Source organism: Saccopteryx leptura, chromosome 5, assembly GCF_036850995.1.
Source record: "Saccopteryx leptura isolate mSacLep1 chromosome 5, mSacLep1_pri_phased_curated, whole genome shotgun sequence".
NCBI classification, from domain to species: domain Eukaryota; kingdom Metazoa; phylum Chordata; class Mammalia; order Chiroptera; family Emballonuridae; genus Saccopteryx; species Saccopteryx leptura.
The window spans coordinates 9,536,949-9,672,116 of record NC_089507.1 but is presented as its reverse complement, the minus strand read 5'-3'; the positions used below and the strand labels follow the sequence as shown (position 1 = coordinate 9,672,116).

General features: G+C 47.9%; 2 protein-coding genes and 1 non-coding gene across 3 annotated transcripts; all 3 read left to right on the top strand.

The window, feature by feature from the left end:
- The first annotated feature begins 13,482 nt into the window (after nt 1-13,482).
- PROM1 (prominin 1) lies at nt 13,483-105,121 on the top strand. The gene is made up of 25 exons (XM_066384994.1): nt 13,483-13,655; nt 19,128-19,543; nt 49,372-49,427; nt 52,851-52,877; nt 54,960-55,165; nt 64,536-64,656; nt 67,516-67,579; nt 68,502-68,591; nt 72,332-72,549; nt 74,318-74,392; nt 77,803-77,866; nt 80,738-80,897; nt 83,516-83,668; nt 85,152-85,275; nt 88,634-88,737; nt 90,242-90,326; nt 91,756-91,902; nt 92,495-92,566; nt 94,229-94,321; nt 96,833-96,886; nt 98,643-98,723; nt 98,857-98,925; nt 99,141-99,233; nt 103,713-103,828; nt 104,725-105,121. Exons 2-25 carry the CDS (start codon nt 19,324-19,326, stop codon nt 104,777-104,779), a joined length of 2,547 nt encoding a protein of 848 aa, XP_066241091.1. The 5' UTR covers nt 13,483-13,655; nt 19,128-19,323; the 3' UTR covers nt 104,780-105,121.
- LOC136407325 (U6 spliceosomal RNA) lies at nt 81,341-81,444 on the top strand. The gene has a single exon (XR_010751874.1). It is a non-coding gene; the product is annotated as a U6 spliceosomal RNA (small nuclear RNA).
- An 8,505-nt stretch (nt 105,122-113,626) lies between the features above and the next one.
- Nucleotides 113,627-117,108, top strand: LOC136405359 (fibroblast growth factor-binding protein 1-like). The gene is made up of 2 exons (XM_066384698.1): nt 113,627-113,750; nt 115,583-117,108. Exon 2 carries the CDS (start codon nt 115,603-115,605, stop codon nt 116,341-116,343), a length of 741 nt encoding a protein of 246 aa, XP_066240795.1. The 5' UTR covers nt 113,627-113,750; nt 115,583-115,602; the 3' UTR covers nt 116,344-117,108.
- Nucleotides 117,109-135,168: the final 18,060 nt, after the last annotated feature.

Here is a 135,168-nt window from a genome sequence, read left to right as displayed (position 1 = left end):
ACCACTGTGGGTCTCACAGAAACTGTGGCACTCCCATGATGGAGCAAAAGGTGCCCAGAAACATCACATCAGCAAACAGTGCGTGGCACATAATGGGCCCTCAGTAGGTAAGGGTCAGCTGGTTGACCAACCCCACCCTGATCTGGGAACAGGGCACACTCTTCAGACTATTTCATTCTCTGCCTTGTTGGAGTAAATCTGTGGAGCGCTTAAGACAAGTTCCCACTAGTGAAATAGAAACGTGTTGGATGATTTTTAAAATAATGTGGAAACAAGGAAGGCAGCCCGGAGGCAGGCTGAGTCTCCTGCTGTCATTTCCTTCTCTCTCAGAACCGCAGTTTCCTCTTCTGGAAAATGGGGGTGATGCCTCCATCATCGCACTGCTGGTGAGGTTTAGATGAGAAGCTAGCTGCATGGTGCCCAGCACAGTCGGTCAGTCCCCCAAACCTCCTGTATCTGCCCTGTATCTTCACCTGGAACTGACCCTGCAGGAAACACACTTGCCATATTCTTAGAAAGGCTTTGAGAACCTGCCACCGCAGAGCAATGCCTCCTACAGTGCAGGTTATTCCGAAGGCCTTCGAGGCACCATGATCCAAGTCCTGTGTGGTATGGGTTGTCCCGAGGGACAGCCAGAAGAAGGCTAGCGTGGAATGGAAGCCTGATGAACAGGAAGGGGGCGGGCGCTTAACCTAAGCTCCTTAAACCTCTTAATGACAGACGGACATTAACACAGCGTGACACGTCGGTGTCCTGGCTTTCGTGCAAGACTCAGGATGGACTAACAAGCTGGCCAGTGGCATGACAGTGTGTCTGTTAACAAGTAACTTAACGGTTGTTTCCAGAAGTAAACTATTGAGCTCCCTGTGACTCACAGACTTGCTCAGACACAGAGCTGACCTTGGGGGAGGAAACATCACAGACTGTCAGACCGTCAGGAGAGTCTCAGAGATTCCACTCCCGGATAAGGAAACTGAGACCCGGGGGTCGTAGTCATTAGCTCCCTAAGTCCACGTATCAGGCGAGAGTCAGGTCTCAAACGTCTAGCTCTTGACCCCAGTGAGCACTCTTTTGCTGTTACCACATTTATTTGTCTTCTGCTAAACTTATAGCTTTATTTGACTCCTCCGTGTTTTCTTCTGAGATCTGGTGAGGCCCTCGGACGTGTCATGTACTTTTCTCATGAGGCCACAGGCGATGGAACTCTCAGTCCTTCTCTTCTGTTTTCTGAACACGTCTCTGCTCAGACACATGTAAAATGTTGAGTTTTGCCACGTGTCCGCCTATACTCAGAGCAAGCACCCAGCGTAAAGATGTGGATGTCCCACCGCAGGGAATCCCTGTGGGTGAGCTACCTTCCCGAAATAACTCATTCTGCAGGTCTTCCAGGGCAGGTCATGAGAAGTGATGTGGAACCAATGTGGGGACAGATTCCCAGGGCCAGGTCGGCAACAGAAGTAGGTCGGTTGGCCTACGTGCACGGATATGCTACAGATCGTGAACGCAATCCTTGGCCTTTGCCAAAACTGACACCAGCGACCTCCCCTCTGTGTATCTGATAAAACACTGCCCAAACTCAACAATTTCTCTTGCAACTTAAAAAAAAACAATCAAACTAGATTTTGAACATTACTGGCTGACACGAGTGGGGAAGCACTGCTGTGTCTATCTGGTGGACAGAAGGCAGGGATGCTGGTGAACACCCCACAGGGCACCCCACAAAGAATCATGCAGCCCAGAGCGTCAAGACTGCTGAGGCTAGAACACCTGATGTACAATAATCGTCTCGCTCCGGTTTGTCCTTTTCCTTCCTTCCTTGGAAAGGAAAACTGTGCTGGGCATCTCCTCCAGACTCACCCAGATTACTGGGAGAAAGAGATGAGTCGGTCTCTCGATTTCACCCTCCAAGCACAGTTCGTGCACAAATCCTCCGCCCAGCCAACCCTTCCTCCGTGTCCTTCGATCCTCCCTGGGCGAGGTCGCTCCCAGGAAACTCTCGGGGTAGAGGCAAGAGCTTCACTCTGTAAACATTGGAAACTGCATCCCAGACACTTTGCTTGATCTTTAAGACCCTCACGACTGTTAATTAAAAAGAATCAAATCACTGTGTGTTCTCAGCAGTCAATAGGCATTGGCTGTAACCTGACCCTTTGTCACTGGTGGTTTGGGGCGGGGGTCTCTAGTCACAGATTGTTCTAAATGGGGTTGTTATAGGTGGGGATAGGAAAAACAAGTTGACAGGAACCTTGGTGTGAGTGAGACTTGTAGAATCTCAGTCCCGGAGAAGTGGGTGTTATTACAATATTAAAGTCTATTCACAGGTTTAGAGCTGATTATGCATTTCTTATTTCCAGCACTTACTCGCATTTTAATTTAAAAAAATAATGTTTAAAATTTGCTGTTTGCCTCCCTAGAGATCATAAGCTCCATTAGGGCTTCTACATTATAATTTTCAAGGAATTAACAGCATGATTCCCATGCAAATATATAGTGAACGCATGTCAAAGATTTTACTCAATTCATTAGTTAATGAGGGAAGTAAGATGTTATGACTGGTTCAAAGGATCCTTTGAAGAACAGACATTTATATAGGCAATCAAGAATGCTGACATAAATTTTTGCTAATAGTTGCAAAACTTGTCACTATCCTATAGAGCAGGGGTCCCCAAACTACGGCCCGCGGGCCACATGCGGCCCCCTGAGGCCATTTATCCGGCCCCTGCCGCACTTCTGGAAGGGGCACCTCTTTCATTGGTGGTCAGTGAGAGGAGCATAGTTCCCATTGAAATACTGGTCAGTTTTGATTTAAATTTACTTGTTCTTTATTTTAAATATTGTACTTGTTCCCGTTTTTTTTTTGTTTTTTTTTTTTACTTTAAAATAAGATATGTGCAGTGTGCATAGGGATTTGTTCATAGTTTTTTTTATAGTCTGGCCCTCCAATGGTCTGAGGGACAGTGAACTGGCCCCCTGTGTAAAAAGTTTGGGGACCCCTGCATAGAGCAACAAATGTTATGTTTGAGATCATCTTTTCTACAGCGTAGACTTGAAGTGATCTCCACTGAAGAACATTCATTTGCATCAGCATCAGTTTTCTCTAATGTAACTTCTCCCTCAAGAGTTGTAATATAGCCTAGTCAATAGAAATACAGTCAAGAGTACACACCTCTGTAGAGTCCAACCATTTCTGAAAGGTCCGCTCAAGTACACCCCGCCCTCCACCAGAAGGATGGCCAGTCTTCTCCTTTGTCCATATCTACGTCTTTGGAGAATTTTTCTACAGGATGGACGTCAGAATACATCTAGCTCCTTTGGCCTTTCTGGCCTGAAGTCTTACAGATCCTTGGAATATGTTATGTAAACCCTTGTGGGATAAAATTTAACAAAAAAAAAAGGGGGGGGAGGGGGAAGGGTGAGAGAGGAGTTGACAGAGAAAAAGAACAGAAATACTAGCCGCCATTGACTTCATTGCCTATTGTGCGTGCCAGGTACGCAGTGCACATCATCCATGCAGTCTTTGCAAACCCTCTGTTCTGTAGGTGAGGGACCTACAGTTCAGACAGGTGAGGTATTGACCTGGTGGCTTTCATGTTTCCTGCTCCCCTCTGTAAGGGGGTAAGCTCTGGGTCTCCTTTCTCTACCCCATGCTGTCTCTGAGCCTGGCCCACAGAAGGTGCTCAATCAACATTGGGTGAATGCTTGTGTGAGTGAATAAACCTGTGAGCGGTGGGGGGGGGGGGGCAGGGATAGCAAAGCCAGCACTCATCCTCAGGTCTGTGCTTCCTCCACACCCCATGCTTTCCCCACTGTACCTCAAAAAGGCTGTTCCTTTGTCACTCTCTGCTGTAAGTGCCTGGATGGAACTATAGCTTTTTTATGTTGTATTATATAATTTTGTTTCCCAGTTTTATTGAGATGTAATTGACATGTAACATTGTATTAGTTTAAGGTATACATCATAATGATCTGTTAAATGTATACACATGTTGTGAAATGATCACCACAATAAGTTTAATTATAGTTAGAAAATGTTTTTCTTCCATGTGATGAGAACTTCGAAGATATATGCCCTTGGAAACTATCACATGCACAATGCAGTATTGTTAACTATTACTACATCCCCAGAACTAACTTACACCTGGAAGTTTGTACCTTTCGACCACCTTTCCCCAGCTCCCCGGCTCCCGCCCCCTGCGCATGGCAGCCACAAACCTAATCTCTGTTGCTATGAGTTTGCCTTAATTGCATCCTGCGTATTAGTGAGAGCATACGGTATTTGCCTTTCTCCAGCTGACTTTTTTCACTTAGCCTAATGCCTTCATGGTTGGGTGGACCTATTATTTAACCCCTTAATTAGTCTGGCTAAAAAAAAAAGTGTTTTAATTAATAGAAATCTTACTGGGCTTAAAATAAATATCTGATTATAACTTGGGTAGCAAATAAAGTATGAAGTGAAAAGACTTTTGCAGAGAATGCTTTTATAAAAAGTCTCCCAGAGAAAGAAATATGCAAAGAGTAGTTAATAAGGGAAAAGATAGTGTTTGTTAAAGTGTTTTGGGTTTTTTTTTTAATTTTTTACAGAGACAGGGAGTGAGTCAGAGAGAGGATAGACAGGGACAGACAGACAGGAACCAAGAGAGATGAGAAGCATCAATCATTAGTTTTTCATTGCGCGTTGTAACACCTTAGTTGTTCATTGATTGCTTTCTCATATGTGCCTTGACTGAGGGCCTTCAGCAGACCGAGTAACCCCTTGCTGGAGCCAGCGACCTTGGGTTCAAGCTGGTTGGCTTTTGCTCAAACCAGATGAGCCCGCGCTCACGCTGGCGACCTCGGGGTCTCGAACTTCGGTTCTCTGCATCCCAGTCTGACGCTCTATCCACTGCACCACCGCCTGGTCAGGTGTTTTTTGTTTGTTTGTTTGTTTGTTTGTTTATAGGAGTCTGTCCTGAGTCAGAGTGACTGGCCACTCTCTCTCCTAATCTATAGTAGGAGCTGAGTAAATGTGCCTGGCTGACTGACTGACAGACAGACTGACAGATGCTTTATAAAGACTTTCAGATGAGAACAGGAAGTGCAAATTAGCAGTTATTTGCAGGAAATGAATAATAATGATTATTCCCAGAGGTGTAAAACACTGCTTAGCAAAGATGTAAGTTTTGCTCTTATATAAAGTACAAGTTCTTGGGTGAACCTTTCATGGACTATGATATATATAAATATCTGATTATAACTTAGGTAGCAGATAAAGTATGAAATAAAAAGATTTTTGCAGAGAATGCTTTTTTAAAGTCTCCCAGAGAGGAAACCCCCAAAACAATAGAATCAGAAATCGTGGAATTTTCCTGCCTCCCTCCTTCTGCAATCTCTCAACAGCATTTAGGTGGAAGGAAGCTCAGTTTCCCTGAGAAAATGAGAGCAAGTGTCCTAACGCTTTATAATTATCTGCCCTTCTGCCACCCTCGTCTTTTACCGGGAGTTGCTGAATGCAAATTATAAGTCCTGGTTTGAGTCAGCGCGGGTGATAAATGAGGTCAGGCGAAAGGCACAGACCAAAGCAAGCCCCAGAGATGAAGCATGTATTTGAAATGGTTGCCAGAAGACAGATTCAGCACCTAAAATACATAACTTACCCACAGCGACCCCCATTAAAGTGGGGTGGAGTTTTCCCACTTCTCCCCAGATTTTCTGATTCAGCTTCCGAGTTCTGAGGCACTGGTGGTCTTGGGCCGGCGCCCCTCTCTCTTCCCGCCCTTTTGTCCAAATTGGACTGAAGTTCTCTTCCTCCGCGTTTGAATCAATATGCAGTGGGCTTGGTGGGTGACTTACAAATCTCACCTGAAATTTCTTGAAGTGCAAGAAGAATGTTGGTTATTAAACACCAGCAATGTTATTTTTGGTATCGAAGCCCAGAAGCAAAAGGGAAAAAAAGCAAAATGAACAGGAATCATGAGGTAAATAATTGATAGGAGAGCCTTAGTTTGTGTGAAGCTATTCCCTTCAAAACTTGTAGAATTTCTACTTAGAACTCTCTCTCTCTCTCTCTCTCTCTCTCTCGATGATTCCCCTTTTCTCCCTCTCTCCTTGGCTGTCTCTTACATATATTCAGAATTTCAATCTTGAGAAGGCAGACCAGTGGAAGTTCAGATAACACAATTATGTTTTTCTTATTTCTTTAAAAAAAAATTCCCCAAATTTTTATTATTCATTTTTTCAAACATAAAGCAGAGCTGAAAACATGTTAGTGAACCCTCTATGCCCAGCTTCTAGATTTAACCAGTAACATTTTAACTACAGGTGCATTGGCTTTGTCACAGTTATCCATCTGTCCACCCTTCTCTGCATCCATCAATTTTACTTTTCATATTTAAATAAATGACTGTATAATAGAGCTAAATTTACAGAAGAGGTACAAAGCAGCACCCCGCTCCCACATAACCTGCACCCCATTTCTCCTCTTATTGACATCTCACATTAGTACGATGTACTTGTCAGATTTCCTGAGTTCCTCCATAATATCCTTTTTCTGGGCCAGAACCCCATGCAGGCTGTCACACTGTAGTTCTCTGTGCTCTTCTGCCTGAGCTCCTCAGAGCTGTAACAGTTTCTCAGACTTCCATTGTTTTGGATGACCTTGACAGTTTTGAATAGTACTGGTCGGATAGTGTGTAGAACGTCTCTCAGTTTGGATTCATCTGACGTTTTCCTCCTGGTTATCCTGGTGCTATAAGTTTTTGCAAAAAAGATCACAGAAATCTAGTACCATTCGCAACCAGTTCTTGTTCAGTAATGAGTAGTAACATTTCTTATGAATGATAACATTAACTTCTGCAAACTGGCTCATGGCTTCATGAAAATAATCTTAGCTCCTTCATAGGCAAAGATCAAAGAAAGCTTTTTGTTTATTTTAATTTTGAAAAGTTTTTTTATATAAGGTAATAGAAGTGAAAAGCTCACAGAAAAATAAATATCTTATTGCTGTTCTATCTTTAACCAAGATCTTCGATCTCTAAAAGAAATGCAGGGTAGAATTATGCAATAGTATTTTTACTTCTCAGATGGTCAAAGATCAAAAAGTTTGATGACATAATATGTGGATGAGGATGTAGGAAAGCAGAAATTCCAATAAATTGCAGATAGAAGTAGACACTAGCATATCCCTTAAAATTATGGCAGTAGCAATCAAAATTACAAATGCACTCACTTTTTGGTTCTGCATTTGTTTTTAAAATCATATTTTATTTTTAAATTAAGGTTAACATATATATTATATTAGTTTCAGGTGATTAGACATTATATAACTTACTAAGTGATCATTCCAATATATCTTGTGCCCATCGGACACTATACGTAATTATTAGAATATTATTGACTATATTTCCTATGCTGTACTTTGCATCACTATGGTTATTCTGTAACTACAGACTTGTACCTCTTAATCCCTTTGCCTTTTTCACCCCTCCCACAAACTCTCTTCTATGTGGCAACTATCAAAATGTTCTCTGTATCTATGAGTCTGTTTCTGTTCAGTTTATTTGTTTTTTAGATTCCATTTTTGACAGATATATACTTATTGCTATTTTACTGTTCATATTTTTTTAATCTTTATCTTTTCTTCTTCTTCTTAACAGTTCATGTAATGCTGGTTTGGTGATGAACTTTAGCCTTTTCTTGTCTGGGAAGCTCTTTATGTATTCTTCAATTCTAAATGATAGCATTGCTGGGTAAAGCAATCTTAGTGTAGGTCCTTGTTTTTCACCACTTTCAACATTTCTTGCCAATCCCTTCTGGCCTGCAAAGTTTCTGTTGAGAAATCAGCTGACAGTCTTATGGGAGCTCCCTTGTAGGTAACTAACTGCTTTTCTCTTTCTGCTTTTAAGATTGTCTCTTTGTCTTTCACCTTCTGCATTTTAATTATGATGTGTCTTGGTGTGGGCCTCTTTGGATTCATCTTGTTTGGGACTCTGCACTTCCTAGATTTGTATGTCTGTTTCCTTCACCAGGTTAGGGAGGTTCTTTGTCATTATTTTTTCAAATAGGTTTTCAATTTCTCTTCTTCTTCCAGCACTCCCACGATGAAAATGTTGGTATGCTTGAAGTCCTAGAGGCTGCTGACACTATCTCCATTTGTTGGGATTCTTTTTCTGATTGGGTGTTTTTTGCTTCTTCATATTCTGAATCCCTGATTTGATTCTTGGCTTTATCTACTCTACTGTTGATTCCCTGTACATTATTCTTCATTTCAGTTAGTATACTCTTTATTTCCGACTGGTTCTTTCTTATAGTTTCCATATCCTTTTTTAGGCTGTTGAAGTATATTTAATAATTATAATTATTATTATAGTTATAATTACAATTTAGTTATAAGTTCACTGGTCATCCTTATAACCAGCGTTTTGAACTCTGCATCTAGTAGATTGCTTGTCTCTGTTTTGTTTAATTTTTTTTGTTTTGTTTTTTTCTGGAGTTTTGTTTTGTACTTTCATTTGGGACATTTCATGTTTCTTTGTCTACTCACTTTGGCAGTCTCCTTATGTTTGTTTCTATGTGTTAAGTAGAGCTGCTACATCTCCCAGGCTTAGTAGAGTGACCCTATGTAGTAGGTATTCTACAGGGTCCAATGACCCAAGCTAGGCACTTGAGATACCTTCCTCATGTGGCTGTGTACACCTGCCTCTTGTAGTTGAGCCTTGATTACTGTTGGCATGTTAGTGGGAGGATTTGCTCCCAGCAGGTCAGTCAGCTACAGGGAATAGCTATGAACACTGACCGCCGACCTCCAACCACAGTGAAGTATCAGCTGTGCAGGGGGCTACTCTACAGAACAGTACTTATTTCAGCAGGACCCTAGTGCCCATTGAGCCTGTCCCTTGGATGTGTCCCTTGTGGAGGTGTTGTATGGTGCTTCAAGGAGATCTGAAAAGAAATAAAAAAGAAAAAAAAAGGAGATCTGAAGTTATCCACCAGGTGCAATGGCTCTGGGCCTTCTGGGAGGTGCAGGACAAGGTCAGCTGCCAACTATGTTCTGCCTGGGGCCTTGTGGCATGAGCTACAGAGTGATTTGCATATGGCTGCTACCTGTGCTAGGCTTGGAAGTGCCCAGGAGAGACCATGCTGTGAACCAAGGCTGGCTGCTGCCAGTGCCAGGCCTGGGGCCAATAGCAAGAGGTACAGGGCACACCAAGTCCAGATGCTGCTTGTTTGAGACATTTTAGGAAAGTCTGAAGCCTGCGCCGGGACAGGCCATTTGTATGGGAAAGCCACTGGCAACAGCTTGGATGGGTCCGAGCTGGGGGAGGTAGGGTCCCACGGAATCACCAGGGCAGGGTGAACAGTGTGAACCAGGGTGATTGTGTCTCAGCTGTGACACCTGTCTGTTAGCTCTGTGCAGGGAGGGCTCAGAAAAGGAACACTAGCTTCTGTCTAGGAGATCTCCACCCCTCCGGCCCTTGCTCTGTTGCCAAACAATTTAATTACTTCTTGTACACCGCTGGTGACCTTCAAGCTGCTGCCCCAGCACTGGAGCTCAGAGACGTGAATCTGAGTAAGTCTGTGCACAGCCCTTTAAGAGGAATGCCTGGGGACCTGTCAATCCTCCGTGCCCTCAGCCTTAATTCCGCTGGTTTACAGCCAGCAGTTGTGGGGACTTCTCTTCCTGGGACTGGAGCTGTGCGCTGGGAGGCCTGTGTATGGGGCTGGGACTCCTTACTTCTCAGGGGAGATCTTTGCAGTCAAGACAGCCCTCGCAACTTTTAGCTGCCACATGTAGGTGTAGGACCAGCCTGTTCCGTGTCTTCTTTCCTCCTAAGAGTCTCGGTGTGGCTTCTTTAAATCCTTAATTGCAGGACTTTCATTCAGCTGGATTTCAGGCGGTTCTGATTGATGGTTGCTCTGTAATTTAGTTATAATTTTGATGTGGTGTGTGAGGAGGCAAGAACCGCATTGACCTACACCCCCTTGTGACCAGAAACCCCCAATCCCATTTTTCTAAATGATCACATGCTGCCAGGTGTTCATGGTAGAAAGTGTCAGGTTAACTCAAGTAATATACTTGCTAACTTATTTAGTTTTAGTTTTAGTGAGTCAGAGAAAAATATCCAAAGTCCTTCATAAGGATCATCTTGTCAAAGACTTCGAATTGTTGAATGACCAAGTGCTGGGTACTCTGGTGATACTTAATCTCAATCAACACTTCATTTCAAATGCCATAGAACCCTGATAATTTTGTTGAAACTCAATTCTTTTATCCCAGTCATAATTTTTTACATTTTTTGTTTTTTGTGGTTCACTATTTAACCCAGCACTGTCTAACAGCATTTTCTGTGATGACAGAAATGTCCTCAATCTATCTACATTGTCGAAATGGTAGCCTTTAGTACCCAGTGGTCACTGAGCGGGGTTCCTGAGCCAGTGAGAAATGTGAAGCCCTGGGGGTTTGTGACTTAGCAACGACTGTGTGACTTCCCAGGGGCCACACTGGGAGTTGGTGACAGAATATGAATGAATCTGAATCCTCTGTGTGCAGCCCTTTAAGAGCAAGGCCTGGGAATTTGTCAATTATTTTTGCCCAGTCTCCTGCTGGGATGCCACTGCGCCTCATGTTCAGATTTCATTTGGGCAGGAAAAACGAGGAGCAATTTCAGAAAGGAGGACCTCATTTATGCGTCTAATGACAGTGTGTGTACGGGAATAACATTACCCCCTTCTGGCCTTGCATATAATAGATGGCATAGAAATTCAGAAATTCTAAAAATATAGGACTGTGGGGCTGGGGCCCCAAGCCAAGTGGAATGGACCAAATCACTGTCTCACCCCTGTCTGCCTACGACTGCTCAGAACCGATTTTAATGGCGTGTTCCGTGTTTACCGCTTATTCACTCACTGATTGAACGCCTGCAGCGGTCTAGGTAGAGTCAGTGTTGTGGGTAATGAATACGAATAAAAGCAGTTGGAACAGTCAGAGCCACGCTACAGTGTCTCCTGGGGAGCACAAGCCCACGCGGGTTTTACCTTATCTTTGGGTGTACTGGTGTGTTAGGGCTCCAGAGGCCGGATCGGGGTTCAGATTCAGTGCCTCACTTCCTAGCCCTGTGGCCTTGGGTAAGTGACGGACGTGACTTTAGCCGTCTCTAAGATGGAGAGAGAATACGCTGCTGTTGTTGCTGGGATTACCTCAAGTAATATACTTGAAGCACTTGGCCTAGTGCCTCCTTCATGGCAGACACTCAGTAAGCATAGCGCCCACCCTTACTACTGCTGTTTCGGTATTATTATTATTAGAAATAAAAAAATGAGCCCTGTGAAGTACAATCCTGTTCATTTTGTGGATGAGGGAAATGAGGCTCAGAGAACTAAAGCCGCTGAAATCACAGTGATGAGAAGGGCAAGGACGGAACTTTGAGGCAGGTCAGGGCTAGTTGCTCTCAGGAGGGAGTACTCACCTCTGGGCCCCACCAGAGAGAGCTGCCTCTGAGCGGGTGTGCTGGGGCCTCTGAGGACAAGCAGAGGCCCCTGACCAGCTGAGACTGCAGGGAAGGAAACAGCAAGCCCCCTGAGAAACCTCCAGCACCGCCCACCCTGGGCACCGCCCAGCCTCCCCATGCCTCCTGTAGTGTAACTTTCAGAAGTTTCCCGAACTGGTATTTGTTGTTCTGGGAATATGCACACTCATGATGAGTTTAAACTTTAAAGCAAATAATGTTGTGGCCAACACCTGTTTTGACAGATTCCAGGGTAAGTGAAAGAGTCCGGAGAGAGTGTTCCTGTCCCTCATTCAGTGGTTCCTCTGCTCCTCCACCTATCCATCCCTCTTACACACACGAAACAACTCCTGCATGCTAGGCACCAACTTGAAGGCGCTTTTCTTTATACGTCTTATTTTTCCCCTCAGACAGTATTCTCAGTTCAGGGTAAGAAATGGTGAGTGAGATGTGAGGCTCGCGTTGGTGAGTGAGATGTGAGGCGCGCGTTGGTGAGGGCAGTGAGAAGAGTGATTTCTCCTGGCAGAAGGTTTGCTGTGCATACCGGGCAGCAGATGAGGACCGCGGGAATGGCGGGCAACTCTCAGCCGGTGGAGACCAGTATGAAATGGTTAATTAAGGCTCAGCCTGTTTCCTGTTACCCAGATGCCTGTATCATATACGGGAGAAGGACTGCTCTTTGCCGGCTTATAGCTGTAGCCACTAGCATTGTGACTTTGAAAAGTCTGTTGGGAGCTGGCAGTAAAAGCGCCCGCAGCGGCCAGGGGGAGCCCCCCGAGGCGGGTCTGAGTGGGACCCAGATGGAGGAGAAGGAGTCTGTAGAAGTGGCATCCCAAGCAGGAGGAGGCGTGGGTACTGTGGGAAGGGCATGCCCCGTGAGCAGGACTCCCGCCTCAGGAAATGGATGCAGTCCAAGCCCCGGGAGGTGTCCGGGAGCATCAGAGCCACACTGCCCTGCTGGGCCAATGGGAGCGCGGCCAGTACCCCTGGCTTAGATATCTTTCAAACACCCAGCCGGTCCCCACCAGGTACCTGGCCGCGCTCAGCCGTCCCGCCGCAGGTGAGTACCTTGAAGGAAACTTTGGCACACAGGCGGCTCCATCTGCAGGTCCGGGTCAGGGAGCAGGGCAGGCGGCAACAGGTCCCCGGGCCAGTGGCCTCTCTAAGGTCTCCAGGGCGGACGCCTTTCGGTGCCTGCCTCTCCCGGAGTCTCTCCGGAAGCCTTCCCGGTGGTCCCCTAAGCCGGCTCATAAATCATTCATGAGCCGGGAGCGGGGCTGCGAGGGGCAAGGGCAGCCGCGGGTGGCGCTGGCCCAAGCAGGCGCTGGATGGGCGCACGGTGAGGGAGCGGCTGCGTCCTCATCCCGAGCCTGGGAATCGCCTGCGGATCGGCGGGGGCCCGAACCTACCCCCTTCTAGAAAACTGGGGGCCAGTAATGGGGAACTGAGGGGGTCTTTCTGCGCCTCTTGCCTCCCAGTCCCCGCCCGAGACCCAGCCAGGACACTTCGGCAGGTGATGCGATCCCGAGAGCAGCCAGGGAGCCCGAGGGGCTGCGAGGTGGGCGAGATGGTCGGGGCGCCCCCATCTGGAGTTCCCGGCAGGGCGTGGACCGGGCAGACTTTGCTGGCTGCCTGGGGGTGGGGGGGGGTGTCTTATTTTCATCCACTGGAGGGGAGCTTGTGGTTGTGGTCCCCAGGTCCCGGCACGAGCAGGCGGTGGGAGCGCAAGCAGAAGCAGGATCTAGAACCCAAAGTCCACCCGCCGGGGTCTCTGAGGCAGAGCAGACCAAGGGGAGGCCGCTCGGGCTTGGGAGCTGCTCTGTGGAGAGAGTGCAGGGGGTGGCACGCGGTGGGGGGGCACTGAGCCCCCCGGGGATATGGAAAGGGTCACCTTTCTCTGGTTTGCTCCCTGGCGCATGCTGTGCAAGCGACCACAGCAGGGGGAGCTCTGGGGTGCAGTGGGAGCCTGCCCCCAGCGTCCGCGGGGAGCGCACTAACTCCCGACTCCAAGCATGCTCCTGTCCGCGTCGGGCGCACAGCGTGGGGACCTTCAGCAATTTCAGGACCGAGAACTAGGTGCTGGGGCGCCCCCGGCGGTACGGCGCCGGCCGGGACAACAAAGGGAAGCATGGACAGAGGAAGAGCTTGGCGGGGCAGGAGAGTCGGGGGCCCGAGGTCAGTTTCCGTGAAAGCCGTCGCCCAAAGGGGCAGGAGATCCGATTCTGGGGGCGGTACACCGCTCGGGGCCCCCTTCTCCTTGACGACCCCCGATCCCTGCCAACCCTGGCGGCGGAGGGGACCGGCGGGCGCGCTCAAGACAGCCAAGTTACTCCGGCAACCCCCTCCCCCAGGCGGCGGTGATTCCAGGAGTCGCCTCGCTTTCCCGACCCGCCCTGCAGCCCATTCTTTTGTGTCCCGCAGCCTGGAGAGGCTCCGAGGGAGGAGGGAGCGCGGTGAGGGGTGCAGAAGGGGCCGGCCTGGCGGCCGTTTGGAGGGGAAGCCTGGGTAAGCCGGGGCCTCATGCTTCCTGCAGCAACAGGTTGTGCCTGCAGTCCGCGGAGGCTGCTGACCAGTTTCTCCCGGCTCCCAGGAGGTTTTCTCGGGGTCCTGTGGGCGGGTCCCTTGTAAGGCGAAGGTGTGGAATTGCCGTCCTTATACCTACCCCCCCCCCCCCATACTGCACTGCAACATAGACCCTGGAGACTCAAAACAACTGTTGAACTATATGAAATTTCTATTCTCTCTCTCTCTCTCTCTCTCTCTCTCTCTCTCTCTCTCTGTGTGTGTGTGTAAGACTTGAATATCGGTAACTTCGTATGATTCAACTTGTATGAAGTTACTTCTTATTTTTCTTTTCTCACTCACTCGTGAGGTTTTTCCTTTGCTATCCTTGGAGCTGTCCTGACTTCGAGGGTGCGAGTATTGGTGCTTGCTGGCAGGAGGAGTACAGACCCCTTATTGACTGCCAGCTGTGTGCCTGGTGCTGAACTCACTGCGTCTCTAACCCTCCAACACTGTTAGAAATCCCCGTTTCACAGGTGAGTGAAGGAGAGCGTGGGGAAGAGTGGGTAACTCGGACCACAGACTCCAGCCCTGTTGTCCCTGCAGCAGTGCCCTTTTGTTTGGTTTTCTTCATGTGCCTCGTAATACTTTTTATGAGCTTCCTCATAACTGCATGCTGGATTGTTTCTGTGAGTCTAGGACAAGGATGTAAACAAATGCAGCAGCGGACAGGTCAAAGTAGTAGAACTTCAAACCGAATACTGTTTTGCTGGCTGTATATCCTATGAAGGAAAAAGGTTTTGCAGGGCGATTAAGTGCTTCCTCTGAGATGTGTTGCAAATCAAATGATCGAAGCCAACTCTGGGTCATTGCATTGAGTGACTTAGGGAAGTGACAGGAAGGCTGGCTAGCCAGGCTCAGGAGCCTAGGGGAGCAGGACATGCAGAAGAACCCTGGGGTGGTGTCCGTCCATGGCTGCCACCACGATGAGACTCCGAATGTGGCTGCTGGCACTGCAGAATGAATCAGAAACAGTCTCTGCCTCGTGTTCTGTTCCATGCCCGTGCCCATGAGTAAGCATCTGATTGGCTGAGCCTGAGTGCCCCGCCAGGGCACCCTCAGGAGCCTCAGCTGACCTCACAATGAGAGGCAGGCCTTGCCCACCACAGACTAACAAAGGTGGGCTCAGAAGTTGGTGGGCTCCCATCACGCCCACTCCCACCCCCAAACCCCAGATGACAAACATCCAGCACAAAGACCCCTCTTAAAAGAAATTCCATCAAAAGAAGAGAAGAAATAAAGGTGGATGGTCACCATGTTTGTTTTTGAGCCAGGGTTTGCGGAAGTGCCCAGCTCTGACCTCCAGACTCAGAACCGTGTGAGGTATTTGCTTAAGAATCACATTCTTGGGCCCCTTCCCCAGTTAGAACTCTGCGCATTTGGAGTGAAAACCAGGTATCAACAGCCCATAAAGCAGAAAAATGTTGAGACAGCTCTGTTGACTAATCTGGTACCTAGACTAGGAGATCGCCTTGAGAGAGCAGTGACCAAGGCCTGCGAAGCTGGGGGCCCATTAGTAAGTATGGCCCCCAGAAGGGTAGACCAGTCTGTCCTTGGTGATTCCAGTGAGGAGACAGTGGCTGCCTGTGTTGGAGGGCACAGCCCCCAGCAGCCCCGCGCCCTTCCTGAGGCCACAGGTCAAATGCTTGATACCATGTTGGAATAGGTAAAACGACCATTGTGTGAGTCCCCCTCAGCACTCCACCGTTTGATTTCAGCAGTCCTTCCTGAGCACCTGTGCCTGTCTCGGTGAGCCCCACAGCGCAGCTGGTCAGGTCAGCACACTGTAAGAACTGCACCGGGGAGCTGTTGCCTGACTTCTGTTGTCCTGTGGTTGTGTCTGGGCAGCCTGAGGTGCCTTGGAACATGGCATGAATGAGCCAGGCAGCGATCAGGAACAGTGCTGGGTCTCAAGCCTTAGATGTCTTACAAATCACTCACCACCAGGGAGCTCGTTAAGCATGAGGATTAGTGGCCCTCATCGCTAGAAATTAGTGCGATAATACACATTTTAAATAAACACCCCCTTTTGTGTGGACGCAGCTGTTGACCCACGAGGGTTTTCCCTGGATTCTGTGTTGGCAGTTCCGGGAGCTGCTCTCGGGCACGTGTGTGTGTGTGTGTGTGTGTGTGTGTGTGTGTGTGTTACTAGGCGAGCACCCGGACCTCTTTCTGCACAGTGGATTAAAACTGGGATGAAAAACTATTCCTTTTTGACTTGACTTTTATCAATGGACTAGTGTTTCAAACGTAAAGAGATTTAATGTCTTCTTAAAATTTAATCCAAACTTCAGGAGGGCCCTGCATTTCGGAACAAGGTGTAAAGACGTGGGGGCTCCAGGTGCTGCCCCCACCAACACAGCGGTGAGCAGTACCTCCTGGGGACGTCCCTTCCTCTTCTGTCTCAGGGACGGAGTCTGCTTTCCCACGGGCCCTCTGCCATTCCTGTCCTGCTCTGTTTCTCTCTGTCCCTGCTGAAGCTTGGTGGCATTACCAGGACGTCGGCCTTTCTTAGCAGCTGAGCCTTTAATCCTTCCAGCTGCTGTGCCCCTGCCTGTCCTTTAGCAGAAAATGAGACGTGAGTGTGCGTGAGCCTGTGTGTGGTGTGTGTGTACATGTGTGTACCTATGTGAGCTGTCTTAGCGTGTGCAGTCTGTGTCTGTGTAGTGTGTCAGTGTGTGCTGTACACACAGAAGGTGTGTGTAATGTGTATATGAGATGTGTGTGTTGTGTGTGTCCATGTATGTACAGGTGGGGGCAAGAGTAGGTTTACAATTGTTCATATGGAAAATAATACGATAATAAATGAATAATAATACAAGAATAAACTCTGTTTTACGTACTTGCAACTGTGAACCTACTCTTGCCCTTCCCTGAGTGTGTGTGGTGGTGCGTGTGATGTGTATTAATGTATGTGGTGTGTATGTGTAGTGTGTCAGTGTTCAGTGTATATGCATATGGTGTGTATGTGCGTGTTTGGTGTGTGTGATGTGTGTGCACACCTGCCTGCTTACAGTAGTCCTGCCCTACCTGAGGAACCACACACACCTGGTTTCATACCTTCCTCTTATCTTACCCTGTGTAGCCCTGGAGGTTTCCAGACCTGTGTTTTCTTTTTCTTTTTTTTCTTTTTTTTGGTATTTTTCTGAAGCTGGAAACGGGGAGAGACAGTCAGACAGACTCTCTCATGCGCCCGACCAGGATCCACCGGGCACACCCACCAGGGGGCAACGCTCCACCCTCCAGGGGGCGATGCTCTGCCCCTCTGGGGCGTCGCTCTGTTGAGACCAGAGCCACTCTAGCGCCTGGGGCAGAGGCCAAGGAGCCATCCCCAGAGCCCGGCCCATCTTTGCTCCAATGGAGCCTTGGCTGCGGGAGGGGAAGAGAGAGACAGAGAGGAAGGAGAGGGGGAGGGGTGGAGAAGCAAATGGGCGCTTCTCCTATGTGCCCTGGCCGGGAATCGAACCCGGGACCCCTTGCACGCCAGGCCGACGCTCTACCACCGAGCCAACCGGCCAGGGCCCAGGCCTGTGTTTTCTTATTTGCTCTCTCTGGCGATGATCTGACGACTGAGCAGAGCCCTGATTTGCCGTTAGAACTAGTGAAAGTCCTGGGTACCGCAGAGCGTGAGTGCAGGTGTTTGCAGCGGCCGTGCGGGGCAGGGCGATGGCCTTTTGAACACAGCTACCAGGGTCCTGATGTGTCTGGGGGTGAGATGGAGAGCAGACATGGAAGCCTGGGGTTCATGAGGTGGTTCTGGGGCCACGGGGGGCTCTGAGCAGCCTCGACTCGATACAGGAAAAGTTTGGGTCATTCTGTTGATGGCTCTTCACAGAAGTAATTGGGGTGGGATGGGTCTTAGAAGACAGGCAACATCTAAGGGAATTCATGCTTTCTTGATGGTCCCTCTCACAATGTGTGTTCCAAGAGCACCTTGTCTTTATCTGGAAAGTTAGTGTGTATCTACCACATAAATTAAAATTTGGGGTTCCTGACACCAGCACAGAGGGACCCGAGGAGCATCCTGGTTCCTCTGGTTGGTTCTGTTTGGGTTCACTAGCCCCATTCGAGGCACAAGCAAGGCAGCTATTCTGGCTTATCCGTGTTTACATTCAGTGGCTGTTTCTGAGCCCCTACTGTGCACCCTGCCTGTGTTCAGTTCTGGGAGCAGAGACACAGGAGAACCGGGGCCTCACGGCGCGGTCATTCTCAGTAGACACCTGTTGGTAGCTGCTTTCAGAATTTCTGTTTCTCTCTCCCTACCCGCAGGGGTGGGCCGAGTCTCCCTCCACCTGCCTCTCATGGCCTGGACCCCTAGCTGAGCCGGTGGTGGCTTGGGGGCAAAGGTTTCCATCAGGGCTACCTGGTGAGTGTGTGAGGCAGACAATTTCCAAAGTCACCCAGCCTGAAAGAGTCTGGTCCTTGCTCTTCTGGTTTGGGTTAGGGGTGAGTTAGAGGGGAGGATATGTTTGAAATGAGATCAGTGAGCAAATGAGGAGCATAGAAGGCAGAGGAAGAGTTTTCTCCAGAGACAGGGAAAACAATAGAAACTTGGAGAAAAAAAGAAGCGTGCAGTCTCTTGCGGGGGCCTCTGTGTCCCTGGCTGGAGCCGCAGGCGGAGGGCTCTGTAGGTAGAACCTTGGGTCTGGGGCTCCAGCTATGCACAACTGCTGGGTTTGAATTCTGGCTTCCCCCATTAAGCAGCCGCCACCGGAGTCCTCCCTGTTGGTTTCCTTATCTGTAAAACGAGGTAGCACCTTAATCAAGGTCCTACCTGCAAAGCACGCACAACGGTCTCTGGACCATAGTAAGTGCTCAATAAATGTTAGTTTCTAAGACTGCAGGGTCCTTCTACCCTACCTGGTGCTTCTCGAACCCACACAGAGTGTGAATGTGGCCCCTTGTGGAGCAGGGACCTGCTTCTCACTTGCAGGTCCCGGTGGCTCTGAGGCAGCCGTGGCTCCCCACCCCACCCCCTATCCGGATTAGGCTGACCGGCTTGCTCTAAGCCTCCGGCCTCCTCTGAGCAGCTCCGGTGCCGGCAGGCTGCTGTGATAGTGACTGTACCCCTTCCCTCTCCGCCAGGGATGCTGCCTTGAGCGACTGACCCCGCCTGAGATCGCGCATGCCAGCCCAGCCAGGACACGAGGACTCCGCAGACTCCGTCCTCCCCGCGCCTCTACCGCACAGAAACGCGCGCTCCGGCCTTGTCCGCGGCTTCCAGCGCCTCTGAGGCGGGAGGGCCCCACGTCCGCCTCATGTGCGGGGCATCTTACCAGCTATGATCCTGGCACTCAGCTTCCCGCTGCTGCTGGGGCTCTGCTGCCACACCATGGCAGACGGGCCTGCCTCGTCCCCAAGGAGACCCGATGGGCTGAAATTTGAATTGCCCCCAACGCACTATGAGACCCAAGAGTCTCACACGCCTGGACCCATGGGCGGCCTCTTCAGAATGGTGCGTGTCTTCCTCCGCGTGGTGCAGCCCCATGCTTTCCCAGAGGGTAAGTGACCGTGGCGGAACAGGTAGAACTGGTCTGCAAACAGATGCGTGCACACACACAACACTGTTTGTTAATGACGTGACAACTAATAGAGATTATAGTCAGCATTTTAAAGTATGAGGTTCAAGACGGTTGAATTGAGCAAGAGTAGAAAGTATTTAGACAGAAGGTAAGAAAACTGGTGCCAGGTTAAACAGGTTGTCAGGAATGTATAAGGAAATGAGATCAAACTGTGCGACCCTGCTGGCTTTCCAGCTCTTTATCTGCCTTCTCTCCCCCCTTTTCTTCTTCCTTTTCCTTTTCTTTTTTGGCTAGAGCAATGAACTCTTCTCCAGTAATTACCCAAGGTAAAAATTAGGGTAAAAAAATGCAAGTGCTCTGTCATCAGATGTGAAATCAGTAATCACTTCATGGTTTTAAAATCTGACTCTCTCCCACCCGCCACAACGTGCCATTTTGACACGCTGGACGGGCCTGACCAAACCTAGACCCTTGAGTGACCGTGGTTTTCAGATCTAAGGGTGTGTGAGGAAAGGAGGGACGGCGCTGGTCAGAGCTCTCACCGTGTGGGATGCTGTTATTCCGGGTACGTCCGGCTGCTGGCCTCCGTCCATGGTTCACCCTCCTCGGCTGTCCTCGGGGTCTCCGGGTCTGTCTCCACAAACGCCGTCATGGAAATTCAAATGGTCTTTGGGAAGACTCTGCTACTCAGGTTGGACAGTCTCAATTTTTACTGGCTTCATGTTAGATCGATCCTAAATTTGTTCATTAAACTACAAAGATCTGAACACTTACCATGGTGAGTAAAAATGATAAAATGTGTAGTAACCTTTATCATCTTCCTTAGCCGGTCAGCTGTTGTTTGTAAGAGGCGTGTGTGTGTGTGTGTGTGTGTGTGTGTGTGTGTGTGAGAGAGAGAGAGAGAGAGAGAGAGAATGTATTTAGTAAATTTCAGCACTTGTTTATATTGTGGGCAGTTTACTTTTTTGGTTAGGTTTAAATTACAACTTCATGAAATAAATGACTTTGAGTCCTACTGTCACTGAAGAGGGTCCTGAAGACGACTTATTATATTTATGACATTGCTTTAAAGACTAGACTTGAAAATCTGAAAGACAGAGACAGAAGATAAACTGAGTTGATTTATTTATCTTGAATGTAAATTTGCTGTTTTAAATATGCTTCTGTTTATTTGTAGGCTAGATGCAAATATTACTGAATGAACACATACCTACTAGTGCTTCTACCATCTTCTAGTTTGATGTAAAATAAATAGAATTCAGTTGCTTATTACGAATGTACAAGGACTTCTTTAGGAAGATCGGGAAGCACCAGGTGTCACTGTAAGACACATCATGTAATGAGCTAATCCTGTAATCCCTTTCCATATGTTCTTTTACTTCCCGTCCTCTGGATTTCAGAGGAAGGCTTTCTCATACTTATTTTTACAAGGGAAAACAGTATTTTTAAAAGTCTTCGTTCAAATGATCAGTTCAAAGATACCCTTTCTTCAATAGGTTCTAAGGTTTTGAACTCCAGCGTCGTTATCAGTCTAGAAAGGAGGCATCGGAAGAGCTCAAATCCTAATGTTATCTGAGGGAGCTAGCTTTGCTTGTCCCTTGACCTTATTCAATACTTATTACTTCAAAGAAAGTAATACATTCTCAAAAGTTTCAACGGCATACGGAGCAGACCAGCCCTCGCTTTTTCAAATAACAATTGTTAGGGCTGTTGAAAGAACATAATTTTGAACTTAGCAGGTGACATCTTAGACTGTGGTTTTTTTTCCCCATCACCCCATTATTTATAGTCTTTCCCCCAGATACTAGACCTCACAATACTCTCAAAGTAGCCGTTAGATGCTTTGCAACATAACGCACATGCACGAGACAAGTGTGGCTTTTCCATTTGGGGGCTGATGCATTTCCTGATTGCCAAATCAGAGGTAGGTGTCTGCGTAATTGAGGATGGAGAGGTAAAAAATGAAAAAGAGATGGATTCCTATTTATTAACATAATTAACTTGACGTACTAACCAAAACAGAAGTCTTTAGGATGAGTCCTGCGTGGAGTAACATCTTCACAGAAATTGTTACCCCCTGGGTGTATCTTTCATTTGGAAGAGAACAGGTGTTTTGGATGGAGAGTCCCAGAGCCGAAGAGGAAGAGAGGGTCCTCCTGGCTGGGCTCCCTCTTCTCATGTCATCAGCCGGGCAGTTTTCTGCTTTTACATCCTGTGTTCAACCTAAGGCCTATACCAGTTTTTCTTTTATCTTTTTGCATTTGGAACTCTAAACAAATTCGTGTTGTATCCTTAAAACACAAGCTAGGAAGGTCCGGTGTAGCTGGGACTCGAGATGAAGGCCTACTTAACTTCCTGGGAGAAGGAAAAATGAGCGTAGGTGAGACCAGGACTGCTGCTAGACCTGAGGCAGGAGGTGCTCAGAGGCTGGTGTGGGTGTTTGATAAAGGCCTGCCCTGGTCTGAAGCTGCAGGAGTGGCCCAGTGTCCTGGGCATGGGCTCACTCAGAGGAATGACAGGAGGACTCGTTTGTCCGCTCACTCAACTTGGAAAGGGTGTTGATGGCAGGACGACTGGCGGCGTTGAGGAAACGGGGCTCCAAGGAGAGAATAGCGCGTCTGGGGAGCGGAGGAGGCTGTGGTTCACGGTGGGCCCGTGAGGTGGAGTGAGATTGTGTAGGTCGGGAAGCCAGAGCCAGAGGACTCCGACAGGCACGTCAGGGAGTTTTGTAGCAGGAAGGAAACGAAGGCAACAGGCACAGTTTTCATTCAATCGACAAGCGTTTATTAATAGTCCCTGCCTGCTGTGTGCACCTTCCTCTGGGTCCTGTGAGCCAGGATGGAAGGGAATTGGGTTTGGGGGAAAGAATCTGACAGCAGCTGGTAGGCTAGATCACAGAGAGGCAGAAGTCTGGGGTGGGTCCCGAGGGAGGTAATAACAAACTAACTAACACGAGGTAAATGTAACGGGGGAAACAGAGGCCGGATCCACTTTATGTACGAATGACGTGGTTCAAATCCGAGCCCTTGCGTTACCTGCTGGGCGACCTTGGCCAAGTTGTTTAATGTTCAGGGACTGTTCTCATAGATGTAATAGGACTATAGTCATAACGCACTTTACAGTGTTTATCTGCGAGGCTTAAACGGCTGCTATTCCTATTATTATTGGAGAGGAAACATTGGCCAAATCTGATGCCAAGAGTAACATCAGGAGAGGACATGGGCAAAAGCAGGTGTCTTCAGGAGGGGTCCTTACAATGTCCTTGCTGCTCCCTCAGGGACATTCCGCATGGCATGGTAAGCAGCTGTGCCACCTGGCAGAGCCAGGTGAGGAAGCCAGGGCTCGGGGCAATGCTCGTTTCCTGAGCGGTCTTGACTCCTCCACAGAAATGTCTACCTTGCACGAGCTCTCGTTCTCTCTGCTTCTTCTCTCCCGCTGCCCCCCGTTCCTGCTGTAGGACGTACTGCGCTAAGCGCTAGCTCATCTGAATCTCCCTGCAACTTAAGAGAGGTAGGTGATGGCAGGTGGTGGTCACATTTCTATGATTATATTCCCCCTTTACAGATGGGAACACTAAGTCAGGACAAGATTGCGTGGTCAAGGCACACAACTGGCCGCGGGCAGATTGAGAAGCCCGCCTCGGGCTCTCCTACCTACCGGACAGCTTACCTTGCAGATGATTTATTTCCCTGTCATTGACCATACTGCTGGTGGACTGACCGTGGGTTACTACGAAAAATAGTCATTTTTACACATGAAAAGTACGTGTCGCAGAGGATTAGCCGGCATGGACAATGGTGACCAGGGCCCTTGTCAACTGGAAGCATCTGGGATGAATTTGGCAGAAATTGTGACGCAGATCAGAGCCATTGTAATGGAACAAGCAAAAAAAAAAAAAAAAAAAAAAGTCTTTTCCACTTTTATTTTTATAGAAAGTCTCTATAATTATTTTCTGGCTTGTTTGGTATGTTCTCTTAATTCAATTACAGGATGGTTGGCCTGTTTCTAACCGTTTTAGGCTAGTCGGATTTGCCCCTGGGATTTGGTGGGTGTGAGAGTGGAGTTGGGTAGGCGGCCCCGTGGGACGGGAAGAGCTAAGCCCGGTTTCTGCAGTATCTGAGACGCTATTGGGCTGTCAGGCTACGTCGGAGCGCTCTCAGTGGCAAGTGACAAAACCTGTGAGCTGAGGCCGTCAGAAAAAGGAGTTTATCCTCAGGACTCCGGGTCATCTCATGTACCCAGTGAAGGGCTCAGCCACCGGGGACTGGACCTCATGCTCTGGGAACTCCCTGCCTCCCACGTGGCTCCTCTCTGCATGTAGCCGCTGCACTGTCCTCCCCGCCCCAGCCTCTCTGGCTCCCCCTGCCCTGCAGTCTCCCTGCCTCCACGTGGCTCCTCTCTGCATGTAGCTGCAGAGCTGTCCTCCCCGCCCCAGCCTCTCTGGCTCCCCTGCCCTGCAGTCCCCCTGCCTCCACGTGGCTCCTCTCTGCATTTAGCTGCAGAGCTGTCCTCCCCGCCCCAGCCTCTCTGGCTCCCCCTGCCCTGCAGTCTCCCTGCCTCCACGTGGCTCCTCTCTGCATGTAGCTGCAGAGCTGTCCTCCCCGCCCCAGCCTCTCTGGTTCCCCTGCCCTGCAGTCTCCCTGCCTCCACGTGGCTCCTCTCTGCATGTAGCCGCTGCACTGTCCTCCCCGCCCCAGCCTCTCTGGCTCCCCCTGCCCTGCAGTCTCCCTGCCTCCCACGTGGCTCCTCTCTGCATGTAGCCGCAGCGCTGTCCTCCCCTCCCACGTGGCTCCTCTCTGCATGTAGCCGCAGCGCTGTCTCCCCTCCCACATGGCTCCTCTCTGCATGTAGCCGCAGCGCTGTCTCCCCTCCCACATGGCTCCTCTCTGCATGTAGCCGCAGCGCTGTCTCCCCTCCCACGTGGCTCCTCTCTGCATGTAGCCGCAGCACTGTCTCCCCTCCCACGTGGCTCCTCTCTGCATGTAGCCGCAGCACTGTCCTCCCCTCCCACGTGGCTCCTCTCTGCATGTAGCCGCAGCACTGTCTCCCCTCCCACGTGGCTCCTCTCTGCATGTAGCCGCAGCACTGTCTCCCCTCCCACGTGGCTCCTCTCTGCATGTAGCCGCAGCACTGTCTCCCCTCCCACGTGGCTCCTCTCTGCATGTAGCCGCAGCACTGTCCTCCCCTCCCACGTGGCTCCTCTCTGCATGTAGCCGCAGCACTGTCTCCCCTCCCACGTGGCTCCTCTCTGCATGTAGCCGCAGCACTGTCCTCCCCTCCCACGTGGCTCCTCTCTGCATGTAGCCGCAGCACTGTCCTCCCCTCCCACGTGGCTCCTCTCTGCATGTAGCCGCAGCACTGTCCTCCCCTCCCACATGGCTCCTCTCTGCATGTAGCCGCAGCACTGTCCTCCCCTCCCACATGGCTCCTCTCTGCATGTAGCCTCAGCGCTGTCCTCCCCTCCCACATGGCTCCTCTCTGCATGTAGCCGCAGCACTGTCCTCCCCTCCCACATGGCTCCTCTCTGCATGTAGCCTCAGCGCTGTCCTCCCCTCCCACATGGCTCCTCTCTGCATGTAGCCGCAGCACTGTCCTCCCCTCCCCAGCCTCTGGTTCCCCCTGCCCTGCAGTCTCTGGGTGGATAACCAGGCCGCCAGCGTTGTACGTTTCAGGCCAGCTTCCTGGCGAGTGGCTAGGCATTCCTTCTCTTTCAGTCCCAAGTCCCAGTTCCAGGGCTGCCTGAGGCAGTCAGCAGCCACGGGCCCACTGAGTAGCAGCGGTCAGGGTCACCAGTCCCGGGCCTGTCCCTGTGAACCATCACTGTCCTCAGGGCATCACAGGCAGGGAAGAGGCTCCCAAGAAAGAGGTGGCCAGATCGATAATGGTGCCCATGCCAATATCCACATAGAATCAGGATGTTAAATTATATCTCACACCTGCATGTTCTTAACTCAGACAAAGCCAGCACTGTCCTGTACATCGTGTGACTCATGCTGGCAGTGGGCCTGGTCATACAAGGTCGTGGAGGGAAAGAACTCGCATTGTTGCTCCCTCCCCCGTGTCACTCAGGCCACGCCGTCCACAGCTGTTATCTCTCTTTGTCCTACCAATTACAACAGCAAACAGCCATTGTGTGCTTACATCCAGGAATTTGAGCAACTCAGCCCTTTATGAGCTAGTTTATACCTAGCTTTCTAGGTGCACAAGCAGAGGCCTAAATGATGCAGGTTGAGGCAGGGGCTTGTAAGATATGACCTGGAGGGCAGTGAGGTTAGAGTCCTGCGTGTCCGGGAGGCGCAAGGCCACGAGTCTGGGGAGAAGCCGGCAGGCAGATGGCAGAGAGGCTCGGGAATGTCATGCCAGCGCCTCTGCACAGGATATTGCAAAGAGCGAGGAGTGGGCATTACCTGAAACCCTGACCAGGCCTGTAGGAAGAGGCCATGGGAGGTATGTGTTGTCCACAGAGCCGGTTCCTGGGAAGTCTCGTGTACACCTGGGCACTAGCAGTCTAGCTCAGTGCTATCCAGGTGTGGGTTTTGGACCAACAACATCAGCATGACCTGGGAGCTTGTCAGAAATGCAGATTCTTAGGTCTCATCCCATATCTACTAAAGTGGGGTCCTTTTTTAATTTAAAAGATATTTAACTTTTTATGTTGAAGTATGATGTGCATACAGAAAAGGGTACCTAAGCCTACAGCTTGATGACTTCTTACAAGCTGCACACATTTGTCTGACTAGCCTCCAGATCATGCGACAGAGCAGGTTTATAGAAGATTCTCTTATTTCCTTAGAGCCTTCTATGATTTTATGTTCACTGTCCCTCACTCTTCCCAAGGGTAACCCTCTCCTGACGGTCAATAGTTTAGATGATTTTATACCTAGAGAACACAGCATATACTTTGTTTGCTGGCTTCTTTTACTCCACATTTTATTTGTGAGATTCATTCATATTGTTGCAAATATTTGTTCTTATTATTGTATACTATTCTATCACGTGAACATAGTGTAATTTATTTATCCATCCTGCTGGATTGGCATTTGAGAGGTTTCCAGCTAGAGTCTGTTTTAGTCAGCTTGGGATGCTATAACAAAATCCCACAGACCATGTGGCTTAAACAACAGATTGCGTATTTCTTATAGTTCTGGAACCTAGAAGTCCACAATCAAGGTGCCACCTGGTTTGGTGTGAGTCCTCTGTCTAGTTTGCAGATGGCCGCCTTCCTACTTACTTGGCAGAGAGAGGCCTCTGATCTCTTCCTCTTAGAGGGGCACTAATCCCATATGATTAGTGGCTCCACCCTCATAACTTCATCTAAACCTCTTTATCATTCCCTCCCAAGGACTCACCTCCAAATGCCATCACTGGTGATAGTGATTCAACATGAATTTGGAGGAGACACAAACATTTGCTCCATGGAAGGGTCATTATGCATAGTGCTGCAATGAAGACTTTTGTATGTGTCTTTTGGTGACTGAATATACCAACCAAATCCTTTAAACATTTTTTTTTATTATTGAGAAGAGTCTTATGAGTCCTCATTCACCCACCAGCCAAGTGTCAGCAACTTTCAAGGCCAGTCTTGCTCTATTTCTTCCTCTCCCCACTCCTCCAACACATCCCCTTCATTTTAAGCAAATCCCAGTCTTCATTCATCTGTAAATATTTCAGTGTGTGTCTCTAAAAATAGACAAAATGCTATTATACTATAAAAAGTTAACAATAGCTCTTTAATCTAATCAAATATTCAGGAAGTGTTCAGGTTTCCAAGTTGTCTCATAAATGCAATTTTTAAGCAGTTTTTTTAAAAAAAATTGAGACCTATAGAATGCCCATGCATCGCAGTTTATTTGTTGAAGAACCTGGTTACTTTTCCTGTAGCATTTCCTACAGATTGTACTTTGCTGATCGTCTACTTATGATGTTCTTAACATTCTCCTCTGCCTTCTGCACTTCCCGTGAACTTGTACTTAGAAAGATCAGCTGCACGTTCATTTCAGGTCAATACAATTCATTAGCAGTATTGCACATTTGTGTCAGGAGCCATCTATCTGCTTGTCTCTCTTTTTGTAATGGCAACATCATTGACAATCATTGAACATTCATTTACTCATTCATCCATTCATAACAGGTCCAACTTTTCCAAAATTATTCACAAACACTCAAATACATTGACACTCTTTAAGAAAAAAAAAAATGAGATCCTTTGCATATTCCATAACTTGAATTTTTCGTTTAGCATTTGTTATCTGTGGACATCTCTCCATGTGTGTTCCGATAAGGATGCTGACTAAAACACACAGGTTTTTAGCAAGGAGCCTAAAACATTCTTTCACCAATCTTTTGGCGTGGGGCCAAGAACTTAAATTATTTTTATTATGAGTTAATTGTTTGAAGTTTTATGACTAGTGTTTTTGACATAAACAGCACACACCCAACACGCATCCTCTCTATTTTTGGTTTCTTTGTTTTAATTTCTTTGAAGCAGAGCAAAACACTTGGAGCTCAGAGTTCTAGATCCGTAGTGTGATGTTTTCTCCCCAGGTTTCATGGTTTACCCGCACGTAACTTCATCCAATTGACTGACTTTTAATGAGTCTTAGTAGAATGTTTGACTTAGTTTTCAATGCTCATTCTTTTTATCTTCTTATTTCCTCAGCTGGTGTAAATTTAATTACATACATAGAGAGGCAGAAATAAGCTTGGGAGCAAACGCAGTGTTACGGGCTGAACTGCCTGCTCCCCACCAAAATTCACGTGTTGTAGTCCTAACCCCCCATGCCTCTGAATGTGGTCATGTTAGGAGTTGCAATTGTGGCAAATGCAGTTAATTGAGATGAGGTCATACAGGCATAGAGGGGGCCCTTAATATGACATGACTAGTGTCACAAAAGGGGGAATTTGGAGACAATACATACAGACACAGGGAAGACTGGAGTTTCGCCACAGGCCAGGTCATGACCAGAATCTAAAACAGATCCTTCCTTAGGGCCTTCAGAGGGAGCATGGCTCTGTCCACACCTTGATCTTGGACTTTGTGCCCCCAGAATTGTGAGACAATAAATTTCTGTTGTTTAAGCCACTCCAGTTGTGAAACTTTGATACAAAAGATCCGGCAAACTAATCCATCCAGGAAGTGCACAAGTAAACAGAAGACGAGTGCAGAGTGGCACCCGGCAAAGGTGTGGTCATCTCGCCCCATGGAGGACTGTGTACAGCCATGTTTTCTGAAGGAAGGAGCTGTTGGCCCAGTCCCCTGGTCAGCTGGAAAGTGGGGTTCAGCTCCCAGAGTCTTTGCTGTCCATCTGTACATCAGAGTCACGCCCTCCAGTCATTGAACTGAGAGATTCAACTGCATGTGCTGAAGAGTCAAAGGAATGAGAAATAAATAGTATAAGTGACTTTCCCCCACTTTTTACAACTATGTCATGTGGTCATTCATCAACACTTAAAAGAAAAACTGCCACTGCTTAGGGCTTGAGACGAGATTGTTCAGGAAATTTCACGGATAATTCCTGGGTTTTGTTTGCCGCAGCCCCTGCCTGGCTTGCAGATCGAACTTCTTCTCAAGATCAGACACCTCGTTCTGTCACCTCTTGTCCTTCACTTGCCTCCTGGCAAACTGTTCTTTCTTAAAACTTTCCTCACATGATAGTCGTCTGGAAACATGGCCCCTCATCTCTTTGTTGTCTGTGCTGTTTCTGTTTTATTTATACAGCGTTACTTTTGCAGTGCCTTTTTAATAATTTGCAGTTTTAGCTTATAAACTTATTAATGTCAGCCATGCTTGACACATCTGAGAGCCTTCAGAGTTGCTAGCTTTTAAGTTAACATTTTTGAACTTTTAAAGATATTGACTCTCCTATTCCTCCAAATTTCTTTCTCTAGTCGCTCAACAAAGGTTGAGTATTTGCTATGTGTACTTTCCTGAAATACCGGTGGCACAAATACGCCACTGAGCTTCCAACAGTAACACGCTTGGGGCTGTGAGCCTTTCTAGAGTAGGCAGCTCTGCTTTTAAATTTTCTTTTAAAATGTCCCTTATTGGTAGGTTTTCAATTACTTTTCATTTCTCTATTGTCAGCTGTCAGTGCATCTCTGCTGTCTTCATATCCCAATGCTTCACGTTACACACTTCACCATACACAGTATTTAGGGAGTTGCTGTGGGAAGTTCCATTTTTTTCCTGTAAAATTCAAAGTGCATGGAGTTTGTGATAGCTATTTATATTTCAGGGACTTGACATTTTATTTCCAAGATTACTTCATTTTTTTTAACTTTTATGACAAAACTCAAACTTATACTATTTTAGCCAACAAGATTCCCAGACTTAACAGTAATTAAATACCTGTGAGAACTCAGGGGCAAGGAACAGCTGTGACGTGAGGGCTATCTTGAGGGTCTTCACATTAAAGGTAACAAGGGCTCTTGTGGATGACTGAACTGAGAGGAATAAGTTTTGAATTAAATTCATGTCATCATATGAGTCCAAGTACCGTACATACATTGCTTTCATCTCAATAGTTATTAAAGCAATTTAAAACTTTTTTATTTTTAATTTTTAAAATTGATTGATTTTTAGAGAGAGGAAAAGAGAGAGAGACTGATTTGTTGTTCCACTTATTTGCGCATGCGTTGGTTGATTCATATGTGCCTTGACCAAGGGTAGAACCTACAACCTTGGCATGTTGAGACAGTGCTCTGACCAACTGAGCTAGCTGGCCAGGGCTAAGTTATTTTATTTTTAAATATAAAAGCAATATATGTACATAAAAGGCAAATAACATTGAAAGGTAATGATTGTTAACAAAATTTTGATGTAGCCATTTATTCATTCCTTCATTCATCCACTGGATACTAGTGAGTGCTTTCCAAGAGCCAGGCTCTGTTCTCAGCTCTGGGGAACAAACATCCACAAAGTCTTTTATACACTCACATGCACACGTACACATGCGCGTGCACATTTTTTTTCCTAATGGAATTATTTAACGTGCTCTTCTGTCTCTTGCTTTTAAAACTCAGCCAAGCTGATAGATTATTCTAGACACCCATTTCACTTGTCTTTAATTTCATATAGTGCCAAGAAGTACAGAGAAAAACAATCCATAAAACATCCATAGTGTATTTATTCTCCCAGAGTGAAGATGTAGTGAGATTGTTTTAAATAAAAGAAAGAAAACGTCAGTGACAAAAATTGGAATCCACATTTCAATTTTCCTGATCCTGTTTTCTCCCCTGCCTTCCCTCCTTCCCTTTAGCCACAGAAGATCGTATTCTCTCCTGCAGGTGTTTAAGTTCTCACTCTGTATGAAGAGAGCATTGTTTTCTGTCTGTTATTTTATTTATTTATTTTTTTTTTGTATTTTTCTGAAGTTGGAAACGGGGAGGCAGTCAGACAGACTCCCGCATGTGCCCAACCGGGATCCACCCAGCATGCCCACCAGGGGGCAATGCTCTGCCCATCTGGGGTGTCGCTCTGCCGCAATCAGAGCCATTCTAGCGCCTGAGGCAGAGGCTACAGAGCCATCCTCAGTGCCCGGGCAAACTTTGCTTCAATGGAGTCTTGGCTGCGGGAGGGAAAGAGTGAGACAGAGAAGAAGGGGGAGGGGTGGAGAAGCAGATGGGCGCTCCTCCTGTGTGCCCTGGCCGGGAATCGAACCCGGGACTCCCGCACGCCAGCCCGACACTCTACCACTGAGCCAACCGGCCAGGGCCCTGTCTGTTATTTTTTTTAACTCACTGTTAATTTTTGGTTTCTATCCATGTTGAAACCCATGGGTGCTAACCCATTCATTTGAGCTGTGCTCTCTTGTCTCATCTTATGAGTAAGCCACATTGTGTTTATCCCATTTCCTAGCAATAGTATTTTAGTTCTTTTCCCTTATCTCTGTTACTGCTACATACTGTTCCAGTGATTAGTCAAAGCATTTATTTGGTATATTGGTGGATATTTGGGTTTCCAGGTTTTTTCAAACACTGTTACAAAGACCACTCTTCAATGTGTATCTTTGTGTAGTTGGGCAAGTACAACCAGTAGGAGGAATCCTAGAAAAGGAATTACAGTAGCCAGTCGTATGTGCATTCGGAATTGTGATTGATTTACCTAATTGCTTTCTCATGTCTGCACCAATTTGTACTCCCAGTATTGAGACGAAAATGCTTGTTTTCCGTATGTTTTTTCAATGCTGGTTATTTAACACTTTTTATCATTGCCAATTTGACACGTTATGGGGACAAAGCCGTGTTAATATTTGTGTATCTTTAATCACAAGTGAGTCATACCCTTCCTCCATTTCTATTTCTTTTTTCAAAGAAACTTCCTGTCCTTGTCTTTGCTCATTTTTTTCAGTTGAGTTATTGGTATTTTTCACTTTGATTTTTAAAGTAAATCAACAAATTGAAAATACTTAATCCTTTGAACAGGTAACATGCTTGCATCACTCAGAAGATAAAAATACAGAACAACATGCATGGGACTCAGTTACCTTCTTGGTCCTCAGCCACCCAACCGCTGTTCTCAGGTTCTGTGTTTGTGTGACTCTTCAGATACATTTTCCACGGCAAAATGTGTATATGGTCTTCTCTCCACAAATGACCATCTGTTATATCTATTATTTGATACGTGACTTTCTTTTAAAACATACAACTTGGTCCTTGTTTTATATTAGTACAGAAAGAGCTTCCTTAATCTTTTTTTATTGCTGCATCATAGTTCGTTACTTATTAACTAGTTTCCACTGTTTTGCTGTTACAAGCACTGTTATAAGTAACCTTAGTTATTTCACAAACGTGCACATGTGGATGTAGGATACAGTCCTAGAAATAGAGTCACTGGGTCAATTTATAATTTTGTGAATTTATACTTTTAATAGGTATTGTCTAGTGGCACTCTATAATGATTGACCCAATTTAATCCTACAATAGCAATGCAGCAGTATCTCACTGAATTGTGTCCAGTGTCCTGTGAGGTGGACATCATCTCTATATTATATACATGGAAATACAGGCTCATAGAGAGGAACTCACTAAGCCAGGGTCACACAGCTTCTTAGTGGCAGAGCAGGAATTTGAATTCAGAGCTGTCTGATTTCAGTATTATTCTCATTTCACTTATGCTCTTTAAACGGAGCTATTGCATGATACCTCATAGTGGGATTGAACAGTGCACCTCATGAAAAATGCTTTGTAAGTTCTTCTACTTCCCAGAAGTCTAGAAAGAAAAACACGTAGAATGATTATAAACGTTTGGTGTAAAGGTTCAGTCCAGGTATTACTCAGTGGATCTTAGACCACTTACAAGGTGCCTTTGCAGACACTGTACTGCTCGTTTTATACATAAGTCTCTCCACTGGGACAGACTGGGCTCCTGCATTAAGGGGTGGCCTTCACCGGGTCCGATTATGCCTTCAAATAAAATGTTATGTTCATTTTGTTCAGTCTGTCTTTAGTAATTCTTCCCTTCTACACCTGGAAGTCTATTTAATTTTGTTTCTAAACTTTTTGAGTTAAACATTTGGTTATCTCATACATCCATGTATTTACTGTTAAGAATTTGACTTTTAATTTATTTGATGGACTTCTTTTCCTAAGGCACTTGTGAATTTAAGTCCCAGAATATATATAGTAAGACAAAAATTTTGGTTATAGTCTGCATTCATCTCAGATTTTACCTTTTTTTATTTTTTTATTTTTCTGAAGTGAGAAGCAGGGAGGCAGAGAGACAGACTCCCACATGCGCCCCACCGGGATCCACCCAGCATGCCCACCAGGGGGCGATGCTCTGCCCATCTGGGGCATTGCTCCGTTGCAAGTGGAGCCCTTTTAGCGCCTGAGGCAGAGGTCATGGAGCTGCCCTCAGCACTCGCGCCAACTTTGCTCCAATGGAGCCTTGGCTGCAGGAGAGTAAGAGAGAGATAGAGAGAAAGAAGAGGGAGAAGGGTGAAGAAGTAGATGGGCACTGCAGTGAGTGGGCACCCGGGGATTCCCCGCAGTGAGTGGGCACCCGGGATACCCCGTGATAGGTGGGCACCCGGGGATACCCCACGGTGGGTGGGCACCCAGGGATACCCCGTGGTGGGTGGGCACCCGGGATACCCCATGGTGGGTGGGCACCCGGGATACCCGCGGTGGGTGGGCACCGGGGATACCCCGTGGTGGGTGGGCACCCAGGATACCCCGTGGTGAGTGGGCACCCGGGATACCCGCGGTGGGTGGGCACCGGAGATACCCTGCGGTGAGTGGGCACCCGGGGATACCCCACGGTGGGTGGGCACCCGGGATACCCCGTGGTGGGTGGGCACCCGGGATACCCCATGGTGGGTGGGCACCCGGGATACCCTGCGTGGCGGGGATTTGCATTTCTTTAAAGAGCCATTCCAAATATGACTTGTGCAATAGAAATAAAGCTGAGTAGAAATGAATATCTATCCTGAAATGTAAGTTAATAGCGACTTCAGAAGTGAGTGCCTCCTAAAAACTGTATTGTGATAACAGGGAGCAGACCTGTCTTCTTAAAGACCAGTTTGCTCTCAGATAAATCCAGATGTTCTATGGTGCGGTGTCTGTCCAATCTACCCACTTCTCTTAGTTGGGATGGCCCTCCTAGCTGAGGCTGCCCAACACCTGGACCATTGCAGTGCTCTCCTAACTTACACAGACGTTGGGGAAGGGGATACATAGTAGACTCCTAACAATTATAATGGTGGCCCCAGCTGGGCTCCCTGCTCTTCCTGGAACATGCCACACGATCTCCTGCCTCAGACCCTTAGCATCTGACTGTTTCCTTTACTTGGAACCTGCATGGCTTATTGTCATTTGAGTCTTTCCTCAAATGTCATCTCAGAAAGAGTGGCTCTGGTGACACTATTGGATTCAGTACCCCTCTCCCCACTCCCTTACCTTGTTTCTTTTTCTTCGTAGCACATATCGTGGCATTATTGTAAATATATGCTTGTCTTGCTTGTTAGACACTATACATCTTGAGAGTTGGGACTGTATTTTATTGTCCTCAGCAGTGTGCCCCTGGAGCCTGGAACCGGGCAGTGCCCAATCAGTATTGTTGTGTGCATTTGTGGGTACACTCAAACACCCCATGTGCTCACTGTGCTGCAGTCACACTGGCCTTTTAGCTCTCAGGAACTCTCCAAGCTCCTTCCTGACACCAGTGCCTTTGCACGTGCTGTGCCTTCCGTCTCTCTATGTTCTGTGTCCTCTCAGTTGGTGGCTAGCCCCTTTGTATCCCCACATCCCTGCCTAGGTTTCCTCCTCAGATGGTGGGCTTCCCTTATAAAATGTAGCAAGCTCCCTCCTCACTTCTTCTCGAACTCAGTGCCCTCCATCTTACTCTCAGAGCCCCTCATCTTCACAATGTCGGCACCCACAGCCCTGCATTTGAAACATCTCCTGTCTCCCTTTCCCACTGTGATTCTCTTTTGATGAAATCCCAATCTCCTGGCACCATTTGCTGGTTACTGCATTGTCTCATTGCCAAGTCAGAGCACTTGAACGCCCCTTAGAAAAGACTGCTGTCGTGCCTACGGGACTCCCTTTAAATGTATGTCCATAGTGCTCCGGGACACTCTCACTCGGACCTGTTTCTCAACAAGTCCCCTTTCCCACTTACTTGCACTCTTTCTCTTCTCAGATTTCTACCTTCAGCCCTCCCCTGCCAGCCAGTGACCTCATACTTCAGGGAGGAATGGATGGAGTCACTTGGAAACAGGCTCATCTCTCCCTGTGTTTATTTCCAGTTTCTCTCCAGGGCTAGTCATCTGTTTAGAATTCTTTTCCTCGGTTAAAGTTATTAACCAAAAGCTATAATCCTTTTTTAAAGTTTTTAAAAGAATTATCAACTTACCAGAAGGTCTTGGAATGGTTTATGTCACCACCGATAATGTGTTGGGCATTTTAAAAACAATCAGTTGCAAGGGACATAATCACATCTCCTTATTTTAGTGTACATCTTGGTTACTAGTGAGATTGGTTGTTTTCCATCTGCTGTTTTCCTTTCTGAGGAGTTTGTCTATATAAAGAAAAAGCATTCTGCTTGGTCATGTCGCAGTTTGTGTATGTTTGGTATTGATTCTGTGACGTTCTTGGTTCTTTACACAGAAACCGTTTGCTAATCTGTTTAACGTGGATTGGCATTAGGCCATGTGGTTTTGAAGAGTGTGTCCTCTAGAGAAGATCATCTAGTCAGAAATAGTCATCCAAAGTTATACTTCCATTTTACAGATGAGGACACTGAGGCCCAGAGATGGGAAGCTTGTTCATTTAAGGCCTTACAGCCAAATATCAGCTGCTGAGAGAAGACACAGGAAAGAAGAGGAGGGGAGGTGTAGTCTGGGAAGTGTTTTCAGTGCACAGTGTGGTCTCTGTTGATGGGAATTGGATTTCTGCTGCGTGGAGCATAGTAGGAGCTTTCGTTGAATAAACACGCTCTTGTTGACCAAGAAAGCAAACTATTCAATCATTTTTTGTAGTGTCATTTATTGCAAACATAACAGACATACTTTTATTTATTTTCATTTTACAGGTAGTGTGTGTTAATACAAAACACACAGAAACAAGTAAAAAGGATCCATTCTCCACCCAAAGATAACCTGTGTTTACATTTTGTTCTATTGCTTTTCAGAATTTTCCCCCTAGGCCAAAGATTATTTTTGGTATTGATTTTATGTAGCTAAAAGCACACTGTGTCCCCATATAAAATGTAAGCAGAGAAGCATGACCTGGAAGAAAAACAGAAGATATTTACCAACTGGTCTGGGTATACAGATTATCTAAGACTGACTGTGCTTAAGAGTTTAATAATTTTTTTATTATGATTAATGAGACTAGAAAAAACATATAAAAGGTTACCCATGTAAAAGCCAGATGAAATTAAAAACTTAGTGCCGTAAGACAGTTGGATTTTCTCTGATGTTTATGATACCCCACTGGAATGGCTGGGGTTTTCGAGTTCAACAACATGGTGATTTCGGATGCTGGTTTAGTTTGTAAGAGGCCTGATTTCTCAGCCCTGCCCCCTTTGGGGCTTGCTAAGGAAGCTGAGGGGAGGGACGTGCCAGAACTTCTTCAAACAAAAAAAAGAGACGAAGTTTCTTAAGAATAGTACCATGTTTGTGTTTCTAGATTTATTTATTTTTTTACTTCAAGGAAAATATTCTGGCCTAGAAGAATGTTACTTTTTGAGAGCTCATCTAGCCGTCTTGTTTAGGACATGCATGTTTTCCTAAACATTTGTTGCCAATGCATAGCATTGGGGTAGAGATTATGGAATTTTTACGGAAGAGAAGACATTTTCTACCTTAAGGAATAGACAGTCTCTGGATGAGAAGACAAAATGTAATGACGGAGAATAACGAGTCCAGGGAACATGTAAGCCAGGATCATTCAGCGTCACATGCGAGTGATGAGCTGTGAGGGTTTAGCAAAGTGGGAAGTCAGGTGAGAACCACAGGTTTTAGCTTAGAAGGATAGTGAGAGTTTGGGTAGATGCAAGAATAGCATTAGCAAGTCTCAGAGTGGTCATGAGCAAGTCAGGTCCTGTTTGGGGGACCCAGAAAGAGATCTTGTTGGAATGGAGGGGAATATCATAGTAACCGCCTATGTATTGCTTAATGTGTGCTGGGCATCTTGTTCAAAGCTTTTCATGTATTATTTCTTCGTGACGGGTATTATTACCTTCATTTTACAGATGAGAAAAATTGAGACCCAGGGATGTTAAACAGATTACCCAGGTTCAGATCTGGAATCTGAACTCAGGATCACCTGACTTAAGGTGGCTATTTAATTTCAAGAGTAAAAGGGAGCACTGGTCATGATTAGGCCAGAACAGCAGGTTCTGTCTGGACAGCCAAGGCTATCTGGGCGACCCTAGGTAGAGGATTGATCACTCTAACCCCAAAGCCAGGGCTTGCTTTGATTTCAATAGGAAGGAGAGGGTCACATCATAGATATTTTTAAAGATAACCAATGAAGGTGGTATAAAAGAGGTTGTAGGATCATTAACTTGACCACACTGAATAAAACAGAAGGCAGTAGAAGAGACATGAGAACCCAAGAGAATAATTAGCAGGGGGCTTTATTAAAAGTAGGTTAGATGTTATGAAGATAAATCTATCTAGGTGGTAGACTCCTAGGGAAGTAAGATTTCCCATAAATTGTTTACAATGAAAAATTTCAAACCTACCCCAAACTGGAAAAAATAATACAATGAATTCCTATATGAGAGTCGCTTGGATGGAAAAAATTACCTGATTTTGTCTTGTTTCATCTATCTTCTTTCTTTTTTCTTGAGATTTTTCTTTGCTGGAACATTTAAAGCAAACTCAGACATAATATAATTTCACCTTCCAACTCATTGTGAATTTCTCAAGAATATGGACATTTCTTACAATCTACAGCGTCATTACAAACTACCAAAATGGGTAGGGATTCTAAGTTTTTGCTATTGATTCCTATTATTAAGATTAATATCCACATTTTCCCAGTTATATTTTTTTACTGATTCTTTTTTCCCCCCTTGAATCAGAATCCCAATAAAGAAAAAAGAAACAAAAACACTGTGACTACCTAAAACTGAGTCCAAAAGTTTTGAACATAATAAGCAGGACAAAAGGTTGACTGGCTAACCGGGTATTGGAAGGAGAGTTTGGAAAAAACAGTGTAGAAAAGTTTACAGAGAAAGTTGGGAAGAAATCCAGGAACATTTCCCTTCCACATTTTTATTTTCAACCATTTGAAATCTTTTACGATTTTATAAGAACAGTATAAATGAATGCCTTCATTTCGTTTACCTAGACTCATCCGTTGTTGATATTTCAGACCACAGAACACTTCAGCATGCATCTCATAAAGACAAGCCATTTCCCTACATGAGCCTGAACAAGGATGCCACTCAAGACATTTAACATCAGGGCAACATTTTTATTTAACATATAAAATTGATGTTTATATGTCTCTAAATTTCTTATTAATCTTCATACTTTTTATTCCCTAGATCTAATATTTAGTCAAGAATCCTGCTTTGACTGTATCAATGTAGTCTCTTCTAATATAGAACAGTTCCCCAGCCTTGTCTTTCTATCTTTATAACATGCAAAAAAAGTTTTTGAAGAACCTAAGCCACTCTTTTTCCAAAAATAAATGCTTCCCAATTATGAATTTATCATGATTTCTCATGATTAGACTCAAATAAAAAAATTTGGTCAGGGGTATTACATAAATGCCATTCTGCTCAGTGGATCATATCAGGAGGTTATTGTTGTTAATTTGTTCCTTTATTGGTGGAATTAAGTTAGATGGTTTGGTTACGGTGGTGTGCTCCAGATATTTCCATATCCTGTCCTCTTCCTCAACAGTCATTTGCATAGTGCTTTCGGCATCTGTAGATTATTCTTGCCTTAATAAATCATTGCAATGGCGGTTATAAAATGTAGTGTTCTACCACTTCTTTCCCACTCATTAGTGGGCTTTCTGCTGGACCAGGAGCATTCTGGCACCAACTTGTTGTAGGACTGGGGAAACCCTCACAGGCTACTGTCTCCCAAGGCTCAGTGGCGATTTGTGAGTGGCCTGAATGAAGCTCAAGGATTTGGATTCCGTGAGAGTTCAGTGAATGTGTTTCTCACCTCCCAGCCTTATCTTCTTACCTGCCATTAACAGATGTTTCACCAGTATTTATCTTAGACAAGAAAGACCAGAGATCTGTCTTTTCATAAATTACAGCTACAGCTTCCACCACCTCCAGCAGCACCAGCACCTCCTCCTCCTCGCCTCCACCACCACTTGGGGGCATTTAATTTGTGTTAAGTACTGTTCCAAGTAGTTTACACATATTTTTTACATTGCTTAGAATATCTTGCAAAGGCGATATCATTTCTCCATTTTAAAGGTGAATGGAAGGATGGAGTATTAAGCCAGTGGCGCAAGGCACTGTGCATGCTTACGGGTGGCAAGTCTGGACCTGGAATCCGAATCCTCACAGGCTTGCAAAGTGGAGAGAGCGTGGGCCTCAGCATGAAAACCGTCCTGAGTTTGCACTTTGCCTCACCATCCATTAACTGCACGATCCCCTGCAGCTCACCAACCTTTCTGAGCCCCAGCTTCCTCCTTTGGGGATGGGAAGGTCACTGCTTTCCCTTCAGGAATTCTGGGAGGAGTCTGTGAGATAGCCACTTCATGTCATTTATATTCTTTTTGATAAGCTCACAAGTAGCAATTTGCTCCATTTGACAGATGAAGACAGTGAGGTCCAGAGAGTTTCTATAATGTGGCCCATACACAAACTAGTCACATAGCCTCTAAGTCCTTGAGGCAGCCTCTTTCACTTTTTAGAATCTGACTGATCCTGAACCCCATGGCCTTCCTTCTCTACCACACTGCCTAAAGCACTGAGGTCCTTGGGTGGTTCTTGGTGCCCATTTAGTTCTCTTCTGTTTTCTTTCCTTTTCTTCTAAAGTACTCTGAAAATGCAAGGGAGTGAATAAAATCTGTATATTAGAGACTTGAATTAGAGCAGAACAAGTTATCAAAATTCTTAGAGAATTGTCATTGAACTAATAAATGGTTTAAAAAAATAAGATTACTTTAAAGGAGAGTGGAGCCCTCCTATTCAACATGGTTATGACTGACTGGTGGTTAGTTAAGGGTGGTAAATTTGGAGAATTCTAAAAATTATACATACTTTTCTTAAGCATTTTATTTTACTCTGAAGTATAAATGTAAATCTCCTCAACAATCGTTTTAAAAGTTTTTGTTGAAAGTTCTCACATCTGAATTATCTCTGAGCCTGGTTCTATTGTATTCTTCTTTGACCATTGTCATTTTCTTCTTGTGTGTGTGTCTTGTAATTTTTTATTGAATGCTGGACACCATCTGTAAAACTGTAGAAACTGGGTGAACAGTCTTTACACGTGGATGATAGGGACATGCCTCCTCTCCTCTCAGGCTGTTAGTGTGGGAGGTTGAGTCCCTCTGGTTAGCATTTGAGCTGGATGGAGTCAGTTTGTTGCCATCATCACCTTCACTGTACCAGGGATTTAAACTCAGTCACTGCATTCACCCTGTTTGTAGTGCAGAGCCCCGCATGCTGTTCCCAGTGTTCCTCCTTCACCCTAAGCTTTCAGCAGTCCCTGCCCACCTGTGCTGCAGAGCCACATGCCTCTCCCGTGCTCCTGCTCCTTCCCTCATGGTGGAGGTACTTGTCATTTGGTACCAGGCTCAGGGTGGGAGGCAGCAGGGGTCCAGCCTCAGGCTTAGGCAGGACCTGTGCTGTTGAGCCTGGGGGAGGAGGTGGAGTTTCTCAGTGTCCCCATACTCCCTCCCAGAGGCAGCCAGCCCCTTGCCTGGAATCGGTGTTGGACATGGGGAGGGCAGAGTTTTCTGCCCTGAGCACAATGGTGGCATGCCTCTGTTTTCCTGCCCAGAAGCGGAAGGGTTTTGCTTTCACCCTGTTCCCTACTAGCGCTCTTTGGAATCAATTGCTTTGCAGCCTCAGCTCTTGGGTGGGCCCCTGGAAAAGCCGTAATGTCGCTTGTTATCTGGATAGTTCTCCTTGCTGGTGGGAGGAACATTGCTTTGTTGGTGCGTGTGAGTCTCCCGATAGGAATTTTCCCAGCAACACAACTTTCGTGATGTCCAGTTTGGATTTTATTCACATAGCAGGAATTTGTGGTGTAAACTTAGGCTGATTTTTCCTTCTATTCAATAGTTTTTCCTCGTTTTCTCTCTGAGCTTTTTGACTTGCCTCCTCTACATTGAATCCAACAACCCAGAGAGTTTTAAAAACTCTTCACTGAGTTTTTAAAAACATTCAACGTAGAATTTATATAAATAACAACTTTTGCTTTTTTTGCTCATGTTTTATCTCTTTGCATAGTATTTAAGTAAATTGTGTAATTGCATCAAGTACAGCCAACAGAAAGCAGCTTGAGCACAAACACAGAGACGGGGAGCGCGCCCTGCTCGGCTGGCCCGGGGGCTGGGCACTGGTTGGTGCAGCATTCACATTACACTAGAGCCACTAGAGCATCTGGCCTGAGCCAGACACTTCTTGGGACAAAACTAGGCTTTTCTAGATCTTAAATACATCATTATTTCTTTTCTAATGATTATTAACTAGACAGCATCTAAATTTTTGCAGATTTCAGTCTTATTATTTTTTCAGGCTTTTTTTTCCCCTTCTTTTTAAATGATGAATACTGAAAGCTGAATTACTGTAAATATGGCTCCAGGTCACATATCTGACACAACATGCTGTAAAATCTGATTCACACTTATAGGAAGTGGGATTTTTAATCTGATATGTGCTAAGGACTATGTCTTTGTTGCTTTTTTGTGTGTGTGGTGGGGGGACTGGGAGGGAGTAGAAAAGTATGCCAATAAGTTCCTTGTTTAGAAAACTCTATTCTTTTAAAAATTAAAAATGAGCTCAAAGTATACACAGAAAATAAATGTCCCCCTTCACTCTGCTCCTCGTCCCACTCTCTCTTCCCCGTTGTGGAGGAGGTGACTGTCCGAGCTGAGCCTTCTGTCACACAAAGAACAGAGTCAGGTTTGGCTGATTCAGTCTCACGGGCGTGTGTGTGAGATCACAGGACCTGCGACAGACCAAAAAAAAAAATGTGGTGCCAACCCCGCATTCCTTTCAAAGTCCCCAGCGGGGGACAAAGGCTCTGACTGGGATTACACTGTTCAGGAATGTTTTGGGGGGGGGGGAAGCAAACAGCACGGGAACCCACAGAGAATCCACAGATCTTCTGGCCGTGTTCCCTGCCCCCTCTCCCTGATTCATCAATGGTGGCAATCCAGCTGTCCCCACTGTCCTGGGGCCCCTGACCCAGGGCCTGGGGGCCCTTCCCCAGCCCCTGCCGCCACTAGGGAGGTTGTGGGGCCCTGAGCCCTGATGGGACCTGCCAGGTCAGTGATTCCAAGCTCCACAGGACCCCAGAGGTCTCCCTTCCCAGCACCTTGGGTGCCTGCTTCCCCTGAAAGAGGCGGGAATGGCTAAGGGCCAACCAGGCCAGTAACAGACTCAGCTGCTTCCCGTACAGGTGAACTAACAACCCAGTGCACAGACTGGTGCAGACACGTGGCGGGGAAAAAACCACGAGGACCAGACTGGTCCCCGATTTTTCACGAGAATAGCTTTCTGTGTGTGTTTCCCCTGAGCACTCGCTCTGCGAGAATCCGCTTGGTCGTTAGTACTGGTACAAGGCCGTATGTGTCAGGGCGACAGTCCTTCTGGAAGAAGCGGCTCTGGTCACGTAAAGGAGGCCCACACATTCACATGTGACCGCCGTCATGAGGGCATAACGCACATCGAGGGTGTCTGGATTGCATAGATAAAGGAAAGGGGCTCTCCCTCCAGAATGCTTGGTTATGTACTTGGAGGCAGGGGGAATAAATTTGATAAACTTTTGATAAATTCTAATAAACTCAACTTGTCTTATCAAAGTCTGAAGTATCTTTTTTTATTATTATTATTAAAAACCAAACCAAAGAGTTATGTTCATGGAGGCTTTGAACTGTAGGATGAAAGGTTCCATGGCCCTGGCCAATTGACTCAGTGGTAGAACGCCAGCCCGGTGTGTAGATGTTCCAGATTGGATTCCTGAATCCTGGTCAGGGTGCAGAAGCAACCATCTGCTTATCCCCCCCCCCTTTCTCCCTTCTCTCTCTCTATCTCTCTCTTCCCCTCCCGGAGCCATGGCTCAGTTGGAGCAAGTTGGCCCCAGCTGCAGAGGGTGGTTCCATGGCCTCGCCTCAGGCACTAAAATAGCTCGGTTGCCAAGCAATGGCCTTATACGGGCAGAGCATCGCCCGGTAGGGGTCTTGCTAGATGGATCCTGGTTGGGCCACATGTGGGAGTCTGTCTCTCTGTCCACTTCTCACTTAAGAAAAATTTAAAAATTTACCTCCCCCCTCAGAAAATGAAGGGCTTCTTGAAACTGAAGAGTGCAGGAAGGTGGCTGCGTGAAGTGCTTGCGAAAAATGCACATGCTGAGGCACTAACTTCCGACAGGCTCACCGCAGACACTCCAGCAGGAAGTACGCGCCTGGGTGTTCTGTGAACTCCAGGACCTCAGTCGCATCGTTTGCGTCTCCAAAATCACTTCGTGCTCAGCCTCCCCCACATCAGTTACAGGAAAACGCGAGCCGAGGAGAGGCCAGATGGGGTTCGTCTCAGTGGCACAGGACAGCGAACGCTCCTAATCAAACGAGGCTGCTGGGAGATGGGCCAGCTCAGCGCACACATCGGAGAGGAGACACTCCGCCTCAGGAGCGACACACTAACTTAGCTCTGTCGTTGCATTTGCCTGCTTTTTAACTTGGCACACACCACACGTGGGTCAGTTTGGGGGTGTGGTTAAGGGCCACCATTTAAGATTAGTTGTCCTTGGAGACTTTCAGTGTGGTCTCTGTCTCTGCACACTCATTGGGTCCCAAATGTGGCCCTTCGCTTGGCAGGGGGCTCAGGTTGTCCAGAGTGGACGCTGATGACGGCGAGTCTTCCTGATCACGTGGGACAGGGCTGCTCAGATGGGCTCTGCTCTCACACGTTCACTGGGCATCACCGTTCTGTGGGTAACAGCGGCTTTGGCAGAGTCGTGGCTTAGCTCTCTGTGTCCACTCGGCCAGGCTGTAGTTCCCCGTGATCTGATGAAACGCTAAGCTGGGTGTTGCTGAGGAAGTATTTTGTAGATGTGGTTAACGCCTCTAATTAGTTAACTTTAAAAGTTAACTAATTAGAGGCGTGAAGAGAATTGCTTTTAATAGTGTGCATGGGCTTCAGCCAATCAGTGAAAAGGTCTTAAGAACAAAAACTGAGATTTCCGGAGGAAGAAGAGGTTCTGCCTCGAGATTGGAGCATCAACTCCTGCCCGAATGTCCAGCCAGCCTGCCCTAAAGATTTCATCCTTGCAATTCCTTAAAATGAATCTTTCTCTATGTACCTCTCTCTGTCCTATCTCTGGCTATAGCTTCGGTCTCCATCTCTGTCTCTTATTGGTTCTGTCCTTTGGAGAACCCTGACGAGCAGTGATTCTAGGGTCTGAGTTTTAGGGTGGGGATGAGTGTTTTGTTGGAGAAAAGCCTAGTCCTCTCCCCATTCCAATCACGGAAGCATCAGATAGACCCGATCCACTGGTAGCTTCAGGCAGAATCTGTGATCACCTAGAGCAGAGGTCCCCAAACTTTTTACACAAGGGGCCAGTTCACTGTCCCTCAGACCGTTGGAGGGCCAGACTATAAAAAAAAACTATGAACAAAGCCCTGTGCACACTGCACATATCTTACTTTAAAGTAAAAAAAACGGGAACAAATATAATATTTAAAATAAAAAACAAGTAAATTTAAATCAACAAACTGACCAGTGGGAACTATGCTCCTCTCACTGACCACCAATGAAAGAGGTGCCTCTTCTGGAAGTGCGGTGGGGGCCGGATAAATGGCCTCAGGGGGCTGCATGCAGCCCGCGGGCCGTAGTTTGGGGACCCCTGACCTAGAGCTTGCTCGGAAATACTCATGCTGTGTGTAGATGGTGTGACTCTATCAGCCAAGGATGCCATTATCATTGACCCTAAGCTTGTGGCTTGCAGCCTGACCTGTGGTGGCGCAGTGGATAAAGCATCAACCTGGAAATGCTGAGGTCACCGGTTCGAAACCCTGGGCTTGCCTGGTCAAGGCACATATGGGAGTTGATGCTTCCTGCTCCTCCCCCCCTTCTCTCTCTCTGTCTCTCTCTCTCTCTCCTTTCTAAAAATGAATAAAATTTAAAAATTAAAAAAAAAAAAAAAAGTTTGTGGCTTGCAGACAGGGCATTTGGCCCAAGTCAACCTTTAAATAAGTGAGGATCCTCCTTTTACCATAGATCAGGGGTTGGGAACCTATGGCTCACGAGCCAGATGTGGCTCTTTTGATGGCTGCATCTGCTCACAGACAAATCTTTAATAAAAAATAATAATAACGTTAAAAATATAAAACATTCTCATGTATTACAATCCATTTGTTTCCTACCGCTTGTGTTCATGGTTGTGGGTGGCTGGAGCCAATCACAGCTGTCCTCCGGGACAACACCAAATTTTTATTGGATAATGTGTAAGGTACCCGAGTCGTTGTATGGCTCTCACGGAATTACATTTTAAAATATGTGGCGTTCATGGCTCTCTCAGCCAAAAAGGTTCCCGAGCCCTGGTATAGATGCTTTCTTAGCTCACCTCCATTCTAGCCAGAGGACTCAAAGTCAGCAGAGGACTTTGGCTTCTCATCAAAGGATGGACTAACAGGTGTGTACTGATACGCCTTAAGTTAAAATAAAATGTCCAAAACATGATTTCCTGCCTTTTTTTTTCCCACCTAACCTCTCAGCTATCAGAACTGATCACCCCTACTACGCTGATGCAGTTCGGTTTAAACATTTTCATGCAGGAATTGGCTCCCTAAACATTTTTCTTGGCACGTGGGAAAAACTAAGTCAAATTATCCACACAACCAGAAATCCCCCAGATTTGTTTGCATTAATGAGATGCATTTCTGTCAAGGAGCAATTTTTCGTGCGGAAATCTGAATCAGGAATTTCTAAAGCATGAAGACAAAACCCAGTACATCTCAACCGATGAAGGAAGACCAGGAATTACCCCTGTTTGTCACGTCAGATCCCTTCCCTCTGGGGTCTCTGGGGAAAGGGCTGGCGGCCACGCACCAACCACGCAAATGTTCATGTTTCCACCAGGAAACTTGGCATCTTGGTTTGAGTCTTTCCTCTCCTCCAGAGAGAGCAGCTGGCCCTGGCGGCGGGCCTCCCGGCCCGTCTGTGCCGTTCTGTGCACACACGTCTTGGAGAAGGTACCAGGATCTCCAGTCAGTTTAGTCCTAATCCTGTTTTATGCACGTTTCCCAAAATAGCACTGTGATCTGAATATTTCTTTAAATATTTTGGCAGTGGGGACAGGCTTAAATCCGTGGTTTGAAATGGTTAAGGAATGTCTTCAGTAGATTAGGGAAATTCAGTTGGTGGCGAAGCTCCTGAGCGGCGGATGGACAGTTAGGACGAGCCTGTGCACGGCCTCTGAAGCTTTGTGGAGCCGCGGATGAGAGCAGGTGGGAAGAGTGTTTGTCCGAGCTCCACTGCATTGCATTTTCCAGTGATCTTTTTCTGGGTTCAAATGCCTTTTCATGCATTCTCTTGTATGAGTACAGGATTTCAATCTTTTAAGAAGTTATCTCTTAAAATCTCACGTTACCTTACTACCAGCCTGCTGGCTTCACCAAATCTCCATCTGCTGTGGAATGTGTGTGTGTGTGTGTGTGCACCCTCTCCTGGGAGAAACGAGTTATCCTTTGTCTGGTCACAGCTGGCGGGATGGACCACAGGTGGAGGGCACATGCAGCAGAAATACGTTGGTGGTCTCCATTGCTAGAGCATTTTTAGTACAAGTAAGTGACACTGTTTGTTATGACAAAGAAGCCCAAATTTTAGTAAAAAAAGATTGCTAATATCTCACTGCGCACCCAATGTCTACGCGGTGACATAAAGGGGTTTAGGCCCTGACCACCCCCTTGGGCTTCAGAATTTTCCACCGGATCCTCTATATTTGGGTGGGAAATGGGTAAAGAGGGTGGGGGTCTGGTGGGAGGTTCCAGAAGCCAGGCCTGGAGGCGGTGTGTGCACGCACCTCTGCCCACGGGCCCCTGGCCGGGACTCGGGTCCCAGCACCCCACCTTACTGCCAGGGGGCTGCGGAGTCGAGCAGCGGGCCCAGGAAAATGAGGCGACACCCGGGTTGTGCTGAGCGCTCACACTCTGGGCCACACGCTGAAGGACTGGGAGGGGCAGAGCACTGAGGGCTGAGTAGTACCAGAGTGGAGGTGAAGGATGACGCGGTTTCATGCTAGTGTGTTAGCTACCAGGCACCGCCCCCGACGCTTCTCGCAAGGGCTCCTCCGCACCTGTGTCCGGCCAGCCCACCCGGAACCCGCTGCTTTCTGCCTGCGCGGTCCGCACTTCCTCGGGAGCTGCCAGGCAGCCCCGCTGCCGGCCGTCGGCTGTGGCCACCCGCCCCTGTCCCCGCAGGAGCGTGGTCTAAACGGGGGAGTTATCAGGTTTAATTTTAAGAGCCCATGGAAAGTCTTTTGTGCCTGGAAAGAAATAATAAGAATTGTGTACTTATTAATATAATATTTAATTTATTATACAGTTATACATTTAGAAGCCTAGTTTGTAGAAGTTTCTAAATTGAACTTGAACTTCACTTTCTTTTATTCTAAAACTAACAGTTCTGGTAAAAATGTGCATAGTCTCTTTTTTCTTTTTTGATGAGTGGAGATTTAATGCACAAATGAACAGATGAAGGTGTTTTAGTACAGAGAGCCTCCCCACCATGTGAGTTTAAGATGTTGTCACTGAAGGTCAGAGACGCACTGTGGGTGTCCCCTCAGAGAGACACCGAACACTGTTTATGCTTTTAGTTAATCACATTTCCAAGTAAATGCTTTTAAGTGGCCTGGAGAGCCGACTCTGTGTGTGTGTGTGTGTGTGTGTGTGTGTGTGTGTATGCGCGTTTAATTTTTACTAATAAGAGTTCTGAGCACACAGAACAAATCTAACCTGACAGGGGGAAATGATTCATTCTCTAAGGTTTGTTCCTACAGAAAAACCTGTCCTGTATATTATAATATTTCATTTTAGTGTTTAACAACATAATGCTTCTAAGGCTGGAACTTAATTTTAGGCTTAATTTGAATAAAGAGACAAGAAAACATCAGGTAGAGAAAAGCAAGAGACGAAATAAAATAACCTGAATATAAAACTTGACTGAGACTTTTTTAAAAAAAAAAAAAAGGCTTTAAAATAACAACAACAAAATAAAACCCCTAAAGTCAGAATACTGTTGGCAGAAAAAATGAGCAGTGACAAAGTTAACACTGACATAACAAATTCAGACAAGGCCATCTCCCCGTCAGGACACCAGGGATCATGTTATTACTAGGTTGCTGAACCCCAAATGAGAGGTGGCTCTGAACCTCAGTGAGAGATTGAAAACACCCCAAGGGAACTGGCACGTTCACGGGAAAAGTCCATTCTGTGTCCCCGGAATGTCAGGGATTTTATGCAAGTGTTTGGAGATGAGACGGGAGGGATGTTTGGGGCCATTCGAAACTCTTGGGTTAGGTTCACAGTAAGATCCCTTTCATTTGTAAAATATTACATAAAGATGACATCGTTCAAGAATAAATTGCATTTGTGTTTCCAAGTAATGAAGAACGAGCAATTTCAGTGCCACACTGTATTAGTGATTTTAATGAAGTGCATGTGGTTTGCTGAAATATTAAGGTGGATTGTGAGAAACCGAAGCTCTAAAAAAAATGGCAACCTTCTAATTCTGCCACCGGCCGGACGGTAAGTCAAAAGTATTGGCCTTGCAGCCTGTGCTAGTGGCTAAGCGTCCCATTAGCTCAATGATTTACCATGGGACACCGCTAACGGCATTCTAAGGGAAAAAATTTGCAGCAATACAGGCCTCCCTTAACCCTTCGAGTAGTGAGTTTTTTCTTAACCCTTTGAATGAGGACGTACATGAACGTTCGTACTACTCAAAGGGTTAAGAAACAAGAAAATGAAAACGCTAGTAAAAATTTAAATATATATAGATATACAAAAAAATAAGAATAAAATTCTAAAAATACAGTCATGGATACAGTATAATAATTTGTGAACATATATAGACTTTTATTTTCTAAATATACATTTTATACATTTACTGAAAAAGTAATTTTGCTATTGTTTTGTGACTTTTTCCTCAGATATTTTAAGAAATGTAATCCAAAAGAAGCTTGACCTCTCAGCTGAATATGAGAAGGTAATTTTTTGATGCATTTGTTATTAAAATAAGTATGAGCAAATTTTGACTGACTTGAAAGTTAATCTTTAAACAACTGGTTATTTAATGGCTGGCTTTAGTAACGTTTTTGACTAAGAATTTTTATGGAATGTGGAAACACTATATACATCTCATTTGAACTATGGCAAAATGACAGGAAGAGGGTTTAAAGAGAAACATTCACCTTTCAAGTTGTACATTACTTAAAAACTAAAATTTCTTTAATGGAAGTATTGTGCTACTTTTTTTAGCTGAAGAAGGAGAATTCCCAAAGTTGACCCCTGAACAGTGTAAGGGTTGGGGTGCCATCTCCCACGCACTCAAAAATTCAGGTGTAACTTTTGACTCCCTAAAACCTTAATGACTAATAGATGTTAAACAAACTTAAAAAAAAAAAAAAGAGTCTGGAGGCATTGCTAGAAATAAATAACAAATAGTTATTTTTGGGTCTTGGAGTTTTCTGACTGGAACATGGCTAAGCAAAACCCAGTTTTGCCAAAAAAGAAAAAAGTTCCGAATAGTTATAGTAGTGTAACCCATAAGTGGCTCTTGGTCACTAGGAACCTTCTCAGGGGACATTCTCCCAGCAGTCCCCAGGACCCACCATCTTTTCCATCCTGAGCGTCACTGCTAGTAGGAATGGCAAGTTTTCTCGTGATAACCTCCTGACTTAGTTTCCATGTGGTCTTGGTTCATCTCCACTCCATCCTCTCCGTTTAGATTTTCCCCATTCATTTCAATCCTCGGTCACTACCTTTCCCTTTCTTGAAGTTTCCCATGGGGGCAGGTGCAGGGTTTGGGACCTGTTCCTGCTGCTTCTCACAGCCTCACTAATGTTAACGATCAGGGGATATCGATTTGACACTCGCTAAGCATCAGGGCATCATCCCAGGTGGGTCTGTGATGTTTGCAAGCCTCCCTCCCTGTTTGTGAAAGGTAAGTGAATTAGTTCCACAGCCCCCCTCACCCCCCAGAGCTCGAGGACCTCCTGCCTGGAGGACCGCGCTCTCCTTTCCAAGAGAGGAAAGTGTCTTTCTTCTAGGGCTCTCGGGAGGCATCTGGACGGGAAGCGTGCAAGGTAGCCCTTGACCAGGACTGTCATCTGGGGCTCACCGGAGTGCCGAGATGAGAATCATGCTGACGTGCATTGATTATCACTTTATTGTTATTGATTGAGCATCACTCTGGCAGAGTCTGGTCTAGGCGCTTCACGGGTGTTAACCCTCTAAACATACATTAACAGTACATGCAAAGCACTTAGAACTGAACAAAGCACAAAACATGCTGCTTCTCTCTGTTTCTCAGGTTCTCTTTGCAATAACCATGTAAAGTAGGGTCTCTGCCCATCCCCCTTCTATCGCTAAGGTAGCCAAGGCTCCAAGAGGCATTGTACTAATAATGCCTTGACCTGACCCCGGAGAGTCTGATGTCACTGGTCAGGATTGACTGGTTATTGATATTTCTCAAAAGGCCGCCGGGTGACGGTAATGGCAGTTAATTGGAAGAGGGAAGCGCAGTCAGTCAGTGGTGGAACCAGGATGCACGGATAATACCCTTGCTCCCGTATACAAGCAGCGTGGGCAGGGAGAAGGTGGAGACGCCCCCAGCTCCACCGAGGGGCTCGCTGGTACCCAATCTAACGTGCCAGACCGGGCTGACATGCGGTGGGGAGATGGAACACAGCCAGCTGACTGGGGCAGCTCACAGGCTGTTCTGCCATGGTCGTCGCCCGGCATGACCCGCCCGGGAGCCCAGGGCAGCTTTCCCAGACTTACCTGCCCAGAGCCACGAAGCAGGGCCATTGTGAAATCAGATTCCTGCTCTCGCCTGAATCTCCCGACACCCACTTCAGGGGTGGGGCCTCAAGTCAGTGGTTTTAACACGCACTGTGAGATGCTCACGGTAGTGAGTTTGGGGGGCATCAAGCCTGTGGAGCCCTCACCCAGGAAGTGGTTCTGGGGTCACTCATCATACCCCATGTGCCCTGGGGGCAAAGGTCTCTGAAACCACCCATGCCAACATTTAGGATACCTCATTTAAAAGTTATTAATATCGCCCTGGTTGGATAGCTCAGTTGGTTAGAGCGTCATCCTGATGCACAGAAATTGCCAGTTTGGTCCCTGGTCAGGGCACGCACAGGAACAGACCAATGTTTCTGTCTCTCCTCTCCTTTCTCCTGCTCTTAAATCAATCAATAAATTTAAAAATGAAGATTATTAATATCACAAACATTTTTCTGTCCCATCTGTGAAAATCTGCCATCTAAAACAATAGTTTCTAAAATTGGATTTCTTAGACCAGATAATTAAAAAAAGAAGTGGTCTGGGGAACGACGTAGAGCCACCTAATGTTGTTCAGCCACATAGGACATTTGTGAAGCCAACCATGATGACTCTGTTCCCCTTCGTGCACATTTCAACTCCCTCCCTCTAAAGAGGATACTCTCACCAACTGAGCAGATTTCAGTTTATGGGAAACTTACTGCATATTTATTTTCCTCCTTCACCGAGACTTGGTCCATCCTCCTCACTGACCAGTCCCTGTCTCTGGACCACTGTTTAGGAATTGTTGGTCTAAGGCAGTGGGTCCCACCCCCTCACCTCATCAGTTTATCTGGTTCTGAACGGGTGAGTAGTGTACGCCAGGTCCCGGGCTGGGCGCTTGGGAGAGAACGGTGAGGGGGACTGTCATTGTTCTTGGTCTCCCACAGCGTACATACAGTACAGCCAGTCAGCATAAGTGGGGTAAGTTCTGTGACAGGGCAAGTATAGGACTCAAGGGTGGCATGAAGAAGGTATATAAAGCAGACCCAGTCTATCAAGACAGACTTCCTGGAGGAAGGAACATCCAGCGAAGGATGTTGAGTATCATCAGGGGAAGCGTACCGGGAACAGTGTTCTGGACAAGGAGGCAACATGAGGGACCCCATTAATAGAAGTCTGAATTAAACATGGTGGAGATCCATGGAATGCCATTAAGCGAGGCAAGGACACCGTCCGATTTCCATTTTAGGAAGGACGCTTCTTTGGAGGGGTTGCCTCTGACTCTGGGGTTCGAGGTAGCGGCTGCTTGTCCATCCCGTGAGGACCACGTGGCCAGTGGGTTAAGCGTTTGCCCCTTTCCTGCTCATTCCCCTGTCCATAACTGATTAGCATACTGATTGAAAACCTTTCGAGAAATCCAAATGGGAAGTCAGATGCTTGTTTTAGAACGCCATTCTGCCTAGAGCGCGCTCCCTTTAATAAACCCTCAGGTGCTGTGTTTCTGCCGCGTGTCGTCCTTTCTCTCACTTGATTTCCTCTGTGGCTGACCGGTCGCTCACGTAACTTCTTCTGTTTTCTCCGTGCATGCTGCCTCTGCCTCTGCCTCACACAAACTGCTCCACCGCTTTGACTTCCACAGCCAGAGAGTGTGGTCTTGACTCTGAAGGTAAAGCCCTGCTCTCCTCTTCTGCGTTGCCCTCTCCAAAGCCAGTGAGCCATGCCAACGTCACGTGTCCGCCAGGACACTCCATCCTGCACTGTCGTGTCCACTGTGACGGTCTTGAAACGATCTGTTTCACCTTTGCTTCTGCCACCGTCCCTCGCCTTCTTCCCGTGGTAGCAGTTCACGGAAGGACAGCGACCCATCTCGGGAAGCGTCGGTCTCGACCTTCCCGTCCGGGCAGTCCACAAAAGTGCCACAGAGATTGGGGCGTTTCAGAAGGTCATCCTGGCCCCTGTCGGCTGCTGGCCGAGTCCAGCCTCGAAGCCAGCTCTTGCAGCGACATGTCTTGTCCTCATGCTCTCGGACATGCTATTTAGTCACTCACATTGGAAACCTTGTCTATCAAATGTAAAATTTCTATTTGGAGCTAAAGAGAGTATATTTAAAAATAAGTATTTCGATACATATTTTACTCCTGGGTCTAGGTTCAGTGTTTCTTAAGATTCAGAAAAGGATTTTAAATGCCTTGAAAATTATAAATAATTTACAATATGTGTTAGGACATAACAGCAAAATATATAACTAAGAGCTTGGCATGTCTAGGACTGGTTTCTCCATTGGCCAATGATGTGAATGCTCAAGGGAGCATTAAAAATGCCAACGGATAATGACTTGAACGGTGGGCAGGACTTAGTGTGCCAGGCGCATTGACTTGGTGGATGTGGCAGAATTCAACCACTGTTCTCCCCTTAGCATCTTAACCTGAGTGTCTACATTCATGATAGTCAAGTGCCACGGGCCCGGATTTAACACATTAAATCAACACATTGGCAAGTTGTTTTCACATTAAATGGTTTCATTGTCTCTTACAATATGCGTATGATGTCGGTGCTACTGGGACATCTTCCAGTGGAGGGAACTAGAAAACCCCCTACCGGGATTTAAAGCTGGTCTTCTGGCTCCAAGTTCAGACTTCTCCGCCCAAACATCACATTCGCTCCTGGGACCAGCATTCGTGTTTGGTTTAACTTTGCTCAGCTTGGCTTCAGAGTCCCGTTGCTAACTTGCTGGTCCATTGGCTGCAAACTGCCAGCCTATAATTTTCTGCCATTCGGTAAAAGTGTTTGCTTTCTGGGAACGTGAGTAACTGCATATGAATTGGAATTCAATCAAGTTTCGTCATCCAGTGACATTGTTATTTACCCCAGAATAAAGTCGGGAGTGATTATGAAAACATATTTTGGTCACAAGATTGTGTCTGGAAGTTGGGCCAGTTGCTAGGGATGCAGGAATCTAGGAACTGTCTGCGTTCACGGCGTGTCGAGCCCAGCCTCGTGGGCACCGTGGGAGAGCTGCCAGGCACTAAGTGTCTGCCCCGTGCCTGGCACCGTACTTGGCACATTATCACCAAGCATGCATTAACTGCAATGTTCACAATGACCTTACACGGTATGTCTCATTCTTCCCTGTCTGTGGGTGGAAACACTGAGTGGCCACGTCTGACTCAGAAAGTCTGAGCCTTTTTTTTTTCTCTAAATTTCAATATATTCCAGATTCTTCTGTAACTGACTATGAACTTGTCATTAACTGATCCAATCTAAACTGCTCTGAATCCTTGGTAACTTCTACTAGCCCTGTTTTTTCCTGGTGAAAGCACCCTATATCTAGAGTCTTCATTGGGCAGGGACTTCTGCTGGTATCAGTCACACCATTTAAAAATAAACAGAACACGCCTGGGGTTGAAACGAAACCATTTGCAACGTGACCCTGCATTTGGGCGTTTTCTGGGGAGTGGGAAGGAGGTAGTAACTGCTTGGTTCCCTGTTCTGATCACGCAGATCTCTGCTTCCTCTGGTTCAAGAAGGGACTCCAAAGTGGGAATAGACACACTGTGTGCACACACACACTCACACCTGTGCATGGGCACACCCACACCCACACCTGTGCATGTGCACACACACGCTCACACCTGTGCATGTGCACACACAGTGGCAGATAGGTGAGAGAACAGGCATCGTGTACACTGTGGACTGTTCCGCTTGTTTTCCGTTACCGTACATGCCGCTTCTTCTGTCTGACCCGCAGATCGTCCACTATGAGATCGGGATTATCATCTGCGCCGCCCTGGGACTGCTCTTTGTCATCCTGATGCCTCTCGTGGGGTTTTGCTTCGGTCTGTGCCGTTGCTGCAACAAGTGCGGCGGAGAGATGCACCAGCGACAGAAGAGGAATGGGGCCTTCCTGAGGAAGTACTACGCCGTCTCCCTCCTGGTGATTTGTATGCTTATAAGGCAAGTAGAGGCTTGGACAGCAGCTGGTTGGGTTTTTGGTGGATGGAGGAGCGTCTCATGTTTTGCCTGCGAAGCCCATGAGTTTAAAACAAAATAACAAAAACAAACCGCCACCACCCACTCCACCCCATCTCTGCAAATAAAACCCCAGAAAGTAGAGAACAAAAATGCTTGTCCAGGATAGCTTAAAAAGATGTTACCAGAAGTTAGCATGGTAATCGAGCTGCCCTAACTTACAGGCTAAGCGAGCTGCCCTAACTTACAGGCTAAGTCAACCCTCTGGTATTTTCTCATCCTGAAGACATTCTGATAATGAAGCTTAGGCTGCAAGAAGCGTTTACCTCCCCGGACAGCAGCTCCCTTCTCTTGCGTCGCTCTTGGAGACAGGCAAGCCTGCAGGAAGGCAGAGCGAGCATCTGCTGGTGGATTTGTACGTCCACAGGGACCTTACAGGACGGCCAGGCCAAACTCTGAGTTTGGGGATTGGGGAATAGTGTAGAATGGAATTAACTTTCTACATTCTTTTGTTTTTAATATATTTTATTTATTTCAGAGACAGAGCGAGAGTCAGAGAGAGGGATAGATAGGGACAGACAGGAACGGAAAGAGATGAGAACCATCAATCATCAGTTTTTCGTTGCAACACCTTAGTTGTTCATTGATGGCTTTCTCATATGTGCCTTGACCGCGGGCCTTCAGCAGACCAAGTAACCCCTTGCTCGAGTCAGCGACCTTGGGTCCAAGCTAGTGAGTTTTTTGCTCACACCAGATGAGCCCACGCTCAAGCTGGCGACCTCGGGGTCTCGAACCTGGGTCCTTCCGCATCCCAGTCTGACGCTCTATCCACTGTGCCACCGCCTGGTCAGGCTGAATTAACTTTCTAATAATATGTCTAGTTTCTTAAATTTGCAACTGAGCTGCTACCTTCTCTTGAAGTCTGGAACACGCGTCGCTATGTGGGGTGTTTGTTCCGTAGCTCCTGCAAGCCAAAAGCTTTGCCAGATCTGAAGTACACTGCGTTTGTTTTAGGATGATGACGTGTGTTGTTGGGAGTCCAATCAGATTTCTCATCTGAGGACTCTGCTCTGTGACACTGGCCCCGCGGTTGTGATGTTGGGCCATCATCCTACCTTGTGTCATTCATTCAGCCAGCGTGCCACTTAGCCACAGAAATAAGGGCCCTACAACGGGAATAATGCTAACCCACGAGGAGACTCTGCGATGAGGAGGCTCGGCAGGCAGGCAGCGCCCTCCTGCCGTCTCTCTAAGTTCCGCATTTGCTCAGTGGCCGCGACTAAGATGTTTTTCAAGTTTTGCCACGTAACTGATATTTGGGGATGTTAACAGAACACGGAATTAAACAGAAGTTAAAGAAAGTTAAACAGAGCAATTTAAGCTGGCCTACCGGCTGCATAATCAAAAGGATACGTTCTTTACGTGTGGCCACCAGTAGGGTAAGCTGTGTGCTTTGGGGGGTCCATTTATTGAAAGGCATTGGACCCTCAGGAACAGGCAGGGGAGCTCGGGATGGGCTGATAGGAAACGGTCCCCAAGTGAGATGAAGGGAGAAACGCAGGTTGCAGGCCATGCAGAGGACACGGCAGCCAGGATAGAAACAGGAGAGGTGGCAGGCAGACACCTGGTTATGTTCGCACGGAGCGTGTGGGTTATGTTCGCACAGAGTACGTCCTCAGGAACGCCGGGGCCCTGGCAGCGGCCGTGGCCCGCGGGGAGCAGACTGGCAGCTGTGGAGGGGGGAGGGAAACTCACGTTTCAGTGCAGGTAAGCTCTTCGTCTCCTTTGAATGGTCTAGCATGCTCCGTCATTACCTATTAGTCGGACTAAACATTACATCTGAACAAACCAAAATAGCCCCACGGAAAGCAAAAGCCAGTGCCTGACCTCTTACTACTTACTCCAGGGCAGTGATTTTCTGTATTTAACAAAGACACACTTTTGCTGAAAATAGTGAAATCATAACAATATACTGGTACTTGAAAACAAGATCCAAGTAAATGTGTTAACTGATTTCACACACACTTGTTTGACCCCCAGGGCTATTGTGTGTTCTCTCTGCAAGATGAGGGTTGTGCACCCACCCACCCCGCCTCCCCGATTGTCTCTGTCACTATCTCTCTCTCTCTCTCTCTCTCTCTCTCTGTCTCTCTGTAAATAATTTAAATCTGTTTATTCCTGTTTAATTCCGAAAGGCAAGTTAGGATCGAGACTATCTTAATTCCAGATGTCGCTGTCTCTCTGCTTTGTGTTTGAAGTATCTTCAGGAATGCACAGACCCTACAGCTGTTACCAGAAAAATGACAGTATAGCCACAGACCTTTGTGCCAGACCCTGTGTGGTCCTACAGGCTGAAACGTGCATCCTTTATTCCTGCCAAGACCTGGGCAGCCTGGCTTCTCCCTCTCAGGACACCCTGGAGAGCTAAGAGGAGGCTCGGATGAGAAGGTGTCATTTGAAAATCCTTGCCCTTAGGGCTTCTTATTAGTGTGATCACTGATGAACAACTTAATAGTTTTTACTCTATGTAAACACACACACGACACAATTTCAGGAATATTTTTTATAGTAGGTAGTTACTCATTTATCCAAAATGTTTTTTGTTTTATTTTTTGTTAGGGCTAGGGTTGAAGTTGATATTAGGGTCAGATTAAGAGTAGGTTGAAGGTTGAGTTTAGGTATAGTGTTAGGCTTTAGTGTTAGAGTTGAATTTGGGATTAGGTTTATGGTTAGGGTTAAGTTGAATTTTTCTGAGTAAATGTTTACCTATATAATAGTGAACTTTCAATTGTTTTTTGTTTTTGTTCTTTTTTGTAATTTTCCAAAGTGAAAAGTGGGGAAGCAGACAGACAGACTCCTCCCGCATGCACCCGACTAGAATCCAGCCGGTATGCCCACTGGAGGGCGATGCTCTGCCCATCTGGGGCGTTGTTCTGTTGTAACCAGAGCTACTCCAGTGCCTGAGGCAGAGGCCATGGACATCCTCAGAGCCTGGGTCAACTTTTGCTCCAATAGAGCCTTGACTTCAGGAAGGGAAGAAAGAGACAGAGAGGAAGGAGAGGGGGAGGGGTGGAGAAGCAGATGGGCGCTTCTCCTGTGTGCCCTGGCCGGGAATCGAACCCGGGACTTCCACATGCCAGGCTGATGCTCTACCACTGAGCCAACCGGCCAGGGCTGCTTTCATTTGTTGTTGAATGAAGAACATATTCTGACTGGGGCTGGGTTGCTAAGTGTATAGAGAGCCTCAGCCTCGTGCGCCGAGGCCCCGGGTTCCATCCCTGGTCAGGGTGTACATGTGAGATGTGACCAGTGAGTGCTCAACTAAGTGGAACAAGGACTTGATGCTTCTCTCTCTCTCTTCCTTCTCCTCTCTGTCTCTCCCTTCCCCTCCCTCTCTTTCTCTCAGATCAGTGGAAACTTTTTTTTTTTTTTCCTGAAGCTGGAAACGGGGAGAGACAGTCAGACAGACTTCCGCATGCGCCCGACCGGGATCCACCCGCACGCCCACCAGGAGCGATGCTCTGCCCCTCCGGGGGGTCGCTCTGTCATGACCAGAGCCACTCTAGCGCCTGGGGCAGAGGCCAAGGAGCCATCCCCAGCGCCCAGGCCATTTTTGCTCCAATGGAGCCTCAGCTGCGGGAGGGGAAGAGAGAGACAGAGAGGAAGGAGAGGGGGAGGGGTGGAGAAGCAGAAGGGCGCTTCTCCTGTGTGCCCTGGCCGGGAATCGAACCCGGGACTTCTGCACGCCAGGCCGACGCTCTACCACTGAGCCAACCGGCCAGGGCCAAAACTTTTTTTTTAAAAAGAATTTATCCTGTATTGGATTTCTATTTTTAAATTGGGCTTTTATTTGCATTACATATAATTACCGTATGTGTTATAAATTATAGTTCACCGTGAATTGATTGAATTATTAACATTATGTTTAAACACCAAAATATATAAACGATAAAGCCACAAAGTCAGAAATAAATTTGGTTTTCCTATACATATAAAATTAATGCTATAGTTTGTTTTTATTCTAGAGAACTCAGACCCATACTGCGTATATTTTAGTTAAGAAAACTCTTTTAAAAACATAGATTCTGTGAATCTAGACCCTCCTGTTATATTCATTAAAGGTATTCCCCCCCGCCAAGTAAAACTCATTAACTCAAAAAATTTAAATATCAATATAATCATACCAAAGTTGATCAATTATTTGAGGCTAAGTGACGAATTTGGGGCTAAGTGACATTTAAAGATAATTTATTTCACATAATATATTGAATTTACCATATATGAGTTATAACTAGGTCTTAAGAAAAGTAGTATTTGAGATTGTTTTGTTTAATTTAAATTCAAACTAGAAGTTTAAACTAACTCCTTTGCCTTGAATTTTTAAATTGACAATAGCTCTTCTGACGTCTGCCGTTTAAATCCCCTGTGCGTTTGCAAGTCTCTTCTGCATCATGAGTTGAATAGTAGCTGTGGACTATTTACGAGTAATGACAGTTATCCCAGATGAGAACAAAAACTGGGGTAGACACAGTTCAGTTTTCTGTGTGGTGATTACATGGAAAAGAGAAGGAAGTATCCTGCTCACAAAAATAGGGGGTATTTCAAAATGCATGCGAAGCAATGAAATACCCCCTGATTTTCGTGAGCAGTGTATGTATGTCCGCAGCATGAGAAGGTTAGAGAGGATGGACGTACACAGCACGAGGACGCAGGAACCTAGCCCCTGGCCTGCAGCGGGCTCAGCGGAGCTCAGATCCTGTTGATAATCTTCACATACGATGTCTTTCACATTCAGAAGCCCCGGACATGGCCGTCCACTTGCCTTGCCTCAGGCTCCGTTCTATCTTGTGTCTCTGTAGGAAGTGTTAACAAATTCAAGATGAGGTTGGTTTCTAAATTAGTCTCGGGTACTCTAATTTTTCATCCACCCTTTTTATTAAAAAAAGTTTTTTAAAATTTTATTTTTCCAGTTGGGGAAGGCATCGGTGTTGAGAAAGACCCCCTAGTACACGCGGAACCTATGAGCTCACGTTCTCTCTCGGAGCTTGTCCGAGGGCCGCTGTGCGCGTTAGAATTCCACAGGTGTCGACGTGTGTTTACGTAGCTCTGTCTGACCGTCAGTGGGAATGGAATTCCCACCTCTCACTGTAGACTGTTTAAGCAGATGTGTCTTACTCCGGAAAAGAGCCAAGTTTCCTCTTCTTTCTCTCCTTCACACTTGTCATCACTGCATTTTTCAGAATTACAAAAAAAAAAAGGTTATAACCAACAAAAAAGAACAACCACGCCTTTATTTCTCCAGTAGATTCCTAGGTTTCTGAGTAGAGTATGTCAGCATTTGCCAATCAACGTGCTGAAAATCGAATCTCGGTCATTTTCAAGAAGATGGCTGTTTTTCAAAGTTCATTTTTCATCAAGATTGTCAGTTCCTGGCTTGGAGGCCACAAGAAAAGAAATTGCATTAGCATGCCTGAAAATCACAAGACTTTTATTAAGATGGATGAAAAGGCTAGTTTTAAAATTTTTTTTTAAATGAAAATTTTTCTTTAAAACATAAGAAATCGGTTACAGACTGGAAGTATATACTTATTCGGCTTGCATTGTAGGAATATGGTAAAAAATTGCTACAAATTTTAAAGGTTTAGCCTTATTCTTTAAAAGCTTTAAGTATTTACTTCTAAGTGTATATGTGAGGAAATTGGTCTCCCCATAATAAAATACAGAAGATGTAATGCTAATATACCTTGAAAATTAAAATTCCTGGTGCCTGCTAAAAATTTCAAGAGATTTTGTTGTACTGCATAAAAAAGTACATAGGCCTGACCTGGTGGTGGCGCAGTGGATAGAGCGTCCGACTGGGATGCAGAGGACCTAGGTTCGAGACCCCGAGGTCGCCAGCTTGAGCATGGGCTCATCTGGTTTGAGCAAAGCTCAGCAGCTTGGACCCAAGGTTGCTGGCTTGAGCAAGGGGTTACTCAGTCTGCTGAAGGCCCCTGGTCAAGGCACATATGAGAAAGTAATCTATGAACAACTAAGGTGTTGCAACGCGCAATGAAAACCTAATGATTAATGCTTCTCATCTCTCTCCATTCCTGTCTGTCTGTCCCTATCTATCCCTCTCTCTGACTCTCTCTCTGTCTCTGTAAAAAAAGTACATAGCTTTTGTGTTTAAATAGAAGTTTCAAATTAGAGATTGCAAATGGGGACCAGTTGGTTTTCTTGGTACTTAAAAGGTTTTTTTTCTTTGATTAATTGCTAGTATTTAAAAATGAGAGATTTTACATAAGAATGCAGATGTTCAGGTTTGGTGAAGATTTGCCAATGCTGGTCTGCTATCTTGGGAGCAGGCCCTCGAACTGCAGAGAGCTACCCACCCCCACTGTTGACCTCCAGCTCCCATAGGTCGATGCCATGCTCTTTGACCTTCATGCTTCCTGCCAGCCCATGTAGACATTTGAATTTTCCATGCTTAATTTAAACATAAAATTTAAAATGTGGTATGGGTCTGAAAATCAGCTTTGACAGCTGCTGAACTCTATTCCAGAATTCTGTTCTGTCCAGTTTTTAAATATGATCAATGTTTTTTGTTTTAATTGGATCCATAATTGATCAGCAGACATGTGGATCTTTTTTGATGTTTCCCTGAAATTGAGTGTCATATTGCAGTTCATGCTATTGATTGTGAGTAAAGGCATGTGTTCAGTAAGAAACGGACAGTTTCTGACTTAGACACTCCAAACATTTAGCTAATCTTCTAAACAGACCTAGTGAAGCAAAGCTCGGTCTTTAAAACCACCTTCCCTGAGCACCACCATGGTTAAGAGACCCCGTGGTATTCCAAATTGACGAGGAAGCAGTTTCCATCTTTGTAGAGAAACTAAACACAGGTAGAAATAAAGACAAAATGGAGTATGAAGTGAGAACTAGCCCATCAGAATCTAAGGAGTGCGTTCTGTGAGTTCAAGATGATGAGCTTCCATGCGGGTGGGAGGAGGGGCTGTCAGGGAAGGTCAAGAGCACTTGGACTAAGCTGTTGGTTTCCCAAGTTCACTTTGACTGCTCATATAACACAGTGGGTCTGGAACATGATGAATGACAAATAGTGGATATGCTGGGGGGAGACAGCAAGGGCCCCCACTATGAAACCTTGTCGTGGGCAGGTGTATTCAGGTGCTGATCTTGACTTGTCATGATAATTAAAGCTCCAAGTACATTGTTACGACTCACTTTTTTTCCTTCTGTACACATTGCTTCAAAGTCATTATTTTGGGTCATTTGGCTTTAGTTGGCATGAGTGCCTCACTAACTGTTATTGTTATGGTATAAAGTCTGCCTCATGAATACCAATGCAGACTTAAGACTGACAAAAATAGATTATAAAGTGGTCATTCCAAATGGCACAGTATATGTTTAATATTTATTTTTTAAAAGATTGTTATTAGCATGAATTCAAACTTAAAAAAGAAAATCTTAAGAAACTTGAGGACATCCAGGACCCTTCTGCTCTGTAGCTGGAGAAACACTTATCTAGTTGTCAATTGTGTGATACCAGCTGAAGCTCCCAGCAGGAGAGAGACTCTCTAAGCTCACATAGGGTATGTTCCGGGCAATCATGGCAAAACCTTGTGTTTATACTCTAGTTCACGTTCCACTAAAACTCATTAAATATAAGAAACACTCGTCAATATTGTGTGTTACAGACATCTTTGGATTGGTTTGGGAAGTCGAATGCTCCTATGTAGTATTGCTAATGAGAAATGTTTTAAGTGAGACCAGCAATGCACTAAGGCTCCTTGGAATGACTGATGACTATAAGTGGGGTGAATGATTATCTCCATTTATCCAAGTCTGGGAAGGTTCCTAGGAACACTGGACTTTTGTTGCAAAAATGGACATGTGGCCACCCTACCTGTAAATGTATGAAGGCGTAAAACTGAAGACATTGCTTTTGGTTCAGAAGCAAGGTATAAATATTCAGCATCAGAATCCCCCCCTCATATTTGGCTATTATTTGCAAAAATTTGTTCTATGAGAACTTTGTTCTAATTCTGTTTTATTCATACCTTCTATTTCGAATGGTTGTAATTTTGTTAATGACTTTTGTAGGTATCAATAAAATAGTCTGTGGTTTGAGTTTATGTAATTCCTTACTGCCACCTAGTGGCTAAATCCAACAAAGCCTTGGTCGTTAGCATTTTTAAATGTAACATTTTGATGTTCTAAGGCAGTGGTTTTAAACCTTTTTCATCTCACGGGACACAAACTAATGAATAAAATTCTGCGGCACACCAAAAAATAGGTATACTTTTGATTCAGTCACACTGGGTGGCTATTGTTGCATTGAGTGTTGTCATTTTTTTATTTGACTAAGGAAGAGAGTCAGGTATTGCATGTTTTAAAAATCCTTGAGGCACACCAGTTGACAATTGCTCTTGTAAGGCTTTGACATAAAAACAAACCGATTGGTCAAGTAAATCAGGAGATTGTTAGTAACTCGTCAACATTGAAAGCCCTCAAAATGATTAAATGTAGACATTTTTTGGCTTGAAAAAATTTTTTTTTTAAATTTCCATGTAGAACTCCTTGTAGTGTATTTGAAAGTCTTTATTAAAGTATTTTTTCCATGATGAAAAGTGTCCTCGTCATAAATAGATATTCACGAGTGTCTATGAAGTGATTACACCAATTAATCATTATCTGCCCCTCCCCAAATCTAACCACTGACTTTTGGCAGCCTTGTTTTGCACGATTTTGTGCAGATGGATGGTATGGCCTGTACATCATTGTTTGCAGGTTTTCATACAGGATTTTAATGGTAAAGTGACTCATGTTTCTTTTCAACCTGGACGATACGGAAACCAACAAAGGCAGGTAGAGAAACCACAACTTAGGAAGCCCAGTCCAGTCTTCGCATTTTGGTAGTTTTCTTAATAGCCTCCTTTGGGGGTGCAGAGGTGTGTGTGGGGGGGGAGCGTGTTGTGTGTACTGCCCGGGAGGGTGTGTACCTGAGCAGGAGTGCCTTGTAACCTTTGTCAACTACTCTCTCCTTCGCAGCGTATCTAGAACATTGCTCCATCGATAAGATTCGGTATTTAACAGAACAGTGTATCTAACGCGGCTGTGTGTCTTCTCTGCGCAGATGGGGCCCTGTTCTGCGCCCACACGCGGGTGGAGGGGTGGCTTATGGGATCTTGGTCCATACGCTGTAGCAGTGGAGGGGGCCGGGTGGGGAGCAAGGCCCTGCCCTCCTCCGGGGGCTCTGTCCAGAAGCCCCGCTTCTTCCGGTGGGCAGACCCGCCCACACCCGGCCGGTCCCCCGCGGCCACATGGTAACCGCTCCGCTTCCTCTGTGCAGTGTGGGCATCATCTACGGGTTCGTGGCGAACCACTACGTCAGGATCCAGCTGGAAAAGACCCGGAAGCTGGCAGACAGCAATTTCAAAGACCTGAGGACGCTCCTGAACAAAACCCCATCGGTAAAAACTCCAGTCTGTGTATCCCGCGATGCTTTGCGCTTGGGACTCTTGGGGTTCTTGTCTGTATTTGGACCTTCTAGAAGCCCAGTGAATCAGTGTGGACAGGTGTTACCTTTTAATTTTGTAGATAAAGAAATAAAGGCCCAGCAAGTGATTTCTAAAAGAGGACAAAAGCATGATTTCAAAACTGGTGCTATTTTATTTTATTAAGGTATAATGTAATATTATAGTATATATTATCTATAAAAGCATTTAACCTTTTTTAAGCGTCTCATGACATCTTTAAAAAAGAAAGATACCGCCTGACCAGGTGGTGGCGCAGTGGACAGAGCATCGGACTGGGATGCAGAGGACCCAGGTTCGAGACCCTGAGGTTGCCAGCTTGAGCGCGGGCTCATCTGGTATGAGCAAAGCTCAGCAGCTTAGACCCAAGGTCACTGGCTTGAGCAAGGGCTTACTCGGTCTGCTGTAGCTCCATGGTCAAGGCACATATGAGAAAGCAATCAATGAGCAACTAAGGTATCACAACAAAAAACTGATGATTGATGCTTCTCATCTCTCTCTGTTCCTGTCTGTCTGTCCCTATCTATCCCTCTCTCTGACTCTCTGTCTCTGTTAAAAAAAAAAAAAAAGAAAGATACTTTTGGATGCCATTATTATTTATTTACTTATTTTGCAATATTGTTAACTCTTCATTGTTTGCACGCAGTTCCCTTTGTAATGAAACCCTTCTACTTCATAAGCATCCGTTTGCTAACATCTCCATCGATTGGGGAGTGGACGGACATACACATTGTCTCAGGGCCGGGAACATGGTGGTCTGAAGGCACCTTTTTTCTGTGTTGATGTCTTGCTTCTTCAGAACGTTGTTTCTGTCTGAGCAGAAAGCAGCCCCAGCGTTTGTGCTGAACTCTTGGGGACCGGCCTGTGGAGAAGAATGTCTCCCTATTGGATCTAGTAACAGGAGCCCGTCAGAATCCATGGGTCTCCGCACACAGGACAGGATGTGCTCTTCCCAGCTCATGACAGTCTAAAAGATACTAACATTAACAATATTGGATTAATTTTTAAAAAATGTGGTTGGAGGCTCTGGCTGGGTCGCTCAGTTGGTTAGACTGTTGTCCCGATCACCAAGGTTGCGAGTTTGATCCCTGGTCGGGACACACACAGGAAGGAACCACTCAGTGCACAACTAAGTGGGACAACAGTCCGATGTTCCTCTTTTTCTCTTTCTCAAATCAGTAAATAAATAACAATTTTTTTTACATGTGGTTGGAACGAAAACAACGAAGAATGCAGGGATTCTTTTTAACATTAAGATTAGAGAAGCTAATTTTGTCCATTGTTTTACAGCAACACAGAAGCGAAGTGTTTCATTTTCCCAGTCTGTGAATAAAACGTTATAATACAGTATTTTACTGGCCACGCTAAAGCAGGGGTCCCCAAACTACAGCCCGCGGGCCACATGCAGCCCCCTGAGGCCATTTATCCGGCCCCCGCCGCACTTCCGGAAGGCGTACCTCTTTCATTGGTGGTCAGTGAGAGATGCAAAGCATGGCATCGCTCACATATAGTACTACTTCCAGTGACGTGGGATGCATGCCTCACGGCTCCGGAAGCACGTCACATCACTTGTTACATCTAGCAGTGACAAATATGGAACCGGACATTGACCATCTCATTAGCCAAAAGCAGGCCCGTAGTTCCCATTGAAATACCGGTCAGTTTATTGATTTAAATTTACTTGTTTTTTACTTTAAATATTGTATTTGTTACTGTTTTGTTTTTTTACTTTAAAATAAGATATGTGCAGTGTGCATAGGGATTTGTTCATAGTTTTTTTATAGTCTGGCCCTCCAATGGTCTGAGGGACAGTGAACTGGCCCCCCTGTGTAAAACGTTTGGGGACCCCTGCACTAAAGACTCTAAAATGAAACCTTTTCCCTAAAATGTTGGCAAAATTAAATCCATAGCCATCATGGCTGGGGAACTTTGGGATCACTTTTCGTAAAATTGGAAGGATAATAAATTGTTATGACTTTTTTTTTGGTGGGGGGACTTACCTACTCTAAAATATATGAAGAGCTTTTAAGAAATCTATAAAAAAAAAATAAGGCAGAGAATGTTAATTGTCATTTTACAAAGGAAAAATAACTGGCCCCCAACATAATAAGACATTTATCCTTACTCCAGTCATTAGAGACATGAAAATTTAAATAATAATGCACATTTTCACTGAGAAGATTGGCAACAGTTATTTCACTGAGACAGGAGGACTGAAGAGAACACAGCTCCTGCAGACACCAGTCCAGGGACAGCCACTACACTGAAGGGTCCCACAGGCACGGGTGACAGCCGGCCTCAACTTCTTTCTAGCTCCTCCCTTCCAGAGATGGGCCTGCCTACAACCCCTCGAGTCCGGGCTGTCTCTGTGACTTGCTTTGGCCATAAGACCTCAGCAGACATGACCTTGAGCTGGTGTTGAGCTTAAGCTTTCCGAGGCCCTGTGGCCTCCAGTCCTGCCTCCTCTGGCCAGGACCTCAGTGTGAGTGCACCCGGGCTGGGCGCTTGGAAGAGGAGAGGCCAGGTAGAGAGGGGGCTCCATGTGTCTCCGCCCACCCGCCCGACCAGACCACCCACAGAGCCAATGCGCTGAGTCCTGAGAAATAACAGATCACGTTTCTTAAAGTCAGGACACCTTGGAGCATTGTTAGGAAGTCTGGGTGTCCGAGAAAGCAAACACCTCTAAGAACCTGCTTTCTTGTTCTGGTTCGGGATAATTTTTGTGTGGTAGATCTCTTTTTAGTGTGGCTTTGGACCTCAGAAGAAAAGGTTTTAAGTGATTTTCTTTCGTTTTAGCAAATTGAGTACATCCTGGGCCAGTACAACACCACGAAGGAAAGGGCCTTCTTGGATCTGGACGGTGAGTAAGACTTCAGGTTGCCTCGAATTTCTTTTCTTTCTTTTTTTTTTTTTTTTGTCTGTTTGTTTTGGCTGGAAGACGTGATGGCCACCTACCATAAAACGTGGAGTGACAGGTGAATCATGCCGTATCTACAGTGTCTGGGTGACAGGCGGGACAAAACAGAAATGTGCTTCCCCAGAGTAACTGCGTTACCCCAGGACGGGGACGTGGCATTTACTAGAAGAATGCTTTTGCTGTCTTGTTGTCACAGCACTTGTTCTGCACATCCCATGGGAGGGAGCAGAGGGCTCTCTGTGAGGTTCATTGTCAAGGATGGACATAGGCCCTGGAGGAGCCAGTGGGCTTCAGAAGTCAAGGGCAGGCTGTGCTTGTCCCTGCGTGCCTGCAGGTCGCTCACGCAGTCTAGCTCCAGGTTCTCAACCAGGGGCTGTTCTGCCCTCTGGGTGCCATTTGGCAAGATCCAGGGACATTATTGGTTGTCCCAGCTAGGTGAGGGCAGGACTCCCGGCACCAAAATTTCCACACTGCACAGAACAGCCTGTACAGCAGATCATTATCCAGCCCCTAATGTGGACAGTGCCACAGCTGAGAGACCCTGGTCTAGCTGGGGCGGTCAGAGCCAGAAACTGTCATGGCTCGAGGTCATGAGCACCGTGCCCCCGGTACAATCAAACACTGCATCTCTGATGGCTGGTTTCTCACTGGGCACAGCTGCTATGGGGACTTTGAAGAGTATAAAGACGCCTCCACACAAGAGTCAATACCCAAACAGGGTCGAAGACAAGAGCAGGGTTTCACAGCGGGAGAGACTAAAGGTGATCTTCCCGCAGACATTCTACATTGCAGAGTGCGTGCGTGGGGTGGAGGGAAGGAACTACATGCCACCACCCTCACACTCCCTGTGCCTCTTTGAATCTAGACATTAAGTCATTGCTAGGAGACGGAATTCACGAGCAGCTGAGACCTAAAGTGATCCCCGTTCTTGATGAGATCAAGGCCATGGCAGAAGGTAAGTGCTGTGACAGACAGAAACGGCCGAGAGAATGTTCTATCTGGAAGTCTCAGGCTTCCCAGGTTCGGTTCCCCTTTCCGGATTCCCCTTAGCGTTGGCCGGGGCGACAGCCACAGTCTGCACCCTGGCGAACAGGCTGAGCAAAGGCACATTGTGTCGCAATAGTATTTTTTTTTAAGCTTGTGTCAAAGTTCTCATACTGACGGTCTACAAGTCATTTGGAATAATAGTGGCGGAATTGGATAGGGGTCCGGCCCCCCATTTTGATTGATAAAAGTTATGGGGACATAGGCGTGCCCATCTGTGTAGGCATCAGCTACGGCTGATCTCAAACCACGATGGCGGAATTGGTTGCTGCAGGGACCCTGTGGCCTGTAAAGGGAAGTATTTGCTGCCTGGCCCTTCACAGAGAAGGCTTGTTGACTTCTGCCCTAGAAGATGAGTAGCCTACAGAATTTTAGGCTTTGGAGTCTATTAATTACTCTTTCCTTTTTCTCCAAAAGGACAAGTTCTGTAAAATAAAAGTACATATAATTTATTCAAAGTCATCACACTTGATGGTACAAGTTAGCAGATATACTGATCTTAATAAACTGCATATTCAATTGCAATTGAAAAATAAAATACACCTCCCAGGCCTTTTCGGATGTTGAGAAAATGTCTGTGCTATGTACCAGGTGCTTCCCTGGCGTTATATTAGTCAGTGCTCATGACTATGTGGGGCGTGGTGGTCACCTGTATTTTATCCACTCAAGACAGTAAGGCCCAGAGACACTGTCGTTGGATCCACCATCACTGCAGAGAGCGGGAGTGGGAAGAGGGGAGGAACTACATAGGACTCAGACCCCGGTCTGACTCTAAAGCCCGTGCTGCCTGGACCATCCTAGACGGCATCTGGGTTCATTCAGGAAGGTGAGCGTGAGGATGCAGGTACTTCTGTGCATCCACAGCGAGATAGCCCAGTGTGTTCTGGAGGGAGAGTTAGGAGTGTGGAGTCAGGACTGGTGTGGCCACGGGAGGCTGCTGGCATTCCTGTGCCCCGCGTCCTTCGTGAGTCACTGTGTTTGGAGTATCGGTCTGTCAGGGTCTCTTCCAGCTCCAAAACTATGGGAAGGTCAAGGCTGGGCAATAGTAGCTGAATGATGCCATGTGGCTGGCACCACGGTTTGCCCAAGTTTTAACGTTTGAATTATAATTCTCTTTGGATGAAAGGCAATTAAAACACATTAATTTGTCTCTTCAGTGCCTCATGTATCAGTATTAAAGTTATACTTTTTTAAAAAATTAGGCTAAATAAGTAAAAGTTTAGCCTCGAGTGGTAGCTCAGTTGGTCAGGTGGAGGGTTTGATCCCAGTCAGGGCACATACAGGAATCAACCAATAAATGCATAGCTAAGTGGAACCACAAATCGATCTCTCTCTCAAATCAAGAAATAAGTTTAAAAAATTTTAAATGTGCTTAATAAAATACTTTGGCAATGTTTTTGCTAAAAATTTTTTGCAGGCATAAGTGTTTAATAGGCTTTGGAAAGAGCAGAAACATGCAAATTTATTTGTGCAAATCCTATTTGAACTGCACGTCAGGATCTGTAAAGGAAATGTCATACGAACTGGTAAAATGTTAACTAGCTGAAATGGAGACTATGAAGTCTCTCTTCACTGACGTCAGATCCAGGCTGCGTGTGCTCTTGGCAGGTCTGGAATGACTCCCAGAGCTATAACCCACTGGGTATTTTATAGACATAAAAGGCTTTGAAGCCCTTGGGAAATACATGTATATTCATACTCTCAGTCCTTGGGACCTGACAGAATAGTACCCATAACCCAGAATGTCTGTAGACAGTGCCCAACTGGACACCATGTTCTCTGGGCCACCGACTTAGGTTATCATCCACCATTTGTTGTTGCTGTTGTTTGTTTCTTGCCTTAAAATAACTTCTCTTGAAGTCAAAGTGGAAAAGTGAACACGTGAGGTCAACCAGACAACATGAAAACCTGTGGCGCGTGGTGTGTGCTGGGACACGTGTGTTGCTGTGCTCTCTTGCTCTCTGTTGTGTGTGTCTGGTTGCAACTGTGTTCTTTGTTTCTTGTTTTGCTATGGCAGATATTTATGTGCTGAGCCTCTAATAAGAACAGGCACCAGCTCCATCCTTTGCTGATCATTCTGGGAGGTTAACTGGCAGAGACGGGAAAAGGAGGCCCAGAGTGACCCTTCTAGTCTCAAGTATTGTTACCAGGCAACTGGAGTAAGACCCAAGAGAGAAGATTGTTTGAAGCAGACTCTTAAGATTTTCTGTTCAGACGAGGCAATAGAGTCTGGGACCGGTGGTCGTATAGCCCAGCCCTGAAAGCCTCCCCAGGTCTCGTCACAGCTAGGTGCTGTGGTACCACCCAGATTGAATGGGCAGCGCCATCTCCTGAGAGCAAACCCGCTAGGACACAGTCTAGAACCACAGGCTCTCTAGAATTCAGTGAAGAGAGACTTCAGATTCTCCATTTCACTTAATGTTTTACCAGCTCATAGGACATTTCCTTTACAGATCCTGATGTGCAGCTCAAACAGGATTTGCACAAATAAGTTTGCATGTTTCTGCTCTTTCCAACCGGGAGATGACCCAACCAGCTTTCTAACGTACAGATGAGAAAACCGAGGTCCCGAGTGGTGAAGGAGTTTGCTGGGGTGGTGTCACACGGTCGTAGCAGAACCGGGAGATGAGACCTCACACTACGTTTGATGTTACAGCATTAAAGTGTGTGTGTGTGTGTGTGTGTGTGTGTTGTTGTTGTTGTTGCACCCAGGTTTATGTAGCTGCCCAGGAAAGTGGGGGAAATGAGTTTTTAAGGGCTTTCACGCTTTTCCTAGCAACACCCAAACTGGCTCTGCCATTCATTTTGTAAGCCTGTTGGACTCCCCGGCTCAGGAGAAAGCAATGCCCTGGGACTTAAATCCCCGTCATTTCCTGCTGTGGCCGGAAGTCGCCGTAGGGAAGAGCTGTAACTTGCTGCCTACCTGGTCACGATCGTGGAGCTCCGTGCCCTGGAGACATCGGGGCAGCACACGGCTGTTAGGGATTTCCCCGTATAAGAATGTGTTTCAGGCTGCGGGGCTCCCGGGATGAAGGGGATGGGCTCACTGCCATCGGGAGGTCCCGTCCAATTGTTCCAGTCCCTCCGTTTCACAGCGAGCATGGTGGCGGGGTCACCGCTTGCAGATGTGGCAATGGCCCAAGAACATTCAGGAATCGGCTTTCGGTCACACAGGAGGCAGGGCAGCTCAGATCCGCGCCTAGACCCTCCTGAATCCAAAACCGTGCTCCCTTTGCATGTCCATAGCTAAACTAGGTCCGGTGTGGTCAGTTTTTAGTGGGATTCACACTGCCCGGTAGTGGAGATGCTCGCTTGTCTGGGCTGGCGATGCTTGCGGGGCGGGGGGCGCTATGGCCGTGACACCTCTCCCTGGGGCTGTGCGTCAGAGTGGCCCAGGGAACCCACACCCCGTCATCCCCGTCCCGTTCCCCGAGTGGGAAAGCTGAGCGACAGCGGCCGGCGCAGGAGGCCAGCAGCGTCCCCGTGTTCCCGCTCACACTGCCCCGCGCAGCAGGCTCTGCTGGTGGCCTTCCCGTGGCGTGTACAGGTTCATGTCAAGTTCCTTTAGGGGACTTCTGGAGACGAGAAGGGATTTGGCCAGTGCCAGCCTGGTGGGTGCCCCTGTGCTGAGGCGGACTGTGTTCCCCCCAGTAATCAAAGAGACCAGAGAAGCCCTGGTGAACGTGAACACAGACCTGCAGAAGCTGAAAGCATGGAGCGCGCAGCTCAGCACCGGCCTGCAGGACGTTCAAGAGAGCCTGGAGCAGTCGCTCAGTGACCCCACGTGCTCTGCGCCACCAGGGCACCCCACCTGCAACAGCATCAGAAACAATCTGAACCAGCTGGATGACAACACCAACCTGAGTCAGGTGAGGAGGGCGGCCTTGCGAGCAGGCGGTGTCTTTGGGCAGCTGGGCGGGGCTGAGCGTGGGCGCCCCTCTCAGGTGCATGTTGGTCCGGGTTCTCTGTCAGCCTTCCCGGTCAGCTGGTCGCCACGTTTGAATGGCCGCAGCAGGGGGAGGAATAATAGGAAGACCCCCCCTTGAGAGCCATCTGTGATTGATTTGGTGAAACATCACAATAAATTCAACTTTATAATAAAAAGGAAGCAGAATGCATTTGTGTAGACCTTTCAAAGTTAAAATATATTTTGAAATGATGCACCGGGGCTATTGTCCACATATGCCTAAATATAAAGTGATGTCTTATGTTCTCAAAGGGTAGATTAGAAAAAAAAAAAAAGAAGCAGCATTTGGAGCAACTGAAATATATAAAGTTCTGAGATACAGATAAAATAATCATGTCTACTTAAGTTTTTTACTTATCGAAATAGTGACATATATACGCACTGCATTTATATAAAACAGTATTCTACCTTAGCTATATTTTTCTTGCTTTCACATTTCACCATTAGTTTTACGCAAACACCTCACATCTGACACCTGTGTCTGCCTGTCTGCCTACAATCACTTTGTCATCAACAAACAGTCTTTTAGAGTCCAGGATGTACACTTACATTTAAATTGAGGTCGAATCTTCCTGGGGTAACATTTTATTCTAGTGTGCTTTTAAAACATGCAGGAAATCTGCGAGAATGGTCCAAGGAACCCCTGTCTACACCGTTTACCCAGACCCACCAATTGTCAACATTTTCTCCATTTCCTCGGTCACCTCATTGTATCTGTTCCTCCATCTCTGTATCTCCCATCTATTCGCAGTGTCATAGACATGCATAGAATAATATGCAGTTTGTTCTTTTCTCGGTTGTTTGGAGATAATGTGGCAGACAACATTCCCTGTTACCCCTAAAATTTCCCCACTTTACATAGCCATTATACCAATGATCAAAGTTAGGACATATAATGTTGACCCAGTACTACCATCCAAACCACAATTTATATTCAGTTGTTGCCATTTTTTCCAAAAATGCCCTTTCCACTTTTTTTCTCTCGTCCCAGTCTGAGGTCCCGTCCAGGACCGCACCCGGGCTTTGCTTCCATGTCTCCTTCGTGTCTTCGATCCGGAACGGTTCCTAAGTCTGTCTCTTTCTTCCCACATTGCATTTATTTTGAAGACTGCAGGCCACTCATTATGTAGAATGACCTTTGATGTGTGTTTGCCTGATGTTCCCTTGTGATTAGATTTAAAGTGTGCACAGAGGTGATGTTGGGCCCTCCTCGGTCCCTCCTGTCAGGAGGCCAGTGATAATTGTTCCCAGTATCAGTAAGAGACAGAACAGTTTAAGTCCACGTGTAATATAAAATGGAAAATTTATTCCAGTCCATGTACCAATATAATCATGGACTGTATAACTTTTAAATGTATTTATAAAATGGCTGTTTACAACTAGAGTCAATAATATTCAATACCTGAAACTGTGAGGGAGGTCTCACCTATTCGATGTGTTTAGTTTCCCTCATCTTTCCCTGACGGCGGCAGGAGACCTCCAAACCTCCAAAATCAGTGCTTAATACAGACCATTCTGAGCTAAATGTGTTTTCCCCAAACAATACTCGACTGTTCAAAAGAAATTTAGGCCATATCCTATAATATAGAGGTCTTGGGGGTTCGGATATAAGAAGACAGATGTTTTTGCGGATAACCACCTTGCCTTCTGTTTTGTTTCACACATTTCAGCTCCCTTCTTTGGATAAAGAAATTGAAAATGTTAATAATGTTCTTCAAGTAGATTTGTCCAGCCTGGTCCAAGAGGTATGTTTTTGGGAAATATAACGTAGTTTTTTTAAAGAGCAGACTAATACATAAGGAGATAGATAACAGCAAAGACAAAAACAAAAAACCGGTGGAATTCTGGAGTGGGGTTGCCAAGAAGGTGATCACTCTTCTAGGTAATTTTGTTCAAAGTGGTTTTTAATGAGCGTCTCTGATGGGCAAAGCACCGTGCTGGGACTACAGGGATAAACAGAAACACGTGATCTCGCCTTCCCGGGGCTCACAGTTAGGTGGGTGACCTGCTGGACCCCACGCAGACTCTGATACCAGCTCTCCCGTCCATCCACGGGTCAGCCACGTGGGTGCCGCGTCTCCCCGCGTCGCTTGCGCGGGTTGTCGCTCCGCCGCGCACCGGCTTCTCCTCCGCTCCTTGGCTAAGCCGGCCAGGCTGCCGAGCGCCAGCTGCTTTTAGTTTTATGTTTCGCTTCTGAAGGGGGCCTTTTTGGGCGTCTTGACCAAGTCGAAACCCTCTTGAATACACCCCTATCACATTGCAAGTTCTCTCCGTGAAGTCCCTCCCGACCGTGAGTGGTGCGTCAGTGTCTGGGTTGCCCCGCTGGGCTGGCGGCCCTAAAAAAGACAGGGGGCCCCCTGGCCCCGGTTCCCCTGGCAGCCTGCCAGCTGCTCTGTTTATTGGCCCAGCGCTGAGTGCGCAGCAGCGGTGGGACTCCAATACTTGAACCATCGGCTCTCTGCCTCAGTGACCATTGTCAGTATAAAAAACTAATATACTGGAAGGTAGTTTATTATTTCATGCATTTAATACTTAAATAAGAACAATAAAAGAGGTACACAAAACTAGAGTATGTTATAAGAAAGAGTTTTGAAATATTAATGAAAAACTATTAAATAATACCTGACAAAAACACAAATGTTTTTTATGTCCAGTGACAGCCTGTCACCCTCTGGTGGTTTGGCACTTTTTCTCTTTATGTTATATGTTTGTTTACTGAGGTAACAAACGTGAAGGAATTAAAATATAGTTCCTTTTCAAAGCTATAATGAGTTTTATGAAATGAATAAATAAACATTACAAGCATAGGCCCATCAAACTTTTTTCACCTGTGGACAGAATGAACATGACCACGGGCACTTGGAAAACGCTGTTGTGCAGATGAACGTTAAAAAAGAGTAAAAAGCCCTGGCCGGTTGGCTCAGTGGTAGAGCATCGGCCTAGCGTGCAGAAGTCCCGGGTTCAATTCCTGGCCAGGGCACACAGGAGAACGCCCATCTGCTTCTCCACCCCTCCCCCTCTCCTTCCTCTCTGTCTCTCTCTTCCCCTCCCGCAGCCGAGACTCCATTGGAGCAAAGATAGCCCGGGCGCTGGGGATGGCTCCTTGGCCTATGCCCCAGGCGCTAGAGTGGCTCTGGTCGCAACAGAGCGACGCCCCGGAGGGGCACAGCATCGCCCCCTGGTGGGCATAGCGTCGCCCTTGGTGGGCGTGCTGGGTGGATCCCGGTCGGGCGCATACAGGAGTCTGTCTGGCTGTCTCTCCCTGTTTCCAGCTTCAAAAAAAAAAAAAAAAAAAAAGAATAAGATGTACATTTGTGATTTCCACATTGGACGGCTGCCAAGCTGCCCACATTAGAGGGAACCCTAATTACAAGTGCTATTTTAACAAGTGGTTCACCGAACTCAACAAAAAATTATGTATCGGTTCTGCCGGACTGGTGCGAACCGGCTGAATCCCACCACTGGAACACAGGAAATGCTTGCGTGTGGGTTATGACCCAGCAGGAGTGCCCTGGCCTGTGGGAAAAGAGAGAGGACAGTTCCAATCTCGACTCTACATCTTTTAGCATGGGTACAAAAATACCATCAAATACCTATTAAACTCATCTACATGTAAACAAAGTACACATGCCCTTAAGCAAGTCATTACAACTCTTGGTCTTTTGACTCTGGTGTCACTTGGTTTGTTAAATAAAGGAATTGAATTACGAGATCTGTAAGGCTCCTTCCGGCCATAAAACCTCTTGTGACGGGGAACCTCCACCAGCCCAGACCCAGATAAATGTGGAGGGGCCAGGCGGACAGAGAACCAGCACGCACTCCGGTGGGCTGGGCAGCCCAGTCATCCGGGGAAACGGAAGTCAGGATGTTCTTTTCACGTCCTGGATGTTGCTAGGCTAACATGGCACCGGCTGGCACCTTAAGTCTTAGAGTTTGTGACTTGGATGGGACTGCTATAAAGGAATATCAAAGGATGGGTGGCTTATAAACAAAAGAAATTCATTTCTCAAAGTCCTGGGGCAAGAAGTCTGAGGTCAGGGCGCCCGCAGGCTCGGGCTCCAGGGGACCCTCCCAGGTTGCAGGCGGCGTTTCTTCATGGTGCCCTGTTCGCATGCTCTTCCTCAGATGGCTGGAGAGAGCCCTCTGGGGTCTCCTTTATAAGGGCACTAATCCCATTCATGAGCGCCCCACCCTTGTGACCTAATCACCTCAAAACGGCCCCACCTCCTATGGTAATCCCATTGCCTTGGGGGTTAGGGTTTCACATTTGCATTTCGGAGGGACACAGACATACAGACATTCAGGTCAGAACAGGTCACAGTCACCGCAGTGTTCCCAAGCCGATGGCTAAATGCAGCAGCTGGCATACAAAAGCATCAGTGAGACCCCTTCCAGAGGAAAGGTTGGATGTTTAGTGGAGTGACTTGAAAATAGTGGCGTTTTCCTGTCCTGGGTTTAGCCCCAAAGCGAGCTAGCTTGGCTTGGCCATCTCTGGGTTTGCTTTAGCCTCGCTGTGGTTTGTATTCTCCGTAAGTGGCATTTTAGGACATTACTGTTTTCTGTGAGACTGGATCTCCAGTTTTATTTTGTGATTGCTTAGGAAAAAGAAGATTGTGTTTTCAGAAAATCTTATATAGGAGTTCGGCCTGAATTTATAACTGCTCACGGTGCATTGCGTGGATCAGGGCTCCTTGGCCTCAGCGCTGCTGACAAGGTGGACGGGACCCCTCCTCACGGTGGCTGTCCTGCGCAATGCGGGCTCTTCAGTCACCTATGGACTCTGGCCCTGACCATGCTGGTGGCATCCCCACAGCTTTGATCACCAGACTATCTCTAGTCATTGCCAAAGGTCTCTTTAGGGGACAGAAGTGCTCCATTTGAGAAATCCTGGTATGAGCTAGGTGTACGTAAACTTTTCACAAGTATTCGAAGTTAAAAATTAAAAACTTCCAATATGATCTTCAATAGATACAATTTACAGGAAATCTCTTCTAAAGGGATATTTTTTAAAGACTTTTAATGACCATGTAATGATCATTTCTGCCTTAAGGTAAATGTTAAATTTTGCTTCTCTACCCTATACTAAATTAGGACTGGTTAACTGCTATTCTATCTAACATGCACATCAGTTTACTTTTCGCCGTTTTGTTTTTAGGGCTATAAAACCATCAATGATATTCCTGACAGGGTGCAAAACCAAACCATGGACCTTGTACCAGGTGAGAGTCACAGTTGGAAATGATTTTATATCTCTCCTTATTTTGGATGGTCAGTGCAAAGAAATGGATGAGGAATTTTATTCTTCTTCTATCCTCTTAAAAAACATTCTCACTAAAACATAGAAAACTGAACAAATATCAGAGCTTTTCAATGGTGCCATCTTCACAAGTGATGTAGATTTAAAAGATAATAATCCTCCTGCTGACCACGGATTGACGTCACCCAGCTGGCAGGAAGCTGCCTGGTTGAGGGCCACCCTGTGCGGACAAACCCTCACTGTGAGCTGTAATAGCTGACCACAGCCAAAGTTTGGAAGGTCGCGTTCTGACTGTTTTCACTGGGGAGAAACCTGTAGATTATAACATTTCCCAAAAGAACTGAAAATTGACTTTTTAAAAAATTTTTTTTGGAAATACTATGTGTAAGGATTGACTTTGTCTTTTAGGATGACGTTCTTTTGTCCTCCGATAATGACATAATGATATTGTAGGCTCTTAAGGTTGCTCACAACTTTGGAAAGACAGGCTGACGTTGAGCAAGTTCTCCCGGTCTTAAATGATTGACCCGTGTTGTGCTTAGGTTACAGTGTTTAGGATGAATGTGCAGAGAAAACAATGTGGTTTAGACAGTTCTGGGTGCAGAAATGGGGTTAAACCTGGGTTATTTGCTAAGAGAGCTCTGAGGCTGTGTAAGACTCTTCTCTTTTCTGAAAACTCATTTTCTAAGTGCTTCTTCTTAGCTATTGACTGAGTAGTTTGAAATACTGTGTTAAGGGGTACTTGATTATTTTTTTTCTTCAAAAGGTATTTTTTCAGACCATAAAGACTTTTAGTAAAAAAAGGGGGGCGGTTTCCACTACATAGTGCTTTGGATGTCCTGGGGGGTCCCTTTTGTTCCATTTAAGATTCCACTTCAGCACATTGAGATGGTGAAGACGAAGTTCACACTGTCCTATGCCAGTGTCTGAAAGCGAACCCCTGCTGTCCGTCCGTCCGTCAGCTACCTGCTTACTAACCTCTGTTTACTTTCTCTGTCTCCTCCCCTGGACCTCTTCTGCCAATCCACGCAGCCCTCCCCTGTAAATGTAGCAGAGCTAAGTGTGTGGAAGCACCAGTGAGACCCGGGGCACGCACCGTCCTGGCCCAAACACAAGCCAGAGTTTTCCCAGGTCTGGGCGATGGTCGCTCCAGCAGCCGGAATATATAGTTATTGCTTATTTTCATGTTCTCCCAGAACAAATAGAAACCCTTAGCGTCCATGGTTTTGATCACCTGGTTCTGTCTTGCATGCATTTTAAGCACCTCCTGTGTGCCCAGTTCTGCAGGGCTCTGGGATAGGAGATGAGTAAGACATGGTCCTGCTCCCCTTTGGCTGGTCATGTGTACAGGTGCCACTTATCACACTCCAGTAAGTGGCGAGGCACATGCAAAGGATCCAAGGTGGGGCAAGGGAGTTGGAAGGCTTCCTGGAGGAAGCAACTTCTGAGGCGTGAAGAAAGTTTTGCTAAGAGAGGGCACCAGCCGGTACAGTCACCGAAACTCACCAGGCGGGGCAGGTGCGCTGTGTGAGGGCAGGTCGGCTGGAGAAGCAGAAGGGCCCCATTCTGAGTGCAGGGAACTGTGCGGAGGAGAGAGGGAGTCTACTGACCACCTCTCTCCACTCCCAGAAATCCCAGAGGGTAAAAAGAGGCCCCTGGAGTCCCCTCATCAAGGATCCCGGGTGGGGCGCTCTTGGCACACAAGCCATTGGGAGGAGTCATTGAGCCATGTGCGGTGACACTCCTCTCCTACAGTCCATCAAGATTTCTTATCTTTGTGAACAGCACACTTTGAAAAGGTTCCCACCATTTTTATGTAGCTCCATTTGGGACCATGCTCCCATCTACCCAGAATTCACCAGGAGACCCAGGATTGCATTGTGAGAACTGTTCATTAATCTTCTTTTGGCTGCTGCAGAGAAATTTCAGGATCAGGACTTTTAACTGACGCGTATGGGCTCAGTCTGTCCGTGTCAGGAAGCCAACTTCGGACCACGTGCGAGTGTCCCACCGGGTGATACCCACACCCCAGGTAGCTTTGATGCCAGGACCTGTCGAGATGGACAGACACTTTCCAGAGAGCTAGAACTTACCTCCTCTCCGAAACATTGGGATGAACATTAATGAGAACTGTTTGAACTCTGGAAATACTGTTGCTTTTTCTTTTCCTGTGAGAAACACATTGTGTTTTAACAAGTCTCCATTTGTACGAGCCACGCAAACATTTACCAAGAATACCACCTGGCGTTACTTGTTTAAAAAAAAACAAAACAGTCCTGGAGAATTAGTGTGCTCCTGAAGGCCACTTCTCAGCTGGGGGAATTATTATATTATTAAATTATTTTTTTTTTGAAATCACTTAACAGAAGCTTCAGAGATAGATAAATCCATTTCCAATGCTTTCTGAAAAAGAATGTATGGACAAATATTTACCCTCTGTGAGCCTCAAGGTCAGTGCTATTAGAAGGGAGTAAGACACCTCAGTGGACTACATGAGTTAACCCTGATAAAAAGTGGCCCAGGGTAGGTACACAGTGCATTTTAAATACCTGACCTGCCCACCCTTTTTCTAAGCAAGTGGCAGAAAACCCTGGCTTGCTTTCAACACCGTATCATCAAAGTCTGCGCTCCTAGCTTGCTGTTTTGTTAAGTAATTGCTTTTTGATGGTCTTGGCCACCTTCACGCTCAATACAGAACCTTTGCCTGTTCCAAGTGCGTACATAACACGGGAAAAAGAAAAAGGGGTTCACATTTTTCAATTTGGTCCCCAGAAGAAAGTTTCTGTTTTCCTTTAAATTTGAAAATGCGTAACAGAGGTATTTTCGTTTTCAGCTGTCAAAAGTACCATGAATTCCATTGGTTCAGGTATTGAAAATATAAACAAACAGATTCCTCTTCAGGATAAACTGTCACCTTTCTTGAATCACATTGATGAGTACGAAACGTACACCCACCAGATGTTACCCATGTTGGAAGAGTATGACTCATACAGGTGAGCGCCTCCTTTGAGCTGGTGAACTAGGACGGTGAACCTCGCTAAAGAACGCGGTAGAAACTTGACATTATAACCAGAGTAATCTTCTAAGAGCAAGTTGTACAAAGAGGCCATTACCTGATGTATTCACCCTAGTTTTCATTTGTTAGAAAAGTTGAAGTGTTCACTTTGGCAGAAGATGTACTAAAATTCAAGTACCCACCAGCCCCATACACATTATTACAATATTACTGACTACCTTCCCTATGCTGTGATTCATATCTCTGCAACTGTTCTGTAACTATCAATTTATACTTAATCTTTTCATGGGGGGGGGGGACCACTCTGTAAAGAACGTGATTGTCTTACCATGATGTTGTACATCTGATATTAATACAGAATAATATTGAATGTAGATTGTAGTTGAAAAAAAATCACAGATCATAAAACCTTTCAAGTAATTATATTTCAGAAATAAAAATATTAAAACTGAAATTATACAAAGAACATGAGCATAGTCGCTACTAGAGATGGCATGCAAATTCATGAGGCGTTCCATATTTTAATTTGAAGACTGGAAGTTCTTGGGTTAAATTTTTAATAGTTTACCATTTCGATGTCATTAGTGGCTTCTAGAATCTTAGTTATAATTATCTAAGCATGTACCAGGATTTTAAAATTTAAAAGTAATTAAGAAGGACAAGGGCATTTGGGAAATACTCTATCCATTATCGGCACATAAAATACATATGGAGAGGTCGGTGCTTACAGAAAGAGTTTCCCCGAACCCAGTCAACTGTTCAGAGAGCTCGGGGGAGCAGCTGTGTGCCCCATTAGAAAACGTTGGTGGTGGGGCTTGGCCCCGGGAGGTGCCAGCGGACACTCCAGACTGAGGGCTAGGGAGGGAAGGACTTGGAGACTGGAGGTGTTGAGAGAACCAGCTGAGATGTTAAGATGACCCTCCTCTCAGAAAGGCTCAGCCCCACGACCTGCCACTGGAGCTGTCCCTACTCCAAACCCAAGGGCGTTCCGGACACATACCTGCCTGTTCGGGTTGTTTATTACGCAAGAGCACAAGATAAATCGTAATAACCAGTAGCCTTTAGGGAACAGTTAGAGTATGCCCGCCAAAGGCTGTACGTGTGACATCTCATATAATACACATGGACCCCTGAGTGGTGTTGCAGTCACAGCCTTGTTTCATCGGAAACCGAGGCTCAGGGAGGGAAGTGGCTGACTTAGGCAGCACCAGCATGGCAGAGGTGCATGTTCAACCCCCGCCTGACTTGGCTCTTAATTACTGCCCTGTAATCAACAGACCGTTTTCTTACCAGGGCGCTAGGCCACCCCCATTGGGTATCAGGACAAACGTAAGACAGCCTTTCACAGTGAACTTACAATCTCCTTAGAGTTTCACAGATGGAAAGAAGGGCACAGTTATCTGTCAACACATCAGCTACCCCTGCCCACAGACCATCAGCTCATTTTTAAAAGAAATTTAAGCAGATGAGGGATGCAGTCACGGTAAAAGATTCCTGAAGCCAGCTTTCATAACTTATTGAATTATGTGTCCCTGGGACCTGGAACAAAGTGCCACAGACTGGATGCAAGGTGGCTATTATTATAATTATTGAGATTGCTCTCAACCGAATGAAAAGTTTTAGTGGCAGGCTTTCATCTCAGAAGTAAATTCTTTTTATTTGTTAGTATTTTAAAGGTTGAGAAGTATTTTTACCGTCAGCTGCCGGGAAGTGCTCGTTGTACGATCCAGGAATGCCAGTAAGACCTAATTGAAGATCCATTATCCTGAAATGTCACACAGGAAGGACCATTACAAAATTGAGATTTGCATTCTGCAGGCATTTGGTTTAGGATGCTTGTAAAATTCCAAAATATTCGATGCACTCCCCACATAAATTTGTTTCTGATTCCATAATGAACACAACGCCACCCAAATATCCCCGCAGTAACAAAATACTTTAGAAAATAACCCAGTATTTCTTTACCTGTTGACTAATCATGATCTGTTTACATCTCATCATCATTCTTTTTTTTTTCTCAAGATTTTATTTATTGATTTTAGAGAGAGGAGAGAGAGAGAAAGAAAAGTGGGGAGGTGGGAGCGGGAAGTATCAACTCACAGTAGTTGCTTCTCGTATGCGCCTGGACCGGGCAAGCCTGGGGATTTGAACCAGTGACCTCAGCACTCCAGGTCAATGCTGTATCCACTGCGCCACCACAGGTCAGGCCTGGTCTTCGTCCTGATAAACACATACAGCATTGGGAACCTTGAAAGAACATAAGAGTCCTAAGGCTCATTGTTACCAATAGCCCTGGAGAGGTCGCATGCACCCTGCTCCCCAGGAGTGAAGCGAAGGGAAGAAACGATAATCCCGTGACCGTGAGTGAGAATGCTTCCAAACCAAGAAAAAGATGCAGGTTTCTTGCCGGTCAGGTTGGAGCACTAGCAGTGGGAAGGCATCCATCCTTTCACATCTCCCTCCAGGACACTCCCGGAGGCATCTGCTAATTGATTGCCAAGTAGTGCTCAGCTGCTCCTGCCCTGGCGTGACCGCCTTTGTGTCCTGACGGTGTCACCCTCTTCATGTATAAGAACACGGTGCTTGTTTTACCAGGTGGCTGGTTAGCTTGGTGGTCTGCTTTTTGCTGACTCTCATCGTGACTTTTTATTACCTGGGCTTGCTGTGTGGCGTGTGCGGCTATGACCGGCGTGCCACCCCCACCCGACGGGGCTGCGTCTCCAACACCGGAGGCATCTTCCTCATGGCGTGAGTGTTTGCTCGTCCTGGCCCCGTGGGGGGTGGGGGTGGTGCGGGAACTCGGGGAGGAGAGCAGGTGACCGCTGGTGCACAGAGCCGGTGGCCTCTGGGCTGGGCACTTGGTTCCGGTGGCGTGTTGGTGTGATTATACTTTTGTCAGTTTGAGAAATTTCATCAAGAGTAAAAAAAGTAAAAGAAAATTCTAAATTAGTTGTACTTCGATAGATAAGCTTAAATACACTGTTTACCTGTGATGGGCTCCCATTTGAAGCAGCCATCAGGGAAGTTGTTTCCAAGTTTGCTTGCTTTATTCCCATTGTTTCCCCCTATATTTATCTCCATCCAGCCAGCCAGCCAGCCAACCAGCCATTCCTGCACCCATCCCTTCCTACCTCCCTCCATCCATTCGTCCATCCATCCATCTCTCCATCCATCTCTCCATTTCTCTATCTATCCATCCATCCAACCATCCTCTCATTCACCAGATACTTGTTAAAGACTGGCCTGGTGTCAGACCCTATTCTATATGATTACCTAGATCAGTGGTCCCCAACCTTTTTTGGGCCTCGGACCGGTTTAATGTCAGAAAATATTTTCACAGACCGGCCTTTAAGGTGGGACGGATAAACGCACAAAATAAAATTATGCGACCGGCGTAAAAACTGTGGTATTTTTAAATATAATTGTCGAACTTACGAGACAAGCGTCAAGAGTGAGTCTTAGACGGATATAACAGAGGGAATCTGGTCAATTTTTTAAAATAAAACATCGTTCAGAATTAAATATAAATAAAACGGAAATAATGTAAGTTATTTGTTCTGTCTCTGCGGACCAGTACCAAATGGCCCACGGACCAGTACCAGTCCACGGCCTGGGGGTTGGGGACCACTGATACCTAGATGGTTCCATTGGAGAGGTTTCCTCTCCACCCTATCCTTCGTGCTCTGCCGAGAGCATTCTCCAGAGAGAAACTGGGTTGTGTTTCTCCTGTGCTGAAAGCCCCTCAGTAGCCTCCCTTCCTTGGGCCCAGCAGCCGCTCTCCAGTGCACGCATACCTGCCTCTGGAGCTGCCATTCACCCCGCGTGTGCGTGTGCCCTCTCTCTGGATACAGAGCCACCTTGGCCCCTTCAGACTCCCCAGAGCACATCTCCTGCCTCAGACTCTCCCCACTCGCAGGGTCCCCTGCAGAAAGCCTTGGTTCCCTCACCTGGCTCGGAGCCCACACCTGAACCACGGTGCTGGCTACAAGTGCACCAGAGACCACGCCCTAAGGGTTCCCCAAGTACACAGGTGCCTAGGACTGAGAGGCCACCGTGCTTAGCACTTTCTGTCTTCACTCCTGGGTAGGCTGACCCGTGAGACCTGCAAACAGCTGAGGCGACGGCTTTCTCTTCTAGATTGGGTAGATAGAGTCAGTCACTGCCGGCAGGTAATATTGGGTATTAAATAATTCCTTGTGGAAGTCTTAACTTTATTTCTGTTTTTTTCCAGTGGGGTTGGAGTCAGCTTCCTCTTCGGTTGGATATTGATGATGATTGTGGTTCTGACTTTTGTCATCGGTGGAAATATGGACGGTTTGGTCTGCGAGCCTTACCGAAGCAGGAAGCTGTTTCAGGTGAATGTGGGGGTTTGGGGTGCCGCTTATGGGAGGACAGGAACCAGAACCTGGATTTCCCCAGCTCCTGTGGGTTTCCTCAAGAGCTGCGCGAACAGATGGGCAGTCTGATTGTTATTCAGTCAGTGGAGATGCCTTCTATGTACCAGAGAAAAAAACATGGTAGGGTTTTTTTCTTTTTTCATTTTGTAACTGAAATCAGCAGGAAGTAAGGCCTGTGCATCAATGGGGAGGGTAATACTGTGGGAGGAGAATCGTTTTCTCAGCGGCAGTTCTCAGATGTGGGGGGAAATACCGGAATGCACGTCCCTGGGTTCTGCCCAGACCCCAGGAAGTCTCTGACACTTTGAAGAGTTTCCCAGACGCTAGTTGTCCACACAGACGGGTTGAGGTCGTAACGTTTAGGTGGCAGGGATGATAAGTGGTGTGCCTCCTGGCTGAGTTTGCCCCTAGCGGAAGTCTGATGGGCGGTTGGGTAGTGAGCTCACGCCGCACTCTCCTGCTCCAAAACCAACCACTTCACTGGGGGGGGGGGGGGCTTCCACGTGCAGCTTCCTTCATTCAGAGGGAGTTTTGGTTTTTCTGCATGTCTGCTAACTTTGTCTTTCTAATGTTTTTCTCCAGATTCTGATTTTTTAAAAATATCTTTCTGTTTTCCTGTTTTATTGTTGACATCTTCCACCTCAGACCTGTTATAAAATTAGCTGAACAATTATGAAAGTAACAGGTTTTGTCATGGTATTTTCGTTATTTATTTGATTAAGGAAAATTACATTAAGAGCATCAATTGATCAAATTATCTTCACTGAGACTATTGATAAAAATATAAGGTCTACCGGAAAGTTCTGTCCTTCTTTGGAATAAAACAAAATACAAATTTTTCTTACCGTCAATAAACTTTATTAAATAATATAATTGCCATTATTATTGATTTCTTGCCAGCGTGAGGGCAATTTGTATATCCCATTTTTGAAAAGTTTTATCTTTTGATGCGAAAAATTGAACCAGTGCTTGTTTGATATCTTCTTCATTTTTGAATTTTTTGCCCTTCAAAAAATTTTGTAAGGACAAAAACAAGTGATAGTCAGAGGGTGCCAAGTCTGGGAAATATGGTGGATGCCACAGACATGCTTCTGTAGCATTTCTTCCTTGTTGAAATTCGTAAAAATTACAGTGGCGTAAATGAACTTTATCAGTAGCCATGGGTACATTATCGCTTTGCACATAAGACTAACATGAATCAACTTTGTTTTAATTTGCTACATCAGTATGTATACATTAAGTGATAAAAATAGAGAGGCACACATGCGCCAAATAAACATGTGCTTATATGTCGAAACTTGTGATAGAAACGGACAGAACTTTCCGGTAGACCTTATAATTAATAATAATAATAAATCAAACCAGATGTTATCTTCTATACTGTGTTAAATCGTTAAAAAAAAGAATTCTTGCCCTGGCCGGTTGGCTCAGCGATAGAGCGTCGGCCTAGCGTGCGGAGGACCCGGGTTCAATTCCCGGCCAGGGCACACAGGAGAAGCGCCCATTTGCTTCTCCACCCCTCCGCCGCGCCTTCCTCTCTGTCACTCTCTTCCCCTCCCGCAGCTAAGGCTCCATTGGAGCAAAGATGGCCCGGGCGCTGGGGATGGCTCCTTGGCCTCTGCCTCAGGCGCTAGAGTGGCTCTGGTCGCAACATGGCGACGCCCAGGATAGGCAGAGCATCGCCCCCTGGTGGGCAGAGCGTCGCCCCATGGTGGGCGTGCCGGGTGGATCCCTGTCGGGCGCATGCGGGAGTCTGTCTGACTGTCTCTCCCTGTTTCCAGCTTCAGAAAAATGCAAAAAAAAAAAAAAAAAAGAATTCTTAAAAAGTAGGGGATCTTTAGAAACCATTTACACTCCTCAAGTACACATACGGCCGTGCACTAATGAGCCCATCTTAAATATATATGATGTGTTAACTTGTTTTGTCTAGAGAAAAGTAGTGAGGAGCGGGGGGTTTCTATTAGCTGCTCTGAGTCAAATTGTCTATTTTCTCCTTATTTCTAATGTGTTTGTCTTCCTAAAAAGTAGTGTTTTTCAAAAAAGGTGACTTCACCAATTCCTGTTGACACTACCCAGTGGTTGTCTGATTTATTCTATACACACTATTATTTTCTAGTTTTAACTTGAAAATCAATGAAGAAAATCTGCCGGGGTCCATCCCCGGGGGAAAGGATCCAGGGGTCCCACAGGAAGAGACGGCGTCGGCACGAATCGAGTGAGAGAGCCGAATTCTTTTCTTACTCTTTATTCTCCAATTGGCATTTACTGCCAGGCATCTCTCTCAATTGCTGGTCTAGCTTTCCTTTTATGCACACACACTAAGTTATAATCACATGGTATTCAGAATACATTGATTAATCATTGTTTTTGTTTCACTATGGTTACATTTCCTAGGTAACAGTTAATTCATTTCTATAAACTATAAATCATTCAAAGTACAATTATACAATAACTTGAACAGCAATAACAATATTGATACAAACTTCCAAAAGGTCAGTACTCTACCTTGTCTAGGATACTATTGTCTAGTCAAATTTTATTTATTACTATATTCATACACTAATTAAGTTCTAACTTTACTTTTCTCAGAGTGTTCCACCACCTGCAGGTCAGGTATGCAAGAAGAATGGAAAGTTTCTTTACTCTACCACATGAGAAGGCTAGGGAGGAAAAGTGATGAATTAAGTGAAGGCTGAAAGGTGCTCTGTGTATAGTTACTGTTTCCTACCTATTCATAAGTCACAACCTATTCTTTCTAACATGATTAATAAGAAGAAATTCTCCTACCAACTTAACCCTTTATGAGGGATATCATAGCCAGCCTCTTATGTCTATGAGCCCAGTTCAAGGGGCTTACAGGCTTTTCTGTGGAACTCACACCCTCTGTCTCATTTCCAAAGAAATTACTACGAATCTACAGGGAAAGTACGGTACTATTATTCCTGTGCCATAAATGATAGCACACACCCAGAAAAGGGGGGATATAAGGCCAGATTAATTCAAAAAGGTCAAAAGGGGGAAGTATCGTTGTGCCTTTTCTTTGCGGTGACTTTGTCAACCCGCAGCTGTTAGTCTTCACTGCGGTGACTTTATTAACCAGCAGCCATTGGTCTTCTTCTGCTGTGACTTTGTCAACCAGCAGTTGTGGATCTTCTTCTGCTGTGACCTTGTTAGCCAGCACTAGTGGATCGGCTCCCGACAGAAATCATGACATAAAAATCCCCAAAATCTATTTAACAGAATATTCATTTTATTATATGGGTATGTGTTAGTGTAAGACTTTTATTTTTTTTCAAAGATTTGAACTTTGTTCTAGGTTTTGGACACGCCCTACTTACTGAACGAGGAATGGAAATACTATCTCTCTGGCATGATCTTTAACAATCCAGACATTAATCTCACTTTCCACCAAGTTTACAGGTAAAAATAACGGCAGTATGTGTTTTTTGCTACTTCAAATGCTGTTTTTCCAGAATGAGAGTTTTACTTTCAAAGTGTCTTTAGTCTAAATGCTGAGACGTTCCAGTTTCAGAATCACACTGCACTCTAGTCTCTGCAAAGAAATGGTAGATATAAGACCAAAAAGATGATCCTTCCCTTGGAAACCTTCTAGAACTTGGAAAGGTGATGTCTGAAGGTTCCTGTGCCCAGTGATCAGGAGGACATACTGTTGCGGATGACCTGATATACATGATAGGACCCTATGAGGACTCTTGTTCAGTGGATGGGTGCAGATCACAGACATGGAGCCAAGAGCTGGGCTGTGCAGTGGGCTGCCTGGACCCCGGCCCGGGCTCCGGCACTGGGGGCTCTGTGATGGTGGACGGTTCTGCTTCCTCTTCCTCCCTGTGCAGGAGGAGCTAATCCAATGGCTCTCATCCCCTCTAGCAGAGACAGGAATGGATGGCTCCTGTATCCACCCTCCAGGCACTTCGCCCTCAAGGCAGACATTGCTAATCAATTGTGGTCTTCTTCTAAGCCCAGAAGACTTCTCAGGATCCTTTCCAATAGCATGTTCCAGTTAGACATTACCAATCCATGGGCGTTTCTGTGCACAATGAAACCATGCCTAGGCTGAGAGGACAAGACCCAGCTCCTGCAATTCTTGCAGAATTCTCTGGTCTTCTTTCTGACTCTTAGTGCATCAAGCTCTCTGTTCCAGCAAGCCCAGCTTGCTTGAGGTTCCCTGGGAGAAGTATCACACGTCCTCGGGGAGTGCGAATATTTGTTCTCCCAGGCTCTGGCTGCAGGCCACGGAGCCCATGCCCCCAGGAAGTGCCTGTTTGGGTGGCAGAGATAGGCATCACATGAGGCTGGCTCTCCTTAGCTCAGAGGAGGTGTTTCCCATTTTAAAGATGCACAGAGCTGTGAGGCCAAGTCAGGCTTCTAGCCAAAGTGTCCTGCCGGTCTGGGTGTCGGCAGTCCCTCAGTGTCTCCGTCCTGCCATCGGAATATGCATCCAGCCTGTGTTTCCTCAGAGAGCCCAGCCTGGGGAGATGGAGGGAGACGGGCTGGCGGAGGTTTGCTAGCACCTTTCCATGAAGCCCGTGAACACACCTCTTTCCAGCCAGTGTTATTTTGGGGATTTTAAATGAGACTTTATTTCATCCGAAAATGTGAATACGTCATTCCTCACAGCACTGAAAAGAGCACAAAGGGGACAAATAAAAGAGCGAGTTTTGCAATCCTATAGAATCTGTTCCCTAATTGGGACATTTTATAAAGTGGGGAACAAAGTCAGGAACGGTGAGCACCAGGGGGGTCGTGTGGCTTCTGGTGACTGCCTACTGTGAGGACGCCCAGAAGCCACTGCGTTCACAGATTAAACATAGACAGACAGTCGGCCTTTCTCTCGGCTATTAGCAGTGGGCAGCGGCAGCCATGCTGCCTTTCCGGTTCAAGGTCACTCTGTTTATTCCCGCAGCGACTGCAAAGACAACAAAGGCATTTATGCCACCCTGAGGCTGGACAACAGCTACAACATCAGTGAACACCTCAACCTGGAACATGTAAGTGATTAGAACCGACCGTGGAACTCACCTAGCTCTTTACGAAATCCAGTTGTCCTTGTTTTCTCAGATGGGCGTGCATTTTAAAGTGACATTTTGTATATTCACAAGGTTGTGCAACACTCATTTTATCTGACTCTAAAAACTTGCGCCTCTCCACCCCAACAGCAGTTAGTTGCCTCTCTTGAAGCATGAGGGTCTGCAGAAAATTGCACAAGATCCTCTAAAGGGGCCTCTGGGGACACTTCGCAGGAAAGATTGTTCTTCCCTGAAGCACCAGTGTTCTTAGAGAAGCAAAGGCCACTTGTTCCCCAGGGTTATTGGCTCTCCCAGACTGACCGTCGTCTTCTGCCAGGTCCCTGGGGAGGGAGTAAGGCTCTGAGGACTGCGGCCCACCCCACCATCATTCGATCTAAGTTGTGGCTGCAGCCCCAGGACCCTGAGCTCCGCTGGCCCTCGGCCGAGACAGCATGGCAATAGGGGTGGAGGTGAACGGAATGGGATGCCCCCTGCTGACCATAGAAGGAGTGAGAGTTTCAGCTGCCCAGGCCTCGGGGGCCGTTAGCCCAGGCCGCCTTTGCTCCCCCACACCTGGAGGCCCTCTGACGTCCCCAGCTATGCAGGGAAGAGTCTAAGGACACTTCTTTCTTCTGGATTTCCACAATGGAAGCAGCCACCGAGTGCTACCAGGGAACAGGCTGTTCCCCAGACCCCGTTGTCCCAGTAGAGCCTAAGTTCTGCGTCAATCAGGGGTCCCCGATGTGACTTCCCCGCACAGTAGGACACTCCTGCTTATCAGCAGGGCTGGCAGCCTCTTCGAGACTACTCTTGAGGTGGCTGTGAGGATTCTACTTATCAGTGCTGACACTAACTTCCACCAGAGAAGAGGCACAGCTGACACACAAGTTAGTTGCAAGAATCACACAGGCAGTTGATTACTTACAGATCTTGTGGCGTGCCTGGGTACAGCTTAAAGGGGCCCCGTGGGCGTGCTCCTCTCGGCTGTCTTTGGTCAGAGCTCAGTTGGGCGTGGAGACAGTCTACATCAATGTTGGAGTCTGGGCGACTACTGCAGCAGGGGGCCCCTCAGCTTTAGTACCTTTTCTGGCCAATGCCTTCTAACAGGTGTCAATCTACAGAATTATCACCTCAAACCACCTTTTTAGGAGTTCCTCACAGGGATCCCTTTTTATGTTAATCTATAGAAATGTCACATCATAAAGATGCCATGTGATTCTGCTTTGCACCCCACCTCCTCAAAGGGGGCAGCGAAAGATGTGGGGTGGGAGTCAGAAAGCAATGCTGGTCAGGTGCAGGTGTTTTTATTTATTTGTTTGTTTGGTTGTTGGTCCTATGTAACTTTGTGGCTCTTTGATGGCATTATTAGAGAAAAACGGCCTTCCTTAGGCCTTTCCTTTTTCTCACGCAGTATGCCGGAAACATAAACCGTGACTTGGAAAACATGAACGTGCAGATTAACGACACTGTCCTGCTGGATGCAGCAGGCAAGAAGAACCTTGTGGATTTCAGTTCTTCAGGAGTGGACAAAATAAATTACAATGCTTACTTGGCTGAGGTAGGGCCCCAGCGTTCACGCTTGATCTTTCGGGGGAAATGAGAGCACCAGTGTGGTTTTTTTGGTTTTGTTTTAATTTTTTATTTTTTTTATTGAGATGAAATTCACACAACATGAAGTTGACTCTTTTTAGTGAGCAACTTACTAGCATTTAGCGTTATCACCGTGGTATACAACGACCACCTCTGCCTAGCTCTGAAGCCTCTCTCCATCACCCCAAAACAAAGCCCTGTTCCCGGGGAGCAGCTGCTCCCCGTTCCTGCTCCCCGCCCTCGGCAACCACCAGTCAGTGTTCTGTTTCTCTGAATTCATCTGCGTTGGGTATTTCATGTGAATGGAACTGCGCAGATATGACCTTTGTGTTTAACGGCCTGAACTGGTCCTTTTTTTTGCAGCTCAAAGAGCTTCACTTCTGTGGATTGTTGAATAGTGTGGTTTTATGTGTCCAAATAAGAACACAGATGTTGTCAGCTGTGTAAGAGTGTCCTGTCGTATTTTATGGACCCATGTTCACTCTGTTGCCTGAGACGTGGTTAAAGTTTGCAAGTGCCATATCCATGACAGTTTTGGTTATCTTTTTTTTTTTTTTTAGACAGCTAAATCGCCCACAAAAGGGAATATTTTAACATTTGCAAACGATATAGAAGAAAAATCCAGGATGCTGGTGAGTTCAGAGCGTCCGGTTAAATTCTGCAATCATGGTAAGGTGTCCCAGGTCAACACCACCCTTAGGGGACCTCCCGAAGAGATTCCTCACAGCACAAGTAACCCCTTGTTTACAGCCGCTTCTCCAAGTCCCCACCAGCAAGCCATGACCATGTGGCCCACGAGCCTGTGAGCTGGGGAGGTTTCCGGGGCGGCCTCAGGGAGCACGCAGCTCTTCCTGAACCCTGGGCTTTATTTATCACCGGCTCTGCCCCTACCCACCAACCCCTCCTCTGCCAAACACCGGTGCGCCCGTTCCCCAGGCAGTGTGGGTGGTTGTAAAGCCAGCAGCCGTGGCTACCATCACAGCAGCCCGGCCCATGCAGGTTCGCATTGGATTCGGACAGTTGGTAAAGAAACAATGGAGCCAAAAACTGATAGGCCATTTTCTTTAATTCTAGCTTGCACCCGGCAGGCAAGTAAAAACACACACTGGGCTCCAAAACCCACTCACATTCAGTGCTCACAAAGCCACTGACTTATCCGAGTTTCCTAGAATCAAAGGTTTCTAGCTCACCAGCCTTATTCTCCTCAGTTCCCCATCTCCTTCCTTATCCCAGATACAAACTCTGCACAAACTGGCATCTCATTCAGCACTCCGCCATCTTGGCTGCTTCTCCTGGCCACATGGCCTCTTTCTTCTCTTTGCTCTGCTCCCTCTGCTCTCTCATGCTAATCATCCCAGGAACCAAGGGCGCAAGCTCCTGTTCTGCCCTTATTTTATAGTGTAGAAATCCAAACCTTTAATCCAATATACAAAATAGGGAAGTCTCTAATATAAAGTCACTTTCTGAGGCATGATGGGATTGTTCCACCCCACATCAAAAATGGGTGGGAAAGGCTTAATCCCAAAACCAAGCCCCAGGCTACAAGGATTCTGCCTGCCTTTAGCCCACCCCCAACACACATTAATATCACCTGGGCGACGGCCTCCTCGTGGGCAGCACCATTTTTAACAAAGTGAGCATAATATATTTTATCTGCCCAACAGTGGTCACTGAGGACGAGGGAGGGAGAGGCCGTGTGGTCCTTTGCATCACCAGTAGGAAGTAGAAAAGGGAAGCTTCCCCTTCATTAGTCTCTGGTGGCTGATGACCGAATGAATGGCTGGCACTGGTCCCCGTAGAGAAGCAGCAGAGTGTGGTCATGGGGGCACTTGGGCTCTGGGGGAAGACCCGGATTCCAACCCTGACTCAGCCACTTCCCAACTGGGGGACCTCTGAGCCTAGTGTCTTCGCCTGTGAGGTGGGGACAACAGGATTGGGAAATATGCACATAATAAGCACGACTGAAGTGTGGGTTAAAGAGAACTTGCTCAGGTGCGCCTCGGTTTCTCATCCTTGCACGGGACGTAGGTACTGTCAAGTGACCTTCTAGCATCTCTGTCCTGGGAGATGGGAAGGAGAGGAAACAGCCCGTGGAGCTCAGAAGTATGGCTCAGGAGTATGAATGGTTGCTGACAGCTCCTGGTTCTGGGACTGGTGTCTGGGCACGGCCCCGCCCGACAGTCCCCAGGGCCACAGCCCTTGTCATAGTCCCAGAATCGCTGGAGATTAGAGGGAGTGCTCCACCCTCTGAAGAAAAGTGCTGTTAATCTTTGTTTATTTTATTCTCTTTGTAGCCCGCTGGAACTTTGAAACAGTCCCTGATAAGGAGTGCGCAAGAGATCAGAAATATTTACAACAGACAAGTCACGCCTCTGAGAGCGTCCATGGTAACGAGCCACCGCTGTCCTCTGTGTCCCTGTGACCGGAGCATGATCCATTGCCCTTGGCTGGCTTTCATTCATCCTAATGACATCTGTGCTTGTCCCATAGGGCAGATCCAATTGGCCTCAGGCTGAGAAACTGAGTTATTTTAAAAATAAATGGTCATAGCCAGGCTTTAAAGAAGACGCGCTTTTCAATTCCACCCTTCGTGTTCTGCTGCTTTTCTGTCTCTCTCCGCCTGGGTGTGGACAGTTAGCTGAAATCCTGGCTGCCTCGCACTCTGTGCTCGGATTCCCATCCCTTCTACCACCCACCCCTACCTCGTGCACTTGGCTGCCGTGCTGAGGGGTCCGTTCTGAACTTACTCTTACTTATTCTCACATTCTTTTCCTCCAAACCCTGCCAAGAAACAGGTGGAGGGAGGCACGGCGAGGTCCTTTCCTTTCTGCCTCCACTGGCTCTCTCTGTTTGCTGTCCCGATAGGCACTTCCTCCCTCCTCTCCCCAGCCTGCTAGACGTCTGCCTTTCCCTGTCTTCCTCTCCTCACCATCTTGCCTCCTGGCCCCTCTCCTGGCTGCTGGGAGGGCAGAGTGTAGCAGAGAAAGGACAGGGGCTCTGACGTCTGATCTGATTTCAAATTCCGCCTCTGCCTTTTCCAAGTCGCGCGGCTCCCGGTCTCGTTGTCTAGAAATGGGGCCAGTCCGTGTGCCGCTGCTGCCCAGTTCTCGGGGATGGCGGGGTTCACGAGCCAGAGGAGGAGTGAGTGTCATGCCTGTGGGGGGGTCCTTTTACGGCTGTCAAGGGGAGGACTGTATTTTTTTTTTTTTTTTTTTTTTTTTTACAGAGACAGAGAGTCAGAGAGAGGGATAGACAGGGACAGACAGACAGGAACGGAGAGAGATGAGAAGCATCAATCATTAGTTTTTCATTGCACGATGCAACACCTTAGTTGTTCATTGATTGCTTTCTCATATGTGCCTTGACCGCGGGCCTTCAGCAGACCAAGTAACCCCCTGCTGGAGCCAGCAACCTTGGGTTCAAGCTGGTGGGCTTTTGCTCAAACCAGATGAGCCCGCGCTCAAGCTGGCGACCTCGGGGTCTTGAACCTGGGTCCTCTGCATCCCAGTCCGACGCTCTATCCACTGCGCCACCGCCTGGTCAGGCAAGGGGAGGACTGTATTGAAACAGGGACACAGAGTCAACGTGCTCGGGTTTGGAGAAGCACATTGGCTCACTTGACCTCAATTCAGAAGGTTCCGGAACTAGGTTTTGCCATCTCTCTTTTTTCTTCTTCTAACAACTTTTTAATTCGTTGCGGTATTCCCGAAGTCGTCCTATTGAATTTTCCTACTTCGTGTGCAGTGCTCACCACGGTTTTCTGCCGCACTTGGTCATGCCTGGCACACATTAGCATAGTAAGCTGGTGTCCGCATGTCCCTTCAATGCTTTCCTTGAAGTAGACACAGGGTTCCTTGGTCTTTTCAGAGTGGAGCAACAGATTGTCTGCAAATGGGAAATTGTTCTGTACACGTGACCTACAGTGCAAACCAGGGGCGAGCACACAGTGGCCCTGAAAGCTATCGCCTGTGGGCTGAATCTGGTCCACAGACTGTTTTTATAAATAAAGTTTTATTGGTCCTGGCCGGTTGGCTCAGCAGTATAGCATCGGCCTGGTATGTGGAAGTCCCAGGTTCAATTCCCGGCCAGGGCACACAGGAGAAGTGCCCATCTGCTTCTCCACCCTTCCCTCTCTCCTTTCTCTCCTTCCCTCTCTCTATCTCTCTCTTCCCCTTTTGCAGCCAAGGCTCCATTGGAGCAAAGTTGGCCCTAGCACTGGCGCTGAGGATGGCTGCATGGCCTCCACCTCAGGCACTAGAATGGTTCTGGTTGCAGCGGAGCAATGCCCTAGATGGGCAGAGCATCGCCCCCTGGTGGGCATGCTGGGTGGATCCCGGTACGGCGCATGCAGGAGTCTGCCTGCCCCATCAACCTCCCCACCTCCTGCTTCTCACTTTGGAAAAATTCAAAATAAATAAATAAATAAATAAAAGTTTTTTTAGAACACAGCCATGCTCACTTATTCACAGGTGATCTGTGGCTGCTTTTGGCTATAAGGGCAAAACTGAGTGGTTGGGACAGGGTGTGGCCCACAAAATCTTTACTATCTGCTCCTAAATGGATGAATTTTGCCAATCTCTGACTTAAACCCTACAAATTAAGCCACTCCTGTTGGGCAGTTTTATTTTAAGTGACATGGGTCACTTAGAGCAAACCTGACATCTTGCCTGTGGTGGGCTCCCCTGCAAAGATCTAGAGCACATGCCCTGAGTTTCCAGTGGATCCACTCCAGACGCATGTGAGGTGCACGTAGGAACTGGGGCCTGTTCTCTTCCAGAGGGGCACTGTCCCAGAGCACGGCTGGATTTGATGGTCGACTTGGGGAAGGGGGCACGAGGTCTGTGATCTTGCCGCTCGATGTAATAAGTTGGACAGTATTTTCTATGTTTATTTACCAGAAAACCCTACACAGCAACGTTCAGGAGCTTCAGTTCAGAAACAGTGGATTGAAGGTAAGAGCTTTATTTTCTTTTGCTGCCGGGGGGGGGGGGGGTCTTGTCACAGAAGCACACACAGATTTTCCGAAGTGTTGGTTTTGAGGCACTTTACATTTTGAGACCAGCCTTATTCATCCACCCATTTTCAATGGCAAACTGGGTTTTCCTACCATCCCCGTTCTGTGAGGAACCTCTGTCGGTGCAGACCTCCTCTCGGAGCCTCGTTAGGTGTGTGCACGGCGCAAACGTAGAGGGCGCGCGGGTCCCTCTTCCTGAGATAACGCGGCCTCACTGAAAGCCTTCCAGTCCCAGCCCCTCCCGACCACGACCTTGGTTCTCGCTGCTGCGTGGGCTGCAGGCTTGGCCGACCTTGGTTCTCGCTGCTGCGTGGGCTGCAGGCTTGGCCGACCTTGGTTCTCGCTGCTGCGTGGGCTGCAGGCTTGGCCACAGACCGTCCTCCCTGGAGACCCTGCCTGGAGGAGCAGTTTCTGTCTGGGTCACCTCGTGTCCTGCGGGTGGGGGACAGGAAATCAGAAGCTGAATGGGGACACCGGTCGCCCTTTAAGCCACCTCTTAGAACCAGCACACAGCCACTTCCTCTACGTCCTGTTAGCCAAAGCAAGTCCCATGACAAAGGCCGTCACCGTCGGGGTGGGGAGGCACACCCAGCCCTGGGTGGCCATGCCTGGGAACGTGTCAGTGAGGACACACAGCTGACACAGTCCACTGCAGGGCCCCCTCGGGTCGGAAACATCCCCACAACGCAAACTGAGCTCCTGGCTGCGTTGTGCTTGGCTTGTATTCATGGCGCCAACAGGCGACTCAGACCTGTGTCTCACTGAACGGAACAGCTGCCCGTGGGAGGTTTCAGAGACCAGCCCACGACAGAAAACCGCATGTCCTTCCCTGAGCTCTGCTCAGGGCTCCCTGGGCTCACCTGCACCGCCAGGACTTTCGCCACACTCAGCCGGGTCCCAGCCCCGCCAGTGAACCGTGAGTTCCTTAGGTTACAGCTGGTCCTTGCCCAGGCAGCCCTGAGCCTGCCTCTCGGCTCGTGTGCCAGGGTCCTGCTCAGCTCCTCTGAGCACTGTTCAGTTAACTCGTCGCCACAACCGTCCCTGCACCATTAGTCACGGTTGCCATTTCACAAGTGCGTGAGCCATGCCAAGGGAACCCGGAGACAGACTGGTGACCACACGCAGGCCCCGTGCCGCCGCAGTGCACGCGGCATTCGGCCAGCTCTGCGTTGCCCTTCCCGAGGGCCGAGCAGGAGCAGAAGTCAGCTCTCGGCCCACTGGCCAGGCTGTGTGCCCTGAGCTCTCTGGGCACCTCTTCTAATTGGCACCCAGCTGCCACGTGGGTTGGCAGTGGCCTTATCCTTGTCCTTGTGAGAGTGCAAAGTGGGTGGGGTGTGGAGTGGAAAGAAACTAGGTTCCAATTCCAGGCTTCATGCTTCCCCAGCCTGGTGACTCTGGGCAGGGTCAGCCCTCTGACCTGGACGGTGTGACAGTGCCTCCCTTTCAGCCTTGGGGGCACTGTGAGGATGTGATGTGATGCAGGGGAGGGACCCAGCCCAGGGTCCGGTACAAAGGAAGCGCCCGCCCTGCGCTCGTCCCCTGCCCCCCCGAGGGCTGGCTGGCCCGCGTCTCCGTGTCCAGCGAGCTGTGGGGGTGTGGGGATGAGCTCACCGCACTCCTGCCCATTCACACAGTGTCCAGGGCCCTTGTCCTTTGTCACCCGATACCGTGTCAGCCATCGCTGTGTTTTCCAGGTGAAAGTGGCCAATATCATTTACTCTTTGGATTCTGCTCAGAACTTCATCACGAACAGTATCTCCTCCATCATTATTCAAGTAAGTTGTTGTCTTTTGTGTTGTTTTTTTAAATCAGGGTGTCAGTGTGCAGGTATGTGACCACCATTATTTGACTCTGGAGAGCAGGGTGTGGTGGCTCTCACGGTCTTCCAACGTGTCGATTTCCTTCCAGGAGAGTAAGAAGTATGCGAACATGATCCTTGGATATTTTGAACATTACATTCAGTGGGTCAGGACTGCTGTAAGTCGTTTCTCCTTTATGAACATAAGGGGGCGTGTGAGGGTCATCACTTTCTAGGATAAAATCAGAAGGAAATGAGATGAAATTCCCAGGAATTCGGTAGGAAGTACGTAAGAGAACCTTCCACCTGGGGACTCTACCTACAGCCTCCTGGTGTGTCCGGTTCTCGTGGACTCTCGGGGCTCCGGCTCAGAATGTGCCTATTTCCCCCGCAGATCACCGAGAAGGTTGCAGCCTGCAAACCCGTGGCCACCGCGTTAGATTCTGCCGTTGACGTCATTCTGTGCGACTCCATCGTCAAACCCATGGTAAGGAGTTCAGCTTTCCAAAGAAGGACAGGCAGGAAACTCATGGCCTCGACCTCCCCCCCCCCCCCCCGCAAGATTGTACTACACACTGTAATATAGAATAGCTTCCTGCTTCGGTCTGTTACATTTAGACCTAATATCTCAAATGCAAATGAATGTGTTCTGTTACCTAATTCACTAGGAAAACCAGAGACCTAGCTGCGTATCTTTGCTCCATATTGGAATTCTATTTACAGAAGTAGGAGACGCTCATGCAGAAAACTATGTGTCCAGAATAATCAGAACGGAATGATCATTGATGTGCACATGGCCAATATTCAGAAGTTATTCTTAATGGCACCATAGATATATGATATATATATATACACACACACACACACACGTATATATCCTCATATATATACATATATATGTATATGTACATACACAGGTATATATATGTACACATGCATATATATATGTGTGTGTGTATATAAATATAAACTCATGGCTATAGCAAACTTAATCTGTGATTGTAAAGCCTGTTGAGATGTTACTTCTGGGACGTTCAGTTCCAGTGAACCCAGTTCATCCCTCAGCTCTGTTCACTCCGCGTCTCCACTGACCGTCTCCCCGAGCCAGTCTTCTCACTTCCCCTCGGGCTCCCAGTTGCTATCAAAATAAAGATCAGGATCCTGAGTAGAATGCTCTAGGTGCTGCGTGACTGGGTCCCTGCCCATCTGGGCCACGTTTTGCACTATTTGATCACCTTTCTTGCTGTGTTCTAGACATACTTTATTTTCCCTACTCTTTAAATACATCTCAAGTTCCTGACCTCAGGGCCTTTACATATGCCTTGTTCTCTGCCAGGACTGGGAACTAGATACATGCTCTCCTCTCTCTCTCTCTCTCTCTCTCTCTCTCTCTCTCATTCTTCCTTTCTATACCCACACTCCACCCAGCTGACTCCTTTAGGTCTTGTAACACAATGTTTGAGAACAGACTCTGAATTCATATGTCACTTTCTGAACTCTGTGACTCTGAAAAACTATGAAAACCTTCTGAGCTTTACCACCTAAATGGTGAGATTACATGGAAAGTCCTCAACACCGTTTCTGATACATTAACACTTAAGAAACATTCGCCACTATGTTAGCTATTGTCTTAGCTCAGGTCTGAGCCCAAACATAACTTTTTTCCCCCCAGGAAGCCTTTTCTGCTTTTCCCATTCCCAACTGGATAGGGCTCCTTTTTCTACACTGCCACAGACCTCTCTGCTTCTCCTTTAGAGATGTTATTGCTGTTTGAATTGCGCGTTTGTGCGGTTCTTTGATTGAGACTTGTCCCCGGCAGCAAAGTAGCCTGTCCACTCTATGAGCACAGGGCCGGTGTGCTCACTGTTGTGTCTCTGTCATCTGGCTGATTGCTGGCCCAGGAATCGAATGAAGGAAGGATAATCAGATAACAGCTGTCCATCACATTACATCCATATCTCTCCATTCTGTCCATCTCCCTGTCCCATGTCCCCGTGTCCATCTGTTGGTGGGAGGGACGTTTGCCCCTGACTGGAAGTGGTCCTGACATTCTCCATCATGCAGACCCCAGTCCTTGGCTTCCTGGCTCTTGGTGGCCCTGCTGATGGCTCTGCTTGCAGCCCTTGCCAGGGGTCCTGGCTTAGCCCGGCTGACCCAGGCCAGCTAGCCAATAACGGGAGCCACAGGAGGGGAGTCCTGGCGGCCGCCCAGGAAGGCTGTGGGCTGCAGCTCACAGCGGGCGGTTTACACGGTAATAAGGACGAGCTCTGGGCATTAACTTCGCTGGAGAAATCGACTCCAGGATGACTAACATGTTCTCCTTATATCTTGACTGTTCCCCAGAGGACTGAGGCAGCTTCCAGTTAAAGGATACAGTGGCCATAAAGCTCTAAAGCCTCTCAAAACAAGGTTGGAAGCAGAGAGATCAGCCAATAAAAGAGTGTGAGGGGAAGGGGCGCAAACTTGCTGCAGGTCCTGAGCCAGTGGGCGCTGCTGCCGTTCCGCACCAACCCCGACCAGAGCAAAGCCGAGACACAGGGCCGAGCTGGGAGGCCTGGGGTGGTTGGCACTGGACCCAGGCTGCCTGGGGCCGCACGGGGGCTGGGAGGGGGCTCTGGGGTGCCTTCAGCACTCGCGGAGGCCCAGGACGGAGGCTTGAACCCCTCCTGAACCCGGGCTGCCTGGGGCCGCACGGGGGATGGGAGGGCTGCTCTGGGGTGCCTTCAGCACTCGCGGAGGCCCAGGACGGAGGCTTGAACCCCTCCTGAACCCAGGCTGCCTGGGGCCGCACGGGGGCTGGGAGGGGGCTCTGGGGTGCCTTCAGCACTCGCGGAGGCCCAGGACGGAGGCTTGAACCCCTCCTGAACCCAGGCTGCCTGGGGCCGCACGGGGGCTGGGAGGGGGCTCTGGGGTGCCTTCAGCACTCGCGGAGGCCCAGGACGGAGGCTTGAACCCCTCCTGAACCCAGGCTGCCTGGGGCCGCACGGGGGCTGGGAGGGGGCTCTGGGGTGCCTTCAGCACTCGCGGAGGCCCAGGACGGAGGCTTGAACCTCTCCTGAAACCAGACGGTTGTAGATTCACAACCAGACCCTGGCTGGTGTCGGGTCCCCACGGGGTCACGCAGGTCAGGCATAGCTGTGTCCCCTCTGCTTGGTGAGTAAGTTTAAATAATGATGGCTGTCACCCCTGCAAAAGTTAGAGGTGGGGCTGTGTCACTCTGAGGACAAATGCCCCTCCTGAAGGAGGCGCCACCGCTCGGGGACAGCTGATGCTGCCCGTGGGAGGAAGGACTGGCGTCAGGAGATGGAACTTGAGACCTTTCAAGAAAAGACATCAGTCCAGGTTTCTGCATGAAATTCGACTTGAGGATATTGGCAGCTATTTTAAAAAAAACACTTTAACATTGCTTTTTAGACAAAACAGGACTGAATCCAGCCTAAGAGCTCCCGTAGAGATCGGTTCAAGTAAACAGGGAACGTTTGCTGAGAGCCCGGGGGCACTAAGCATGCTGTGCTGCACACATGGCCTCATGGGGGAGAATTCTGCTGTCCCCTGTTCAGACGCAGAGCACAGCCGGAAGGCCCCGGAAGGCCGAAACAACTCAGCAAGGGGATCTGAACCCAGGCCAGCCGGCTGTCTGTGCCTTCATCATTGGCAACACCAGGGGGTGGTTCCCACTTACTTTAGAGCGTCCTAGAAGCAAATCCTGACTTCCCTACTTGCTGTTGCTCTTACTCGCTTATAAAATAAAAATACAGTAATGGCATCTCTTTGAGGATTTTTAAAAGAGTTAATGAGTTATAATCATTTTTTTTTTTTTTCATTTTTCTGAAGCTGGAAACAGGGAGAGACAGTCAGACAGACTCCCGCATGCGCCCGACCGGAATCCACCCGGCACGCCCACCAGGGGCGATGCTCTGCCCACCAGGGGGCGATGGTCTGCCCATCCTGGGCGTCGCCATGTTGCGACCAGAGCCACTCTAGTGCCTGAGGCAGAGGCCACAGAGCCATCCCCAGCGCCCGGGCCATCTTTGCTCCAGTGGAGCCTTGGCTGCGGGAGGGGAAGAGAGAGACAGAGAGGAAAGCGCGGCGGAGGGGTGGAGAAGCAAATGAGCGCTTCTCCTGTGTGCCCTGGCCGGGAATCGAACCCGGGTCCTCCGCACGCTAGGCCGACGAGTTATAATCATTTGTAGCACTTCACCCAGGGACTGGCTCCTATGAAGTTCACCTGTGGTTTAAAATTAGAACTCAGGGTCTGGCCTGTGGTGGCGCAGTGGATAAAGCGTCAACCTGGAAACACTGAGGTTGCCGGTTCAAAACCCTGGGCTTGCCTGGTCAAGGCACATATGGGAGTTGATGCTTCCTGCTCCTCCCCCTTCTCTCTCTCTCTCTCTCTCTCTCCTCTCTATAATGAATAAATAAAATCTTAAAAAAAAAATTAGAACTCAGCCCTGGCCTGTTGGCTCAGCGGTAAAGTGTCAGTGCGGCATGTGGAAGTCCTGGGTTCAATTCCCGGTCAGGGCACACAGGAGAAGCGCCCATCTGCTTCTCCACCCCTCCCCCTCTCCTTCCTCTCTGTCTCTCTCTTCCCCTCCTGCAGCCGAGGCTCCATTGGAGCAAATTTGGCCCGGGTGCTGAGGATGGCTCTGTGGCCTCTGTCTCAGGTGTTAGAGTGGCCCTGGTTGCAACAGAGCAACGACCCAGAGGGGGGCCGAGCATCGCCCCCTGGTGGCCATGCCAGGTGAATCCCGGTCGGGCGCATGCAGGAGGAGTCTGTCTCTCTGCCTCCCTGCTTCTCACTTCAGAAAAATACCAAAAAAAAATAAAAAATAAAAAATAAATTTTAAATTAGAACTCATTTAAAAAAAATGAAAAAACCCTACAAAACAAAATTATTTTCCCCAAGCAATGGTTGCTTCCCATTTCCCATCTTCATGCATTTAATCCTGTTTTTTTTTCTCCCTAGAATTTGTTCTGGTTTGGCATAGGAACAGCTACCGTGCTTTTACTTCCGGCTCTGATTTTCGCTGTCAAGCTGGCCAAGTACTATCGGCGCATGGATTCGGAAGACGTGTATGAGGAGTAAGTAGGGGTGGCCGGCTCTCCGGAGGCCAAGGTCGTTTTCCATGTGGCCGCCCACAGAGCGTGCTAAAGACAGCTCTGACGAGATGAAACTCCATTTTATTTTATTCTTGAAAAACGACTGGGCCATCTCTGTTCAGATGTTTTCTTTGTGCCAATGGTCTTAGGCTTGTTTTAACTATTTCCCCCGCCAGCTTCATCTCCTCAGCTTGCGTAACCAGCCTTCTCATTTCTTGTTTGCAGTTCCTCTGTCTCGGGGACTTGGCACTTGACCTTGTAGCGGTGCTGGCTAGTGTGTCCTCTGATTCTGTAGTCTGCCTCCACTCCTCTCCTTCTCGGCACCTGTTTCTCGCGAACTGGTTCCGCCAGCATCGTGTTAGGGGAAGAATGCGGGGGATGAGGCTGTTGAGCTGTGATAGTATTTTTTTTTAAAAATTGTATCTTTTTTTTTTTGTAGTTTATAGTGTTGAAACTATACCCATAAAAAAGTAAGCCTTTTCTCTTTTAAACCATGTTCATAGGATGAGACCGGGGTAGGGAGCTCTTTATTATAATGCAATGGACTTTTTACACTAAGTAACATCTTAAAATGACATAACAACAGTAGGTATGTGCAGGTAAAAATATAAATGCTGATGCCTCTTACAATGTGGACTGGCACATGGGTGCTGAAGAAGAAATACTTGTTGAGCTAATGAAAATTGTGTATGTGAAATTTACTCATAGATAACATGGTTGTCCTGCTCTTTGGTTATTAAAGGGAGCACTTTTTGCCTTCTTTGTGGCTCTAACAACTTGTCATGTGACCGTTTACATTGTCTTTGAAATAATCCACGATGTCCAATGCTCGTCTTCGGTATAATGTGGTGTTTTTGGTATATTTATTTCTGTTGCAGTATGCAAAAGGGTGGTCTTGGTTTTCCTAGACATCAGACCACTCAGACTCTATGAACAAAGTTGCTCAACAGCTCCAGCTGCAGCGTCTCCGCGCACCGGGCGAGAAGCCTGTCCTCCGGAGTTCATAGATTCTGTGACACCGCGTGACACACACACTGATGGGCGCAAGAGGAAAAGCGTGCACACCTGTGTTCCACTGTTGGGAGTTTGGCTTTAATCATCTGAGCTTCGTATAAAAGTTTAAATACATGTCATGCTCGTTCATTTTCAGTTTAGCCTTAGGACCAGACATGAACTTGGTCACATTTCATCCCATGGGAAGTTAGACTTGTAGTTGGAGGGAAGAATCAGCAGATAGCAGATATGTGTATGAACAATAAAAGAATGTTGTCAGAACGATGACTCCGATCTTCTTATTAACAAACACGTCTACACTGTAGTTACTGTTTGTGACACTGGATTATTTCCTCAGGGTGACCATAACAAAGACCACAAACAGAGTGGTTCAATGTATCCTCTCACAGTTACGGAGGCCGGAAATCAACATGTCCTCAGGGTTGATTTCTCCCAGAGGGCCACGCGGGAGTCTGTGCCATGCCGGCCCCCTGGATTCTGGTGGCACCTGGCAGTCCGTGGGGTGCCTCGGCCTGTAGACTCATCGCTCCAGGTTCTGCCCCTGTCCTCACACCTGTCTGATGAAGGCCATGTGCCTCTCACTTGGCCCTCCCATGAAATCCTCACCCCATCCCTAGGAGGTCAGCAGCTTGACTCCTAATTATAAACTAAGTGGCCTGAAGCTGCCAGAGGCGAGTGATCCAACGTCTTCAGTACTCAGACCAGAAGAGGAGCCAGGTCCTCCAATCCTACAGCTCCTGGTTCTAGGTACACAGACATCAGAGGCTAGGGTGGGCTTGGCACAGACCATTTCCTGACAATTCAAACTAATGCCACCATATAGGCGTCCCAAGGTTTTCTACCGATGAAATGCGATGTAAATCAGCACCGCTCAGTGTGCCCTGAGAGCCCAGAGCAGCTGGGTCCCCTGGGGAGCTGTAGACCTGCCCATTCTCAGACTCCAGCCCAGACACACTGAGGGCGAGGCCCAGAATGTGCATTTTTAAGCTTTCCAGATGAGTCCAAAACAATACCGCAAATCCCTGTGAAGGAAAGGTCTCGATTCACTTAGAAAACAGCGTCAGCCCCCAAAATGTAGCTCTCCGCCATTGCGGACGATATATTGTTGACAAAGCAGTTCGTGCCTCTGTCCCCTCTGCAGGAGGAAAGGAAGCAGGCAGGGCCAGTCCTGAGCGTGAGGTCATGGTGGAGCTTCACAGGGTCACCTCCAGGCCCGAAGCCCGCCATCGGTCTGAAGTGTCCGTCTCCACTCCCGTCTTCCCCGTGTCGGGGCTCCTGCGTGCTTTCAGGCCTCCCCTGAGCTGTTCTCTTCTAAAGGAGCATTTATTTCATTGCTCTCTGCCTGCAAGATCTCAAACGCTCGTGCACAAAGCTCAGGTCTTCAGTTCCTTTGATCCCCCACCATGCGTTAGAGGAGGGGTCCCCAAACTACGGCCCTGCGGGCTGCATGCGGCCCCCTGAGGCCATTTATCCGGCCCCACCGCACTTCCGGAAGGGGCACCTCTTTCATTGGTGGTCAGTGAGAGGAGCACAGGATACATCTGCATCCTGTGCTCCTGGAGTATTGTATGTGGCGGCGCCATAATGCGCAGTGTTGCTCACGTACAGTATTACTTCCGTTTTGTTTTTTTACTTTAAAATAAGATATGTGCAGTGTGCATAGGGATTTGTTCGTAGTTTTTTTATAGTCCGGCCCTCCAACGGTCTGAGGGACAGTGAACTGGCCCCCTGTGTAAAAAGTTTGGGGACCCCTGCGTTAGAGGAGGAAGGGATGGGTCTCAGACTCGGAAGACCTCCGTTTCAAGGCGGCTCTCCCTTGAGAAGCAACAGGAGCTCCCTTAGCCTTCATCCCCTCTGTTAAGTGGGGGAGGGGGTTGCTCCCGCCTCTTTGGGTGGATGTGATTGGTGATCAGCATGATGCCCGCCCTGAGTAGGCTCAAAGTGGAGCCAAAGTCACCCGCCCACAGCAGGCTTCCGGTAAACAGCAGATCCAGTTTCTCTGTGAGGCGGTGAGCCCCTTGTCACTGGGGCTTCAGGCAAAGGCTCGTCAGTTTACATGGACGATGTAGAGGAGTCTCCATTGGACGCCAGAAAAAAAGGGAAGAGGAGGTGGTAGAGCAGGAAGCATCACTGTCTCGCACGTGAACAAGAATGGCACTGGCAGGATCTGTCGCGTGTCCCTATATTTGGAACTCTGGTGTTTACCGAAGGTTTGCAAATTCCAAGGGAAAGCTTGGATGGTAAATTGTTAGCTTCGGTCAATTTTAACTCTGAGCTCTGCTGCCCCTAACCATCCCTCACCCCGTCCAGGTGTTCTCAGAGCAGCTTGTACACAGACTTTGATTGCCACGACAGGCAGTGAGGACCGGATCAACCCCTCACATATGAGACAGCTGTGCTCTGATCGCTGGTTGCTGCTTCTGATCACAGCGGTGCAGACACAGAAGCGGGCGGCCATTGTCGCGGTCCCTCTGAGGGCCAGCGGCACCACTGCTCACCTGTCAGCTATGGAGACAGTCCACAATGCTGGTGACACAGTCTATCCAGCAAATAGACCAGCAGCATGATCTATTCCAGTCAAGTTTTTAAACCTCCTTCCCACCTCTTGCTGATGTCACTAGCTGAGAAGGAGAAGGCACATGAAGTGTCTGTTGAATGCTACGTTCATTAGCCCTTTGCCAGGAACGGTGTGGCATCACAGGACCATAACCGATTCAGATATCCCCCACAGTATGCCAGAGCTCTGTCCCAAGTGCCACACCTGCTACCCAGGCAAATTTGGAAGGTTTTCTGGTCAATGTATAACAGGGCTCAACGAAACACCTACCTGAGGCACATGCCTGTCCCCGAACAGTCCAACTCAGCGTGCGCCTCCCTTTCCGGTCATGCGACTTTTCCTGTGCTGTCTCAGGCACCAGTCTTTGAGCCTTCGTACCCCAAAGAGCTGACCTAGATGGCTGACCCCGGACCCGCCCAAGATGAAGGAACCCCCACACTCCTGCTTTCACGGGAGTCAGACCCGCCTCTACGCTGCTGCCGCCTGCTCTGCATTGGAGCCCTCAGCAGGCATCCTCAGTGTCGTCACCCCCGGGAAAGGGAGAGGCTGTGTCATTACCTCGGTGGCATCCCCTGGTGGCAAATAGGAGAATCCAGGTGCCCCCGTGAAAGCGTTTTGGAAGCCCCAGTGATCTTGCAGGCAAACTGACCTTTAATACTTAGGGCAGAGGCAGATTAAGTGCGGTTGAGGCCTGGGGCGCAGAAGAAAATATTGGGCCCCTTACATTAGAAAAAAGTGTCAAGTTTGGGGTTTTGCAAGGCGCTTTGGAAGTCGGGGCCCAGAGTGCGTGCCTGGTGCGGCCACCGGTAAATCCGCCTCTGTACTTAGTACCAAAGCGACTGAGAGAAAAGCATTAGCCGTGCCCGGAGCAGAATACTGTCAAAACGGGTCATCCGTGCAGCTGCAGTCCCGGAGTCTGACGGGACCCGGGTTAGAGGCAACAACTGAATTGTGTGGGTGATAATCCACGGTGGAAACATCCATTTTGGATTTCAGGTGAAGCAGAAATAACTTCCCAGTGTGTTCAAGCCACGAGCTGGGGCTTTGTTATCATAGCAGCTGGCATTTCCCAGATAACTGACCCTGCTACTTCGTGGGCTTGAAGACCTCACCAGTGACACATACCTGTGTGAGCTTCAGGAGACATTCGTCAAATTAATTGAACTGATAAATGTAAACCGATGGCCTTGAACGCTATCATCTTTAATACATACCTTCCTCTCACGTTCAATGGCCAAAAGAGTATTAGAATGTTGGGCCAGTTGGAGCCCGGGGCCAATGACATTTTCAACAACCCAATGTCCTCAGGAAGGATTTAGGAAATGCCTGAGCGATGCCTAAATTGTGGCTGGGGTCACACTGCTTTCAATAAAGTGGCTAAGAAAATATGAGTATGAAAAAGCTCTTGCTGTGTGTCTAGTTGCAAATACATCCAGGTCTCTGAGCTCCTGAATGATTGCAGTTCATCATCAGCATAGAGAAACCCTTTAAAGGGCCTTCCTCTGCTGTCCAGTTCAAGTCCATTGCCATGCTAGGGGCCGTGGGCAGTCTGTGCCTGCTCCTTTAACAACATATTTTTACCTTTCCCCAAGTCAGGTCGGAAAAGACGTCTGAACCACTGAAGGCCGTGACTAGTTTTATGCAAAGGCTTATTCCCCATTCCTCGCCAGCCTTTGTACTTCTCATCGTCCCCTACAGACCTCCCAGGGGTCCTCTGTTCTCTCCTCCTCCTCCTCCTCTTCCTCCTCCTCCTCCTCCTCCTCCTCCTCCTCCTCCTCCTCACCTGCCTTCCTCAGGCCCCTCTGCATTCGACAGCCAAGCCAGACCAGTCTGTGGGCTGACGTCTTAGCAGGGTTTGTCCTCCTGGACTCTTTCAGAATCCTGGGCGGGGTTGCTCGCAGGCCTTGGTTTTGAGTTGTGGTGTCAGTTCCATCTTGTTCTATCGGAGCAGAGAGGATACTGTGCCCGGAGTAGGAGATCTGGGTGCAGTGGAAACCATGAGTCCTGTCTGTGACTTTGTTGAAGTCACTTAAGTCAGCTTTCTCTTCAGGCATAGAAACAGCTACTTCCTGGCGTTTTTTATAGAAGTCTACTGTAATAATATGCAAGGAAGGCTTTGGCCATAAAATCGTACTGTGAGGCTTAGAGTATGATCCAACGGAGTAAAAAAGAAATGAAAATATTCAAAGGGGAATTAAAAAAACTCTTCATATCCCTATCAGATCCTTCGGGATAAGATCACCACATGGTGGTGGTATGGAGTCACCAATGCTCCTGAGAACTGGAGACAGCATCTCCCAATCACACACACCTCGGGGGACCTAGGGCTGAACTGGCCTGAGCACTGTAACCCTCAACTGTGAAAATCTGTCCTAAAACATGGGTCATGCCAGTTTGAGTCTGACACATTAAATCACTGAATTCACCCAGAAGATTGTTTTAAAGGGAAACGGAGAAAAGCTGAATGACCCTTTTTTCTGCTTTTAGATCATTTGAAGTGAAAATAAGAGGGGAGCAGACATTAACCCAAACCTGGCCCCCTGGTACGGGGAGAAGGAGAGGTTGGCGGGGGAGGTCACAGAGGCTTGGGGCTCATTGGCACAGGGGCGCCTCCTGGAGAGAGTGGGAATTGGGGAGGGCTCCCCTCTCAGTGCTTTGAGGGCATCAAGGGTCATCCCGTCTGGCAGCACCAGCAAGGGTGGGCGCTACGGAGGGCACGGAGCTGGGCTGTGAGCCCCAGGGGTGCTCCCTTTTATCACACACCTTCTCTTACTCTGGTGGACACACCACCTCCAGCAAACGAGGGCCCCCTCCACAGTCCATTGACTTGCCTCCTCCTCTTCCAGCTTCCCAGGGGGGCAACTGACGTTCTTGTTAATGAACAGGTTAGAGACTGCAAACTCCAAAAGGAGACGCTTTAGTGCCTTCTTCAGCCCAGATAAGGAGGTGGTGGGCAGGCGCGGGTGTGCACGCCCATGAGTGACGTGCCCGCATGACAGTGTGTGTATGTAAGTGCACGGGTGTGTGTGCTTTGAGAAATGTGTCCAGAAGGAGAGCAGATATCTTTAAAGCATGTTTAACCTATTTTACAATGATTGTCTTGGAAAAAAAAAAGATAAAAAACCTGGAAATGATCAATGAACTTAACTTTTATGGAGTTTGTTATAAAACACTGAAAAAAAATTTTAAAGAACATATAGGGCCTGTCCTGTGGTGGCGCAGTGGATAAAGCGTCGACTTGGAGTGCTGAGGTCGCTGGTTCAAAATCCTGCACTTGCCTGGTCAAGGCACATGTGGGAGCTGATGTTTCCTGCTTCTTCTCTCTCTCTCTCTCTCTCTCTCTCTCTCTCTCTCTCTCTTTCTCTTTCTCTCTTTCCTCTCTAAAATGAATAAATAAAAAACATTTAAAAAAAAAAAGAACATATAGGGCTTTGAGGCAGTTCTGTTTATTGAGAAAAATAATCCTAATAATTATCATTAGATCATCCATTCAAAATTGCTGACATTCCTCCATTCTAACTGCCAGAAACAGCAGTTTTATTTGGTTTAATTAAATACAAAAGCTGTGAATGACTTTTTAGCTGGATTCAGAATCCAGATCAAGTGTTGCACATGGCTGTGTAAAAATTGGATCAGTATCAAGGGGCTTGAGACAGGACAAGCCTTTCAGGTAAATAGACTTCGGTGGGTTATCATATGCATCCACTCTGCGCGCTGTACCATCAACCCCATGACGGGCTAAACTGGAATTCTGAACTCGCATGACGAACAAGCACTTTCAATGTTGAATGCCAATACCGTTCAGTAGGTCTATGAATGCTTTTGCCACCTGAATAGGGTTTAGCTGATGTTTGTTTACACTTTTCTCACTTTCTAACAATGAATATGTTTTTAATGCACATGATTCTACCCAACAAATTAACACCACTTTGATGCAGCAGCTCAGCATGTTGTCTGTATACTAGGTTACTTTTGAAGGAAAGAAGAAGGATTTTTGAGCAAATTTGACCCAATAAAAATGCATTGTTAAGGCTCACCTCAGAATAACATTGTATCTACTGATATAATCTCCGGTGAGCATGCCCAGAGGTGGCAACCCTCTAGGTCATTGAACCATATGACAGCAATACACATAACAGTAGAATGAGCTTTTTGAACTTGAAATCACCTGCTGTGACCAGACGGCATGAGACATGCATTCACCTATCAGACTTAATCTGTGGGGGGCTACCAGTTGTGTTCAGATTTTCTTTGGAACCCCTGGACGGGAGCAAGATGGAGAACAAGGTTCTATAAGGTGGTGGTCAGGACAGTGGGGATGAAGCTCTTTATAAGAGCTGGGAGAAATGGCCACCTCTAATGACAGACGCTTTGAGCCTCTGAGTAAACTATTCACTATCTATAGCTTTGTGAGCTTGGAACTCTCAACAAATGGATGGTGAGTAAAATCCAACCACAGTGATGACTTTGGTGTCCTCATTGTGGGCCAGGACAGCATTTTTAGGACATTTTAGCTAGATGCCAGCCCGCTTCCTGATGCACACATCTGGATGTGGGGGGCATTTCTTAAAAGTTCAAGAACTCTCCATTTTTATCAACAACAAAAAAATGTATATGCAAAATAAATCACGAAGCCTGAAAATCCTGACCTCCATGCCACACGGCCTCAGTCAGCTGGAGCCGAGGGCTGACCCTTCGATGGCCACAGTCCCCACCACTTCCTCATTTTCCCTGTCCCAAAGGCACGGTCGGCTGCCATTCATTAATATTTATGTACTGTTGCTTTCCTTATGGCTGAGTTAGGGAAAAAAAGTACAACTTCTTCTGCCAAGAAATGAAAAGGGAGATGAAGCCTACGCCTTCTCTGTGGAAGGGATTCTCCTCTGTGTTCGACATGAAAACAAAATACGTCTGTTTCTAAAGACTACACCTTGAGTCCCCGTTATGAACCAAATCTGTCCTGCTTGGCCCCATGAAGACTTTAGTACACGGCGCTACAGGAAGTGCTGTTCCTGCCAGCAGTCTGTGGATTAACAGATAGAGGTTCAGAGAGGTGATGTGACAGCTATGACAGGCGTTAGGTGAACGCTGTGTCCAGGATTTCACCTATGTCATGCTGGTACAAGGCTGCCTATTGAAGGCTGACCAAAGTGAGGCTCCTCTGTATGCCCCGAAGGGGAATATTTTCAGCAGGGATTCCCAGATCAAGAACTCTCTGTCAGGCCCTGGCCGGTTGGCTCAGCGGTAGAGCGTCGGCCTGGTGTGCGGGGGACCTGGGTTCGATTCCCGGCCAGGGCACATAGGAGAAGCGCCCATTTGCTTCTCCACCCTCCCCTCCTTCCTCTCTGTCTCTCTCTTCCCCTCCCACAGCCAAGGCTCCATTGGAGCAAAGATGGCCCGGGCACTGGGGATGGCTCCTTGGCCTCTGCCCCAGGTGCTAGAGTGGCTCTGGTCGTGGCAGAGCGATGCCCCGGAGGGGCAGAGCATTGCCCCCTGGTGGGCAGAGCGTCGCCCCTGGTGGGTGTGCCGGGTGGATCCCGGTCGGGCGCATGCGGGAGTCTGTCTGACTGTCTCTCCCCGTTTCCAGCTTCAAAAAAAAAAAAAAAAGAACTCTCTGTCTGTTCCTCCATCCATAGGGTAACTTCTGGTGCCTCAGGAAAAACAAGGACTCAGAAACTGAGCTAAGGTCCCCAGCTCATCTGCTCATTCCCCAAACATTTGTTGAGAGTGGCAGGTGGGAAAAGATCAGACAATGGATGCAGGGAGTTCCTGGTTTAAACTCTGGTCTCCTCATCCTCCTAGCTCTGTGACCTTGGACAAACCCTGAATATCTATCTCCACAACTCAATTTTCCATCTGCAACATGGGGTGAATCCCAGCTCACCGTTTCATGGCGTGAATGTGATGAGAATGAATGAAGACCTTTAGGTAACATGGACCTAGCACAGTATTTGGCAGCTCTGATTATTTTTGTTACCGTATATCTTTCCCCAGAATTGCTGCGGGGGTCCCCATCCACCAAGGCAGATCCCTGCAAGGTTGAGCTGTCTTCCCACATGGGCCCCTAGGACAAAGGGAAGGGCTTGGAGAAAGCAGGTCTAAAGCCCCGTGTCTAACCCCCGCCCCCCGGATTGCACCAACCACTTTCCCTGCAGGCACTGGCTCTGAAGGGGTGTGGCTGGGAAGAGTGTGAATAGACACAGGTATGTGCTTGCGAACAAGCCCGGCTGCCTGGGCTCCTATAAAAAGGGCCTTCCTGCCTCGCACGGCAGAGGAGACAGCTGCAAGCTTGCACGCTTGCTGGGGCAGCCGGACCTGCATGCTCAGGACAAGGTAAGAGCCGACTCTCTTAAGAGAGTAGTTGTCTACCCCACTTGCAGCTTCCCTGAGGACCTCAGGCTCCTGGGGGCTGAGTCCCAGCGCCGTGAGGAAGGAACCGTCTGCCTAGCTTCCCCTCTCCCCTTCCTGAGGGAGCCCACGTGCCTATGACTATCTTCCCCTTTCTCAATCCTAACCGCAGGTCAAATGCCCACGGTGGGGATGAGACTGGCACCATTTCCTAAGCTCACCTCTTTTTAAACAACATTCAATTTCCTTTTTTAAATGGAGCACTGATAAGGTGAAGGGATTAGTGAAATTATATATATATATATATATATATATATATATATATATATATATATATATATATATATATATAACACAAAGATACAGATAACAGGACAGCAAATCCCGGGGGGAGGGAGGGAGTCGGGGGAGGGGGACAAGTGGGGTGTAATGAGAGGCATGTTGTTGGGGGCAGGGGTGTTATATTGAATGGGACACTTGAGTCCTTGTTAACACAATAAATTAAAAAATTAAATTAAAAAAAATAGAGCACTGATAATACGAATCATCTTGCAATCATGAATTAGGCCAAATCAAGTCCTGAGTTGGTCATGATGGCTATTTCTTTATTTATTTATTGCTATTATTTTTGACAAGCAGAGTAAGGTAAAGGCAAGACAGAGTGATATAAAGGACCAGAGAGAGTTCTGGCTGCCTGTCCCAGCTTTGTCCCTTGCCTTTCCTGGGATATTCTTTGCCGGTCTGAGCTTTTACTGCCTCATCTGTTACCGGGAGAGATTTATTCCGACCTGCCCAGGAGGGCTCCTGTGTGGATTCACAAGGCAAGAATCAGACCCTGGTCAGGTGCATAGGAATGCAATTTCTTTCTCTTTTTAAGTGTGGTTTTGTTGTTTCCATGACAAAATCATGTAGGTGAGTGTACATTTAAGGTCATCCTATTTATTCAATGACTGATTTTTAAAAGCCTGGATTAAGAGCATTCTATATACCCCGCTCTGTGCTGCAACAGTCCAGACGCTCTGGTGGAAATTCACCCCCATCTTCCCCGGTTCACTTTGCCGAGTCAAATGAAATGACCTCCCTCCCTCCTGCCTTTCCCTGGTTCTCACTTCATCCCAAAGGCCCCTCTTCACAGCCTCACTCATCTCAGAGTGCACAGATCTCCTGCATGTAAACCATGGGTCAAACAGCATCTGTTATGTCACTTGTCACGCCCTTTCTCACAGCGCTGTCATCCGAGTCCCTGAGGACTGTGAGGTGGGAAGCCAGCACACTGGAGCTGGAGGAGAGTGGGCAATGATCCCTCGATTTCCAGAGAAAAGAACTGAGACCCAGAGGGGGGACAGTGACTTGCCCAAGGTCAAGTTGGGGACACAGTTGGGACAGACTCCCAGTCAATACTTCTGAGAATCTCTAGAGAGTTGCCTCTTAAATTCTTAAGATGTGAGACTCTCTTACTCACCTTGATAAATTCAACATCTAGTCTAGTTCATGGCGTACAGCAGGTGCTACGTAAACCCGTGAGTGAGGGAGAAAATGCAGGAGGAAGTGGGTGAGTGAAGGAGGGAGGGAGAGTGGATGAGGCTCAGAGAGTAGCGAAGGAAGGAATGAAGAGTAGGAAGTGTTGGCACTCAAGATCCCAGTCAGGCAGAGAGGTGAATAGACAGGCTGCTTGTCGAGTGATCCCAGAGCCAGAAGGGGCCTTGGTCTCGCCCCTCAGCAGGCAGGCAGGTGGCAGGGTGGAGGGAGGGTCCGCTTGCAGCCCTGCACGGCTGAACTGCTGCCCGGCGCTGACTCACCTGCCTTCCGTCAAACAGGTTCCGACCACACTGAAGACATGAGGATCCACAGCCTCACCCTGCTGTCCTTCCTCCTTCTGGCCACTCAGGTGCTCCTGATGGAAGGCAAAAAGGAAGGAAAGAACAGACGTGTCAGCAAAGCCACCAACACGAAAACGGATACTGGCAAGCCCGAGGTGGAGCAGAGAAGTCAGCCGCCCAAACACCTGACCAAAGGCAAATTTGTCACCCAAGACCAGGCTGACTGCAGATGGGTGGTGACCGAGAAGGAGGAGGGCATTGTCCTGAAGGTCGATTGCAGCCGGCAGGATGACAAATTCTCCTGTTCTTACGCCGGCAATCCAACCTCATGCCTGGAGATGAACAAGCACAGTGCCTACTGGAAACAGATCGGCCGGAGCCTGCGCTCTCAGAAGGTCATCTGTGGGGACCCCAAGAGCCTCCTGAAGACCAGGGTGTGCAGAAAGAAGTTCCCGGAATCCAACCTCCAGCTGGTGAGCTCTACTCTATTTATGAAGGAGCCCACCCAGGAGCCAATGGAGCCCTCTGCCAGGGAGCAGAGCGTAGCCAATGAGGTGTCCCTCATGGAGCCTAACAAGGTCAAAGAGGTCACCATCTCCAGCCCAGCTGAGTCCAAGGCCACGGGCTCCAACGATCCCGAGTGTGACGACCCAGACGTGATGACCCAGAAGAAGGCAGCCCTGGACTTCTGTGGGGAGACCTGGAGCTCTGTATGCAAATTCTTTCTCACCATGATGCAGGGTGACTCCTGCGACTGAGGTCCCGAGAGAACGGGGTCCGTTAGGAGGAGTCGTGTCCAAGCCCCCCGGGATGTCGTGAAACTCCCCAGGTTCCCTGTGAGATGAACATTGGTGCTACGAGTGTGCAGGCATTTGAATAGATTTTTTGATCATTTGAACAGATTTTTGTAATACTTGTGTTTGTATTTTGGAATTTGCTCTGTATGCATTTCTTTAGGCGCGGTTTTCAGAGCTGGTTTCCCTCGATGTCTCCTTGGCCCACGAAGCTGGGTGTTCCTGAGCGGCAACAACCAGTCTTCGACCTGAATAAGTCGGAGGGATGATTTCAGTGTGATGCACTTTCTGCCGAATTAACAAAAATAATAAAGCTCCGTGCATTTTCCAGAACTCCGTTGCGCCCCGGTTTGGTTTCTCTCTGTCTAGTTCCAATGAACTCACCAGCAGGCCCCCAGGTATCAGTGCAAAAAACATCTAAAAACTGACTTCCTGTTCCCCACCCATCCCCATCCCAAGTCATGCTGCAGGCGGTGTGTTTCAACCGCTCTGCCAGGGCACGCCGGCTTGCCACAAGAATTTTTAAAGCATGCAATACCTGACAATTTAGACAAGGCATTGACCTCCTTTCCCTTCAATTGTCAAATAAAAAAAAAATGACCCTAACCAATACAACAATAGCCGTCCGGTGTGAACGAATCAAACTTATACCTATTTTTTTTGTCAGGTCAGCAAAATATATATTTTTGGTTGTGTTGTAGAATTTTAATAAAAACGTTGAAAACTGTTGCCATAAGGTGCCCTACGTCACACCCCTTCTTTACACTTGCGTCCCCGGGTCTGTGGAGCCTGGTGCTCACTGTAGGGTTTCAAGTGGGACACTGAGACACCTGGGCAGGAAGGAGGGAGACACCTTGCCGGTCTCACAGATACAGGAGGGGAGGCAAGATCTGAAGCTAGGAGCTCGGCACACCAAGTTCACAGGCTGGATCAACACCCTCTGCTGGCTCAAGTCAGAGCTGCCAATACCAGCCACCGGACACAGGACCCCTGACCCCTGAGGAGCTCATTTCCGGCAGGTGGGGGGTAGGGGGGTGGGAGGTCTGAGTAAGAGCAGCGCTCTGGGATGAAGACTGCAGTGGAAGGTGGGGGAGGGTGGCGCAAAAACCCGGAGAGCGGAGGACGGTCTCAGGTTGAGCTTCACAGAGGAGGTGATGCTGGAGCAGGACTTTGGGGACAGTGTCTGCAGGGAGGAAACGGGGTGGGATGGAGGCACTTCAGGTAGGTACCAGCATGTGCACAAGCGAAGATAGGAGAAAACCATAGAAGATGGGAGAGGCCGCAGGACTGGAGGGTGGTGGGACGCAGGGATGACACTGCTGTTAGTAGTCATTGACACGTTAGTATGAAGGATCTGACAGTGTTCTGATGCAGTAGCTGGGGAGACAGAAGAGACTGTCCCCAAAGCTTTGTCACAACTCTACAATAAAACAACAAGTGAGGAGCCAAAGTTGGTAAAAAGCACTGTTCTTTAGAGCTTCTTTAGAGTCGGTGGTGCGGAGCAATGGCCAGTGGCGTGGAAGAGCGGCATTTTATGCTCACCCTCCCACCAGGACCTACACTGAGTATTGTCCGTGGCCAATCCAGAGCGCGACAGCCGCAGAGTACAATCGAATGTCCTCATCAACATCATCAACACAACATTCTTCTCTCCCTTTCTATGTCCCGGCACCACGCTAACCTTTTCCTGTGGAGAATACCTGTATTTATCCGTTCACTCATTCACTGAACGCTTAATTTGTTGAGCACAGACTCCATCAGGCTCTCTTAGGAGCTGGGGATACGGCAGTCGGCAAAAGATGGATGCTCTGCCCCCCAGAGGAAGTACCAGTGGGGAAACTAGTGACAAACGCACAAATACCCGAGTGTCAAAGAGAAAAGCTCAAGGAGGACGAGGAGGGCGAGAAGTGACAGCAGATAGAGGGAGTTAGGGGAGTAGAGGCGACTTTTGAGTCTAGATCTAAATGCAGTGAGAAGTCACCCCAGGGGACTCTCTTGGGTAAGGATGCTTTAAACAGAGGGGCAGTCAGAGTACACGCCTGGAGATTAACTAATACGCTGTGAGCCCCTACAATGCGCCAGGCATGGTTCTAGGGGAAGGAAATAACAGCAAATAAAAAAGAGGGGAAAATCCCTCTTTTATGGTGTTTATATTCCAATAGCTGGGTCATGCTTGACTTGTTCAAAAATACTAAAGATGGCACAGTCATTGTGGACAGACCTGACCTGTGAACCTTACCCCCATTCCCAAGAGAATGGACCCAACATCCCAGATGCTCCCCATGGTCTTCCTGGTCACACCACAGAGCCTTCTTCCATAAAGCCTACACAGACTGTCAGCTCTTTGACCCTGCCCACACAAGGCTACATAGTCCTGAAACAAGAAAACACTTCCATGCCCTTGCTCTGGTCTGGATGAACCAACCAGACCAGACCAAACGGGGAGCCTTCTTAAGGTCCCTTCCAGCCTATCAAGTTGATGGTTCTTCTAAGTCACTCAGGGCTCTGGCCGCTGGCAGAACTGGAAGGAGGCTTGTTTCTAAGATGACGAGGTCAGCAGGACCTCGGTTAGAGATTTGCTTCTGTGGCTTCCCAGCCAAAGTCTCTGGAGCAGTGGTTTAACTCTTCTGAGCTCCGATGAGCTCATCTTCACAATGGGGATAATAAAACCATCCTTAAGGGTTGTTGTGAGACACACATTAGTCAATAAATCTTGAGCAGGGAGAGCCTCACCTAGAGCTCACATAGTAAGCACTCAACACAAGTCACAGTCTGAAGTCCAGAGCACAAGACTGGTTGTGGAGGGAGGTCAGAACATTTTTATGTAAACTCTTTAAAAGTGTGAATTATTTTTTTCTTCTCTTCCATTTTTCATTTTTTTAAAGTAACTCCATACTGTTTTCTACAGTGGTCACACCAGGCTGCATTCCCACCAACAGTGCAGGAGGGTTCCCTTTCCTCCACACGCTCACCAACACTTGTTGTGTGTTGATTTATTGAGGATAGCCATTCTGACAGGTGAGAGGTGATATCTCCTTGTGGCTTTAAACCGTGTTTTCTCTCTGAGGACCTTCTGGATATGAAGTGGAGGAGCCAGCGTGTGTGTGTGCGCGTGTGTGTGTGTGTGTGTGTGTGTGCGCGCGCACGCGCGCGCACGCACGCGCATGTATTCTTAAGATATGACCCCTCGCTAACAAGAGATGTGAACCTTTCAGGTAGGCGACAAGAACTTCAGGACGGCCACTCACTAGTGGGAACGTCTCACATTCCTTATAAAACGACAGCAGAAAAAGGGCCTCTTGCGCCTGGCAGCCCGGGCTCAGTGTCAGTGTCGTAACTCACGCCCACATGGGCGCTGACAGTCTCCGGAGGCACTCCCCCTCCCCCTTTGGCCTGCCACCAGCCCCCTCGCTCCCCGCCATCCTCCCTTGTGTTCTTGGCAGCTGGAGCAAAAGCACTGTAAGCACCTGGGGCTGACAGCTCCCATTCAAATGCAGGGCCGCCCCTCATGCCAGGTGCTGATTTTTATAACACCACAGGATTATGCTGACCTTGAAATCTCTCACTCAAAGTCATTTCATGAACGTTATGCAAAAAAACCTTTGTTAGGAGCCCTACTGAGTGAGGAATCAGGATGGAGCATGGGAAGAAGATTCTAGAGAGAGGCTGTTTGGGAAGCCGGTGAGTTGGAGGTGGGTTATTCAAGGGGAGTTTCATCAAGTATTGGACACATGGATAATAACACAGAGAAGATGGTCCCCACTGTGTCAGCCATAGCCCCAGCACTTGAGGGAACAGCCCAGCACATAAGAGAACCTCAGGATGTTGGTTGAGTGAATCAAACAGAGGAGAGAGGTCAGGGCAAAGGCAAAGATGACGGCTTCAGAGTAAAGAAAAACTGTGTGTGTGAGCTTCTACTTCTCCGACCTGAGACAAGTTATTGTTTCTGACTGAGACCTGGGCTCCCCTTCTAAAAGTGGACCTAAGAGTATCCATCCAGTGAGAATTAAACTGATTTGATTGTAGTCTAAAGCATGGTTCTTACACAGTGGAGTCTCATTAAGAGTCTGTTATAAGTGAATGAATGGGTAAATGAATAAACCAATTAGCTAAGAGAGAGCAGACAAGGTGATTTTCTAGAAAGGCAACATGAGACTCAAGACACATCATGCCAAGGACCTCAGTGTTACCTGGAGCCAGAGGTAGATTAAGGTCAGTTGAGGCCCCGGATGCAGAAGAAAATACTGGGCCCCCGCCTTTTTTTTTCTGAAGTTGGAAACAGGGAGGCAGTCAGACAGACTCCCACATGCACCCCACCGGGATCCACCCAGCATGCCCACCAGGAGGCGATGCTCTGCCCATCTGGGGTGTTCCTCTGTTGCAACCAGAGCCATTCTAGCACCTGAGGCAGAGGCCATAGAGCCATCCTCAGTGCCCGGGCCAACTTTGCTCCAATGGAGCCTTGGCCGTGGGAGGGGAAGAGAGACAGAGAGGAAGGAGAGGGGGAGGGGTGGAGAAGCAGATGGGCGCTTCTCCTGTGTGCCCTGGCCGGGAATCGAACCCGGGACTCCTGCACTCCAGGCCAACACTCTACCACTGAGCCAACCGGCCAGAGCCGGACCCCTTAAAAAAAGAGAGAGAGGGAAAATAAAAGTACATGTTAACCATATTTTTTAAATAAATAAAAAATATGACGTACTATTAATGTTAAAATTGCATATATGAAACCAAACTTGGTGTCACTAGAAAAAAGTGTCAAGTTGGGGTTTTGCGGGGCCCTTCAGAAGTCGGGGCCCAGGGCGCACGCCCGGTGCACCTGCCGTTAAATCCGCCTCTGCCTGGAGCCCAGCTGTTGCTAATCACCTACCAAAGACTGGCCTGAACCTAGTGACCCTTCAGGCCTCCTCCCACACGTGTGGCCTGAACATGAACTCCCCACAGAGTAGGGGAAAGGTGAGGACAAGCTGGTTCTTCAGAGCCACCGTTAAGGTTTTGTAACCTGCCTCCCAGTTTTACTTCCCGTGGCTCCTCCTCCTTATCATCCTCACAGTCACAGCTTGAGTGCGCCGGGGGCTGGGGGAGGGTGGGGTTTGGCAAAAGCAAGAGTCCAAGAACCCAGAAGTGTCACCAGGATAGACAGCACTGCCGGCGGGGGTGCTTGAAGCTGGACTGAGGGAGGGGTCAGCTCCAGAGCAGAAGCCGGGGTGAGGGCCAAGCAGCACGAAAGGCCCTCAGTAGGTGCTTCCTGCAGGCCAGGGGCAATGACTCCCAGGCCTGGCTGCAAGCTACAGACACCTGGTGGGGCTTTAGAACACCCCAGTGCCCAGGCTGCCCCAGACCTACGACATCAGGACCACAAGAGTGGACAGCGCAGGGATTTTTCAAGCTCCAGGGTGATTGACTACAACGTGCAGCCAAGTTTGAAACCCCAGCGTGACCTCATTTCATCCTCAGGACCGTCCTGTTGTCAAGACCGTCCTGCAGATAAGGAACTGCGGGTGCCAGGAGGTGCGAGAAGTGTCAGGTCCGGGTTAGTCAGAGGCAGAGCCGGGACCCTCCCCAGGCCGCCCCCCTCCAGAGCGCACACCCCCAGACAGAAATGCAGACGCGAAGGCACTAGCCGTGTAGCAGACAAACACCAGGGACCTGGTTTGAAACCATTGCCGCCCAGCGTCCAAGGGGCCTGGGCAGGACATTTCCTGCCTCTGACTCATCCAGTCCACGTCTGTAGTATGGGGGGACGTTACCATTGTCGAGAGCTGTGGGCATTTCATGCCCCACTGCTGATGAATGTACTTATAGGGTTTCTGGTCCTAGTTCAGTGCTTGGTTATTTATCCTCATTATGAAGCCACGTGACCAGCAATAGGTCAGTGGCTGGGAGTGGCAGGTGTCAAGAAGGGAGCAGCCTAGGTTATGGTGCAAACACCCAACTGTTGGAAAATTAGATTGTTGTTAGTTGTTATTATAAACTATGCTAGGAACCATTCTTAAAGGTCAATCTTTATATTTTAACATTAGGATTTTTTTTTTTTATTTAGAAAAAATTCCTAAAAAGTAGAAGCCAGGTTCAGCATTGTACTTCTAAAAGAAGCTTTATATTATTTTAAAACTTGAACATTCGTAAGTAAAAGGATGAGTGTAGAAAACATCTTAAGTATCCTTTAGCCAGTTTACACAACCATCAACTTGTGGCCGATGTTGTTTCACCTATAAAAGGGGCTGATTGTCCTCTCCCGGGGACTGTTCCGAAACAAATCCTGGACACATGTCATTTCATTCATAAGCACTTCAACTTGTATCTCTGGAAGACAGGGCAAGAGCACGCGAGTGTCTGAAGCTCTTGGAATGTATCCCAAACTGCCTGCCAAAAGAAATTCCGCAACAGTTTCTATTCCTGCCAAAAGTACAGGACTGTGGCTGCGTTTCCTGGCCTTCGTCAACCCCAGGTGTGGGGTTCAGTGTCCAGGTAAGGCGGTGGGGTAAGTGGTGGGAAGTAAACACAGAAAGCTACAGCACAGAGTTCAATAGTGTGATTAAAGATGGGGAACCAGTCACAATGATATTGGAAAAGCTAACAGGGAGAGCAAGGCACAAGGAGGCAGCCCCACAGCCGACAGCTTCCTGCTAACAGCCTCAGGGCTAGAGGGACAAAGGCAGCAGCAGGTGGAGTGACCAAGCCCAGCAGCCCGGGCACTGGAGCTGGGAGAGTGGAGGGAGGGGCACCCCACTGCAGCTGGGAGAGAGGAGGGAGGGACCCTCTGAGAGGAACTAGAGTCAATGCTCTGGAAAGGCCATGAGAGGCAGAGAGAGAGAGAATGCCCAGACGTCTTCCTTTCCTCTGGCCAGACTTCACCCGGAGCCCTTGGCCAGGGGAACCTGGGAAACGAGTTTGCATCAGCTCCCCACCCGCATGCCAAGCACAGTGACCCTGTGGGTGGGGGAGGAGCACGATGAGCCAGGCCGCCCTCCTTTAGCTTTGTTAATCAATATTTATGGCCCCAAAATGTCTGCAAGTCATGAGCAAAGGCATGAGACTGATAAGTAAATACTACAGACTATAGAGCACGGAGAACGTGTTGTTGGAGAAAATGCAATTAGTGCAACCCATTTGGAGGGAAATGTGTCACTGTTTCTCAAATTTTAAAAGCACGAGCCCTTTAGCTTAATTGTTTCCTTTCCAGAAATTTATGTACACGTGTCCGCACGTAACAAAGATGTGTGGTGAGGATGCTCGTCTGGCATTATCTACAATTGCAAACCACTGGAAACAGCAGACAGACCCACAGGGACTGGCTGAAAACCATAGATGGATTAGCTGGAATGATTCTAAGGGAGGCGGCTAGAAAAATAAAAATTAAAAAGTGTGCATAGCATGCTTCCGTGCTATGTCTCAAATTGTATACAATCGTTTTTCAAGTCTCTGGCAGCACAGAGGATTGGAATAGGAGGGAGAGACCTGTGACCTTTGAACCTTTGTATTTGTTGACTCTGCGGGGATTGCGTCAGGATGAACTGTGTGAAGCTGCCAACATGGTGTCACACTTCTGACCCACAGAACAGCCATTTGAGATGGTCCAAACCAACACTTCTCTATCACCGGGAGAAGGAACTAACTTCTGCGAGATCAGCCAGGGAGCTACATCACAACGGAACGTGAAGTTGGAGTTGACGTTTTCGGTAAAGTAAAAAAGGTGACGCATGATACTAGATGTCCCCCACGCAGTGGGTGTCAAGGTGATTTCACGTCTTCTCAGAATTAAACTAGAGAAGCCAGAGTGATGTCTCACAAGCTCGAATCTTGCAGAAGAGTTTACAAAAATGGTTCCTTGATTCTCAAGACAGTATCGACTTTCCACGAGGGTCGACGTGAAGGCAGGTCGAGGGGCAGTCTGGGGCTGGGTGTGCTTCTCCAGCGCCTCCGAATGCTGCCAGAGACAAACGGAATTAGCCAATTATATCCCTTGGCCATCGTTGGAGGAGCTGTGTGCCTCCCTGTTCCCAGAGCTTAAGTACAAATTTCTTCACTTTGAAACATAAAAAGCAGCTTAAGCAATCTTGACAGCCTCTGATGGAAAACCTCCCAAAGCCCTTCACGTTCCAGAGCCTGCCGGGGACCTGGAGGCCTTTCAGCAGATGACTGCACTGGTTCTGATTCACCGGGAGCATGTCACGGCGGGGGTGGGGGGTGCAGGGGAGCAGGTGCTGCTGTCAGGACGGAGAGGCGCCGCAGGGGTGACACCACCACACCCCCAGGAAGAGCAGGGGCTTAACTGGAGCACCAAGAGCTTTAACTGCATTCTCATACCCTCCCAGGAAGGTGGGGTTCCTTGTGCCCATTTTACAGGCGAGAAAAATGAAACGTCAGGAGGTTCAATCACTTAGAAATCAGGTCTCACTAACTGCAAAGCGCGTTCTCCCAACGGTCATCCTGGTTATGACCGATGTTAAAGACGACAGCTCGTGACAGATGAGGCCAACAAGGGAAGGCCCCCGTTGGGCTGGTGCCCTCTCCTGGGCACGAGCTGCTCTGGGGTGGGAGGGGGCAGTCGGCAGCATACCCGGTCACGTGACTCTCCTGCTTCAAACCCCAGCGGCTCCCTGTGGCCTTCAGAGTACAACCCAACTTCAGTGCAGAGAACCGGAGTGCTCTGGGCTCCGGCTGCCCTGCCCGTCGCCCCTCTTCCCACCACCTCCGCCCCCTGCCAGACTCTGCTGCCCAGAGAACCCAGCCCGTTCCCTTTCCGGAGTGCTCTGTGCCCTCTCCAACCTCCTGCCTTTGCCCACCGCACACGCTCTGTTCCTGCCTGGGTCGCCCTTGCCCACACTGTGCACGTGGCCGGCTGGAGGACTTACTCCTTCTCAGTGCTCTGTCCCCCGCCCTCTGCTCCATCCCCACCCCCGGCTGAACAGGACTTTCCTTGGATTCCTACGTGTTCCCTTAAAATCTGGTATCTCCTCTCTTCTTCCCTCTCTTCTTATTTCCTCCTTCTCTCTTCTTCCTGCCATCTTTCATTTCCCTTTCTTTCTAAACCTTTTCATTGAGCGCCTACTCCATACCAAACTGCATTTGGGGAATAAACACTGAATAGGAAAAGGTCCTTTTCTTCATGGAACTCATTGTCAAGAGCACGAGGCGGACAGAGACCAAGAGCACGGGTTTGCCAGATGTTTCCATATGCCCGCCTCTGGGCGATACATCCAGCATACACTATTTCACTTTACAAAGGCTGCAGTCCTACAACGTAGGGCCTTCTGTTTATCAGAGAGGGGGAAATGGAGGCAGGATCAGGGCTTAAACCCAAGCCAGCGGTGTTCCGTAACAACGCCCCTTCTTCAGAATGTTCTAAGACGTAGATGAAGTAATGTATATATGTAGAATTACCTGGTGACAATCCATGGGAGGCACTGAATTCGAGGTACCTGTAATGATGATGGTGCTTCTCGTACGTGCGTGGACTAGAATGACACGAGAATGTGCCGAGGAGGAAGGTTGACAGAATGACCCTTGAATGTCTGTCACGTCAGCTGGGCTGTGAGCTGTATGAAACCAGGGATGAGGCCAACCTTGACTCTGGCCCCCTTAGTACAGTCCCTCTCACATACATACTTGGTTATTAATTAGAGATCATTCTCAGCCTACTATTGCCCATTGAGCTACTGAATCAACTCCAAAGAACACCCCGTGTCCCAGGGTCCTGACCGCTAGAGAAAGTGCAAGGCACTGAACACAACGCGGTCCGTAGAGGTGCTCAGCAGACCCAAGCGGTCCTCGCGGGTCACTTCCTGTCTGCAGCTGCATCCGTTCACCTGGTGTTCGCGATGGGAGAGCTCTTCCAGCGATGGCCCCCAGAGGAACTAGGCACAGTGAGGTGAAGGGACGTGTCAATAAGAGACAGGCAGCACCGAGGCTGGGCCGAGCTCAGGGAAGGGTGCTAGAGGCATGAGGCTGGTCAACGCCCTCTCGTTGTCTAGTGTGACAAGCACCGGCCAGAGAAACAGTTGAAAGCAGGTGGCTAGTTAAATGTCAAGTCCTGGTGGGATTCCAGGGCTGGGAGAAAGAATGTGAGCAGGATGCAGGCAGCAGGAGGCCGGGTGCAAATGCCGGGTTTTGGGAATGGCGAGAGGAGGAGATGGAGAGGCGTTTGTAGTCAGCGTGAGTGTGGGTGTGGTCAATCCCGGGGCCAAGAAGGAGAGCCAGTCCCTACTGCAGGTCTGCTAGGCCTCTCCACCTTCCTCATACACTGCCAAGGCAGGCTTTTTTCCCTCTTCTTCTTTACCAAGTGAGAGGAGAGGAGAGGAGATACAGAGACAGACCCCCGCATGCGCCCTGACCAGGAGCTACTCAGCAGCCCCTGTCTGGAGCCAATGCTCTGCCCATCTGGGACCCTGCTCACAACTGAGCTATTTCTACCACCTAAGGTGGAGGCTCCATGGAACCATCCTCAGTGCCTGGGGCCAATGCGCTCAAATCAATGAAGCCATGGCTGCAAGAGGGGAAGAGAAGGACAGAGAGAGAGAGAAAGGAGAGTGGGGGGGGGGGGGTGGAGAAGCAGATGATCGCTTCTCCTGTGTGCCTTGGCCGGGAATCAAAACTGGGACTTCCACATGCGGGACCAATGCTCTATGCTGAGGCAACCAGCCAGGGCCAATAGGTTGCCATTTTATTGGTGGGGAAGTTGGGAGTCATCTGAGTCAGGTCTGACAACAAAGCTCTTGTGCTTTCTTCACTCTGCCTCTGTCTTCCTGGAGGAGCCAAGTGGGCCTGCACTGGTGACAAGGGTTCCCACTGGAACGGGAGAGACCTCCACTCTACCCCCCAAAACCAGCGTAACTTGGGCAAGTGATCTGACCTCTCGCCCTCCTCCTCGCCTCTGTCACGTGACGTGGTAATGGGCACCTCAGTTCTTACCAGGCACCTGTCTATGACTAGTCCAGGGGGTTTCCTCTGCGGGCTGGGTTGCAGAAGTGTTATTGTTACTTTATTCATGAAAAAGAAGAAGCATGGCAAACCGGGCATAGCTCTTCCAAGGTTCCACCCGGTGACACACACTCATCTCCAGTTCTTTGGTAAGTACAGATCCAGTCTGCGCACCCAAGCTTAAGGGCGCAGGAAAATGCCCTCTTACCAGGTGTGCCCGGGTGGCAGAGAACTGGGAAGAGTCGTGACTACCGTAGGTGACTCAGAACTGCGTCACTGTGAATATTCTGCCAGAGCTTTTTACAAACCCGAGTTCTCTTAACCCTTAGAATCTGCGTGACTTGGATCTCGGGATGAAGCGTGGAGACGTGACTCTAGGCAGCGGGCAGCCCTGTAAGGTTTCCAGGGCGGGAAGAATAGAAGTGTGAACGTTTGGTAAGTCAATGCAAGCTACAGTTCGAGTGCTGCTGGGGGTCAGTGGTGACCGTGGTCGAATGCAGGGCGCATGTGCAATGGAAAAGAACGGGGAGCCGTGGAGATGATACTGGAATAGCCCAAGGACAGTCTGGACTTAGGTGATGGAAAGATAAGGCAAATCTACAGAGACACTTCTATGCGACACACACTAACTGGGCACCCTCTCTGTGCCAAGCACTGTGCAGGGCACTCGAGGCACCACAATGGATAAGAACCACACGGCGGTGGAGGCACTCCGGTCCTCAGCGGTGTGACAGACAGGAACAACTCTTCCTGGAGCTTGGACGTGGCCACTGGTCTCAGTTTGGCCAAAGGAAGAGAAATGGACATGTCTGGGCAGCCTCTGTCCTCACCCTGTGCCCACCTCAGAGGAACTCAGGCCTTAGCTGTATGCCCAGAAAAGTAAACCTGCAACGTCCCGTTCAGGAGGGCCCACATTTAACGAGGGTACCACCGAGCATCATGGCATCGTGTGTCACACAGTAACATGCGTCACCGGTCCCCATTCCCTGACAGCTCTTCCCTCTGCCTGGCGCTGGGACCACAGTCTGGGCCACCACTTTGTTCCATGGCTCTGACGCCTCCCCTGCACCCCACCCCGAATTCCTAAAACTTTCTCTTTCCTCTTTCTTTCTTTCTTTCTTTCTTTCTTTCTTTCTTTCTTTCTTTCTTTCTTTCTTTCTTTCTTTCTTTCTTTCTTTCTTTCTTTCTTTCTTTCTTTCTTTCTTTCTTTCTTTCTTTCTTTCTTCTATCTTTCTTTCTTTCTTTCTTTCTTTTTTTTTTTTTTTTTTTTACAAGAGAGGGATAGACAGACAGGAATGGAGAGAGATGAGAAGCATCAATTATTAGTTTTTCGTTGCAACACCTTAGCTGTTTGTTGATTGCTTTCTCGTATGTTCTTTGACTGCGGGCCTTCAGCAGACCAAGTAACCCCTTGCTCAAGCCAGCGACCTTGGGTCCAAGCTGTTGAGCTTTGCTCAAACCAGATGAGCCCGTGCTCAAGCTGGAGACCTTGGGGTCTCGAACCTGGGTCCTCCGCATCCCAGTCCAACACTCTATCCACTGCACCACCGCCTGGTCAGGCTCCCTTTCCTTTCATGCAAAGCAATTCAGTTCTCTCCCTTAGGCTTGGCTAGTTTGCAGTCTGGCACCCATCACGGCTCTAGGCAGATGGTCCCCCCCTCCCCTTAGAAACCCCCCTCGTTCAGAGAGGACGCAGGTGGTGAAAATAAGCATCGGTTTTTTCTGTCTCAGTCCGTTACCTCTCCTGACACCTTTCACAAGTGGGTACTTGTGGCTTCAGCCAGTGCATTACCTGACCTTCTCTCAGAGGGCTCCCAGGGAACAAAGCAGACGTTCACTCCTTGTCAGGCCCCCTTCCCCCTTCCAGGTGGCTCTGCTCTGTCAGTCAGGGCAGAGGTACGTTTGCCTGTTCTCCCGCCGGGGCCAGGCCAGCCTCTGCAAGGTCCGCGGCGTCTGTAGTGAACTTGTCAGTCTCGGGGACTTGTACTCTCTCCCTTCCACAGACCTGTCCTGGGGGTCCAAGGTGCTGGGGGGCGGACAGGCGCTCCTCCCGGGCTCCGACGGCCTCTCTCCCCACGGAGGCTCTGTAGGAACTCGCCTCATGAGGCCACAACCATACAGGTAGAAAAATGAAAATTAAGTAGTGCATACTGTATTTATACTCTTTCTAGCAATGTTAAAGCAAGTATTCGATATTATGCATATTTTTAAATATATAAATGAACAAAGCAATGCTGAACAAGTGGCATACCCTACCACTGACTAGTGTCCACTCACCAAATGAGGTCAGGACGCACTTCTACCACATGCCCCAGGCTGGACTCCGCCTCCGCCCCGCACCTCCCGGGGAAGGAGAGGGTCCACCTGTCTAAACCTGGAACAGGGTTCCTGTGCTCACTTCACTATCTTCATGTTTCCCCAGACTCTAGACCAGGGGTCCCCAAACTACGGCCCTCGGGCCACATGCGGCCCCCTGAGGCCATCTATCCGGCCCCCGCTGCACTTCCGGAAGGGGCACCTCTTTCATTGGTGGTCAGTGAGAGGAGCCTAGTTCCTATTGAAATACTGGTCAGTTTGTTGATTTAAATTTACTTGGTCTTTATTTTAAATATTGTATTTGTTCCCGTTTTTTTGTTTTTTGTTTTTTTTTTTACTTTAAAATAAGATATGTGCATAGGGATTTATTCATAGTTTTTTTTTTTATAGTCCCGCCCTCCAACAGTCTGAGGGACAGTGAACTGGCCCCCTGTGTAAAAAGTTTGGGGACCCCTGCTCTAGACCAGGGCCTGCGACAAAGCTCTTTCCGCCAGAAGGGGGCGTGTGTGCGCAAGTCTCTGCCCGCCTGGCCTAGCCCCATTCCGGGTAGGGATCCGGGTTAGAAGGGGGTGTGGGGGCATTGCGGCGGTGGAGATGGTGCCCAGAACAGGACCGGCGATGGCACTGGTGACAGTTCCTCTTCTCAGGAACCAGGTGGAGTTAACAAACCTTGAAGCAAGACCATCAGCCTGCATTGTTGCTTGGTGTCCTTTTTCTGGGAAACAAACAAACGAACGAACGAACACCAGACGGGTTGTGAGGAAGGAGGAGGCGCAGCACCTGCAGGCGTTCTCACACCCAGCCTTCCTGAGCGGCCGCCCTGCTGAGCGCTGCGTCCCTGCTAGAGAACGGAGTAAACCCGTCACTGCCCCACTGTACTACTCAGGTGGCTTATTTTCTATATTGTCTGATGCTTTGACATCTTGGGGCCTTGCAGACCCAGGACAGACTGCCACTCTCAGGGCAGGCCAACGCCTAGAGAGAGTACAGGCCCACCTGTGGGTGCTCCTCTTGCATGCAAACAGCCAGTGGGATCCCACACCCTGCACACCTCCCTCCCTGGCCCTCAAAGGACTCACACTCCCGGCCCTATTCCCACACCTCCATCAGCCCAGGGTCAGGTACCAGACAACCGCAGGGTCCAGATACCTCAGAGCTGTGACATCATCCAGACTCGCCAATTCTGCTGACATCATTCAGATTCGCCAATTCTGCTGACATCATTCAGATTCGCCACTTCTGCTGACATCATCCAGACTCGCCACTTCTACTGACATCATCCAGACTCACCAATTCTGCTAACATCATTCAGATTAGCCACTTCTACTGACATCATCCAGAATCGCCAATTCTGCTGACATCATCCAGACTCGCCAATTCTGCTAACATCATCCAGACTCGCCACTTCTGCTGACATCATCCAGACTCGCCACTTCTGCTGATATCCAGACTCGCCAATTCTGCTGACATCATTCAGATTCGCCACTTCTGCTGACATCATCCAGACTCGCCACTTCTGCTGACATCATCCAGACTCGCCAATTCTTCTGACATCATCCAGACTCGCCACTTCTACTGACATCATCCAGACTCGCCAATTCTGCTGACATCATTCAGATTTGCCACTACTACTGACATCATACAGACTTGCCACTTTTGCTGACATCATTCAGATTCGCCACTTCTGCTGACATCATCCAGACTCGCCACTTCTACTGACATCATCCAGACTCACCAATTCTGCTAACATCATTCAGATTAGCCACTTCTGCTGACATCATCCAGACTCGCCACTTCTGCTGACATCATCCAGACTCGCCAATTCTGCTGACATCATTCAGATTCGCCACTTCTGCTGACATCATCCAGACTCGCCACTTCTGCTGACATCATCCAGACTCGCCAATTCTGCTGACATCATTCAGATTCACCACTTCTGCTGACATCATCCAGACTCGCCACTTCTGCTGACATCATCCAGACTCGCCAATTCTGCTGACATCATTCAGATTTGCCACTTCTACTGACATCATCCAGACTCGCCACTTCTGCTGACATCATCCAGACTCACCAATTCTGCTGACATCATTCAGATTCACCACTTCTGCTGACATCATCCAGACTCGCCACTTCTACTGACATCATCCAGACTCGCCAATTCTACTGACATCATCTAGACTCGCCACTTCTACTGACATCATCCAGACTCGCCAATTCTGCTGACATCATTCAGATTTGCCACTTCTACTGACATCATCCAGACTTGCCACTTTTGCTGACATCATTCAGATTTGCCACTACTACTGACATCATACAGACTTGCCACTTTTGCTGACATCATTCAGACTCACCCATTCTACACCTTTTAGCCAGCCTCACGCATTGTTTCCTGCAGAATTCAGGCTCTTGCTATGTTTTCCTCCCACTCTCCCTGCTCCTGACCGACCCTGGTGCTTCCTCTTGGGACCCTTCCTGGTGGGCTGTGTTCCCTCCTCCTGGGCAACATGAGTAACAAACTACAGTATTTTCCAATGGCAGACTCTCCTGGTCTATGGGCCCCACCATACCCCCCCCAAATAATAAAGTCTACATTTTAAACACCAGCCCTGGGCAGAGGGCTGGACATGCTGTGGATAACATGTGAATGCTGTTTAGTTTTGTCTTCGATGGGGACAAACAGTCTCTAACTAGTCTCAGTCTCTGGGTCTGCTGAAAGCACTGTCTCACTGGGATTAACAGAGTCACAGTGAGGCCCAGCGCAGAGTGGTGAGTCACTGACAGTTTTACAGGTCCTACTAAACAGGAGGAACTAGGAAGGGTTTCTCATGCGTCCTAGTTCTGCAGGGAGCTTGTTAGAACCCAGAGCATATGCGTGTTCTTTGCCTGAAGTCCCACAGCCCCACTCTGCCTCCTGCGTGTCACCTGTATGCTCCCACTGCCACCGCACTCACACACCAAGCAGTCCCGTGACGCCAGCTGGGTGTCCTACAGTGAAACTCGGTGGAGGTCACATCAGATCCCACAGGTGTAGGGCTCAGTCCCGTGAGTCGCCCCCCCCCACTTTGATGCCAATGGCAAGCAGTAGGTCCCCAGGTTAGCCATGCTTCTGTCCACCTCGGCTACAAATCAGAGCTTCCCACGACCCCTTCCTCAGGCCTCGTTCATGTGCTCGCACGTCTCATAGAACACACGGAAACACTCGCTTCCATTTGCCAGTTTATTAAAGGGTACACTAAAGGACAGGGTGCACGGCCAGTTAAAGGGGTACATATAGCACCTGCTCAGGAGCCCTGTGCCAGGAACCGGGGTCAAAGACCCAATATTAGAACAGAAGATGCCCCTAGTTTCCCTCTCACTTAGAATCTACATGGGTCTCAGGGGTTCTGTGCCAGGAACTGAGGGCAGAGACCCGATATTAGAACAGAAGATGCCCCTAGTTCCCTCTCACTTAGAATCTACATGGGTCTCAGGAGCCCTGTGCCAGGAACTGAGGGCAGAGACCCGATATTCGAACAGAAGATGCCCCTAGTTCCCTCTCACTTAGAATCTACATGGGTCTCAGGAGCCCTGTGCCAGGAACTGGGGGTAGAGACCCGATATGAGAACAGAAGATGCCCCTAGTTCCCTCTCACTTAGAATCTACATGGGTCTCAGGGGCCCTGTGCCAGGAACTGAGGGCAGAGACCAGTATACATTGTTCCTATTATTTCACAAGATACAGTCTATGACCTGGGAATCCACTCGAATACATGAATCTGAACAGAGATTGCACACACCCCTGCTTCCTTAAGTGAAGTGGATCCAAAGGGGGCCCTTGGGCCATAAGCTAGGCAAGCAAAACAGGGGTACGTGTTTAAGCGTTCGGCGAAGGCTGGAAGCATGGACACATCTGTCCATAGAACCGACAGCAACTTAGCGTCCAGATGATACTTATTTGGTGGTTTAAGAGGCATTTGCTTGCTTTCTTTCTAGCTTTTTGGAAACTTGGAGTGACAGTAATTTTTATTGCTATAATGAAGTCACATGGCCTTACTGACTCTTTCCTTCCTCGCTGACAGATGCGTCAGATGCTGTCCCAAGAGGCTCAGGGCCCCAAGACGGATGGCTGGGAAACAAGAGAGCTGGGACTTAAAACGACCTGTCAGAGCCCAGAAGCCTGATTTCTTCACCTCGTGTCTGTGCTGAACAATGGACGCCGTCAGGCTAGCGACCTGTGGTGACTTGTGTCGCTGAGTTTCACCTCAGGCGGGGATCATTAGTAATGCTGTTGGAATAAAGGGAAACATAAAACTCAGGGAGGGGCAGAGAGCCCAGCTGCAGCGGGTGGGCGCCGCGACCACTTCCTGCGGCAACGCCAGACTGCATCGGGCTCGTTAGGGAGAATTTCCACGGACACCTCTGTGCAGGAATCCCAGGGTTTCTCTGACTCTGGAGGGTGTTTACCCTGCTTTTTATTGTTGTTGTTCTTGTTGTTTTCCCCAAACAGCATGACTATCAGTTTTCCCCAGTGCGACCCAATTACGAGCTTGTCTCGGTACGAGCCCGGTGCCCGCCCTGGTCCCAGTTGTGAAGTTGAGTGACCCGGAGCCCTGCAAGCCTTGGCTTGCCTCAGCGCTTCTGCCTCCTGCAAAGTCTGATGGGTGATTGACCTTGGACTCGGGTCTGCTCTTCGGTGTGGCAAGTTTGGTTCAGGGTCCACATCGCTAGTGAGCCCTCCCCACTTTCTAGTGAGCTGAGATTTGGTGCGGGGCTGGAAGACTTGGTTCTAATTCCACCCAGCCTGCTGAGGACGAGCCGTGTGACCCTGGGCAAGTCATTCAACCTGTGTGCACATTTCAGTCAACTCACTTGCAAATCATCCTTTGAAGTTCTACTAAATCCCTGGGTCCGGTCACCCAGCGCAGATGTTTGGAGCACAGGTCTGGGGCCAGACAGATCTGGGTTCACAATTGAGCCCATTATCTTCTTTCCTGTGTCATCTTGGGACACTCCTGTGCCTTCTGTAATCTGAGATTAGCCAGTGTGCTGGGCCACACGCCTCCTTGTCACCCCACCACAATGCACTAGGCATGTATCATGCAGCATGCGGCCAGCCTGTGGAAACAATGAACCTAGCAGACTCACGTGCAGGACAGTGCTGACCACACGCAGACACTGTCACAAGCTGTGACACACATAAACCCAATTAACCCTCACTCTAATCTATGAGGTAGACACGCTCATTATCCCTGTCCCACAGCAAGGAAATTGGGCCACAGAGAGGTTAAACAACTGGCCTGAGGTCACACAGCTACTAAGAGGCTGAGTCAGGATTCAAACCCAGGCGGTCTGACTCCAAAGTCCCTGTCCACCACCTGACTCGAGTTCAGGCTCTCAGCGCCTCTCCCGGAACCTCAGTGACAGACTCCTGTCTGGTTTTCTGCCACCACTTCTGTCCTGTTCACTGGTGGATCACACAACGGTCGGCCCATGTCCTCCCTGCAGAAAACCCTCCCACAGTGTCCCCACCACCCTCAGGATTAAGACCAAGCTCCCTGCTAGAACCAAGAGCCC

Excerpts from the sequence above, each read along its gene's own strand:
- PROM1 (XM_066384994.1), top strand. The coding sequence starts at position 19,324 with ATGATCCTGGCACTCAGCTTCCCGCTGCTGCTGGGGCTCTGCTGCCAC. Across the intron at positions 64,657-67,515 it reads TCCTGAACAAAACCCCATCG|CAAATTGAGTACATCCTGGG; the intron begins GTAAAAACTCCA and ends CTTTCGTTTTAG. Across the intron at positions 91,903-92,494 it reads ACAATGCTTACTTGGCTGAG|ACAGCTAAATCGCCCACAAA; the intron begins GTAGGGCCCCAG and ends TTTTTTTTTTAG.
- LOC136405359 (XM_066384698.1), top strand. The coding sequence starts at position 115,603 with ATGAGGATCCACAGCCTCACCCTGCTGTCCTTCCTCCTTCTGGCCACT.